Genomic DNA, 144,179 nt, shown 5'->3' on the forward strand with positions numbered 1-144,179 from the left:
ATTCAGCCCATTCTTCCTGCCCCGGTGCTAGCTCTTCCACTGGAGGTATCTACTGGAAATCCTATTTCCAGCCCTGTTCCATTTTCCCTCCCCATCAGAATCTGAGGGCTGGGAAATCTCTCCACAGTTGACAATCTTAACCCTGTTTTCTCTCTCAGGCCTTTTCCCCTGACAATGATCCTGAAAGAACAGACACAGAGCTTTAGGGGCTGGGATCTCCATGTGCTGGAGTGTGAGACCTCACAGAATGGACGACAGTAATTGAGAGGTCGGTTACTCACCCTTCCTGGAATAAAACAATCGCATCCTCCCACATCCCAGACACTCGCAGCACTTTCCAAACTCATCCTTTGAAGCCTCTTCCTTCACTCTATCTTTGATCACCCTCCATTTCTCTTTCATTCACACCTTCTTACTCTCTCTGAGAAACTCTACCAGCTGCTTGTCCTCGCTGAATAAGGAGACACTTGTGAATGAAATGGATCATTAACCATTTTCTCTGAGGGACACTTGACATTTCTGAGACTCGTTCAGTTAATAGATCTCGACTTCAATTTCTGCACATGTCCCTCCCTCCGAGAGTCACAATTCAACCATAGTTTATGTTTCTTAATCATAATCTGATTAGGCAGAGACAGCATGGTTTTATGAAATGAAAATTATATTTGTCAAATCTATTTGAGATTTTTGAGGTTGTAACAAGCGAGATGGAGAAAGGGGAACCGGTGGATTTGGTGGATTTGGATTCTCAAAAAGCCTTCGATAAGGTCACAGACGGAAGGTTGTTGTTCGAGATAAGGGCTCAGGGAGTTGGGAGTAATCTATTAGCCCGGTTACAGGATCATTTTATAATAATTATAATTATATTATTGATACAGTAATTATAATGATAATGAAAACGGTTCATGGTTTTGAACACCTCTATTAACTCTCTGTTTAAACTTCTCTGCCCTCAGGAGAACAATCCCGGCTTCTCCAGTCTCTCCACAAAACTAAATCAGGAAGAGTTTGGATAGAGTAAATAAGGAGAAACTGTTTCCAGTGGCAGGAGAGTCGGTAACCAGAGGGACACAGATTGAAGAGAATCAGTAAGAGAACCAGAGGGGGAGAGGAGGAGAATTTTTTTTTACACAGTGAGTGGTTGCGATCTGCCTGAAACAGCAGTGGAAGCAGATTCAATAATAACTTTTGTTGTAATGTGCCTGTAAGGACGATCAGTATGACATTACTAGAAGGGAGAAGTGTCACATGATCTACTCTTAGTTTCACTTTTGCTTTGAGCAGAGCACACACGCACAGCTCTGATGTCTTGAAGCTGTATATCTATATATAACTGTTCTCATGTGTCTAGTCTTAATAATGAAGCCCCCAACATGTTTACCAATCCCTTATGAGTGATTGGCACCTTGTGTCTTGTGCAATTAATAAGGCCAAGGTACTGGACCATTATAACCACAAAACATGGTGATCAGCGGTGATCAGGCAGGCGGCAGCAAGATTAAATACAGGTGCAACTTGGTGACCAGCCTTAGAACATGCTTCATGGCATGAGACAACCCTCAACATTTTGGTCAGATCGCAATTAATTTGTAGCATCGGAGAGTCTTGAAAACACAGTGTGTGACTGCAAAGAAAAGCTTTGAGGATATAGCGCCAAACTAAAGCTCAGGAGCTGGTGAGTAGACAGTTCCCTCGTGGTGAGATTGCAGTGCGTAGCCTGTCAGTTCAATGAGTGGGACAACCCATCGAGAGGACCAGCACCGGGTTAGCTCAGTCAGGAAGGGAGAGCGATCAGGGTGCGGGTTGGATCGATAGCGAGCAAGGGGGAGTCAAACAAAAAATACCCAAGGAAAGGTTTTAAAAATCGGCCCAGAGAATGTTGTGACTATAACGAGCGGCTGCGGGAGCTGCTGAACAAAAAATTAAAAGCAAGGACACCATTACTCTGCGATCGTGCCACATCTCGCCTTCTTGGGCAGAGCTTCGGAAAAGCGTGTGAAAGCAGCCACAGGGACAATGATCCCAGGTAATAAAGGAAAAGGAGGGTCAAAGGGATATTGTCAGAAGGTCCACAAGATTCCCCAGTTTGAATTGGGATGCAGCTGACCTATGAACCAAATTCAAACTGTTTAAACAGCGTACAGAGCTAAAGGTTTCTTGATTCTGGTGTGTCTGAAGCAGCATGGATTCATTAAGGGAAAATCATGTTTAACTAACTTGCTGGAGTTTTTTGACAAGGTAACAGAGAAGGTTAATAAAGGAAACACTGTTGATGTGGTGTATATGGATTTTCAAAAGGTTTCTGATACTGTGCCACACAACAGACTTTTGAGCAATATTCTAGCTCATGGCATATAAGGGAAAGTAGGCAAGCTGCCTTCTTGAACCGCTGTAGTCCATGTGGTGTAGGTACACCCACAGTGCTGTTAGGGAGGGAGTTCCAGGATTTTGACCCAGTGACAGTGAAGGACGGTGAGAGATTTGGAGAGGAACTTCCAGGTGGTGATGTTCCCATCTATCTGCTGCCCTTGTCCTTCTAGATGGAAGTTGTCATGAGTTTGGGAGGTGCTGTCGAAGGAGCCTTGGTGTGTTTCTGCAGTGCATCTTGTAGATGGTAAACACACTGCTGCTACTGTGCGTCGGGGGTGGAGGGAGTGAATGTTTGTGGATGTGGTGCCAATCAAACGGGCTGCTTTGTCCTGGATGGTGTCAAGCTTCTTGAGTGTTGTGGGAGCTGCATTCATCCAGGCAAGTGGGGAGTATTTCATCCCATTCCTGACTTGTACCTTGTAGATGGTGGACAGGCTTTGGGGAGTCAGGAGGTGAGTTACTCGCCACAGGATTCCCAGCCTCTGACCTGCTCTTGTAGCCTCAGTATTTATATGGCTAGTCCAGTTCAGTTTCTGGTCAATGGTAACTCCCAGGATGTTGATACTGGGGGACTCAGCGATGGTAATGCCATTGAATGTCAAGGGGCGATGTTTAGATTCTCCCTTAATGTAGATGGTAATTGCCTGACACTTGTGTGGTGCGAATGTTACTTGCCACATGTCAGCCCAAGCCTGGATATTGCCCAGATCTTGCTGCATTTGGACATGGGCTGCTTCAGTATCTGAGGAGTCATGAATGGTGCTGAACATTGTGCAATCACTGAGAGAACATCCCCATTTCTGATCTTATGATGGAAGGAAGATCATTGATGAAGCAGCTGAAGATGGTTGGGCCAAGGACACTACCCTAAGGAACTCCTATAGTGATGTCCTGGAGCTGAGATGACTGACCTCCAACAACCACAACCATCTTCTTTTGTGCTAGGTATGACTCCAACCAGTGGAGAGTTTTTCCCCCGATTCCATTGACCCCAGTTTTGCTAGGGCTCCTTGATGCCACACTCAGTCAAATGCAGCCTTGATGTCAAGGGCAGTCACTCTCACCTCACCTCGGGAGTTCAACTCTTTTGTCCATACTTGAAGCAAGTCTGTAATGAGGTCAGGAGCTGAGTGGCCCTGGCAGAACTCAAACTGAGCATCAGTGAGCAGGTTATTGCTAAGCAAGTGCTGCTTGATAGCACTGTTGATGACCCCTTCCATTTCTTTACTGATGATGGAGAGTAGACTGATGAGGCAGTAATTGGCCGGGTTGGATTTGCCCTACTTTTTGTGTACGGGATATTCCCGGGCAATTTCCCACATAGCCGGGTTGATGCCAGTGTTGTAGCTGTACTGGAACAGCTTGGCTAGGGGTGCGGCAAGTTCTGGAGCATAAGTCTTCAAAGCTATTGCCAGAATATTGTCAGGGCTCATCCAGTTACTTCAGCCAGTTCTTGATATCACGTGGAGTGAATTGAATTGGCTGAAGACTGGCATCTGTGATGCTGGGGATCTCCGGAGGAGGCCGAGATGGATCATCCACTGGGCATTTCTGGCTGAAGATTGTAGCAAATGCTTCAGCCTTATCTTTTGTACTGATGTGCTGGGCTCCCCCATCATTGAGGATGGGGATATTTGTGGAGCCTCCTCCCCCAGTGAGTTGTTTAATTGTCCAGCAACATTTATGATTGGATGTGGAAGGACTGTAGGGCTTTTATTTGATCCGTTTGTTGTGGGAACGCTTAGCTCTGTCTATCACTTGCTGCTTATGCTGTTTGGCACACAAGTAGTCCTGTGTTATAGCTTCACCAGGTTGAAATCTCATTTTTAGGCATGCCTGGTGCTGCTCCTGGCATGACTTCCTGCATTCTAACCAGGGTTGATCCCCTGGTTTGATGGTAATGGTAGAGTGGGAGCTTTGTGAGGCCATGAGGTTACAGATTGTGTTCGAGTACAATTCTGCTGCTGATGGCCCACAGCATTTCATGGATTCCCAGCCTTGAGTTGCTAGATCTGTTTGAAATCTATCCCATTTAGCACAGTGGTAGTGCCACACAACACGATGCAGGGCATCCTCAATGTGAAGATGGTACTTTGTCTCCACAACTGTGCAGTGGTCACTCCTACTGACACTGTCATGGGGGCGGGCGGGGGTGGGGGGAGGGCAGGGGTTGGGGGCGGGTGGGGGTGGGAGTGGGGGTGGGGTGGGGGGGGTCCGGGTGGGGGCGGGGGTGGGGGGTGGGTAGGGGTTGGGGGCGGGTGGGGGTGGGGGTGGGGGTGGGTGGCGGGTAGGGGTGGGGGTGGGGGGGTGGGGGCGGGGGTGGGGGTGGGGGCGGGGGTGGGCGGGGGTGGGAGGTGGGATGGAGGTCTGGGGGGTGGGGTGGGGGTGGGAGGCGGGTGGGGGTGGGCACAGAGCCGATTGCCGCCCGCGGTCAGCTGTGCACCACTTTTTTATGCAGGCAGGCCAATAAAGGCCCAGCAGTGTAATGCGTGGCCGGTAACGCTCAGCGCTACCTGTGCGGGCGGAGGGAGGAGGGATAGTCCGGGCCTGTGCTCTTTCGCGCATGTGCACTAAAGAGTGTAGCAATCTCCGTCAGGCACGGAGCTGCCTCAGGGAGACTGAATAGACAATAAAAAACTTTAGTAAATAATGTTAGAATTTATTTAAACATGTCCTCTCATGTGACAGTGTCACACGAGTTGGACATGTTTGTAAAGGTGGGGAAATTATTTTATTGGTTTTATAAAAGCTTCAGGAAACCTCATCCCGGCCGTGGATGAGGTTTTCTGAAAAACGCAAAGGCCGTTTGGGTTTTTCGGTTGGATGGGCAGCGTTCTTAACTCGTTTAATTACATTCTTAATGGCCCTAAGAGAGCCGCTGACATTTCGGCAGGTGTGCAGCAGGACTCCGGCATGTGCCCGCTGAGCGAAATATCGTGATGACTCGCGATGACGTCGGGACGCATGCCCAACATCATCACGCATCACTGCATGCCTCAGCGTGTCGGGCCTGCCCCCACATGCCAACCGGAAGGTTCAGCCCATAGTGAAACAATGGGAATTTGCATTCAAAGGGGAAAATATGTATAAAGGAGAGAAGGCTGTGTGTAAGGGCAGGAATTCTAAGATCTTACAAGTGCGGAAAGCCTTCAGCATTTACACCTCAAGCTGCTGTTTTCAAAGAACTGAAGTTAAGAAAACTCACTTTCGGCTGGTTTAGGGCACCATGTTTCTTTGCCTGGGTCTTTTAAAATCGCTGTGTCTTAACAAAAGTGTAACTAGGAGTCAGATTAACTAGGGGATTTAGAAGTTATGATAGTAGTCATTTGTAGGCACACGTATGTGCTTGTAAATCATTTTTCTTGTTAATGAATGTTTAATTTAGTTTTGTAAAAACCGATAGGATTTGGTGGTCTTATTACAACTGAATTCAAGACAGCATCTCAAAATTTATACAAATTGCAAAACAAGCTGTGTTAGTTGTTTCCCTGGAATTTGAACAACTCAGTATTTACCATAGGCTGTGCTATAACAAGCAGGTCATCCTGAGATTGATAGGTAATTCACATATTTGGCTGTATAGCTAGCTGGGCAATCATTTAAATACATGTTGTGACCAATGGAGTAGTGGAATTAGAGACAGACAGTGCACTTCTCCTCTCCCAGTCATCACAAAGGAAATGCTCAGCTTTTCATCAATTCTGCACAGCATCTGGCAGAAAGGGCCATTGGCAGTGTCAGTGCACGAGAGCTAAGGCTGATGCAGCTATAAAGAGCTGTGCACTGATCCAAACAGGCCGTACACAGCCATTCAATCAATAAGAATGTAAACCGTCAGAAACATATACATGAGGTGATTGACAAACCAGAACGTGATGATAATGTGCACAATGAGATGAAGAACAGTGAACATATGTTTCATGCTGTTAATCTCATGGAAAACAGACACCGTCTCACCGTCTGAAGTGCTTTCCAAGATTCAAATGATCTACCCAAGGTGGGTTGGTAACTAATCGTTATTGGCCAAGATTGACACAGGGGCAAGTGCCAACCTACTATCACTGTGAATTCTAAAAGACACGTGCCCACAGACATGGATGGCCATTGCAAACCCTACTCCTGTGAAACGTTCAGCATACAACAGTTCACTAATTCAAAACAAAAACAAAAACGGAATTACCTGGAAAAACTCAGCAGGTCTGGCAGCATTGGCGGAGAAGAAAAGAGTTGACGTTTCGAGTCCTCATGACCCTTCAACAGAACTGAGTAATATTAGGAGAGGGGTGAAATATAAGCTGGTTTAAGGTGGGGGCTGGGGTGGGGGGAGAGAAGTTGGGTGGGGTGGTGTGGTTGTTGGGACAAGCAAGCAGTGATAGGAGCAGATAATCAAAAGATGTCACAGACAAAAGGAACAAAGAGTGTAAAAGGTGGTGATATTATCTAAACGAATGTGCTAATTAAGAATGGATGGCAGGACACTCAAGGTACAGCTTTAGTGGGGGTGGGGTGGAAAGACTAACAGGGCATTAAAGGTATAGTTTTAAAATAATGGAATTAGGTGGGAAAAGAAAAATCTATATAAATTATTGGAAAAAACAAAAGGAAGAGGGAAGAGATGGAAAGAGGGTGGGGATGGGGGAGGGAGTTCAAGATCTAAAGTTGTTGAATTCAATGTTCAGTCCGGAAGGCTGTAAAGTGCCTAGTCGGAAGATGAGGTGCTGTTCCTCCAGTTTGCGTTGGGCTTCACTGGAACAATGCAACAAGCCAAGGACAGACATGTGGGCAAGAGAGCAGGGTGGAGTGTTAAAATGGCAAGCGACAGGGAGGTTTGGGTCTTTCTTGCGGACAGACCACAGGTGTTCCGCAAAGCGGTCACCCTGTCTGCGTTTGGTCTCTTCAATGTAGAAGAGACCACATTGGGAGCAGTGAATGCAGTAGACTAAATTGAGGGAAGTGCAATTGAAATGCTGCTTCACTTGAAAGGAGTGTTTGGTCCCTTGGACGGTGAGGAGAGAGGAAGTGAAGGGGCAGGTGTTGCATCTTTTGCGGGGGCATGGGGAGGTGCCATAGGTGGGGGTTGAGGAGTAGGCGGTGATGGAGGAGTGGACCAGGGTGTCCCGGAGGGAACGATCCCTACGGAATGCCGCCAGGGGGGGTGAAGGGAAGATGTGTTTGGTGGTGGCATCATGCTGGAGTTGGTGGAAATGGCGGAGGATGATCCTTTGAACGCGGAGGCTGGCGGGGTGATAAGTGAGGACAAGGGGGACCCTATCATGTTTCTGGGAAGGAGGAGAACGCGTGAGGGCGGATGCGCAGGAGATGGGCCGGACACGGTTGGGGGCCCTGTCAACGACCGTGGGTGGAAAACCTTGGTTAAGGAAGAAGGAGGACATGTCAGAGGAACTGTTTTTGAAGGTAGCATCATCAGAACAGATGCGGCGGAGGTGAAGGAACTGTGAGAATGGGATGGAGTCCTTACAGGAGGCGGGGTGTGAGGAGCTGTAGTCGAGGTAGCTGGGGAGTCGGTAGGCTTGTAATGGATATTGGTGGACAGTCTATCACCAGAAATTGAGACAGAGACGTCAAGGAAGGAAAGGGAAATGTCATAGATGGACCATGTGAAAATGATGGAGGGGTGGAGATTGGAAGCAAAATTAATAAATTTTTCCAGGTCCCGACGAGAGCATGAAGCAGCACGGAAGTAATCATCGATGTACCAGGGAAAGAGTTGTGGGAGGGGGCCTGAGTAGGACTGGAAAAAGGAATGTTCCACATACCCCATAAAGAGACAGGCATAGCAAGGGCCCATGCGGGTACCCATAGCCAAACCTTTTATTTGGAGGAAGCGAGAGGAGTTAAAGGAGAAATTGTTCAGTGTGAGAACAAGTTCAGCCAGACGGAGGAGAGTAGTGGTGGATGGGGATTGTTCGGGCCTCTGTTCGAGGAAGAAGCTAAGGGCCCTCAGACCATCCTGGTGGGGGATGGAGGTGTAGAGGGATTGGACGTCCATGGTGAAGAGGAAGCGGTTGGGGCCAGGGAACTGGAAATTGTTGATGTGACGTAAGGTGTCAGAGGAATCACGGATGTAGGTGGGAAGGGACTGGACAAGGGGAGAGAGAAGGGAGTCAAGATAACGAGAAATGAGTTCCATGGGGTAGGAACAGGCTGACCATGTTCAGGATCCATAATCCTGGAGTGCAAATACAATCGATCCTCCTGGGTGCCACAGATGTTCTACATCATGGAGACTAAAGGCCCAGCATGTCGTGATCTCACACTAGTGACAATCCATGGAATCAGTCAGACATCACAAGGCAAACCAACCTCAGAAACTACCCCTGTCACCTCAGTTCATGATCTAACATCAAAATATCCAGGACGTTTTGACAAAATGTTCAATTTCAAGGGAGCTGCAGCATTACACTTGCAGGAGAATGCAAGTCCATCTATTGATCCACCATGTAAGTGCAGCCGCCATATACAAGACAAATTGAAGGTCGAACTAGACAAAATGGAGAAAGACAGATTCATTAGAAGAGTACCAGAGCACCCAGATTGTTGCAGCTCAATCACAAGTGTCATAAAGAAAGACAGATCATTGAGAGTATTCCTCAATCCATAACATTTAAATGCAGCTTTGAAAGGTTGTCCCTACAAAATACCCGCATTCGAAGAGTTAAATCTGAGATTTGCAGGTGCAAAATTCTTCTTGAAGCTTGATGCCAAACATGGTTACCGGTCAGTACGCCTCACAGAGAAGTCCCGGGAACTCACTACGTTTTGTACCCCATTTGGATGATCCTGTTTTCAGTGACATCTATTCATTAGCCAGGATCTATTTCAAGCTCACATGGACCACGTTATATGAATTGTACCAAGATGCATCTGTGTCGCAGATAATGTACCTCTTGTGGGAGATGGTGACGTAGTAGCAACGTCACTGGACTATTAATTCAGAGGCCCAGGTGAATTCCCTGTGAACATGAGTTCAAATCCCACCATGGTGGCTGGAGGAATTTAAATTCAATAAATAAAATCTGGAATGAAATGCTAATCTCAGTGATGGTGACCATGAAACTATAACTGATTGTCATAAAAACCCATCTGGTTCATTAATGCCCTTTAGGGAAGGAAATCTGCTGTCCTTACCTGGTCTGGCCTATATGGGACTCCACACCCACAACAATGTTGTTTGCTTTTAACTGCCCTCTGATATGGCTGAGCAAACCACTCAGTTCAAGGGTAATTAAGGATGGGCAACGAATGCTGACCTTGCCAGTGATGCCCACAGCCCATGAAAGAATAGAAAAAAGAACATGACCATAATCTGCACTTATTGATGCAAGTGGCTCATAATTCGAGATTGGTGTCCATCTGTCTGAAATATGACATCACTATGCAACACACCAGTTTCTTTGGTTCTATTTATTGCAGCGCTGGTAGATGTCCCGATATAAGTCAAATAGAGGATATTAAGGGCTTCCAACAGCTCAAAGTAAGAATGATCTTTAAAGATGTTCAGATCTCATTAATTTCTTGTCTCCATACATTCCCAATTGTGCTCAAAAATCTTCATCGCTAAGGGGATTGTTGAGGAAGGATGTGCCATTCCTGAGGCACCAAGACCAATACCTCTCGAAGCTCTGAAACAGTCATTGCCAGAAACATCGACATTACAATTTTACAGTCCTCGTGGGGATAGATGTTTCACAGATAGGTCTGGGAACATGCAGACTACAAAAAGGCAAACCGATTGCATTTGCTTCAAAATCTCTGTTTGCAACACAATCCAACTACTCCAACATTGAGCAGGGAACATTAGCTTTAGTGTTTGGAATCATGTGTTTTCATGCTGATCTATTTGGCAAAAGATTTATGGTAGAGACTGACCACAAGCCAACCTGAAGAAGACACTTGAAATGTTAACTCTGTTTCTCTCTCCACAGGCGCTGCAGGCCTGTTGAGGTTTTCCAGCATTTTCTTTTTTTGTAGAAAGCCACTGGAGATGATTTGGTGAAAGAGATTGACCACCTCACTGCCAAGATTGCAACGTCTCTTGATAAGCATTCAAGGTTATGGCTGTGAGATTAGGTACAAGCCAGGTAGAGGAGAGTGTGAGAGAAGGTTCCTGGGACAGGCAGTCAGCATAACTTAGAGGACCTAGTCTATCTAAAGGATCTAGCATCGACTCTATACTCAAGTAGGAGTAAGGGTAAAATAAAAGAAGGGTCCATGTCCTATTTAGTTAAGATATGTCTGGGGAGCTCAGTCCTGTGATTTGCACATCCTGCGCTATGTGGGAAATCCTAGATGCTCCTGGTGGTCTGGGTGACCATGTGCGCAGGAGGTGCCTCCGACTGCAGCAACTCGAGCTCTGGGTTTTGGAGCTTGAGCGACAGTTGGGGGCACCACGGTGCATTCACGAGGCTGAGAGGTTTGTGGATAGCATGTTTCAGGACATGGTCACCCCGCAGCTTAAGGAAGTGAAAGCAGAGAGGGAATGGGTGACCGCCAGACAGGAGAAGGGGACCAGGCAGGTAGTGAGGGAATCCCCCGAGTGCATGTCGCTCACAAACCGTTTATCGACCTTGGAAAACAGCGAGAGTGATGGTTCCTCTGTGGAGGCCAACCAGAGCCAAGGCCCTGGCACTGTGGGTGGTCCAGCTGCTCAGGGGAGAGGAAGAAGTGTGGAAGGGAAATAGTGGTAGGGGATTCATTAGTGAGGGATGCAGACAGGCGCTTCTGCAGCCGTAGACCTGACTCCAGGATGGTATGTTGCCTCCCGGCTACCAGAGTCAAGAATGTCACAGAGCGGCTGCAGGTCATTCTGAATGGGGAGGGTGAACAGTCAGAGGTCATGGTCCATGTTGGAACCAATGACATTGGAAGAAAGAGAAACGAGGTCCTGCAAGCAGACTCTAGGGAGTTCAGTCGGAAATTGAAAATCAGGACTTCAAAGGTAGTAATCTTCGGATTACTCCTGGTGCCAGGCGGTGGTGAGTATAGGAACAGAAGGATAGAGTAGATCAATGTGTTGCTGGAGAGCTGGTGCAGGAGGGAGGGCTTTAGATTCCTGGGGCATTGGGAGTGTTTCTGGGGGAGGTGGGACCTGTACAAGTTTGACGGGTTACACCTGAACAGGAATGGGACCAATATCCTCGCGGGGTGGTTTGCTAATGCTGCTGGGGTGGATTTAAACTAAATTGTCAGGGGGATGGGAACCTGAAAAGTAGCTCAGAGGGGAGAGAAGCTGAGATGGAATTAGAAGTTAAAACACTAGTGAGTGAGTCTGGAAGGCAGAGAAACATAGGCTGGAGAAGAAAGAAGTGAGTTTAGCAAAGCTAAATGGAATATATTTTAATGTAAGGAGCCTGAGGAATAAGACAGACGAGCTAAGGGCACAGATAGGCATCTGGGAGGATGATATCATAGCTATGGCCAAGACTTGGCTAAAAGAGCAGGATTGGCAGCTCAACATTCCTGGTTATAGGATATTCAGACGAGATAGAGATGGGGATAGAAGAGGAAGAGGGATCACAATGTTGATCAAGGGATCAATTATAGCAGTGAGGAGGGATGATATTCTGGAAGGATCATCAAATGAGGCCACATGGGTAGAATTAAAAACACAAATGGGGCAAACACACTGTTGGGTGTGTACTATAGGCCCCCAAACAGTCAGGGAGAGATAGAGGATCAAATATATAATCAAATTTCAGATAAATGTAAGAATAAAAAGGCAGTAATAGTCGGGGATTTTAATTACCCAAATGTTGACTGAGATAGTTTTAGTGTGCAAGGTAGGGAAGGAGTAAAATTCTTAAGTTGCATCCAGGAGAACCTTTTTAGTCAGTACGTAGAAAGCCCAACAAGTGAGGGGGCAGTTCTGGGCCTAATATTTGGAATTGAGCCCAGGCAGGTGGAAGGCCAGTAGGGGAGCATTTTGGAGATAGTGACCATAACTCAGTTAAATTTAGGATAGTTATGGAAAAGGATAAGGTTGGGCCGGGAATACAAGTTCTCAACTGGGGAAAGACTAATTTTACTGAGATGAGATACGATTTGGCCCAAGTGGACTGGGAGCAGCTACTTGCAGATAAAACTGTGTCAGAGCAGTGGGGGGTCTTCAAAGAGGAAACAGTGAGAGTACAGGGCAAAAATGTTCCCGTAAAGACAAAGGGGGGGACCAAGTCCAGAGAATCCTGGATTTCAAGGGACATAAAGGTTCAGATTAAGAAAAAAAGAGAAGCTTATGGCAGATACCAAGGGCTCAATATGGCAGAGTCTCCAGAGGAGTATAAAAAGTGCAGAGAGGAACTTAAAAAATAATTAGGAAAGCTAAGAGAGTGCATGAGAAAGCATTGGTGGGTAGAATAAAGGAAAACCTAAAGGGGTTTTTTTAAATATATAAAGAGCCAGAGAATAACTCGGGAAAGAGTGGGGCCAATTAGGGACCATAGATGTAATCTGTGTGGATCCGGAAGATGTGGGTACAGTCCTCAATGAATACTTTGCGTTGGTCTTCACAATGGAAAAGGACAACACAGATATAGACATTAGGATGGAGGACTGTGAAATATTAGAGGAAATTAACAATGGGAGAGAGGAGGTACTAGCGGGTTTAGCGGACTTAAAAGTGGATAAATCCACAGGCCTGGATGAGATGTATCCCAGGCTATTGAGGGAGGCAAGGGAAGAGATATCAGGGGCCCTGGCAGTAATTTTCAAATCCCCTCTGGCCACAGGTGAGGTGCCAGAGGACCGGAGGACAGCTAACGTTGTCCCATTATTCAAAAAGGGAGGAAGGGATAGACCAGGAAATTACAGGCCAGTCAGTCTAATCTCGGTTGTGCGGAAGTTACTAGAAAGAATTCTGAGGGACAGAATATATCTGCACTTGGAGAGACACAGATTAATCAGGGATAGTCAGCATGGATTTGTTAAGGGAAGATTGTGTTTGACAAATTTGATTGAATTTTTTGAGGAGGTAACCAGGAGTGTTGATGAGGGTAATGCATTTGATGTGGTCTACATGGACTTTAGCAAGGCTTTCGATAAGGTCCCTCATGGCAGACTGGTCAAGAAAGTAAGAGCCCATGGGATCCAAGGCAAAGTGGTATGTTGGATCCAAAATTGGCTGAGAGACAGGAAGCAGAGGGTGATGGTAGAGGGATGTTTCTGTGACTGGAAGTCTGTTTCCAGTGGGGTTCCACAGGGCTCGGTGCTGGAACCCTTGCTGTTTGTGGTGTACATAAATGATTTGGATTTAAATCTAGGGGGTATGATCAAGAGGTTTGCAGATGATATGAAAATTGGTAGAGTGGTAAATAGTGAGGAGGATAGCCGTAAACTGCAGGAGGATATCAATGGACTGGTCAGGTGGGCAAAGCAGTGGCAAATGGAATTCAACCCGGAAAAGTGTGAGGTAATGCCCTTGGGGAGGGCTAACAAGGCAAGAGATTACACTATGAATGGCAGGGCCCTGGAAAGTACTGAAGATCAGAAGGACCTTAATGTCATTACCCACAGATCCCTGAAGGTAGCAGGGCAGGTAGATAAGGTGGCTAAGAAGGCATATGAGATACTTGCCTTTATTAGCTGAGGAATAGAATACAAGAGCAGGGAGGTTATGCTGGAACTGTATAAAATACTGGCTAGGCCACAACTGGAGTACTGTGTGCAGTTCTGGTCGCCACACTATAGGAAGGATATGATTGCACTGGAGAGGGTGCAGAGGAGATTCACCAGGATGTTGCCTGGGCTGGAGGTTCTGAGCTATGAGGAAAGATTGGATAGGCTGGGGTTGTTTTCCTTGGAGCAGCGAAGGTTGAGAGGGGACCTGATACAGGTGTATAAGATTATGAGGGGCATAGAAAGGGTGGATGGGAAGGCAGTTTTTCCATTAGTAGAGGGGTCAATAACCAGGGGGCATAGATTTAAGTTAAGAGGTAGAAGGCTAAGAGGGGAGTTGAGGAGAATTTGTTTTCACACAGATGGTGGTGGGAGTCTGGAACTCACTGCCTAAAAGGGTGGTTGAGTCATAAACTCTCATAACATTTAAGAAGTATTTAGATATTCACTTGCATTGCCATAACCTCCAGGGTTATGAGCCAAGCATTGGAATATGGGAATATAGTCAGATCTTTGTTGACCCGCACAGACATGATGGACTGAATGGTCTCCTCCTCTGCTGTAAACATCTATGAGTCTATGAGTCTATGAGGTAACGTGATGGTCACATTGGATACACTTAATAAATTGCCTAAACCAGTGAAAACAGAAGATATATCCTTAGATCTACAAGTTGACTTCATTGACGCCGAACTTGAAAATGTTCACCAAATTGATGTGATACATTTTGTGTAAAATTAACATCAACAGCGACCAGAAGATTCTGCACGACAGAAACTGTGGGAAACCATCACTGAAGAATCGCCTGATTCAATTCAGTTGATCCACAAACCGGTGAGGCCATTTCGGCCTTATCGAGATGAGAGAGTCATCTCTCCGGGAGTCATTTTTAAAGGCAGGCAGGTCATCATACCGGAATCTTTGTGACCTGATATTCTTCAACAACTTCATCACTTACACATGGGTATGGGTCGGATGAGGAAACTCGCAAGAGAGTCTGTTGGTTGGGTATGGACAATGACATTGACGCCATTGTCAAGAAGTGCGAGGCATGTCACGAGTATACACCAAACCAGCACAAAGAACCACTGATTCCACTTGAAGTTCCAACCCATCCTTGGCCCAAAATCACATCCGACCTCTTTCATGTCCATGGCACTGACTTCATCGGCAACCACTTTACCAAGTACCCCATTATTCAACAATTGCTCACTATGTCAAGAACAATCATCACACACACTCTAAGTGCTATTTTCAATTTATTTGGAGTGCCAAGAGAAATCGGTATGGATAACAGTCTGCAATTTATTGGTGAGCCATTTTAGCATGTGTGAGAAATGGAATATCAATCACACTACTCGTCACCTAGATCTAACAGCCTAGCTGAACAAATGAATCACATGGTGAAATCCTTAATTCTCAAATGTAGGCAGAGGAAGCAAAGTTACATTTGAGGGTGACACCATTAAGTGCAACTATTCCATCAACAGAACTCATGTTTAGCAGACGAGTGAGTAACAATTTACCTACTCATACCCATCCTACTCTCTCAGACACTATCAGGCAGCTTTTAAAACTACAAGAGAAGATGACCAATGTGCACAGGAAAAATGCAGGTACAGAATTGCCAAGTTTAAAGTTGGGAAAACACATTTGCACCCAGGACCCCATCGCAGGTACAAGACAACCAGCCAAGGTGACAAGGATATTTGTTCAGAACCAAGGTCCTGTGAAGTCATTGCACACAAATGTTCAACAGTGAGGCATAACCGGGGACAAATCAGATCTATTCCAGCTCCTTAACAGCCCTGCAGCCCATTGCATTGAGGACAAGATCCCAAATGCAACCAGGAACAACATCCAAGATTGACAATCCCACAGAACACTGGGGGCAATTAAAGACACCTCCAGACAAGATTCTCATTACAAGATCTGGGTGTACCAGCAGGTTACATCTACTCTTTAGAGACTCATAGATTCACTTGTCCTGTACACTTTTGTAATGGTAACTAAGTTCAAACAAGTATTGTAAATAGTTATACCTCTTTGAAAGCAGGGAGGTGGGGGTGGGGGGGTGGGGGGGGAGTAACGTTAAAAAGAAAGGGGATGTTGTAATATGTCTTTAAAGGATATCATCAATAGAAGGGAAGTGTGTCATGTGATCCAGTTTTAGTTTCACTTTTGCTTTGAACTGAACGCATGGACACAGCACAGATACCTTCAAGCTTTACAGCTATGTATAACTGTTCTCATGTGTCTAGTCTTATTAAATGAACCGACCGTGTGTTTACCCAGTCCCTTATGAGCGACTGGCACCTCAAGTCTTATACAGAAACCATTATAATAGCAGGACAACTTTCAAAATGGAATTGAATAAATATTTTAAGGGCAGAAATATTCAGGGCTATGGGGAAGGAACTGGGTTCTGGGTCTAATTGGATGGCTCTTTCAAAGAGCCAGCAACAGGTACGATGGGCTGAATGGTCTCGTTTTGTGCTGTAAGATTCGATATTTCTATGCCTTGTACAGAGCCATCTCATCTTCCTTAATGCTCTTCCTGTTCTGATTGATTCAGGGGCACATTACATCTTTACTGTATCTGTGTTGTTACCAGGGCGATCTTCCAGATTGTAATAAACCAATAGACAGCAGCTTGAGCCATTTATTCCTCTGGCCCCAGACATCACAACACTTCAATATTATATTAAACTCCCAGATTCCTGTAGCCAGCTGCTCTCCATGTAGCTCGAGGGTGCCAGATCGTTACAGATAAGCTGTTGTAATGAAGATAACAGCTTCAGTCAAATGTGATTGAAGCATTCCTTATGTCTGTAACCTCCTTCAGTCCCTATACTGCTCCCTAAATCTGTAACCTCCTGCAGTCCCTACACCCTCCCTACCTCATTAACCTCCTCCAGCACCTACACTCCTCCCTACCTCTGTCACCTCCCTCAGTCCCTACACCACTCCCTAAATCTGTAGCCTCCTGCAGTCCCTACACCCCACCCTATCTCTGTAACCTCTTCCAGTCCCTACACATCTCCCTATCGCTGTAACCCCCTCCAGCCCCTACACAACTCCCTATCTCTGTAACCTCCTCCAGCCCCTACACCCCTCCCTATCTCTGTAACCTCCTCCAGCCCCTACAACACTCCCTATCCTTGTTACCTCCTCCAGTACTGTTATAACCAATGCAGTTGGTAAAGCGGAGTTATTTAAAAATCCCAGAGGGAAACTTTAAACAACTGTCATAACCTATAATTGTAAGTGTTATGTTTGAGATGCAACTCTAAATTCAGGAATCAGACCACCAGTTATCGAGGTTTCACATTTAACTAAATGAAACATTTTATTTAATTCACACAGGTTAAAATATATACACATGGCTACAAATTACTACTATCATAACTTTTAACAAATTCCCAAACTAATCTCCATTAAGACAACAGCAACCCATAGACTTAACCAAACACCAGGCAAAGCATTTTCACCTTATGAATTCAAAATGAGGTTCTTTTCACTTTGGTCACTGTGGAATCAGTTGGAGGGTTACAGCTGCTTTTTGATCTTACATTGCCTCTGCCCTGCACATCCGAAAACTGCTAAAGTTATACCTACCACACTGATTGAATTCAAATTCTCAATGTCTCACCAGCCTCTTTGAACTTCACCTTTTAACAATGAAACCCCTTTCATAGTATCAATTTTATTAGTAATATAAACATATTGCTCGGTAGCTGCTAAAAATGCATCAAGTTTTCACCCCATTTCTTGACGGCTGTGCTGGGATAAATTATATTTCTAATTCCTCGATTGGTTAGGAATTGGTTACGAGTATGAGAGGCACTTTGAATCCAGGAGTTGGTGAGGTATTTTAGAAATGGTGAGACTGCAAGAGGCTTTGGCAATTTCTAAGACTTGTCTGGGAGTAGAAGAGATAACTCTGATTCGGTTGGAGGGAATAACCAAAAGTAAGTTAACAGAATTGGCAGATAAGTTAAAATTGGGGTTACCTGAGGGTGCCAGGAAATCAGATATAGTTAAAAGTGTAGCACAGCCTCTACAGTTGGAAGTGAAACCTGACACTAGTGAGTTACAGCTGGAGGTTGTGAGACTTCAGTTACAAATGAAAAAGCTTTAATTAGAAGTAAAGGACCGAGAAATGGCTTTTAAAAGGGAATTAGAAATTGTGAAGATAGAGAAGGAGGAAAGAGAAAAAGAGAGAGAGAGAATTCCAACTGAAAATGTTGGCAGTTAGAAAAGAGATGCCAGTAGGTGAGAAAGGATTTATCTCCAGAGTAGAACCCACAGGGTAGATGTTTAAATTTGTACAAACTCATCCACAGTTTGAGGAAAAAGGTATTGAAGCATTCTTTATTTCATTTGAGAAGCTAGATAAACAGATGAAATGGCCACAGGAAAATTGGACGTTAATATTATAGCCTTTGTTGTTAGGTAGGGCACATAAGGTATATACTTTGCTTTCAGAAGAAATGTCAGTGAATTATGATGGGGTGAAGAAAGTTATTTTGAGTGCATATGAGTTGGTTCCTGAGGCATACAGGCAGAAATTTAGGAATATGAGAAAGTAGCCTGGGCAAACTTATACTGAGCTTGAAAGAGTAAAACAAAGTGATTTTGACTGGTGGATACAGGCATTTAAAATAGAAACAACCTATGCAGCTCTTAGGGAAGTCATTATTTTGGAAGAATTTAAAGGTTCAATCCCTTCAGTAGTGAGAACTCATGTGGGGGAACAGAGGGTTGATTCTGTAAGACAAGCAGCAGAGGTAGCTGATGATTATGAGTTAGTTCTTAGAGCTAAACCTTTTTTCCGTCACCCTTTCAAATTGGAAAAGGATAAAAAGTGGGAAGGTGAAAGGAAGGCAGGTAGTCAGGGAAGAGAAGGAGTAGCTGGAAGTTCCCAGGAAGTTTTTTCTCAGAACAAAAAGGAAGGTGCTGAAGGTTGAAGTGACATTGGAAAATTGAGGTGTTTTCATTGTAATAAAGTGGGGCACATGAAGTCAGTGTGTTGGAGATTGCAGGAAAAATCTGTTGGAATTGTTGGGATACAGAAAAGCTCTGGAAGTATAAGTGCTGTGGGTTCTGAGGTTCAGGCACAGGAGAAACCAGTGGTTTGTGTACAGGTGAAACAGGGAGAATCAGTGAAAGGTGAAGAAGTGGGAATGTGTTCACAGTTTACTCAAGAGAATTCTGAGGAGCAGGTTGCAGAAATGTTTAAAGACTTTGTATGTGAAGGGAAAGTCTTTCCCTGTGTACAGGGTGGAGTAGGTAAAGATGTTAAAATTTTAAGAGACACAGGGGTCAGTCAATCCTTAATGTTGTGGGGTAGTGATATGTGTTGTCCAGAGGGAGTGTTACAGGAGAAGGTAATAATAAGTGGGGTTCATGGAGATGCTAAATCTATTCCGTTGTGGAAGGTAAATTTAAAGAGTAGATGGGAGACAGGTGAGGTTATAGCTGGAGTGGTGGAAAAATTGTTCATTGCAGGGGTTCGATTTATTCTGGGTAATGATATTGCTGGATCGCAAATATGGGTGATGCCTGTGGTAGTTGAGCATCCTGTAGAAGTGTTTTCAACAGAAGTGCTACAGAAGGAACATCCTGGATTGTTTCCTGATTGTGTTATAACGAGATCAAAGGCCCAAAGGGCCAAAATAAACAAGATGAGCAGGCAGTTCAAAGGCAAGAAGAAGGTGTCGAAATCCAATTAGCTGGCACTGTGTTTGATAACATTGTTCAGGGGGAAGGAATACAGGAAAATTCAGCTGAAGTGTTTAACTCAAAGAGATTAGTGGAGTTACAGAAAAATGATTTGCAATGAAAACAGTTATATCAGAAAGCTTATGCAGAAACAGATGCAAAATGTATTCCAGTATGTTATTATCTTTGGGAAGGTATTTTGATGAGAAAGTGGTGGTCAGATCATGTCTCAGCAAATGAAAGCTGAAGGGAGGTGCAACAGATTGTTATCCCATTGGGGTGTAGAAATTAGACTCTGAGGATTGCTCATGAAATTCCAATGAGGGGATGTTTAGGAATTAGGAAAACACAGGAAAAGATATAGAGGTTTTTTTTTGGCCAGGATTGCATAGGGATGTAGTCAAATTCTGTAGAACCTGTTATACATGTCAAATAACAGGGAAACCACAAGCAGTGATTAAGCCAGTGCCTTTAATCCCAATATCAGCATTTGAAGAACCTTTTACCAGGGTCATGATTGATTGTGTAGGACCCCTCCCTAAGACTAAAAGTGGAAATCAGTATTTACTGACAATAATGGATGTGTCTACCAAGTTTCCTGAAGCGATACCTTGACGAAATATTACAACAAAGAAGATTGTGGAAGAGTTAACTTAAATTTTTACAAGATATGGTTTACCTAAAGAAATGCAATCAGGTCAGGGGTCAAATTTCATGTCATAGCTCTTTAAGGAAGTAATGGACAGTTTGGGGATAAAACTGTTTAAGTCAACAGCTTCTCATCCAGAGTCACAAGGAGCTTTGGAAAGGTGGCATCAGACCTTAAAAACTATGGTCAGAGCATACTGTCAGGATTATGCACAGGATTGGGGTACAGGAGTTTCATTTTTGTTATGTACCATTAGAGACGCTCCTAATATATCGACTGGTTTTAGCCCTTTTGAACTAATTTATGGTCATGAGGTAAGGGGACCACTGAAATTGATTCATGAGAAATTAATGGGTCAAAATTCAGAAACTGATGTTCTGGATTACGTATCAAATTTCAGGGAAAGATTTAACAGAGCATGTGAGTTGGCTAGGGAACACTTAAAGACATCACAGCAAGTGATGAAAGTGAAAGCCGATAAGAAGGCTAAAATTTACAGTTTTGGCTCTGGAGAGAAAGCATTAGTTTTGTTACCAGTATTAGGGGACACATTAAATGCAAGATTTAGTGGGCCTTACAGGATTGAAATTAAATTGAGTGAAGTAAATTATTTAATGAATACTCCATGTAGAAGAAAGAAGCAGAGTATGTGTCATGTAAATATGCTTAAAAAGTACTTTGACAGGGAAGAGGAACAAAAAGAGGTGTTAGTGTTGGTGGATGATGAGAAAGGGGTAGAAGTGCAGGACTCTGAAATTGATTTTCCTCTAATCAAACTGGATAATGAGAGGGTGCTTGAAAATTTAAATGCAATATTGAGTTATCTTCCAAGCAAGTGTCAAAGTGATTTGGAAAAGCTATTGTGGTCACACAAAACTATTTGTGCAAATAAATTGTGAAAGACACATTTAGCTTTACATGATGTATGTATGGAAATATCATCTTCAATAAGGCTACAACCACATAGATTAAATCCGGGAAAGTTATCACAAGTACAAAAAGAAATTGACTTCTTGCTTCAAAATGACATCTTTGAGTCTAGTTGCAGTAATTGGAGTTTGCCTGCTGTACTGGTACTGAAACTGGGTGGAACACAAAGACTGTGTGTGGGTTATCAAAAGGTGAATGTAGTGACAAAAGCAGATTCATATCCTATATCATGGTTGGAAGATTGTATTGAGAAAGTGGGACAATCGAAATTTATCACAAAGATTGACTTGCTAAAAGGATATTGGCAGGTACCGTTGTCGGAGAGAGCAAAGGAGATATCAGCTTTTGTAATGCCAAGTGGGCTATATCAGTTTAAAGTCATGCCATTTGGTATGAAGAATGCACCTGCAACATTTCAAAGAATGACAAACAAAGTAATTACGGGTCTAAGCAATTGTGCTGTTTATATTGATGATCAAATCGTTTTCAGTCAGATGTGGGAGGAGCATTTACAGCATCTGGAAGAATTATTTACTCAGCTACAAGAAGCTAATTTGGTGATGAACTTGTCTAAAAGCGAATTTGCAAAAGCGCAAGTTACATATCTAGGCCATACCATTGGACATGGTAAGGTGGCTGCGAGAGATGCAAAAGTCAGGGCTATCGTGGATTTCACAGTGTCTACAACAAAACGAGGAGTTTTGAGATTTCAGAGCATGAGTGGGTTTTCCCAGAAATTTGAACCAAATTTTAGCCAAGTGGCTGCTCCACTGACTGAACTATTAAAAAAGGACAAGAAGTTTCAATGCACACTAGAGTGTCAGAAATCATTCGATAGTTTGAAAACTGTATTAACTACGGAACCAGTTTTGGCAGTACCCAATTATGCCAAGCAATTCAAGTTGGCCATTGATGCAATCGATATAGGCATTGGGGCTGCACTGTTACAAGAAGATATCACTGGAATTGAAAAACCGATAGGGTATTTTTCACAGAAGCTGAATGTACAACAGAGAAGATATTCAATGAATATGTGTGAGATGGGTTATTAAATTGAAGCTGCCTTTTAGAAGTATGACAGTTCTTTTTTTTGATAAGGAGAGGGATGTCATGAAGCTATGAATGTATATAATATTTTGGAAAATATTTTTCTTTTGAAATAGAGGTTTAGTCTGTAGGTGTGCCTTAATTGGATTGAAGCATGCTAGTCTAGGTGCTTTGATGTGTACTAGTTTTACTATTTAAGAGGGATAGCGTGCATTTGCATTTTTTGAATAGATCATTCCTATCTCTGTAACCCCATCCAGCCCTGACACCCCATCCCTCTGTAACCTCTTCTAGCCTCTATAACTCTCCCTACATCTATAGCCTCCTCCAGACTAGATGCATTGGTTTTAATTTTCCAAAATTCCCTAGGTTCTGGAAAGGTCCCATCAGATTGGAAAATAGTGAACGTGACTCCTCTATTCAAGAAAGGAAAGAGACAGAAAGCAGGAAACTACAGGCCAATTAGCTTAACATCTGTCATTGTTGGAATCTATTACTAAGGAGGTTATAGCGGGGGCACTTAGAAAATCTCAATAAAATCAAGCAGTGTCAACATGTTTCTGTGCAAGGGAAATCATTTTAACTAATTTGTTGTAATTCTTTGAGGAAGCAAGCTGGATGAAGGGGAACTTGTGGATGTACTGTACTTAGATTTACAGAAGGCATTTGACAAGGTGCCAGATCAAAGCTTATTGTGCAAAATAAGAGCTTGTGGCATAGGGGGTAATATATTAGCATGGATAAAGGATTAGTTAGCTAACGGGCAGCAGAGAGTAGGAAAAAATGGATGTTTCTTGAGTTGGCAAGATGTGACGAGTGGAGTGTCATAGAGATCAGTGCTGGAGTCTCAACTATTTACAATTTATATCAATGACCTGGATGAAGGGGCCGAACATATGGTGGCTAATTTTGCTGATGACACTAAGATAGGTAGGAAAGTAAGTTGTGAAGAGGACAAAAGGAGTCTGTGAAAGAATTTAGATAGATTGTGAGTGGACAAAAATTTGGCAGATGGAATATAATGTGACCATGTCCACTTTGGCAGGAAGAATAGAAAAGCAGCAAATTATTTAAATGCAGAGAGATTGCAGAATTCTGAGGTACAGAGGGATCTGGGTGTCCTGGTACATGAATCACAAAAAGTCAGTATGCAGATACAGCAAGTGATTTGGGATGCAAATGGAATGTTGTCGTTTATTGCGAGGGGAATGGAATATAAAAGTAGGGATGTTTTGCTACAGTTGTACAGGGTCTTAGTGAGATCACATCTGGAATACTGTGTACAGTTTTGGCCTCGGTATTTAAGAAAGGACATAATTGCATTGGAAGCAGTTCAGAGGTGGTTCACTTGACTGATACCGGGGATGAGGGGGGTTTATCTTACGGGGATAGTTTGAAAAGGCTGGGCCTGTACCTATTGGAGTTTAGAAGAATGAGAGATGATCCTATTGAAACATATAAGATCCTGAGGGGACTTGACAGGGTGGATGCTGAGAGGATGTTTCTCCCTTGTGGGAGAGACTAGAACTGGGGGACACAGTTTAAAAATAAGGGGTCTCCCATTTAAGACAGAGATGAGAAGAAATCTTTGCTCTCAGAGGGTTGTTAGTCCCCAGAGAGCTGTGGAGGCAGCGTCAGTGAATAGTTTTAAGGCAGAGGTAGATAGATTCTTGACAAACAAGGAAGTCAAAAGCTTATCGGAGGGAGGCGGAATGTGGAGTTGAAGCTACAATCAGATCAGCCATGATCATAATGAATGGCGGAGCAGGCTTGAGGGACCAAATGGCATAATCCTGCTTCTAAAGTGTATGTTAATATATATGTCTAGTCCATACACCCCTCCCTATCTCTGTAACCTCCTCCAGCCCCTACACCCCACCCTATCTCTGTAACCTCCTCCATCCCTGACACCCCTCCCTATCTCTGTAACCTCCTCCATCCCTGACACCCCTCCCTATCTCTGTAACCTCCTCCAGTCCTTACACCCCTCCCTATCTCTGTAACCTCCTCCAGCCCCTACATCCTCCCTATCTCTGTAACCACCTCCAGCCCCTACACCCCTCCCTATCTCTGTAACCTCCACCAGCCCCTACACCCCTCCCTATCTCTATAACCTCCTCCAGCCCCTGCATCCTCCCTATCTCTGTAACCTCCTCCAGCCCCTACACCCCTCCCTATCTCTGTAACCTCCTCCATCCCTGACACCCCTCCCTATCTCTGTAACCTCCTCCAGCCCCTCCACCCTTCCCTATCTCTGTAACCTCCACCAGCCCCTCCACCCTCCCTATCTCTGTAACCTCCTCCAGTCCCTACACCCCTCCCTATCTCTGTAACCTCTTCCATCCCTGACACCCCTCCCTATCTCTGTAACCTCCTCCAGCCCCTACACCCCTCCCTATCTCTGTAACCTCCTCCAGCCCCTACACCCCTCCCTATCTCTGTAACCTCCTCCAGCCCCTACACCCCTCCCTATCTCTGTAACCTCCTCTAATTCTAGTCCATTGACCATCCCAGGTTTTGTTCACTCAAGCGATCACGGCCTAGTCTCTAGCAGTAGAATTACTCCCCAAAACCCCCTGCCTCTCTATCTCTCTCTCCTCCTTTAAGTTGCCCCTTAAACCCTCCCTGTTGGACTGAACTTTCGGTCACCTGTCCGAATGTCTGTTTATTTGTCTCACCGCACTCCTGTCAATCACCTTGGGATATAAAAGGGGCTATATAAATGCAGGTTGCTGTTCTTGGACACATGTTTGAGAGAATTGGTCGAATTCTCCCTCTAATGTGAGTAGTTTTAATTTCTGTTACTCATTGAATTGATACAGGACTGTAATGAGCTGACTGGATATTCACAGAGTCAGCAAGGTTATATTGGCAAATTGCAGGGCCAGGCAGCTAATGGAGCAATAACTCTGTGATGTGGGGCAGGGAGATCATCCTTAGCTGTAAATAGAACAGTAACAAGCCCCCAAGGGATGATAAAATCTGCCCACAGGATCTTCCAACCAGCAACCAGGCACTGGGTGTAATTCAGGGCACTGACTCCATATCACTGTCTAACCTCACTCACAGAGAAACTCCCACCTTCCTCTGCTCTCTAATCAATACTCTTTGCCTGCGAGATGTCATCCTGTTTTTATACTGTCAATATCAGGAGAATTGTGTCTGCCTTTTAATGAGGGCTTCAACCTCACTGTTCTCTCTTAGTTCCAGAAAGTTCCCTGTGCATTGAGTGTGACCCCATTCCCCCTTTGCCATCTCTCCCTCCGAACAGGAGTGAAATAACAATCTGGTTAAACTCTGAGTTTCCCATCTCTCAGAGACAGACTGAGCAGTTGAGATAATGGCCCCGATACAGTCAGTGTGTGTTCCAGACTGCTTTCCCTTTGTTGGTCAGTGAGAACTCATTCTCCAGCAGATAGTGTTCGATATCAATTAGTGAAGCTGATTGACAGATTACTGGCCCGAATTGTGTCATTAATGTTCCAGCCCGATCTGGGTTTAATCACATTGATTGATCTCCAATAATATCAGGCAGGGGGAGAAGGTCAGGAGGAGGCTGTAATAAAGGGTTAAATTTCAGTGCAGTTTAATGTTCTCTCAGATGTTTCTATTCACACACTGAGCTGTGTTTGAGGATCTGGCAAGTTATCAGTGAGTGTTGCACTAAATCTGGTGGTTTATGGGACCCGGGTTAACACAATTAGAAATTAATTATCCAAGGAACAGATCGGTCTTCGTCAGATGTAGTCTCGAAGCAGAACTGAGCATCAAAGGGAGAGTGTGGAGCCCACAAATTATGAGCTATTTGGGAGTTCAGGTTTTAATTAGCTGCCAGAGGCAGAAATCTTTGTGAAAGAAAATGTTAACATGTTCTGTGTTGTTCCATTTAACCACAAGCTTTAAACAGATTATTGAGGGTCAGCTGGTCTCAGATTAAAACAATATAATAACATTGAACTGTCTCTGGGCTGACATATATCAGCTGGTGAACATCAGCCATTGAATAGAAATGGAGGGATGGATACAACAGGAACAGGATATCAGACTGAGACCAGAAAGAGGTGTGAATGGGTTTAATTCCTGATCTCTCTGTAGATGGCTCCACATTGCTGCTGTTCTGTAGGTTAGTCGCTCTCCATCAACTCACCAAGGCTCCTTCGACAGCACCTACCAAACCCACAACCTCTACCATTGAGAAGGACAAGGGCAGCAGACACATGGGAACACCACCACCTGGAGGTTCCCCTCCAAGTCACTCACCACCCTGACTTGGAAATTGAATGCTTATTCTGAGATTCATAGGTGAAGCACATATTTGGCCGTATAGCTAGCTGGAGAAATTGTTTGAATATATGTTATGGCTCTGGATTAGTGGAACTAGAGACTGTGCACTCCTCCCATCCCGGTCATAACACCATCCTCGCTTGGAAATATATCACCGTTCCTTCACTGTCGCTGGGTCAAAATCCTGGAACTCCCTCCCTAACAGCACTGTGGGTGTACCTACACCACATGGGCTGCAGCGGTTCAAGAAGGCAGCTCACCACCACCTTCTCAAGGGCAATTAGGGATGGGTAACTGAGAACAGATGGGACCTGGTCCCCAGTAAACCCCTACGCTTTGAATGGGGACAAGGCTCCAATATTTCCACTCTGTGTCTGCACTGGGAGCCTGTGGCTGTGCCTCCTGTTTAGATCTGCATTTACTAACAGATTTACCTCCTGAATCTCAGGAACAGTCTCATTAAACCTAAACTGTTTCTCCGAGGAACCTCTGCACTTTATCACTTCATCTTCAAACTCTACACCCTGAGACACTTTAAAAACCAACATTGAGCCCTCGATTGGCTCCCCCGTCCCAAAGGTTTAAAGCTTCACCTGGTGAACCCCAGAGCCGAGACTCACAGGCTCAAAGTCTGATGGTGCCAGATTCGGTTAAACTTTCCTGGGCTAATCCATCCCCATTCCCTATGGACTCTAAATCAACTCCTTCCAAATATAATCTCCCCACCAGAATCCCAAAGGAATTCTCTGGGCCCACTCCCTCTCCCTGTGTTACCATCGAAGAAAGCTTTCACAGAATCACAGAATCACACAGTGCAGAAGAGGCCCTTCGGCCCATCGAGTCTGCACCGACACGTGAGAAACACCTGACCTACCTACACAATCCCATTTACCAGCACTTGGCCCATAGCCTTGAATGTTATGATGTGCCAAGTGCTCATCCAGGTACTTTTTAAAGGATGTGAGGCAACCCACCTCCACCACCCTCCCAGGCAGCGCATTCCAGACCATCACCACCCTCTGGGTAAAAATGTTTTTCCTCACATCCCCCCTAAACCTCCTGCCCCTCACCTTGAACTTATGTCCCCTTGTGACTGACCCTACAACTAAGGGGAATAGCTGCTCCCTATCCATGCCCCTTATAAAATTGTACACCTCGATCAGGTCGCCCATCAGTCTTCTCTGATCCAACGAAAACAACCCAAGTCTATCCAACCTCTCTTCATAACTTAAATGTTTCATCCCAGGCAACATCCTGGTGAATCTCCTCTGCACCCCCTCCAGTGCAATCACATCCTTTCTATAATGTGGCGACCAGAACTGCACACAGTACTCCAGCTGTGGCCTCACCAAGGTTCTATACAACTCCAACATGACCTCCCTACTTTTGTAATCTATGCCTCGATTGATAAAGGCAAGTGTCCCATATGCCTTTCTCATCACCCCACTAACATGCCCCTCCACCTTCAGAGATCTATGGACACACACGCCAAGGTCGCTTTGTTCCTCAGAACTTCCTAGTGTCATGCCGTTCATTGAATACTTCCTTGTCAAATTACTCCTCCCAAAGTGTATCACCTCACAATTTTCAGGGTTAAATTCCATCTGCCACTTATCTGCCCATTTGACCATCCCATCTATATCTTCCTGTAGCCCAAGACACTCAACCTCACTGTTAACCTCCCGGCCAATCTTTGTATCATCCGCAAACTTACTAATCATACCCCCCACATTGTCATCTATGTCGTTTATATAAATGACAAATAATAGGGGACCGAGCACAGATCCCTGTGGTACACCACTGGACACTGGCTTCCAGTCACTAAAGCACCCTTTTGTCATCACCCTCTGTCTCCTACAACTAAGCCAATTTTGAATCCACCTTATCAGATTACCCTTTATCCCATGTGCCTTTGCCTTCTTTATAAGTCTCCCATGTGGGACCTTGTCAAAGGCTTTGCTGAAATCCATATAAACGACATCAACTACACTACCCTCATCTACACACCTGGTCACCTCCTCAAAAAATTCAATCAAATTTGTTAGGCATGACCTCCCTCTGACAAAGCCATGCTGACTATCCCTGATCAAACCTTGCCTCTCCAAGTGGAGTTAGATTCTCTCCTTCAGAAATTTCTCCAATAGTTTGCCTACCACTGATGTGAGACTCACTGGCCTGTAGTTCCCTGACTTATCTCTACAACCCTTCTTAAATAGCGGAACCACATTAGCTGTTCTCCAGTCCTCTGGCACCTCCCTCGTGGCCAGAGAGGAATTAAAAATTTGGGTCAGAGCCCCTTCGATCTCCTCCCTTGCCTCCCTCAGCAGCCTGGAACACACATAATCCAGACCTGGAGATTTGTCCACTTTTAAGCCTGCCAACACCTCCAATACCTTGTCACTCCATATATCAATTTGCTCAAGAACCTCGCAGTCTCTCTCCCTGAGTTCAATACCTTCATCCTCATTCTCTTGGGTGAAGACGGACGTGAAGTATTCATTCAACACTCTAGCGATGTCCTCTGGCTCCACCTATAGATTGCCCCCTTGGTCCCTTATGGGCCCTACTCTTTCCCTGGTTATCCTCTTCCCATTGATATACTTATAGAATATCTTGGGATTTTCCCTACTTTTACCAGCCAGAGCTTTCTCATATCCCCTCTTTGCTCTCCTAATTGCTTTCTTAAGCGCCACCCTGCACTGTCTGTACTCCACTAATGCCTCTGCTGATTTGCTTCCCTTGTACCTGCTAAAAGCTTCTCTTTTCCTTCTCATTGTATCCTGAATATCTCTGGTCATCCATGGTTCTCTGGGCTTGTTACTCCTTCCTATCACCCTAGAGGGAACATGTTGAGTCTGTACCCTCCCCATTTCCTTTTTGAACACCCCCCACTGTTCTTCTGTAGATTTCCCCACAAGTAACTGTTCCCAGTCTACCTTGGCCAGATCCTGCCTTATTTTACTAAAATCCACTCTCCCCCAATTCAAAATCATTTTTTGCAACTTGTCGATTTATTTGTCCATAACAAACTTAAACTGTACCATGTTGTGGTCGCTATCACTAAAATGCTCGCCCACCACCACCTCAGCCACCTGTCCGACTTCATTCCCCAGAATTAGGTCCAGCAATGCACCGTCCCTTGTTGGACCCTCTACATATTGACCTAAAAAGTTCTCCTGTACACATTTCATGAAATCCACTCCATCCAATCCCTTAACATGATGTCTATCTCAATTAATGTTGGGAAAGTTGAAATCACCTAATATAATTACCCTATTGTTATTGTTTTTACACACCTCCACAAATTGTGCACATATTTGCTCCTCAATTTCCCACTGACTATCTGGGGGTCTATAATAAACACCTAATAACGTGGCTGCCCCTTTTTTATTCCTAAGCTCTACCCACAAAGCTTCATTCGATGCCCTCTTTAAGATATCATCTCTCCTTACTGCAGTAACTGACTCTTTAACTGCCTCCTCCTATTTTACCCCCTCCCTGTCTCGCCTGAAGATTCTATATTCCGGAATGTTGAGCTGCCAATCCTGCCCTTCCCTCAACCACGTCTCAGTGATGGCTACTATATCACAATTCCACATGTCAATCCTCACCCTTAACTCATCCGTTTTACCTGTAATACTCCTGGTATTAAAGTAGAGGCCATCCAGCCTTGCCTTACTCCCTTGAAACTTAATGCAGCTGTACTCCCTCTGACTTGATTGTTTTACTGTATTATGATGTGTCCATATTCTGCTAACATTCTGTGTCCCCTCCCCCTGCCGAATTACTTTAAACTCCTCCCAACAGCACTAGCAAACCCGCCCGCAAGGATGTTAGTCCCGCTCTGGTTCAGATGTAGACTGTTCCGCTTGTACAGGTCCCACCTTCCCCAGAAACCATCCCAGTGATCCAGGAATCTAAAACCCTCCCTCCTGCACCAACTCTTAAGCCACATATTCATCTGCGCTATTCTCCTATTTCTGAGCTCGCTAGCACGTGGCACTGGGAGTAATCCAGAGATTACAACCCGAGAGGTCCTGCTTTTTAGTCTACTGCCTAACTCCCTGAAATCTTGATGCAGGACCTCATCCCTCTTTCTACCTATGTCATTGGTACCAACATGTACCATGACCTCTGCCTTATCACCCTCCCCCTTCAGGATGCCCTGCAGCCGTTCAGTGACATCCCAAACCCTGGCACCAGGGAGGCAACACACCATCCTGGAGTCACGTTGACAGCCACAGTAACGCCTATCTGTTCCCCTGACTATAGAATCCCCTATTACTATTGCTCTTCCTCCCTTCCTCCCCTCCTGTACGGACAGGCTGCTTGTGGTGCCAGAAGCTTGGCTCTGTCCGCACTCCCTGGAGGAACCAGCGCCCTCATCAGCCTCCAAAATGGAATACTGATTTGTGAGCGGGACCCCAGGGGACTCCTGAACTACCTGCCTGTTTCTCTTGGGCTGCCTGGTGGTCACCCATTCCCTTCCTTCCTCAAGTCCCTTCAGCTGCGGTGTAACCACCTCCCTAAACGTGCTATCCGCAATGCTCTCAGACTCACGGATGCTCCACAGTGTCCCCAGCCGCCATTCCAGCTCTGAAACCTGAGCTACCAGGAGCTGCAGCTGGACACACTTCCTGCACACACGCTGGTCCCGGGCACTGGAAATGTTCCCGGCTTCCCACATGGTGCATGAGGAGCACACCACGGCTTTGATCTCCCCTGCCATGACTTATCCCTTTAAATTAAACCTTTGAAATCAATTACTCTCGGGCTCTTCTTTCCTGATCCTCATTTCAACAGAATATACAAACTATAAACCACAAAAAGACCTGATTCCTGTGTTTCTTTCTGCTCCTCACATTTGTTCATTTCAGAGACAGGGTTGGGATTTATACAATTCCTTTTGATTATTCACAATGTGATAATTTGTGAGAATAGACTCAGAGCCCGGGGTCTGTCTGTCTCGGGAATTTCACTGTGAACAGTAAACGGGGGGAAATCTCACTCTGAAATTGGCCAATTGCCAGGAATTATTCATAAAGCTTCTGAAGGTTAATTTCTGTTGAATGTCCATTGGGATTCTCCGCATTGATATTCCGTGTGAATGGTGAGTATCCCAGCACCAGCGCCTTTGTTATTGAACAGAATCTACACTGAAACTAACATTTCAATATTGGGAAGACAGAGACCATTGTCTGTGGTCCCATCACAAACTCTGTACCCGACTCCCTCACTCCATCCCTCTCCCAACTCCCTCACTCCATCCCTCTCCCAACTCCCTCACTCCATCCCTCTCCCAACTCCCTCACTCCATCCCTCGCCCAGCTCCCTCACTCCATCCCTCGCCTGGCTCCCTCACTCCATCCCTCGACTGGCTCCCTCACTCCATCCCTCTCCCAACTCCCTCACTCCATCCCTTGCCCGTCTCCCTCACTCCATCCCTCGCCTGGCTCCCTCACTCCATCCCTCGCCTGGCTCCCTCACTCCATCCCTTGCCGCGCTTCTGTGTTCACTATAGAGGATACAAAAAATATTCCAGTAATAGCTGCAAATCAGGAGGTGAATGGAAGAGGGGAACTTGGTGAAATTGAAATCACTAGGGAAATGGTACTGAGCAAATTGATGGAGCTGTGGGCTGGCAAGTCTCCGGGTCCTGATGGACCACATCCTAGGGTCTTAAAAGAGGTGGTTAATGAGGTAGTCAATGCGCTGGTGTTAATTTTCCAAAATTCACTTGATTCTTTAAAGGTTCCATCAGACTGGAAAGTAGCACATAAATCCTTCTATTCAGGAAGGGAGGGAGACAGAAAACAGGAAACTATAGACCAGTTAGCTTGACGTCTATTGTGGGGAAGTTATTAGAATCAACCATTAAAGAGGTTCTAGTTGAGCACTTTGAAGAACTCGAGGCAATAGTGAAGAGTCAGCATGGTTTTGTGAAAGGAAAATCATGTTTAATCAATTTACTGGAGTTTTTTGAATGAGTAACATGTGCGATGGATAAAGGGGAGCCTGTAGATGTGCTGTACTTGGATTTCCAGAAGGCATTTGATAAAGTGCCACATCAAAGATTGTTATAGAAAATAAAAGCACATGATGTAGGGGGTAAGATATTAGCCTGGATAGAAGATTGGCTGGCTGGCAGAAAGCAGAGAGAATGCAAAAATGGGTCTTTTTCTGATTAGCAGGATGCGACGAGTGGAGTCCCACAGGGGTCTGTACTGGGGCCTCAGCTTTTTACGATTTACATCAATGACTTAGATGAGGGGAGTGAAGGCATGGTAGCTAAATTTGCAGATGACATAAAGATAGGTAGGAAAGTATGTTGTGAAGAGGACATGAGGAGGTTGCAGATGGATTTCGGTAAGCTGAGTGAGTGGGCAAAGGTCTGGCAAATGGAGTTTAACGTGGGAAAATGTGAAGTTGTTCACTTTGGCAGGAAGAACAAGAAAGCAGAGTATTACTTAAATGGAGAACGGCTGCATAATTCCGAGGTGCAGAGGGATCTAGGTGTTCTAGTACATGAGTCACAAAAAGTTAGTATGCAAGTACAGCAAGTAATTAAGAAGGCTAATGGAATGTTATCCTTTATTATAAGAGGGATTGAACATAAAAGTAAGGATGTTATGCTTCAGTTATGCAGGGCATTGGTGAGACTGTACCTCGAATACTGTGTGCAGTTTTGGTCTCCTTATTTAAGGAAGGATGTAAATGCATTGGAGGCGGTTCAGAGGAGGTTTACTAGATTGATACCTGGAATGAGTGGGTTGTTTTATGAGGAAAGGTTGGACAGACTGGGCTTGTTTCCACTGGAGCTTAGAAGAGTGAGGGGTGATTTGATTGAAGTTTACAAGATCCTGAACAGTATTGACAAGGTGGATGTGGAAAGGATGTTTCCTCTTGTGGGTGAATCCAGAACTAGGGGGCACTGATTTAAAATTAGGGGTCGCCCTTTTAGGACAGAGATGAGGAGAATTGTTTTCTCTCAGAGGGTTGTGTGACTTTGGAATTCTCTGCCTCAGAAGGTGGTGGAGGTGGGGTCAATGAACATTTTAAAGGCAGAGGTAGATAGATTCTTGTTAGGCAAGGGAATCAAAGGCTATCGGGGGTAGATGGGAGTGTGGAATTCGAAACACAAGAGGATTAGCCATGACCTTGTTGAATGGCAGAGCGGCTAGAGGGGCCGAATGGCCTACTCCTGTTCCTATTTCTTATGTTCTTATGTTCTCACTCTCTCCATCCCCCTCTCCCTGCTCACTCTGTCCATCCCCCTCTCCCTGCTCACTCTCTCCATCCCTCTCCCTGCTCACTCTCTCCATCCCCCTCTCCCCGCTCACTCTCTCCATCCCCCTCTCCCTGCTCACTCTCTCCATCCCCCTCTCCCTGCTCACTCTCTCCATCCCCCTCTCCCTTCTCACTCTCTCCATCCCCCTCTCCCTGCTCACTCTCTCCATCCCCCTCTCCCTGCTCACTCTCTCCATCCCCCTCTCCCTGCTCACTCTCTCCATCCCCCTCTCCCTGCTCACTCTCTCCATCCCCCTCTCCCGGCTCACTCTCTCCATCCCTCCCTCCCTTCTCACTCTCTCCATCCCCCTCTCCCTTCTCCCTCTCTCCATCCCCCTCTCCCTTCTCACTCTCTCCATCCCCCTCTCCCGGCTCACTCTCTCCATCCCCCTCTCTCCGCTCACTCTCTCCATCCCCCTCTCCCTGCTCACTCTCTCCATCCCTCTCTCCCTTCTCACTCTCTCCATCCCCCTCTCCCTTCTCACTGTCTCCATCCCCCTCTCCGTGCTCACTCTCTCCATCCCCCTCTCCCTTCTCACTGTCTCCATCCCCCTCTCCGTGCTCACTCTCTCCATCCCCCTCTCCCTTCTCACTGTCTCCATCCCCCTCTCCGTGCTCACTCTCTCCATCCCTCTCCCTGCTCACTCTCTCCATCCCCCTCTCCCTTCTCACTGTCTCCATCCCCCTCTCTCTGCTCACTCTCTCCACCCCCCTCTCCCTTCTCACTGTCTGAGGCTGATCCAAACTCTTTAGAACCTAAGATCGTCTTTGACCCTGAGCTGAGCTTCCAATCACATTCCCCCTCCATCAGCCAGATTGTTCACTCCAAGCTCTGTGACATTGCCTGATTTCACCCCTACCTCAGCCTATCTGCTGCTCAAATCCTCATCCATATCTTTTCTCCAGCTCGGTGATATTGGGTGGAATTTTCCTGTCCTGAATCTCTATGTGGGGGTGGGTGGTTAAGGCAGTGCCCAGTCCACTGTTCACAATGGCAGCAACTCGCTCCTGATTCTGCGCTTGGAGCCTCATTAATTATGCAGAGACGCGTCTCGGTCCGAATGACCTGGTGGGTCCAGGAGCTGATCTGTCCGCCCACCATCAGCTGGTGGGTTCGAAGGCCCTGGCGCCATATTTAAAGGGCCAGTCAAACACACAATCTCACTCTCCAGCCCACCAGGGATGTCTGGTAGCCAGGAGAGGACGGCCGAGAACCTGAACAGAAAGACAGCAGCCGCCTCACCCACCAGGCCCCCCAGGCCTTCATCAGAGGGGATCACAGGGAGGTGCCCTATCCCAGGGACGGCTGCAAATAGCGCAGCAGCTTCTCCAGCCAGGGAGAGCCCCGCGGAGCAGGTCAACACAGCTGGTACCCACGGCCAAAATGCCATCCAGAGCAGGAAGAGGATTCATTTCATCCGCTGTGCCAGGGCAAGTCATCCTTCAACTCCCTCCAATATCAAACCCTCAGCATCGCATCAGGCACTCAAACGGCTCCTCCCTTCAGGGGTCTCACACAACCATTAGCGGGGGACACATATCAACACTCATTCTCTCACCGAGACTTTCACATCACCACCATCCTATCGATCATGTTGCTCACACTCCATCCTCTGGCCTGTCTGGGGAGGGCTCACCACACACACAGGGGACATGCATCTCACCCAACCTCTGCTCCATCCCTGTCCATCACCTGCTTCTCTTTCTTCTTCATACAGACCCAGCTGGCACAGAACAGGCGTGAGAGAGCGCAGACCGGGAGAGGGACGGCCGACATTGCCCTCACTGAGTTCGAGGAGGCTGCAGCTGAGCTGGCTGGGGGGGAGGGACAGGGATCACTCCTGTGGGGGAGGGGAGATCAGCCTCTCCCAGCCTCTCCTGGTACAGATCACAGCTCCATCACCTCATCAGATCCCAACACTCAGTGAGTCACGTGCAGTCTTATCGAGTTCATGCTCCTAAGCTGAAACTCTCTGTTCTATGTTGTAGGCACCAGCAGATCAAGGCCCCCAGGCCAGTCCAGCACCATCGGTCCGAGCCCCCAGAGTTCACCTGGATGAACCGTCCTGGTGCTCACACACACCCTCCGCCAGACCAGAGACACACACGGCGGTGGGGGGCACAGCTGTAGATCAGGCTCGGGCTCACTTTCTGGGGAATCCCTCACTGACCCGTCCCCGCAGTAGTCGGAGGCAGGGACAGCCCAGGTCTCCGGCACTGGGGGGGCTGCTGGACGCCAGCCACCCACTCAGCCTGAGGCAGGGACAGCCCAGGTCTCCGGCACTAGGGGGGCTGCTGGACACCAGCCACCCGCTCAGCCTGAGGCAGCCGATCAACCTCTGGAAGCAGCCGCCAACTCAACGCCGGAGATGAAACAACAGGCGAAGAAACATCAGGCAGAGATTCGACAGTCACTTAGCAGACCAGAGCAAACGATAGAGGAGTCTATTCACCTTCTGTCTGACGTTGTGGCTCTGACATGCGAGCGCCTCGAGGTCACCATGGGAACACTGGCAACCATGGGGCCCTGTGAGTGAGCTCACTCTGGGAACTGAGAGTCCATTTAGGAACAGGAGCGATGTGGGAGAAGACTTGAAGCCTTTGCCACCATCTAACGATGCAAACATTGCTGCGACTGAGATGTGGACATACCCAGGGATCTCCTCCTCGCGTGTGTGTCTTTTCTTCTGCCACTAACACTGAGGAGACACACATGTCATTAGAATATCAAAGCTGATGAGCTGCCCTCACTCAGTGATGTCTCTTGAGGAAGCAGGATGAGAAGTGTTTATATCACACATTTCAAACAAAGATTTAAACACAGGACTATTCTGTTGAAGGGTCATTTGGACTTGAAACGTTAACTGTGTTCCTCTCCGCAGATGCTGCCAGACCTGCTGAGTTTTTCCAGGTATTTTTGTTTATGTGGGAAACCCTGTTGGGAGTGTATTGGAGGGAGCCACCTAAGTGGTCCAAGCATCTGAAACACATCTTCAGAAGCCCTATAGTCTGTTCCATAAGGGAGTGTGTGGAGCTGTGAGCAGCATTGTACCTCTCCTTGGATGAACTCTGAGGGTGACGCACTGGTGTCACCAGTCAGCATTTCAGTGGGCACCCATTATCCCCAGGCAGCCATCCCTGCAGACGTAATGTCCTCTCGAAAATCTCAGGCACCTGGGAGTGACTCAGGATGCAGGAATCATGGTCACTCCCAGGGTACCAGACATAATTGCGCAGTATGTGTTTCCAGTGATCACACACCAGTTGTACAATGATAGCCCTTGCGGTTTATAAACACTAGGGGCTGCTGCCATGGAGCCCGTATAGCCACACGGGTGCTGTCTATTGCACCCTGCACTCTCAGGAAGCCTGAGATGGCGGCGAAGCCGGTGAATCTCGCAGCCTGGCTATCTTCACCCGGAGCAAACCTGACCTAACGATGGGCCTTCCTGTAAAGGGCGTCTGTGACCTCCTTTATGCATCGATGTGTTGTGGACTGAGAGATGCTGCACAGATCTCCTGTTGATCCTTGAAAAGAACCAGAGGCCAAGAAATTGAGCACTGCGGTCACCTTCAAAGCCACTGGCAGGGGACACCCTCCAACTCTACGTGGTGTCAGGTCCTCACGAAGAATGTGGCACATGTGATATACCAAATCATGGGACAAATGCAAACGTGCACAGCATCGCCTCACACTCATTTGTAAATAGGATACTCTTGGATGATAAACCCTAGGCCTGGCAAGTCACCCCCATTACCTTGGTCTCTCCTCCTGACCCTCGTGTTCATGCTCTGGTTCCACTTGACCATATCACTCCAGCTGGAACTGCACGTGGAGTCACCTCTCCCTCCTTTGCCTCCTCCATTGCATTAGGACCCTGAGGAAGGCAGCATTGAGCCCTGGATCCATATCTGCTTTTACCTTCTCTCTGAAAGGACACATTGAAGACATTAATGATTCAAGGGGAAGAAAGCAAAGCTCAGAGGATGACCCGTTTGGAGACTGTCAGGGTCCATAGTTTTTCCTGTCCTACTTGCCCGGTGGCTGACGCTTGTCCCTGAGACATTAGCACACACATCGAGGTGAGCAAGATGACATCGCAGATATGTCACATCTTGAGCCCTCCATGTGATGCTAAAGTTTAAGTGAAGTAAACGGCCCAGCCTAGCTCTGTGCTCCAATCTCTGGTGCGGCATATTAATGACCAATCATTCATGGTCATGTTCATGGTCAATGAGTGGATGACCTTTGGCCCATTAGGTGTGTCACATCTGGTGAACACATGACAGGCCTTTATTGGTGGAATGCCATATATGATACAGCTGTCACCCCCTTCACTATTGCCTACGTTCCCAAATTCTACACTCCTATGTGCTCCACCTGAGATGCAGCGACTGGGATGTGAAGCCACTGAGTCCCGAATAGCCCTTTAACAGTGTAAATGAAACCATTGGCTTTCAGTGCCTTTCATCACTTTCTTTCTAAGCAGATGCCTGCTCACTCCTGCGGCAACAAGAGTTTAGAGGGTGACCCCGGGAATGGCCCCCTCATGTTCACCCTTCCCTCTCACTACCATTCCACTGCTTCCCCTCCCTGTGGCCTCCATTGCATTTGTCAGCTTGCCCCTTGCCTCACAGCCCACCTCGCTGAAAGTGGAGGCCTGCGTGAGTACCACAGCACAGAGGTGTTCCTCGGGACAATGAAAGCAAAGAGGGGGAGCAGTCCCACACGGCAGCCCCAGCAGAATGGCGTTCATCGCAACAAGACCGGCGCAGCGCTGTGGCGGGTATGTTCCACTCACCTCAGAGCTACCACCAAACTGAGGCCTGACTTGTGCAGCCACCATTTTTCAAATGGGTTTGAGGCGGATGTAATATCCCACTGGCGCGAGGGAAGATTGGAAGACGTGGCAAGACTCCAGTGAGCAGGTGTTTTAATGGACATTCCTGACATGCTAATGAATGCAAATTGCACTCATGCCACAAGTCGGTGGGATAACCAACCTCCATGAGCCCCACTGTCGGGGCAATCCCCACTTGTTTTTAGGTCAGGGGATTTACGGCTTTTTGTCTGCCAATGGATTCTCCGCTCCCGCTTACCTCAAAACCTGCTGCAGGCAGGATGGGAAAATTCCGGCAATTGCCTGACTTCAGCCTATCTGCTGCTCAAATCCTCATCCATATCTTGGTTAACTCCAGACTCGACTGTTCCATTGCTCTCCTGACTGCTCTCCCACCGTCCAATCTCTGTAAACTTGAGTTTATCCATAACTCTGCTGCCCTGTATCCTAACTCAGACCAAGTCCAGTTCACCCATCACCCCCTGTGCCCTCTGACCTCCAGTGACTCCCCATCCGGCAATGCCTCAATTTTAAAATTCTCATCCTCCTTTTCAAATCCCTCCATGGCCTCACCCTCCCTCCCTCCCTCCACCAGCCCCACAGCCGCCCGAGATCTCTGTTCTTCTCTAATCCTGGTCCCATGTCCATTGTCCCCATTCCTTCCATCCATCATTGTCGGCCGTTCCTTTAGCTGCCTGGACCCTAAACCCTGGAATTCTCTCCTAAAATCCCCATCTCTTTCCCCCTTTCAGACGCTTCTTAAAACCGACCTCTTCAACCAAGCTTCTGGTCACCTGCCTGAAGATCTCCCTGTCTGAAGATCTCATTATGTAACAAGGGCCAGATTTGCACAGAGTCAGGCTGGATTCTGAACCCCGCCTCTATTTCAGGCATCTGCCATTTTTGTGAGTGGAGGAAGAGGGTTGGCTCGTTAATCATGCAGAAAACCCAAAGCCAGCATGGCCGTTTGAAATTAGTGCTGAGTTCAAACAGACTCCATTTTCACTGTTCCAAGTGCCTTAACCCACAGTGTGGGAGTCACAGATTTATGGAGGAGGTGCAAACGCACATGAAGGGTGGATAATGTCTGTTAAATGTCATGATCCAAAGTTATTTAAATCCCCAGCTGTTTACAGACTAAGAAAAACACAGGTTGCATCTATCAATTGGAGTAAAATAGATGATATGCACTGCAGCAGTGCATGATTGACAGGCCATCTGGAGTAGCTTAGAAAAACCAATAACCATCTCTCCCTGCAGCTTCAAGAGGCTTCATTTTTGACATTTCCCAAGGTTTGTTATCACAGCAGAAAAACCCATTATGAATGTTTGGCTGAAAGCTCAAAAGCCACTGATTTAAGAAGCAGCGCGGGGTTAACATTTTGATAATCAGTTTTACGAGGCTATTAAAGGTTTAGCTATCTTTGATGATTAGAAGGTTTTGAAAGCAGATTGACCACTTGAGGGTATTTAACATTTTTGAATGGCTTTTATGAATGAAAGTTTTTTTCAGTAACAAGTGTGTGTGAGTGAGAGATCTGAGATTGTTAGAAGTGTTTTTTTTCATCTCTACATGGCTTCAGAGGTCTACCCATCTGCCCAGAGACACTGGATGGATGGGTATGGAGATGGCATGAGGGGTATGGAGGGCATGAATGTGGCAGGGGGATATTGTGGGCCATGGTGGTTGTTTGGGAATGTGAAGGATGAGGGCTAGAGGACCTAATAGCCTTTTATACAACTGGGGTAAAGTCTCAGATAACCAAGGCAAGCCTTCTAAAGAGCCCACCTCGGCACATGGGCAGGGTCTGTGGCTGCGAAATGGCCCTGGAGGCAACGAGCCTGACTCCATCCCACACTCCCCAGACGGGCGGGCTTCGTTTCCATGGAGACAGGTCTGCCAAGTAGGGGAATGTCCTGACTCAAGCTTCCCACTGAGGTGTTGAAAATCCGGGCCTAGTGATAACCATCCAGTGACTTGTATTGGGGCATTTTACTCTGTTAAAGGCCCCATATAAATGCAAGTTGTTGTCAGTGTAACATACCAACTACACCACTCTGTGATACATCCAATGTTCCTTTACCATAATTAAACGTGAGGAATTACTGTGACAGAGCATCACGGACAGTCGTCTGAACTGACCTCAAACTCTTGCAGTGATTCCCTCCGGGTCCTGTGGACTGAGCTGTTGTGTTGAGGAAGGACGCTTGCTCTCTCTCTCTCTCTATCCCTCTCTCTCTCTCTTTCTATCCCTCTCTCTCTCTCTCTCTATCCCTCTCTCTCTCTCTTTCTATCCCTCTCTCTCTCTCTCTCTCTGTCTCTCTCTCTCTCTCTTTCTATCCCTCTCTCTTTCTCTCTCTCTCTCTCTCTATCCCTCTCTCTATCCTTCTCTCTCTCTCTCTCTCTCTCTATCCCTCTCTCTCTCTCTCTATCCCTCTCTCTCTCTCTCTCTCTCTCTATCCCCCTCTCTCTCTCTCTCTCTATCCCTCTCTCTCTCTCTCTCTCTCTCTATCCCTCTCTCTCTCTGTGAATATATTGATCTGCAGGATCTCCTGATATTACTGCAGTGTTAATAGAATCAATAACCTGAGCCAGAACCCTGACCGATTTTCTTGTTAGGGGGAAGAAAGTAAATGAGAATTTATGGTCAGGGAGAATTCATTATAAGGGAATGAATTACTTAAATTAGAATCTATAGGCAGGCCAGCGCAAATCAGTAAATCAACAATTAAACAGTTAAACCAGATGAACCTTATACACACTCAAACTTTGTACACCCTCAGTTTGCAGTCACCAGCAAGGTCCTGGGAGTTAGACTGGAGTCAGAGGATGGCAATAACATAGATTGAGTGTGCTCTTCAACAGATAGGGGAAGGACAGATAGTCCCAGCTTAGATAGGAAGACAGGTCTCTGCCTGGGTGAAGGTGGGGTCAGATGATGCATGTACCTTTGTACCAGAGACTTGTCTGTTTAATATAAACATATATGTTGACAAGATCAGAATCTGGAGGATGTTCTTGTATGTGACCAATAATGTATAAATATGATGAACACTTGCAGTTTAGTAGAGTACTGTCTCAATCTGCATTTAGATGGTGCCCTCCCTGCAATTGCTCGAATAAACGATCGTAACCTGTACCTGAGACTCCTGTGGTCCGTTCATCAAAGACACCGCAACAGTCTGAACACAATATCAACACAGGGAACATCCAGACATTTAACAGGAGTAAAATTACACCATTAATTTATTCAGCCTCAGAATGTGAATGTCACTGGCAAACCAGCATTTATTGCCCATCCCTAATTGCCCATAAGAAAGTGGTGGTGAACTTTAAGGTTGAGTTTGTTACAATGCTCTCACTGAACAGTCTAATCCCATCACTCACTGTCATGGTCTTGTAGAGATTGAGATATTCCAGCATTAACTTTAAGTGACGGAGTGTGGTGGCCACGATTTATTACAATCATTATCCATCGGATAATCCTCACTGTTTTCCAGATTCCATGATGAATGTTTCATTTATATGATTGTAAGTTCCAGACAATTATTCCCAGTGACAGTAGATTCCAAACACCATGCGACATAATGAGGGAGAGAAACAGAGCAATGCTCACTCAGTCACTGTGCTGTATAATGAGTGACATAAACTGAACAATGTTCATTCAGACACTGGGATGTTGGACTGGGACATTTTCAATGTCTTTATGTGAGGATTTAGATGAACAATAAAAACTGTTATGAGGTTGTAAAGATTTAGCAGATTTAAACAGTGAGTCCGAATGCTGTTAGTCTGAACAGAGAGAGAGATTGAACAGCCATGAAAGAAAGAAAGGACTTGCATTTCTATAGCACCTTTCACATCCTCAGGCTGTCCCAAAATGTTTCACAATCAATAAAGTACTTCTGACCTTAATCACTGTTGTAATGTAGGAAACACAGCAGTTTATGTGTACACAGCAAGATCCCACACACAGCAATGTATAATGACCAGACAATCCATTCTAGTGTTATTGACTGAGGATAAATATTGGCCTCAGGATGAATTTCTCTGCTGATTGCCAAATATTCTCATCAGATCTTTTACAATCAGCAGAGAGAAAAAACAAGGTGTCAGTTCAACTCTATCAAAAAAAGCAGCATCCCTGACAGTGCAGCACTCCCTCAGTACTGACACTCTAACAGTGCAGCACTCCCTCAGTACTGACCCTCTGACAGTGCAGCACTCCCTCAGTACTGACCCTCTGATAGTGCAGCACTCCCTCAGTACTGACTCTCTGACAGTGCAGCGCTCCCTCAGTGCTAACCCTCTGACAGTGCAGCACTCCCTCAGTACTGACCCTCTGACAGTGCAGCACTCCCTCAGTACTGACCCTCTGACAGTGCTACACTCCCTCAGTACTGACTCTCTGACAGTGCAGCGCTCCCTCAGTACTGACCCTCTGACAGTGCAGCACTCCCTCAGTACTGACCCTCTGACAGTGCAGCACTCCCTCAGTACTGACCCTCTGACAGTGCAGCTCTCCCTCAGTACTGACCCTCTGACAGTGCTACACTCCCTCAGTACTGACTCTCTGACAGTGCAGCGCTCCCTCAGTACTGACCCTCTGACAGTGCAGCACTCCCTCAGTACTGACCCTCTGACAGTGCAGCACTCCCTCAGTACTGACCCTCTGACAGTGCTACACTCCCTCAGTACTGACTGTCTGACAGTGCAGCGCTCCCTCAGTACTGACCCTCTGACAGTGCAGCACTCCCTCAGTACTGACCCTCTGACAGTGCAGCACTCCCTCAGTACTGACCCTCTGACAGTGCAGCTCTCCCTCAGTACTGACCCTCTGACAGTGCAGCACTCCCTCAGTACTGACCCTCTGACAGTGCAGCACTCCCTCAGTACTGACCCTCTGACAGTGCAGCTCTCCCTCAGTACTGACCCTCTGACAGTGCAGCACTCCTTCAGTACTGACCCTCTGACAGTGCAACGCTCCCTCAGTACTGAGCCTCTGACAGTGCAGCACTCCCTCAGTACTGACCCTCTGACAGTACAGCACTCCCTCAGTACTGAGCCTCTGACAGTGCAGCACTCCCTCAGTACTGACCCTCTGACAGTGCAGCACTCCCTCAGTACTGAGCCTCTGACAGTGCAGCACTCCCTCACTGTATTTTGACTGCCATTTTGGATTTTTCCTTCAAATCCCTAGATTGGGACTTGAACTCATGACCTCCTGAACTAGAGACACACTATTGATTGTCAGACTCCAGACTGTCACACTACAGACATTTATTCTTGTATTTATTCTTGGGGTGTGAGCGTCACTGGCTGGGCCAGCATTTATTGCCCATCCCTAATTGCCCTTGAGAAGGTGGTGGTGAGCTGCCTTCTTGAACCGCTGCAGTCCATGTCGTGTAGGTACACCCACAGTGCTGTTAGGGAGGGAGTCCCAGGATTTTGGCCCAGTGACAGTGAAGGAACGGCGATACATTTCCAAGTCAGTCTGGTGTTATGACCGGGATGGGAGGAGTGCACTGTCTGCCTCTCGTTCCATTACTCCACGGGTCAAAGCAGAGATTGAGATGATTTCTCCAGCTCGCTATACAGCCAATTATGTGCTTTACCTAATCTCAGAATGACCACTCAATACCCAGGTTTCTTCAATAGAAAACCAGATTTGTCAAGTGGAAGGGCAAAGCTTATTCACATATAGTATGAAATATGAAAGTACAATAATTACTCTTTCTAAATAGCCTAACTCACACACACACACACACACATGCACACACGCACACAATAAGATAAAAGATATAAAGTCAATGGACAGGGGAAAAGGATAAATGTGGAGCCCCTGAAATGGTGTTCAGATTATGCGAGTGGTCTCTCAGCACTGCTCTGTGAAACAATGAATGACTGTTGCACTACTTTCCAGGTAGATTCGAGGCAAACTTGCAGGCACTCAATTGCAGATTGTAAAGCAACTTAGGGGCAGCTTCTGTTCAGTTGTGGTGCTCTTTACACAAACAGTTGATCCTTCTTTTCTCCAAATCAAGACTAAAACCAGGGTCAAGAGCTTCTTTAAAACTGCTTAATTACCTTTTCCTGTAAAATGCTGTCTTTTCCAGGAACAGCAGCAACCAGAGACCTTGTATTAACCCTTTAAAGGACAGTGTCTTTTATAAAACACAAATTCTTCCAGAATGCTCTTAGTCCTTGAAGATGAACCATTTTCTGCGTTCAAAGCATTTATGACAAAGATGTGTGGCCTGGGGGCGAACTTGCAGGTGGTGGTGTTCCCATGCATCTGCTGTCCTTGCCCTTGGTAGGTGAGGTTGTGAATTTGGCACACTGCTGCCACTGTGTCAGTGGTGAAGGGAGTGAATGTTCAAGTTGCTGGATTGGGTGCCAATAAAGCAGGCTGCTTTGTCTTGGATGGTGTCGGGCTTCTTGAGTGTTGTGGGAGCTGCTCTCATCCAGGCAAGTGGGGAGTATCCCATAACACTCCTGACTTGTGTCTTGTAGATGGTGGACAGGCTTTGGGGAGTCAGGAGGTGAGTTACTCATGGCAGGATTCCTAGTCTCTGACATGTTCTTGTAGCCACAGTATTTATATGGCTAGTCCAGTTCAGTTTCTGGTCAATGGTAACCCCCAGGATGTTGATCATGTGGAATTCAGCCATGGTAATGCCATTGGATGTCAATTGGTGATTGTCATTGCCTGGCACTTGTGTGGCACACATGATACTTGTCATTTATCATTTCAAACTTGAATGTAGTCCAGGTCTTGCTGCATTTGTACTTCAGTACCCGAGAGTCGCGAATGGTGCTGAACATCACTGCCATACCAGCTGTTATGACACCACAATTGGTAAAGCTGAATTGTTTAAAAATCCCAGAGGAAGTTTTAAACTGTCATAACCTATATTTTTAAGTGGTATGTTTGAGATTCAACTCTAAATTCAGGAATCAGACCACCGGTTGTTGAGAGGTTTTATATCAAATTACATGAGACATTTATTAATTTACACAAGTTAAATATATACACATGGCTACAAATTGCTACTATAATAACTTATAACAAATTCCCAAACTAATCTCCATTAAGGCAACAGCAACCCATAGACTTAACCAAACACCAGGCAAAGCATTTTCACCTTATGAATTCAAAATGAGGTTCCTTTCACTTTGGTTCCTGTGGAGACAGTTGGAGGTTTACAGCTGCTTTAGATCTTATATTGCCTCTGCCCTGTGCACACAAAACTGCCCTCTGATATACCGAGCACATCTCATTGAATGTAAGTTTTCATTGTATCATGAGCCCCTTTATAGTACCAATTTTATTAGTAATCTAAACATATTGCTTGGTCTCTGCTAGCTAGGTGACAGATTTCACCCCCTTTCTTGAATGCTCTATTCAAAAATATGCAAATGTACTCTATCTCTCTTATATTTCAAAACTAGTACATATCAAAGCACCCAGACTATCTGGCTTTAATCCAATTAAGACACACCCACAGACTAACCCCCTATTTATAACTGAAAGATAATCTCCAATAATACATACATAAATAGCTTCATGAAACTGTCACGCTACAAACTGTCACACTATCACGCTGCAGACATTCACACGACCGTCTGTCACACTAGCAGTCCATGTCCAAATGCAGCAAGGCCTGGACAATATCCAGGCTTGGGCTGACAAGTGTCATGTAACATTCGCGCCACACACGTGCCAGGCAATGACTGTCTCCAACAAGAGAGAATCCAACCATTGCCCCTTGATGTTTAATGGCATTACCATCACTGAATCCTCCACTATCAACATCCTGGGGGTTACCATTGACTAGAAACTGAACTGGACTAGCCATGTAAATACTGTGGCTACAAGAGCAGGTCAGAGATTAGGAATCCTGTGGTGAGTAACTCACCTCCTGACACCCCAAAGCCTGTCCACCATCTCCAAGGCACAAGTCAGGAGTGTGATGGAATACTCCCCACTTGCCTGGATGAGTGCAGCTCCCACAACACTCAAGAAGCTCAACACCATCCAGGACAAAGCAGCCCCGCTTGATTGGCACCACATCCACAAACATTCACTCCCTCCACCACCGACTCGCGGTGGCTGTAGTGTGTACTGTTACAACCAGGATGGGAGGAGTGTGTGAATTATCAAGCCCCACTACTCCACAGGCTATACCATTAGTTTAAATGTTTAAATTTCTCACCAAAGTTGTCAGTTGTCTACCCAGGCTTCTGTCAAAACTCAGAGTGGTTAATTTATGTTAAAACAAAACTTCTTTTAACTGGTTGCAAGTACTGGTTAACACACAACTGTGATCGGGAAGTATAACTATCTATCTCTTCCTAAAGAATTCCCCCAGCACACACACACACACAGAAACAGTTAGAGTGTCTCTGCAGAGATGGGCTTTGGAGAATGGGCATTATAAAATAAAGAATAAAGTCCACAAGGTGTCAACGCTGTCGACCTGAGTTCTCTCGTGTGCAGACAGGCTGCTGGTCCCAGTGGATCCCTGGATGTCCTCACAATTGGTCTCAGCTTTGCAGATCCAAATGCAGACTGGTTACACTCAGATGAGGGTTCTTGGGCTACAGGTTGATAGCCCCACACAATTATTTTAGGCAAGGTAGAGTGAGAGGGAGCCAGTCAAGGTCGCCTTCCTTCTTCAGCTTGTTCTCCAACGAGACTGCCTTCAAAACAAGCAGGTTCACAAACTTAAGTTTGTTCCCTCTCCCATGTGATTACCTTTATGTCTCCCAGCTTATCATTAATTAAAGTCTTTGCAGTTCAACACAAACAAACAACTCCTTCTCAAGTACCATATAGGACAGGTGGTTTCTCGGAAGCGGCCTGCCTGTTTACAGTTCCAAGGTGAATTTATGACCTTTTAAAAAAAATCCCAGGTTAGCATCCAAATGATCATGTCCTTCCATTTTGTAAAAGAAAATTTCAGTCTTGAGAGATATAATTCTAACTTTGCCACCTACAAGATGCACTGCAGGAATTCACCAAGGCTCCTTCGACAGCACCTTCCAAACCCATGACCACTACCATCTAGAAGGACAAGGGCAGCAGAGAGATGGGAACAACACCACCTGGAAGTTCCCCTCCAAGTCACTCACCATCCTGACTTGGAAATATATCGGCCGTTCCTTCACTGTCACTGGGTGAAAATCCTGGAACTCCCTCCCTAACAGCACTGTGGGTGTACCTACACCACATGGACTGCAGCGGTTCAAGAAGGCAGCTCACCACAACCTTCTCAAGGGTAATTAGCGGTGGGCAATAAATGCTGGCTCTACAGACCGTTGCACCACAGGCCATCACACAACAGACCGTCACACAACAGACCGTTGCGCTACAGACCGTCACACCACAGGCCATCACACAACAGACCATCACACAACAGACCATCACACAACAGACCGTCACACCACAGACGGTCACAATACAGACTGTCACACCACAGAACGTCTCACCACAGACCGTCTCACCACAGACCGTCACACCACAGACCATCTCACCACAGACCGTCACACCACAGACCGTCACACCACAGACCGTCTCACCACAGACCATCACACTACAGAACCTCGCACCACAGACCATCGCACCACAGACCGTCTCACCACAGACGGACGCACCACAGGCTGTCGCACTACAGACCATCACACCACAGACCGACGCACCACAGACCAACGCACCACAGACCGTCACACCACAGACCGTCACACCACAGACCGTCACACCACAGACCGTCATATCACAGACCGTCACATCACAGACCGTCACACCGCAGACCGTCACATCGCAGACCGTCGCACCACAGACCGTCGCACCACAGACCGTCACACCACAGACCGTCACACCACAGACCGTCACATCACAGACCGTCACATCACAGACCTTCACATCACAGACCGTCACATCACAGACCGTCACATCACAGACCATCACACCACAGACCGTCTCACCACAGAACCTCGCACTACAGACCGTCGCACCACAGACCGTCACACCGCAGACCGTCACATCGCAGACCGTCACATCACAGACCGTCACACCGCAGACCGTCACATCGCAGACCGTCGCACCACAGACCGTCACACCGCAGACCGTCACATCACAGACCGTCACACCGCAGACCGTCACATCGCAGACCGTCGCACCACAGACCGTCGCACCACAGACCGTCACACCACAGACCGTCACACCACAGACCATCACACCACAGACCGTCACATCACAGACCGTCACATCACAGACCTTCACATCACAGACCGTCACATCACAGACCGTCACATCACAGACCGTCTCACCACAGAACCTCGCACTACAGACCGTCGCACCACAGACCGACACACTACACACTGTCACACTACACTTTTGCTGTGTAAAATCAGTAATTTGTTCCCAGGTGTTTTCCTGTAAGATGCTTAGAATTGTACAGCAAAATTCAGCAGAATCTTATCGCTATCGAATATCACATCAGGTTCCCTTCCACATTCGCTCTTTGTATCCCATCCCCATCTATTCCCTCTTTACTATAAGTCCTTCATTTCATAAATAGAATAATCTGTGCATTTATTATAATCCACACAAACATCAGCAGAGAGGATTGAATCAAAATGCCACCCACTGTCAAACCAAATTATATCATCTGATTATCCTGTGTCTGTGTGTTCTCAGTTTTTATTACTGAGGTTGAGTTTGGGGTTGGAGTTGGGTTGAGTTTGGGATTGAGGCTGGATTTGGGGTTGGGGTTATGTTGGGGTTGAGTTTGGGATTGGGGTTGAGTTTGGGATTGAGGATGGATTTGGGGTTATGTTGGGGTTGAGTTTGGGATTGGGGTTGAGTTTGGGATTGAGGATGGATTTGGGATTCAGGATTGGAGTTGATTTTGAGGTTGGTTTCAGAGATTAAAGCTCCATATTACCCTGTGCCAGTGATGTTCTGATTTATATTCTGCTTGACCCTGGATACTGAGCCCACGATCCAAATCTGATCTCTTTTCACATTTAAATCGAGGCAGAATCCTGAACTCTGATCCCTGCTATTGCTGAAATCAATCGGACCAATTTCTAATGATGGAGCGATTGGTCAGAAGGAGGATTCGAGCTGAAAAACCCAAGGGGTAAAGTGAGAAAGTGTGGGATCCGCTTTGATCCGGGGTTTCTATTGGGAAAATGTTGCTGGTTTGGAATGCTGGATCTGTCTGATCTCAGGCACATCATCAGTTTAGTGAGAGGGAGAAATCTCTCATTCCAAAATATCAGGAGAAGTTCAACAGAAAACACATTTCAGCATCTGAATCCAAACAGGAGACAGAAGGAGCAAAGATTGGGGACTTTGAGACATAATTTATTACTGAGATTTAATATTAGAGGAAAGAGGATCAGCTTTTCATAATCGTGATATCAGAAAGGATTAGATATTGGAGGAGGGCTTAGATCAGGAATTTTGATAAGGAATCAAATTAATTTGCCAGAAATGATGGATATTTATTAAGAGGGAGGATGATTGAATTATTTTGAGAGGATTAATTTCTCAGTCTATGTCTCTTGTGTTGACGATCCACAGACAGTTTTAGATATCATTTCCTGTCCTGTTCATTGCTCTTTTACACTGCGATTGTGCTGTGATCTCGAATAAATTTATGTTATGTCGATGTAATGTAAAACTAGTGTGATTCTAACATTACAATCGAACTGAACAAGATCTTTTTGGAGACATTTGGAGAAAATATTCAGCAAAATGTTCCTATGCTGGAAAGTATTCAGTGATTTAAAAGTCCAATCTTCCACCATCACAATGAAAGATGAGATTAGAGATTCATATTTTGGAAAGCTTGTTTCTAAACTTTACCCCAGGATTAAATATGTCTGCGTGTGTGTGAAAGGAAATGGTTTCACCTCAAGGTGACCTTGTCTCTCTCCAAACTGGAGTCAGGGTTCATCTTTCAAACCTGTTCCCTGATTTTGCACTTGAGTTTTTGGAGTGAGATTTGAAGCCTCAGCCTTCCGGAATCAGCAAGTCAGAGTGATGTCTACCAGGCCATGGCTGGCAATTCACGTCAGTCTCTCTCTGAAGTGCCATCTAATGTTGAGTGTGAATGTGTCACTGGCGATTCTCAGAGAGCTCGGGACTTTCACAGGTCAAAGTTCTCTCATCCTGTCCCGTGAGACTCTGACACGGGGAGTCCAGTATAAAAAGACAATTTGTCTCTCAGGTTCCAAGTCCCAGACTCAAGGCTGTGATTGTCAGCGATGGAAATGTGTGAAGATCTTTCTTTGTTTTTAAAATAAATCCGCGACTCGTTAGATTCAGTCTTTGTACAAAACGAAACTTCATCATTGTTCAGGGTTCTGAGAGCTGCTCTGGGCTAGTGTGTGTGACCTGAGTTCCCTCTTCATTAAACCTCACCCCCAGAGAGTCCCAGGGACAGAGGGACTGAATCATAGAGCTGACCCAGACTGAGACTGAGACATAAAGTGAGGATCCAGGAGCTGATTATATCACTCCATGTGGAATGATATAATGACTGAATTTAAAGTGACACGATGGTCCACATACAATAGAAACCATTCACAAGGCCAGGCTCTGTCTCCTGGGAGGAACTCTGAGCTTCCCCCTCATCATCTCCTCAATTATCATAGGACATAGAATCTTTCAGAACAGAAAGAGGCCTTTTGGCCCATCGTGTCTGTGCTGGTTCTTTGAAGGAGCTCTCCAATTAATCCCACTCTCCCTGCTCTTTCCCCACTGTCCTGCAAATTTCCCCCTTCAAGTATTTCTCCAATTCCCTTTTGAAAGTTATTATTGAATCTGCTTCCACCGCCCTTTCAGGCAGCGCGTTCCAGATCACAACAACTCGCTGTGTAAAAATAAATTCTCCTCATCTCCCCCTCTGGTTATTTCACCGATTCTCTTCAATCTGTGTCCCTCTGGTTACCGACCCTCCTGTCACTGGAAACAGTTTCAAATTAAAAGGCACCTTTTTTCCATTAACTGGATTGTTTCTAGAAATTGGATTTTTATCCTCCAGGGACTCCTGGATTTTAATTTGTTTGTGTCACATCCGGAGATTGACAGAACAGGGAGTGACTGGTTAGTGTTGGGAGCTGTGTAGATTCTGGTCTGACACTGTCTGTGAGAACAGGAATCCCAGGAATTACTATCCATAAAAACACCCTCCTCACTGCTGTAACCTCTCAATCCCATCTTTACAGAAAACATCCTCCTCCTCTTCACATCCACCTCCCGTCAGTTACCGGAATGTCAGCTCCAGGATTCCTGTCAATCCCTGGAATAAAGGATATCGGAGCTGGAATTGTTTCCTCACAATTATTGAATTAAAAGACAGAATGAATACTCAGAGTAACAGTGAGAGTGGGAGTGGCAGGGCAGGAGTGATTATAGTCAGGTTAGGAGAGGCAGTAGTCAGGGTGTGAATGGTAATAGTCAGGTTAGGGGAGGCAGTAGTCAGGGTGTGAATGGTAATAGTCAGGTTAGGAGAGGCAGTAGTCAGGGTGTGAATGGTAATAGTCAGGTTAGGAGAGGCAGTAGTCAGGGTGTGAATGGTAATAGTCAGGTTAGGGGAGGCAGTAGTCAGGGTGTGAATGGTAATAGTCAGGTTAGGAGAGGCATAGTCAGGGTACAGATGGTAATAATCTGGGTGTCACCAGTTCTAATGGAACAAATTTGCTAAAATTAAGGAATAACTGTCTGTGGTTTTATTGCCAATTAAGAGATGTGGATCTAATTCTCCAGCATTAATAATTCAGCTGCTAGTTCCAATCGATGCTAATCACATCAGCTCATTACTGGACATTATTTGATGCAATGTTAATTTATTGGAACTGAAGCTCTAATTCTTTCCTCTCCTGTAAATTATGGGCTGGATTTGTTCTCCAAGACCCCGAATTGTGCAGAGTAAAGCTTTGCTGGGATTGACATTGTTAGAATGGGCAGCATTGTCCGTGCCCACTAGCGTCGGGTGTCATGATGGACATCAGTGGACAACACAGCGGGAAGGCCAAGAATCAGTTTAGCGCCGTCGTGAATCCAGTTTACGCTTGTCCGCCCCGCCTGTCAATGGCGGAACACGTTTCCCACCTCAGACATCAGGAACCTCGTTGTAATATCATTATAATCTCAGCTCACCAGAATCACCCCCCCCACACTGGACATCCGAACACATCAGTGTGATTTGCACTGATGTGCTTCACACCAGCAGACAGGAGGTCAGCGCCCAGCGGGCTGCCCTCCGAGGGGAACTCGGAGATGAGTTCTCGCTAATGTTGCGCGGTGCTCGCCAGGATCACCCGTTCAACTTCAAGGCTGAGGTGCTGCGCATTCAGGAGCGAGAACAAGCAAGTCGCTTTCTCTCTGCCAGCGCGGTGCCGGGCAAGGGCTGCCCCGCGGTTGGGGTGATTTTGGTGGGCAGGGGCAGTTCACTGTGGTGCAAGTGGAGGTGGCGGTGCAAGGGCTCAGCTCCATCTGAGATGAGCTGTGGGGACAAGGCAGCCGGTCTGATGGTAGCAACAGCCTGTGGGGGGGTGGGGGAAGGAAGCAGCCACACATTAGTGGAACCTTGTATGAAGTGACCATTCCTCCACAGCTGAGACAGTTCAGGTGCAGCCACATTGAAATGCTTAGCATTGGGCCTCTAGCCTATCCGCCCACTCAAACAACACAGAGGCATCAAAGAGCCACCAAGTGCTCCAGAGCTTTTCACCCCTTGGGCACAGACTGCAAACTGATGAGCGTTTTCTTGGACAGCAGAACAGGTGGATGACTGGGCACATTGTACAATCTCCTTGCTAAAGTGGCCATGGAGTAGTCTCTGCTGGAGGTGTTCACATCCCCTTACAATCTCAGCATCCCGGTCTGGACCAGTGTCCCCCATGGTTCAAGCTAACAGTGCAGCCTTGCAGTGTGGGTTAGGAGAATGCCTGTGTCTGAGCTGAGAGCACAGCCTGCAGTCCAGTGGGCAAAGCTGCTGCCAGTCGGTCAGGTGGAGTGGGGCGGGGGTGGGTGGGGTTTCAGGCAGCCATGCAACGCACTAAACTCTGGCCACCCGAGTGGTGACCAGCACTCTCCGGGATGTGTTAAGGGGCCTTCAGACTTAACCAAGAGAGGTTCTTAGAACACCCAAGCTAACCCAGGGTCACATCAATCATGCCTGTACCTCAATGGGGCTGGTCATTGCTGCCAGAATGTCCTGGGCCGACGGCACAGAGTTCCCTCATTCTCTCTGTGAGATCCCAGCACCTTTTGAGGAGAGGCTGCTCACCCCCATCTCATCAGCATCTGTGCCCGGTGACAGTGTGAACCTGAAGGGTTCAGCTCATGAAGGATGCCAAAGAATCAGGAGAAGTTACAGTTTCCCCGGTGCATCTCCGTCTATGACCCTGTTCACAGAGCACAAGTGAGCTGCCCTCAGCCAGACAGGAGTCAGACATTCCCAGAGGCTGTGTGAAGTCTATGGAGTGTCCTCACTGCCCATCATCATTGTCCTCCTGGAATGTAGGGACTATGGGCATCTGCCACATCTCCATGACAGGAACCTTATCACAGAGGGTACCTTTCACCCTGCAGGAGGAATAGATCAGGATCATGGAGCCTGGTGACCGAGCTGTAAGCCTCGTGGTGTACAGAGAGTGAAGACGATGGAGGAGAGAGTGACTGAGTTGCCTGGCTGGGCAGAGTGAGGAGCAGCACCCTCAGGAAGATGGGGCGGCTGGGGCTCCCGCACACACACTGAAGAGCCACAGTGAACCTCCGCTGGTCAGCACTCATCCAGACCCAGCGTCTATTTACACCGCCTGTCATTCCTGCAGGTGACCAAGAACCAGTGTCGCCGAAGATTGTGCATGTCCAGAGAACTGGTCACACCTGCCACTTACTGCAGGACTTGTCGCCAAGGGGACATGGAGGGCATCCACTGCCAGTGGCTGTGAAAGTGACAGCGACGCTCAATTTCTATACCAGTGGCTCCTTTCAGGGCTCCACAGGCGACCTCTGTGGGATTTCACAATCCACCACCCACAAATACATCCATGAGGTCACGGATGCATCTTCTCTATGGCAACAACTTTGTGCATTTCGCCCGGGACCGGGACAGCCAGGATACAAGAGCCATTGGATTCGCCCGGATCTCGGGATTCCCACAGGTGCAGGGTGCGATTGACTGCACTCATGTGGTGCTCAGGTCTCCATCGCTACACTCAGTGACTTCATCAACCGCAAGGGCTTCCGCTCACTGAACGTGCAGCTGGTGTGTGACCTCCACAAACACATCCTGCAGGTCTGAGCACGGTTTCCAGGGAGTGTGCACGACGCCTACATCCTGAGTCACTCGCAGATCCCTGCAGTCTTCCAGGGTCCACAGAGGCTGCAGGGTTGGCTCCTTGGGGACAAGGGCTACCCGCAGAGGCCGTGGCTGATGATACCCGTGCGGTGGCCTCAGACTGCAGCAGAGCGACGCTATAATGAGGCTCATGCTGCAGCTCACAACTTGGTGGAGCAGAACATCGGGATGCTGAAGATGAGGTTCCGGTGCCTGGACCGGTCTGGTGGAGCCCTGCAATACAGTCCGCAGAGGGTGTCACACATCATCGTCATCTGCTGTACCCTTTACAACCTGGCACTGCAACAGGGAGAGGAGCTGGCTGAGGAGGAGATGGAGGAGCTGCAGGTCTCCTCCGATGAGGAGAACGCTGACGGGGATGAGGGTGAGGGGGTCCTCGGTGGTGGCGATGACGGGGATGAGGGTGAGGGGGTCCTCGGTGGTGATGATGACGGGGATGAGGCTCTCGCACTGGCCAGACGAGGCAGGCACACTCAGGAGGCCCTCATAGCTGCCAGATTTGTGGGGGATGATGACGAGATGCAGTGAGGTGTCCCTGTAGATCCTCACATCACAGTTGTGAACGTTTGACTTGGGTCTGACTGATGGCAGCGCACATACCCTCTGTGATAAGGTTCCTGTCATGGAGATGTGGCAGATGCCCATAGTCCCTACATTCCAGGAGGACAATGACGATGGGCAGTGAGGACACTCCATAGATCTTCACACAGCCTCTGGGAATGTCTGACTCCTGTCTGGCTGAGGGCAGCTCACTTGTGCTCTGTGAACAGGGTCATATATGGAGATGCAGCAGGGAAACTGTAACTTCTCCTGATTCTTTGGCATCCTTCGTGAGCTGAACCCTTCAGGTTCACACTGTCACCGGGCACAGATGCTGATGAGATGGGGGTGAGAGCAGCCTCTCCTCAAAAGGTGCTGGGCGCTCACAGAGAGAATGAGGGAACTCTGTGCCATCGGCCCAGGACATTCTGGCAGCAATGACCAGCCCCATCGAGAAACAGGCATGACGATGTGTCCAGTGACTGTGAATGTGAACCATCAGTGTGCTGGGAAAGTTACACAGACACAGGGAAGAGGCCCTGGGCTGAGACACCTGCCTTTATCTGGTGCAGGGATCAATGATTCACATCTGAATGACAAGAACACTGCTCATCACAACATAGGCGAGGAGACATTCTTGGGAGTTTATTTACAATAGTGAACATTATGTACAAGTGATTAACTGTGCCCAGGCTGCGCACCTACATCTTCTTCACTTTCCTAACCCTCCCCGGACATCCACAGTGGAGGTGGGGGCAGCCTGCTGACTGTGACGCCCTGTCTGTGATGACTCTGGCAGGAGGGTTGAGACTTGGAGAGCCCTGGCCTGCTGTCGGGGTCCTGCTGTGTGGCAGTGACACCCTCCTCGGCCTGTGGAGCTGGAGCTGCTGAGGTCACAGGAAGAGGGGATTCGGATGGGCCGGACACTCCCAGAGTTACCTGGGTGGATGGTCCCGGAGTGAGCACCTGCTGATCCTCCTCCCTATGGGTGCCCGAGGGCCCCTGGCTGACTCCGTGAGGAGCAGGGGTAGCTGGAGATTGAGCTGCCCCACACCCCTCTCACGTACACACTGTTGGAGGCCAACTATGGCACCAGTGATGGAGTTGAGCCTGTGCAGCAGTGCAGGAGCAACGTCCTGGACCAAGGTCTCCATGGCGACCGCCATCCTGCCAGTGTTGATCTCGGTGCGTTGCAATGCCGGCGCTATCACCTCAGCCTGAAGACGGACGGACTCCTCAATCGTGCCTTACAATCTGAGGAGTGCAGCGGACATCCCTTCCTGATGTTCCTTTGCAGCTCCAGCAATTGATTGAGAACCGAGTCCAGAGGCTCCTCATCTGACTCAGACTCAGCAGATTCCTCGCCTACAGCAGCCCTCCGAGTGCCGGGGATGTTCCAACCTCCGCCTGCTGTGGAACAGATTGTGTGCTGCCCTCACCAGATAGTGAGCCCGAGCCTGCTGTACATGTAGGTCCCTCTGAGGTATGTGCCGCTGCGCTGGTGGAGGGTGTATCTGAGCGCCGTGATGGGTCAGCAATGCTGCTGCCCTCAGACCCCTCATCTGAGGTGCTGTCCACACTGGAGTCAGGGCCAAGGTTTCCCGAGGGCGATGTGGAAGACGTGCCTATGAGAGAAGGTGGAGATTATTAATGCACGGCCGCTATGTACACAGAATGGTGCGCTCGCAGTTGAGCTACCAGAGGGGTGATCTGGTGCATGATCCTCACTTGGGTGCTTGGTGCCAACCTCACCATCGTCGCAGGAGGGGTCCACGCCTTCTCCGGCCAGCTCCAACGCAGGCTCTTCGAATGGAGTGAGGACCTTGATGTCCGGCACTCCATCCCCGGTCTGGGACCTCCCCCGTTGATTGTGCACCATCTTGTCCTGCGTAAAGACAGACAGAGAGAGTGTGAGCAAGAAGCATGCCAGGCCAAATGGAAAGGATGCCAGGGGTGCGTGTCTGTGTGCTGGGTGGAGCCATTGGCGGGTTGAGGAGGCAGCCTCCAGAGGAGATGAGGCCGGATGGAGATGTGAGGGTGTGTGTGAGAGAGTGAGTGGTGATGTTCCTTGAGCTGGCAATGAGTGAGATGCCAGTGAATGTGTGATGGGTGTGTGGGTGTGTGAGTTTAGAGGGATGAGATGGTTGCCTTACCCTGGGGCACAGATAGGATCATTCACCCTCTTTCTGCACTGGATGGCCGACCTCTTGTGTGCAGTGTTGGCACTGACCACCGCTGGCACTGCCTCCAAAGCCAGAGTGGTGATGTAGCTGCCCCTCCTCCAGCCAGAGCGGGGGTACAGGACATCGCGATGGGCCTCCACGGCATCCAAAAAGAGTTCCAGGGATGCGTCACTGAATTGGGAGCTGCAGTCTTCCTGTCCTTCGGGGCCATGCCTCCTGAGCGGCGCTCCTGGGCTGGAAGCACTGAGAGGTGTGCCCGCAAGCTGCCCGGTGTGAGGAAGCAGTGAGGTGATGGCGTGGCGAGTGAATCAGAGGCTGCCCACTAGCGAAACAGTGCATTTCCATGGAATGCATGATTAAAGGGGCAGGATTGGGACACTAACCCGCCATTGTGGCCAGCAGAGAAAATGTCCCTGTTCCCGCTCACTACCACAGCAGTGGAAATCTGAGGTTATTCCGCCCAAAGAGTCTCTCAATATCCCAACATTAAAAAGGGAATTCATGTCTGAGACAATCCTGGGCTCCAGAATCCAGCCTCACTTTCCAGACTGAGACCTTTTGGGCTGATCGCCTGCAGTGGCAGCGATGGGATTCGAATCCACACCCCCATTGAGACTAGAGCCTTAATCCAGCGCTTTAGACCACTCGGCCACGGTACCGCCTGATCGCCTGCAGTGGGCTTCACTCACAGATGGTGGATACAGTTCCAGAAACAGCGTGAGAGCAGGGTCATTATGGGATGTCAGTAAAATGTACTTCACTGTTTAGTGGGAGGTTGGTTTGGATTAGCATTCAGCCTGTGTTCATCGAGGTGATTTGTATTCACACAAAATAACTCGACTGAATCTGTTCTTAATGTGTCGGCACTGAGACAATTATGAGGCACTAATTGTAGATTATTTAACTCAAATCTGCTTAATCAGGACTGATATATTACTGGACACGGCAGAGATAAGATTCCCCTGGCCTGATATATTACTGAACACTGCAGAGGTAAGATTACCTAGGGCTGATATATCACTGGACATGACAGAGATAAGATTACATAGGACCAATATAAATCAGGATCTCAGAATTTTAATGGCACAGGAGAAGGCCACTCAGCCCATCGTGTCTGTACTGGCTTTCCAAATGAGTATTATGACCTTGTGCCATTGCCCTGCTTTTTCCCTGTAACCCTGCACATTGTTTCTATTCAAATGACCATCTAATGCCCTCTTGAATGCCTCGATTGAACCTGCCTCCACCACACTTCCAGGCCATGCATTCCTGACTTGAACCACTCGCTGTGTGAAAAAAATTTTCTCACGTCACATTTGCTTCTTTTGCAAATCACTTTAAATCTGTGCCCTCTCGTTCTTGATCCTTTCACAAGTGGGAACAGCTTCTCCCTGTCTACTCTGTCCAGCCCCCTCATGATTTTGAACATCTCGATCAAATCTCCTCTTAGCCTTCTTCTTTCCAAGGAGAACAGTCCCAACCTCTCCAATCTATCCTCATAGCTGAAGTTTCTCATCCCTGGAACCATTCTTAAACCTCTTCTGTACTCTCTCCAATGTGTTCACACCCTTCCTATAATTTGATGCCCAGAATTGTACACAATACTCCAGCTGAGGTCCAATGACGGTCTTATATAAATTCAGCATAACCTCCCTGCTCTTGTACTCTATGTCCCTATCAATAAAGCCCAGGATGCTATGTGCTTTATTAACTGCTCTCTCCACCTGTCCTGCCACCTTCAATGATCTATGTACATAAACACCCAGGTCTTTCTGCTCCTGTACCCCCTTCAAAATTTCACCCCTTATTCTATATTGTCTGTCAATGTTCTTCCTACCAAAATGCATCATCTTACATTTCTACACATTGAACTTCATCTGCCACCTGTCTGCCCACTCCACCAACTTGCCAATGTCCTCTTGAAGTTCCACACCGTCCTCCTCACAGTTCACAACACTCCCAAGCTTCATATCATCCACAAACTTTGAAATTGACTCCTGCACACCAAGATCTAGATCATTAATATATATCAGGAACAGCAAGGGCCCCAATACTGACCCCTGGGGAACTCCACTACAAACCTTCCTCTAGCCTGAAAAATATCCATTGACCATTACTCTCTGCTTCCTATTTTTCAGCCAATTTTGTATCCACATTGCTACTGTCCCTTTTATTCCATGGGCCATAACTTTTCTCACAAGTCTGTTGTGTGGCACTGTATCAAATGCCTTTTGAAAGTCCATGTACACCACATCAACAGCATTACCCTCATCGACCTCTTCAAAAAACTCCAACAATTTAGTATTTTTCCATCTGACTACTAATTCTATCCCAAATAATTGTTTCTAGAATCTTGCCCAGTACCGAAGTTAATTGTTTTATCTCCACCTTTTAGCCTATTTCAATCCCCTCCCCCCAACCTCACCCCCACTAGGGCTATCTGTCACTTGCTCATCCTGCTTTCTACCCTTAATGTCACCATTAGCACGTCCTTTAGCTCATATCACCACCACCAACGCCCCTTCGACATTTTGTTAATGAAATCTTTAGCAATCTCTCCTTTGCCTCCATCTATCACTGGCCCTCTATCCAGCTCCACCTGTCCCACCCGCCTTAAACAGTATATATTTCACCACATTTCTATTTCTCTTTAGTTCTGATGAAGAGTCTTACAGACTCGAAACGTTAACTCTGTCTTCCTCTCCACAGATGCTGTCAGACCTGCTGAGTTTCTCCAGCAATTTTTGTTTTTGTTTCAGCTTTCCAGCATCTGCAGTATTTTTCTTTTACTGAAGTTAAACTGACTGGTCTGTAATTGCTGGGCTTATCCTTACAACCTGTTTTGAACAAGGGCATAATGTTTGCAATTCTCCAGTCCTCTGGCACCTCCCCTGAGTCTAGGGAAGACTGAAAGATTATGGCCAGTGCCCCTGCAATTTATAATCTCACTTCCTTCAATATCCTTGGATGCATCTCATCCAGTCCCGGTGCCTTGTCAACTTTAAATACCGACAGTGTATTCAACACTTCCTCCTTGTCAATTTTGAACCCTTCTAGTGACAGAGTTTCCTCGTCTGTCACCATGGCCTGGGTAACATCTGCCTCCTTGGTAAAGATGGATGCAAAGTATTAATTTAACATCTCAGCCATGGCCCCTTCGTCCATGTGTAAATTCACTTTTAGGTCCCTAATCGGCCCTACTCCCACCTTTTACCACCCTTTTACTATTTATATGTCTATAGAAGACTTTGAGATTCCCCTTTATGTTGGCTGCCAGTCTTTTCTCAGAATCCCTCTCCACTTCTCTAATATGCTTCACCACCTCCGCACTGAACCTTCTGTATTCCTCTTGATTCTCAATTGTATTTTCTACCTGACACCTGTAATAAGTGCACTTTTTCTTCTTTATCTTAATTTCTATCTCCTTTTTCATCCAGGGAGCTCTGGATTTGTTTGTCCTACCTTCCCCTTTCCATGGAATATACCTTGACTGTGCCCGAACCAATTCTTTTTTGAAGCTAGCCCATTATTTAGCTCCAGTTTTTCCTGCCAACCTTTCATTCCAGTCTATCTGGCCCAGCTCCGTTCTTGCCCCATTGAAGTCGGTTCTCGTCCAGTTAATTATTCTTACTCTGGATTGCCTATCGTCCTTTTCTAGCATCATCCTAAAGTGTACAATACAATGATTACTGTCTCCTAAATGTTCCCCCACTGACACTTGTTCTACTTGGCCCACCTCATTTCCAAGAACCAGGTCCAACAGTGCGTCTTTTCTTGTTGGATTGGACACATACTGCTGTAGAAAATTCTCCTGAACACAATCTAGGAACTTTTCCCCTCTCCACCCTTTACACTACCACTGTCCCAGTCTACATTCGGGTAATTAAAGTCCCCTATTATAACTACTCTATAATGCCTGCATCTCTCTGTAATTTCCCTGCAGATTTGTTCTTCTACATCCTTCTCACTAGTTGCTGGTCTATAGACTACATCGAGCAATGTAATTACACCCTTTTTGTTCCTTAGCTCTGGCCAAATTGATTCTGTCCTTGAACCCTCTGGGACATCCTCTTTCTCCAGCACTGCAATGCTCTCCATAACCAATACCACCACCCCTCCTACTTTCCTTCCTTTCCTATCTCTTCTGAACACCTTGTACCCGGGAATATTTAACACCCGGTTCTGCCCTTCCTTGAGCCAGGTCTCTGTTATCGCCACAACATCATATTTCCACATGGCAATCTGTGCCTGTAACTCCCCAATCTTATTCACTATACTCCGTCCATTTACATACATGCACAGTAACCCTGATTTAGATTTTGTTAATTTCTTCCTCACCCCGACTTTACCTATTAACTTACTATTCTCTATACTAGCGCTACCTGTCCCTCCCGGTATTTTGTGCACCCTGGTATTCCTCTCTAGTATTTTCTCTTGGTTCCCATACCCCTGCTGAGTTAGTTTAAAGCCCTCCCAACAACACTAGCAAAATGCCCCACAAGGAACTCAGTCCCAGCTCTGTTCAGGGGCAACCCGTCCAGCTTGTACAGGTGCCATCTCACCCAGAACCAGTCCCAGTGTCCCAGGAATCTAAAGCCCTCCCTCCTGCACCATCTTTCCAGTTACACATTGATCTACCTCATCCTCCTATTTCTGTACTCACTGGAACGTGGCACTGGGAATAATCCGGAGATTACTACATTGGAGATCCTGCTTGCTAATTTTCTTCCAAACTACCTGCAGGACCACATCCCCCTTCCTACCTAAGTCATTGGTCCCAATGTGGACCACGACCTCTGGCTGTTCACCCTCCCCCAGAAGAATGTCCTGCAGCCGCTCTGTGACATCTTTGACCCTGGCACCAGGGAGGCAACATACCATCCTGGAGTCACATCTACGGCCACAGAAGCGTCTGTCTGTTCCCCTAACCAATGAATCCCCTATCACTATTGCTCTTCCTTTCTTCCTCCTCCCCTCCTGTACAGCCGAGCTGCTCATGTGCCACAATCTTGGCTCTGATTGCACTCTCTGAAGAACCAGCGCCCTCACCAGCTTCCAAAACTGAAAACTGATTTGTGAGGAGGACCCCTGGGGACTCCTGCACTACCTGCCTACTTCTCTTGGACTGCCTGGTGGTCACCCATTCCCTCTCTGTCTCCTGGCCATTAAGCTGCGGTGTGACCACCTCTCTGAACGTGCTATCCACGTAGTTCTCAGCCTCCCGGATGTGCCACAGTGACTCCAGCCGCCGCTCGAGCTCTGAACCCCGGAGCTCACATTTCTGCAGCTGCAGCACTTCCTGCACAGGTGGCGTCTCGGACACTGGTACGTCCATGACTTCACACATACTACAGGACACGCATCCCACTCGACTGAGCTGCCCTGTCATGTCTTAACTCTACTTCCCTCATGTTAACTCTATTCTACTTCAGATTATTTATATTACTTTATTATATTGGCCATAAATTTCCCTTATTCCTGGCACTTCTCAGTTAAACCCAAGTATAGCAACTTGTTTAAAAATGTTACATCTTTCTAATTTACTCACCAGTTCCTACTTACCAAGGCTTCCGCTCTTCTTTCTGAAGAAAGGTAGAAAAAACAGGAGCACCTCCTCCCTTCTCCATGAACTCCCTCAGTCACCAAACTCTAAGTGAAGCACTCAACTGCAGCCAAACACAGCACTTCAGTGCCAACAAAGTCAGCACTATAAGATAGCCTCCTCTTATACTATCTGAGCCTAGTCTCTGAAAACCTGTTTAAGCCAGTTAGCTAACTAACTAGTTGCAGCTGCCAACAGACCCTGCATGAGCTCTCTTTTAAGACTGGACTAAGACTCATCTTCTTGCAACCCTAACAGCAACTTTTAGTTAATTGCTAAATTCAAAAAAATACTAGTCTTTAGATCAAATTTGACCCTTAAACTCCCTTAGCCACCAAAATCCAATGGAAGTACCCAACTGCAGGCAAAACCAACACTCCAGTGGCAGACCGGGACTGGAGTTCCCCAGGACTGGCATATCATAGAAACATAGAAACTAGGAGCAGGAGGGGGCCATTCGGCCCTTCGAGCCTGCTCCACATTCAATATGATCATGGCTGATCCTCTATCTCAATGCCATATTCCCGCTTCCTCTCCATATACCTTGATGCCCCTAATATCTAAAAAATTATCAATTTCATTCTTGAATGTACTCAGTGACCCGGCCTCCACAGCCTCTGTGGTAGAGAATTCCACAGGTTGACCACCCTCTGGGTGAAGAAATCTTTCCTCATCTCAGTCCTAAATGGCCTGCCCCATATCCTGAGACTGTGGCCCCTGGTTCTAGACTCCCCAACCAGAGGAAACATCCTCCCTGCATCCAGTCTGTCCAGCCCTGTTAGAATTTTATACATTTCAATCAGATCCCCTCTCATTCTTCTAAACTCTAGTGAGTACAGGCCCAGTCAAACCAATCTCTCCTCATACGACAGTCCTGCCATCCCTGGTATCAGCCTAGTGAACCCTCGCTACACTCCCTCTATGGCAAGTACATCCTTTCTTAGGTAGGGAGACCAAAACTGCGCACAATACTCCAGGTGTGGTCTCACCAAGGCCCTGTATAACTGCAGTAAGACATCCCTACTTCTGAACTCAAATCCTCTTGCAATGAAGGCCAACATACCATTTGCCTTCCTAATCGCTTGCTGCACCTGCCTGTTTACTTTCATTGGCTGGTATACAAGGGACCCACTGGACACGACATCACTGGACACAACAGAGATAAGATTCCCCAAAACTGATATATTACTGGACATAGCAGAGATCCCTCACTCTCCCATTAACATCATTGCCAAGGTACTGACCATGGCTCAGCCTGGAGTGTAGCAGAGTGAAGCTGATCTTGATCTTCAACTTCATTTTCGCTCCCCATATCCCAAAGAGACCAAAAATCTGTCTATCCCAGCATTGAGTTTATTCAGTGATGAAGCATCCACAACCCTCTGGGGCAGAGAATTCCAAAGATTCACAGCCTTTTGAGGGAAGTAATTGTCCCTCGTCTCAGTCCAAAATGATCGGCCCCTTACCCTGAGACTGTGTCCTGACCAGGAGAAACAGTCTCTCAGGGCGGAATCACCCCGGATTTGCACCAAGTGTGGCAAAGTGGGGGGTAAAACGACATTTTCCCCAACGGCCACAATGGCGGCTTCTCACTCTGCATCGTCCCAAACCCGCCGCATTAATTACGCGTTCCCGGGAAACCCGCCATTTCCATGGTGAGTGGGGTCTCAGTCGCCCGCCACACCATCACCCTGCCGCTTCATCACGCCAAGCACCATATTTAAAACATATAAAAGCAAAATGCTGCAGAGGCTGGAAATCTGAAATAAAAACAGGAAATGCTGGAAAAGCTCAGCAGGTCCGGCAGCTTCTGTGGAGAGAGAAACAGAGTTAACGTTTCGAGTCCGTGTGACTCTTCTCCAGAGCAGCCACGAGCTCACCTCTCAGCGCCTCCAGCCCAGGACTGCCACATGGAAAACAGGATGACCCCACTCCGGTCCCCTTCCTTCCTTGGAGCCCTTTCCTCTTTGCAACCCCTCCCCCCCCTCCTGGACTTCCTCCCCTTTGTCCTCCCCCACTCTCAGACTCCCCACCTCTTCTTCCTCCCCCCCAAGGTTCCTCCCCCTGCCTGATTCCTTCCAACGGCCTCATTTCTTCTGCCACCCTTAGTCCTTCCTCCCTCCCAACTCTTTCCTCCAGCCTTACTCCCCCCCTATCTCCGCACTCTTTCATCCCCATGGATGCCCCTGTCCGGGGTATGTCCCGACTTTTGCACGTCACACTTGTCAAGACGTGTTTTGCGCCGGTATACAATCATGCGACATGGATGGAGGATCCAGCGAGGGGGCTGGGGTATGAGTCCAGCAGGCTGGCCTGATAATGATGTGCTGATATGTACAATGAGGTTCCCGATGTCCAATGCTGGGAAACACGGCCCTCCATTGATGGGCTGAGCGGACAATCACAAGCTGGTTTCAAGGCGTCATGAAACCGATTTTTGGCCTTCTCACCATATTGCCCATACATGCTGGTGGACATGCCCAACGCCAGTGGGCACTGATGGTTCCACCCTCAGTCTCTATCCTATCAAACCCCTTCAGAATTTTGTAGCTTTCAATGAGATTGCCTCTCATTCTCCTAATCTCCAAAGAATATAGACCCAATTTGCTCAGCCTCTCATCATAGACAACCCTTTGATTCCAGGGATCAATTTAGTGAACCTTCACTGTACTATCGCCAGTACAATTATATCCTTTCTTAAGACCAAAACTGCACACAATATTCCAGATGTGGTCTCACCAAAGCCCTGTGCAATTTTCGCAAGACTTCTTTGTTCTTGTACTCCAATCCCTTTGCAATAAATGTCAACATGCCATTTGCCTCCCTAGTTGCTTGCTGTGTCTGCATGGCACCTTTCTGAGTTTCTTGTACAAGCACACAAAGACTCTTTGAATATCTGACCATTATACTACACCTCCCCCAAAATATGCTATCCACTTTTTACAACATCATGAAACTATATCTTTAACTACTTACACTACAAAAACTCCATTTTTACAACCACTGATTGCAAACTCCTACTCTTCCCCTCCCCCAAGTCACAGTGCTGGAGGATTCTAACTCCCTGAGTACTCTCAGCCCTGAGGGGAGATGGTTTGGAGACTTTCCAGCCTCCCTCTGCATCTGGTTGAACATCATCATCTGCAGAATCGTACAACATGTGATCAACATCGCTGGGAAACAGAGTACTGGTTTCAGGATGACTGAGCTGCAAGATAACAAAGATTTTTCAATAAAAGATTGATCTGAAAGAAATCTCTGAAGAGAATTAAAACTTGGACCCTTTGGGAATCGAAGAGAAGAACCTTGGACACTCTGTGGACTTGTAGCTCCCTCGAAGGACTCTGGGAAGAAGCTTCAGAATAGGGATGATCTTCAGCTCCAGGGAAGACGGTCACAGCGAGGTGACCCAGCAAAAGCTAGGATTTCCAGCTCCCATCTGTGGCGCTGTCATAATGGGCAGGAGCGGGAAATATCTGGAAATGGCTAAAATCAGTTTCACGTCATCATTAACCAGTTTGCGATCATCCATCCCACCGGTCAATGGCGGACTGCATTTCCCATCGCCGCATGTTGGGGAACTAATTTCAATACTTTAGCATCTCATTATTAGCCCAGTTTGTCAGAAGCATCTCCCCCACGCTGGATCATCCGGGCACAATGATGTGTTTCACAACTGTACAGAAGCGACATGCACCGGGTGAGCTGCACTTCCCTCGAGACTCCGAGGTTTATTTGCCTATCTTGTTTCGGGCAGCACTCTCAGTCTCAGCGCCAGGATTCACAGGCAGCACCACATCACTGTTAGGGGAGGCTCACGGGCAGGTCTCTACCCACCAGACCAGCCGTAAGGCGGGGGTGGCTTTTCAATGGCTGCTGGGTGAGGGCTGTACTGGGGAAGGGGGGTATCCCAGGGTGTGTGTGGGGGGCACATGTTGATCGGTGCAAGTGGCCTCAAGAGGGTGAGGGCTGAGGAGGCAGCCTCCAGAGGAGATGAGGCCAGATGGAGATGTGAGGGTGAGTGTGAGAGAGTGAGTGGTGATGTCCCTTGAGCTGGCAGTGAGTGAGATGCCAGTGAATGTGTGATGGGTGTGTGAGTGTGTGAGTTTAGAAGGATGAGATGGTTGCCTTACCCTGGGGGCGTGGATGGGATCATTCACCCTCTTTCTGCACTGGATGGCCAACCTCTTGCGTGCAGTGTTGGCACTGACCACCCCTGGCACTGCTTCCAAAGCCAGAGTGGTGAGATTATTGGACCTCCTGTGGCCGGAGTGGGGGTGGGGGACATCACAGTGGGGCTCCGAAAGGTATTCCAGCGATGGGTCACTGACCTCTCCCTGGCTTTCAGGGACCATGTCTTCACTGGAGCCGTCCTGGGCTGCAAACATTGAGAACTGTGTGTGCAGCTGCAGCGTTGACATGGCACCCGGAGTGAGGAGGCGGTGAGGTAACGGGATGGTGGGCTATTCAGAGGCTGCCCGCCAGCGAGATGTGCGTTTCCTGTGGCTGCATAATTAATGAGGCGGGAAGCAGATGATTTGGCACAAAAACCCGCCATTGTGGCTGGGGAGTAAAATGTTGTTTATCACAACCGCTACCGCACTTAGTGCAATTGTGGGACGATTCCCCCCAGTGACATTGCTCGTGGGTAAATATTGGGGAGGAAACAGGAAGCAACTCGACTTATCTTCCACAAAATATGGTCCACAGATTATTCATATCCACCTGAGAGGGCACACAGAACCTCGGGTGAACACAATATTCAAAAGAACCACACATCTGGCAGTGCGGCACACCCTCAGCACTGACCCTCTGACAGTGCGGCACACCCTCAGTACTGACCCCCTGACAGTGCAGCACTCCCTCAGTACTGAACCTCTGACAGTGCAGCACTCCCTCAGTACTGACCCTCTGACAGTGCAGCACTCCCTCAGTACTGACCCTCTGACAGTGCAGCACTCCCTCAGTACTGACCCTCCGACAGTGCAGCACTCCCTCAGTACTGACCCTCTGACAGTGCAGCACTCCCTCAGTACTGAACCTCTGACAGTGCAGCACTCCCTCAGTACTGACCCTCTGACAGTGCAACACTCCCTCAGTACTGACCCTCTGACAGTGCAGCACTCCCTCAGTACTGACCCTCCGACAGTGCAGCACTCCCTCAGTACTGACCCTCCGACAGTGCAGCACTCCCTCAGTACTGACCCTCCGACAGTGCAGCACTCCCTCAGTACTGACCCTCTGACAGTGCAGCACTCCCTCAGTACTGAACCTCTGACAGTGCAGCACTCCCTCAGTACTGACCCTCTGACAGTGCAACACTCCCTCAGTACTGACCCTCTGACAGTGCAGCACTCCCTCAGTACTGACCCTCTGACAGTGCAGCACTCCCTCAGTACTGACCCTCTGACAGTGCAGCACTCCCTCAGTACTGACCCTCTGACAGTGCAGCACTCCCTCAGTACTGACCCTCTGACAGTGCAGCACTCCCTCAGTACTGACCCTCTGACAGTGCAGCATTCCCTCAGTACTGACCTTCCGACAGTGCAGCACTCCCTCAGTACTGACCCTCTGATAGTGCAGCACTCCCTCAGTACTGACCCTCTGACAGTGCAGCACTCCCTCAGTACTGACCTTCCGACAGTGCAGCACTCCCTCAGTACTGACCTTCCGACAGTGCAGCATTCCCTCAGTACTGACCTTCCGACAGTGCAGCACTCCCTCAGTACTGACCCTCTGACAGTGCAGCACTCCCTCAGTACTGACCCTCTGACAGTGCAGCACTCCCTCAGTACTGACCCTCTGACAGTTCAGCACTCCCTCAGTACTGACCCTCTGACAGTGCAGCACTCCCTCAGTACTGACCCTCTGACAGTGCAGCACTCCCTCAGTACTGACCCTCTGACAGTGCAGCACTCCCTCAGTACTGACCCTCTGACAGTGCAGCACTCCCTCAGTACTGACCCTCTGACAGTGCAGCACTCCCTCAGGTGGGGGGGAGGTGATGATGTTTCTGTGGGTGGGGGTGAGTGCTGAAGGGGGTGGGGGGAGGTGATGATGTTTCTGTGGGTGGGGGTGAGTGCTGAAGGGGGTGGGGGGGGTGATGATGTTTCTGTGGGTGGGGTTGAGCGCTGAAGGGGGTGGGGGGGGTGATGATGTTTCTGTGGGTGGGGTTGAGTGCTGAAGGGGGTGGGGGAGGTGATGATGTTTCTGTGGGTGGGGGTGAGTGCTGAAGGGGGTGGGTGGGGGTGATGATGTTTCTGTGGGTGGGGGTGAGCGCTGAAGGGGGTGGGGGGGGTGATGATGTTTCTGTGGGTGGGGTTGAGTGCTGAAGGGGGTGGGGGAGGTGATGATGTTTCTGTGGGTGGGGGTGAGTGCTGAAGGGGGTGGGTGGGGGTGATGATGTTTCTGTGGGTGGGGGTGAGTGCTGAAGGGGGTGGGGGGAGGTGATGATGTTTCTGTGGGTGGGGGTGAGTGCTGAAGGGGTGGGGGGGAGGTGATGATGTTTCTGTGGGTGGGGGTGAGCGCTGAAGGGGGTGGGTGGGGGTGATGATGTTTCTGTGGGTGGGGGTGAGCGCTGAAGGGGGTGGGTGGGGGTGATGATGTTTCTGTGGGTGGGGGTGAGTGCTGAAGGGGGTGGGTGGGGGTGATGATGTTTCTGTGGGTGGGGGTGAGCGCTGAAGGGGGTGGGGGGGAGGTGATGATGTTTCTGTGGGTGGGGGTGAGTGCTGAAGGGGGTGGGTGGGGGTGATGATGTTTCTGTGGGTGGGGGTGAATGCTGAAAGGGGTGGGGGGGAGGTGATGATGTTTCTGTGGGTGGGGGTGCATGCTGAAGGGGGTGGGAGGGTGATGTTTCTGTGGGCGTGGGGTGAGTGCGGAAGGGGGTGGGGGGGTGTTGGTGATGTTTCTGTGGGCGTGGGGTGAGTGCGGAAGGGGGTGGGGGGGTGTTGGTGATGTTTCTGTGGGCGTGGGGTGAGTGCGGAAGGGGGTGGGGGGGTGTTGGTGATGTTTCTGTGGGCGTGGGGTGAGTGCGGAAGGGGGTGGGGGGGTGTTGGTGATGTTTCTGTGGGCGTGGGGTGAGTGCGGAAGGGGGTGGGGGGGTGTTGGTGATGTTTCTGTGGGCGTGGGGTGAATGCTGAAAGGGGTGGGGGGGAGGTGATGATGTTTCTGTGGGCGTGGGGTGAGTGCGGAAGGGGGTGGGGGGGATGTTGGTGATGTTTCTGTGGGCGTGGGGAGGGTGCGGAGAGAGAGATCCCTGAAGCTGCCCCAAGGAGCTGGAGACTTGAAATTCATCAAATAAAGGGTTTAAAAAGCTGCATAAAATGCTCACACATCACGATCAGGCAACTAGAAATATCGCTGAGAAAAATGGTGTCCACAGATATTTATTTTTATTTTATTTCATGAAGGAAATTTCACCCCCCCTTCGATGAGGTTTGATTTAAAATGTCGAGTCCAGCCGGCAGATCCACCAACCGGAACTTCAGAGGGCCCACAAAATATTGGAGGCAATTGCGCCGTTAATGGGCTTAATTGTCACTTAATTGTCGGACACCCGCTCTGCAAAATATCGTGCAAGATCGCGATGACGTAGGGATGCTCATCCTATGTCTTATACGATTATGCGTCCAATCGGACTGGGCGTGCGCTCGCCCTCAGGGCTTAAAATTCAGCCGCTGGAACCATTCTTGTAAACCTCTTCTGTACTCTCCCCAATGTGTTCACATCCTCCCTATAGTGTGGTGCCCAGAACTGTACACAATATTGCAGCTGAGGTCTAACCAGTGTCTTATATAAATTCAGCATAACCTCCTTGCTCCTGTACTCTATGTCCCTATTGATAAAGCCCAGGATACTATATGCTTTATTAACTGCTCTCTCCACCTGTCCTGCCACCTTCAATGATCTATGCACATATACACCCAGTTCTTTCTGCTCCTGCACATGATTAAGAATTGCACCCTTTATTTTATATTGCCTCTCCATGTTCTTCCTACACTTCTCCGCATTGAACTTCATCTGCCACCTATCTGCCCACTCCACTAACTTGTCTATATCCTTCTGAAATTCTGTACTGTCCTCCTCACAGTTTACAATGCTTCCAAGTTTTGTATCATCTGCAAACTTTGAAATTGTCCCCTGCACCCCAAGATCTAGGTCATTAATATACGCCAGGAAAAGCAAGGGTCCCAATACCGACCCCTGGGGAACTCCACTACAAACCTTCCTCCCACCTGAGAAATACCCATTAACCATTTCTCTCTGCTTCCTATTACTCAACCAATTTTGTATCCACGTTTCTACTGTCCCTTTTATTCCATGAGCTATAACTTTTCTCACAAGTCTGTTGTGTGGCACTGTATCAAATGCCTTTTGGAATTCCATGTACACCACATCAACAGCATTACCCTCATCAACCCCCCTTGTTCCCTCTTCAAAAAACTCCAGCAAGTCAGTTTTTTTTCATTCATGGGATGTGGGCTTCGCTGGCTGGGCCAGCATTTATTCCCCATCCCTAATTGCCCTTGAGAAGGTGGTGGTGAGTTGCCTTCTTGATTCGCTGCAGTCCATGTGGTGTAGGTACACCCACAGTGCTGTTAGGAACAGAGTTCCAGGATTTTGACCCACTGACAGTGAAGGAACAGCAATTTATTTCATAGAAACATAGAAACTAGGAGCAGGAGTAGGCCATTCGGCCCTTCGAGCCTGCTCCGCCATTCATTATGCTCATGGCTGATCATTCAACTCAATAGCCTGCTCCCGCTTTCTCCCCATACCCTTTGATCCCTTTCGCCCCAAGAGCTATATCTAACTCCTTCTTGAAAACATACAATGTTTTGGCCTCAACTACTTTCTGTGGTAGCGAATTCCACAGGTTCACCGCTCTCTGGGTGAAGAAATTTCTCCTCATCTCAATCCTAAATGTTCTACCCCATATCCTCAGACCGTGACCCCTGGTTCTGGACTCCCCCACCATCAGGAACATCCTTCCTGCATCTACCCTGTCTAGTCCTGTTAGAATTTTAAAGGCTTCTATGAGATCCCTCCTCATTCTTCTGAACTCCAGCGAATATAATCCTAACCGACTCAATCTCTGCTCATATGTCAGTCCCACCATCCCAGGAATCAGTCTGGTAAACCTTCGCTGCTCTCCCTCTATAGCAAGAGCATCCTTCCTCAGATAAGGAGACCAAAACTGCACACAATATTCCAGGTGTGGTCTCACCTGCATCAAGACATCCCTGCCCCTGTACTCGAATCCTCTGGCTATGAAGGCCAACATATCATTTGCCTCCTTTACCGCCTGCTGTACCTGCATGCTTACCTTCAGCGACTGGTGCACGAGGACACCCAGGTCTCGTTGCGCATTCCCCTCTCTCATTTTATAGCCATTCAGATAATAATCTGCCTTCCTGTTTTTGCTATCAAAGTGGATAACATCACGTTTATCCACATTATACTGCATCTGCCATGCATTTGCCCACTCAATCAGCTTGTCCAAATCACACTGAAGCATCTCTGCATCCTCCTCACAGCTCACCCTCCCACCCAGCTTTGTGTCATCTGCAAATTTATAGATATTACATTTAGTTCCCTCATCTAAATCATTAATATATATTGTGATATATATATTATATATACAACACCGTATATATATATTATATATACAGCACCGTATATATATTATATATATAGCACCGGTCCCTGTGGTACCCCACTAGTCACTGCCTGCCATTTGGAAAAATATCTGTTTATCCCTACTCTTTGTTTCCTGTCTGCCAAACAGTTTTCTATCCATCTCAATACACTACCCCCCAATCCCAAGGGCTTTAATTTTACACACTAATCTCTTACGTGGGACATTGTCGAAAGCCTTCTGAAAGTCCAAGTCAGGATGGTGAGTGACTTGGAAAGGAACCTCCAGGCGGTGGTGTTCCCATGTCTGCTGCCCTTGTGGTCCTGGGTTTGGAAGATGCTGTTGAAGGAACCTCGGTGAATTCTTGCAGTTCATCTTGTAGATGGTACACATGCTGCTGCTACTGTGCGTCCGTGGTGGAGAGTGTGAATGTTTGTGGGTGTGGTGCCAACCAGGATTTTCCCTTTAGAAATCCATGCTGTCTGTTCCCAACTATTTGGTCTGTCTTGGTTGACTGCTGATTGATTGGACCTGACCGGACTTGGTCTGATCCGTTTAAAGCGGGAATTCTCTACTCGATGACCTCGCTCCAATGGCGCTCTGCCAGTTGGGGCTCTTAGCCTCCTTTTATCCTTTGGCTACCCAGCAACTTCCCTCATGTTGACCATTCTGTGCCCCTTGATTGGTTTCTGGGGCACGTGATCAGTCTCTGATTGGTCCACATCGAACTGAACTTAGTTCAGAACATCTCACATTGTCTGATTTTCACATTTTCCTCCCGTACTTAGTCATTTAAGCACAGGACATCTGGTGCACATGCCTTTTGCCTCCTTCAAGTTCCACCATCTCACAGGTGGTTGTGCAGCCACCCCCAAGTTATGAGTCATTGTTTTAGCGAAGGTGGTTTTAGATAATAAGACCTCACAGTTCTGTAGAAAAGATAGCTTCACAAATCACAACATGTACTGAAGAATTGTAACATGTTCATCTTACTCCCACTGTAATGAAAGTAAACATATACATACAGTGTTAACTCAGATATTGTGATCCAGTCTGTGGGGTGGGACTCAAACCCATGATTTTCCGATTCAGAAGTGAGTGTGTTACCCACTGAGCCACAGCTGACACTGAGGGATAGAGCCTTTCTCAGATAAAATATTATTATTTCAAACATCCATGTGTCAGTTTGAACGAGCTGGAGTGAATCTAATTGTGTGGATCATGGACAGAAACATTCCGGTTTATCTGTAATTGGGAATGAATTTAATTGAAGCAGATTCCTCCCTGTCATCTCCCAAAGCTTGTTGTAGTTACAGAACAGAACACTTTTATTAATCAGACTATTTCGTCCTGCCTCCACCAACCAATCAATCCGATTAATCTCCCCTCTGCTCACGACAAAAACAGTCATTAACATTTGTACATTATTCAAACTTTAGCAGACAGCATTGTTTTCAAAGAACTGGCAGATCTCCCATGGCATCACTCAGAGCAAGTCCCGAGACATTGTTTATTAAACTTAGGAGAGCGGAAGAGAAGGTTACAAATCTCACAGCTACTTCAACATTCCCTGATTTACTCAAATAGAACCAGGAATGTGGAATATCAGTTCCATGGAGAGACTGGAGAAGCTGGGATTGTTCTCCTTAGAGCAGAGAAGGCTAAGGGGAGATTTAATAGAGGTGTTCACAATCAGGAAGAGTTTGGATAGAGTAAATAAGGAGAAACTGTTTCCAGTGGCAGGAGGGTCGGTAACCAGAGGGACACAGATTGAAGAGAATCGGTGAAAGAACCAGAGGGGGAGATGAGGAGAATTTATTTTTACACAGCGAGTTGTTGTGATCTGGAAGGCGCTGCCTGAAAGGACGGTGGAAGCAGATTCAATAATAACTTTCAAAAGGGAATTGGATAAATTTTTAAGGGGAAATGACAGTGCTATGGGGAAAGGGCTGAGGGAGTGGGAATAATTGGATAACTCTTTCAGAGATCCAGCACAGACTCGAATGACAGAATGGCCTCCTTTTCTGCTGTATAATTCTGTTATCCCAAGAAACATAGAAATTAGGAGCAGGATTAGGCCATTCAGCCCTTCGAGCCTGGTCCGCCATTCAATATGATCATGGCTGATCCTCTATCTCCAGGCCATATTCCCACTTTCTCTCCATACCCCTTGATGCCCCTAATAGCCAAAAAATGATCAATTTCTTTCTTGAATATACTCAGTGACCCGGCCTCCACAGCCTCTGTGGGAGAGAATTCCACAAGTTGACCACACTCTGAGTGAAGAAATTTTTCCTCATCTCAGTCCTAAATGGCCTGCCCCATATCCTGAGACTGTGGCCCCTGGTTCTAGACTCCCCAACCAGGGGAAACATCCTCCCTGCATCCAGTCTGTCCAGCCCTGTTAGAATTTTATACATTTCAATCAGATCCCCTCTCATTCTTCTAAACTCTAGTGAATACCGGCCCAGTCAAACCAATCTCTCCTCATACGACAGCCCTGACATCTCCGGTATCAGCCTAGTGAACATTCGCTGCTCCCTCTATGGCAAGTACATCCTTTCTTAGGTAGGGAGACCAAAACTGCGCACAATACTCCAGGTGTGGTCTCACCAAGGCCCTATGTAGCTGCAGTAAGACATCCCTACTTCTGAACTCAAATCCTCTCGCAATGAAGGCCAACGTACCATTTGCCTTCCTAATTGCTTGCTGCACCTGCCTATTTACTTTCAGTGATTGGTGTACAAGGACATCCAGACCCCTTTGTACATCCACATTTCCCAATCTATAACCTTTTACCATGATCAGGAAATCGTTGACAATTTGTTTAGTGAAGTCATTTCTAAATGAAGAGGTTTCTGAATAACTTCAGGCAACAAGGTCAAGTCTCTATTAATGAATCATAGAATTAAAGATGGTTCCGGCAAACTCAGAGCCCATTCGGCCCATCAGCACCTGCTGATTCTTTGTAAACTGTTTAGATAGACAGACTACCTCGGCCACACCATTTAAAACTAATGAAGACAGAGAGGACCCCTGAGCTCTGAGGTCCTCTGTCCCACCTGGGCCCAACTTCACCCCCTGCACAGCAAGATCCCACAAGAGAATATGACCATTTTACTATGACATTCAATGGCATTACCCAATGCTGAGCCCACCACTATCAACATCCTGGGGGTTACCATTGACCAGAAACTGAACTGGACTAACCATATAAATACTGTGGCTACAAGAGCAGGTCAGAGTCTAGGAATCCTGCGATGAGTAACTCACCTCCTGATTCCCCAAAGCCTGTCCACCATCTACAAGGCACAAGTCAGGAGTGTGATGGAATGATCTCCACGCCTGGATAAGTGCAGCTCCAACAACACTCAAGAAGCTCAACACCATCCAGAACAAAGCAGCCCACTTGATTGGCACCACATCCACAAACATTCACTCCCTCCACCACCGACGCACAGTAGCAGCAGTGTGTACCATCTACAAGATGCACTGCAGAAATTCACCAAGGCTCCTTCAATAGCACCTTCGAGACTCATGACCACTACCATCTAGAAGGACAAGGGCAGCAGACACATGGGAACACCATCACCTGGAAGTTCCCCTCCAAGTCACTCACCACACTGACTTGGAAATATATCGCCGTTCCTTCACTGTCGCTGGGTCAAAACCCTGGAACACCCTCCCTAACAGCTCTGTGGGTGTACCTACACCACATGGACAGCAGCGGTTCAAGAAGGCAGCTCAACACCACCTTCTCAAGGGCAACTAGGGATGGGCAATAAATGCTGGCCCAGCCAGCGAAGCCCACATCCCGTGAACAAAACAAAAGCTCCACATTTTCTGTAAGTCACTCCTGAGAAAGCGAAATACCAGAAACTCAGAGATCAATCTCACTCAAACAGACCCTGGGAGAGGGGGAGGAAAATCCCTCCAAATTTAATTGCTGAGGTTATTCCAACAAACCCCTCGTTTGTTTATTAATGTTTGGGTTAATGATCCTCCCTCCCCACCCCGGGGAGAAGCTCTTCAATCACAGCCCATCCCCCGGTGTTTGAAACTGATTGTTCCATTTTCACAATGAGAGCGAGACTGGTTTTCTATATTCGAAGACTTTCTATCACCTGACGGCCATATTTATAAATGTAAACTCATTCTCTAAAGGAGGTTCTTGTTGGAATCTCAGCTCCTTCCCCAGATGTTGCTGCAGCTGTGCTAGAGCCCTGGGAGGGAGTCACAAACCCATCCCCAAACCCAGTGAATGTCGGACAGTGAGAGAGGGGGAAGGGGAAAATGAAATGATTGTCACAGTGAAGGAGGAGGAAGAGAGAAATTCACAAAGAAACCTCGACAGTGATAAAAAGTGAACTCGAGAGTTAACCCACACAATCCCACACACTCTCCCCGTGTGCCCAGGACTGAGATTTATATTTGAACCGACTTCAGTCAGAAATAAAAAACACATCTTTGAATTATTGATCTTTCTGACCTGTTTATTTCAAGATGTTTTAACTCTCCCTCGACAGCCTGTCAACAGACGTTGTGAATATTTCAGACTCAGCTGACATCATCGTTTCTCGGGTTTCTGTCTCAGGGTCGATGACACAAGATGCGCTGCAGGAATTCACCAAGGCTCCTTAGGCAGCACCTTCCAAACACACGACCACTACCATCTAGAAGGACAAGGGCAGCAGATACATGGGAACACCACCATCTGGAAGTTTCCCCCCAAGTCACTCACCATCCTGACTTGGAAATATATCGCCGTTCCTTCACTGTCGCTGGGTCAAGATCCTGGAACTCCCTCCCTAACAGCACTGTGGGTGTACCTACACCACATGGACTGAGCGGCTCAAGAAGGCAGCTCACCACCGCCTTCTCAAGGGGCAATTAGGGATGGGCAATAAATGCTGGCCCAGCCAGCAATGCCCACATCCCATGAATGATTCAAGTTAACAGACGCTGACAGGTTATTTTCCAATTCATCCCGTGGAAGAGGCCTTTAAAGAAAAGCTGGAATTGAGGTGTAACTCAGTGAGTAACCGTCTCACCTCTGACTCACACTGTTAAGTGTTCCAGCCCCACTTCAAGCTGACACCACAATGCAACACCGAGGGAGTGCTGCACTGTCAGAGGGTCAGTACTGAGGGAGTGCTGCACTGTCAGAGGGTCAGTACTGAGGGACTGCGGCACTGTCAGAGGGTCAGTACTGAGGGAGTGCTGCACTGTCAGAGGAACAGTACTGAGGGAGTGCTGCACTGTCAGAGGGTCAGTAGTGAGGGGGTGCTGCACTGTCGGAGGGACAGTACTGAGGGAGTGCTGCACTGTCAGAGGGACAGTACTGAAGGAGTGCTGCACTGTCAGAGGGTCAGTACTGAGGGACTGCGGCACTGTCAGAGGGTCAGTACTGAGGGGGTGCTGCACTGTCAGAGGGACAGTACTGAGGGAGTGCTGCACTGTCAGAGGGTCAGTACTGAGGGAGTGCTGCACTGTCAGAGGGTCAGTACTGAGGGAGGGCTGCACTGTCAGAGGGTCAGTACTGAGGGAGTGCTGCACTGTCAGAGGGTCAGTACTGGTGGAGCGCTGCACTGTCAGAGGGTCAGTACTGCAGGAGTGCTGCACTGTCAGAGGGTCAGTACTGCAGGAGTGCTGCACTGTCAGAGGGTCAGTACTGAGGGAGTGCTGCACTGTCAGGGGGTCAGTACTGAGGGAGTGCTGCACTGTCAGAGAGTCAGTACTGAGGGAGTGTTGCACTGTCAGAGGGTCAGTACTGAGGGAGTGCAGCACTGTCAGTGGGTCAGTACTGAGGGAGTGCTGCAATGTCAGAGGGTCAGTGCTGAGGGAGTGCAGCACTGTCAAAGGGTCAGAACTGAGGGAGTGCTGCACTGTCAGAGGGCCAGTACTGAATGAGTGCTGCCCTGTCAGAGGTTCAGTACTGAGGGAGTGCTGCACTGTCAGAGGGTCAGTACTGAGGGAGTGCTGCACTGTCAGAGGATCAGTAGTGAGGGAGCGTTGCACTGTCAGTGGGTCAGTACTGAGGGAGTGCTGCACTGTCAGTGGGTCAGTACTGCAGGAGTGCTGCACTGTCAGAGGGTCAGTACTGAGGGAGTGCTGCACTGTCAGAGAGTCAGTACTGGTGGAGTGCTGCACTGTCAGAGAGTCAGTACTGAGGGAGTACTGCACTGTCAGAGAGTCAGTACTGAGGAAGTGCTGCACTGTCAGAGAGTCAGTACTGAGGGAGTGCTGCACTGTCAGAGGGTCAGTACTGAGGGAGTGCTGCACTGTCAGAGGGTCAGTACTGAGGGAGTGCTGCACTGTCAGAGGATCAGTAGTGAGGGAGCGTTGCACTGTCAGTGGGTCAGTACTGAGGGAGTGCTGCACTGTCAGTGGGTCAGTACTGCAGGAGTGCTGCACTGTCAGAGGGTCAGTACTGAGGGAGTGCTGCACTGTCAGAGAGTCAGTACTGGTGGAGTGCTGCACTGTCAGAGAGTCAGTACTGAGGGAGTACTGCACTGTCAGAGAGTCAGTACTGAGGGAGTGCTGCACTGTCAGAGAGTCAGTACTGAGGGAGTGCTGCACTGTCAGAGGGTCAGTACTGAGGGAGTGCTGCACTGTCAGAGAGTCAGTACTGCAGGAGTGCTGCACTGTCAGAGAGTCAGTACTGAGGGAGTGCTGCACTGTCAGAGGGTCAGTACTGAGGGAGTGCTGCACTGTCAGAGGGTCAGTACTGAGGGAGTGCTGCACTGTCAGAGGGTCAGTGCAAACATATGAAACAAGAGTAGGCCATTCAGCCTCTCGTGCCTTCTCCACAATTCAATAAGTTCATGGCTGATCTGTTTGTGCATTGAATTCCACATTCACTCCCCTCTAACCCCGATAACCTTTGATTCCCTTGCCTAACAAGAATCTATCTACCTCCGCTTTAAAAATATTCAATGGCCCCACCTCCACCACCTTCTGAGGCAGAGAGTTCCAAAGTCACACAACCCTCTGAGGGAAAAAAATTCTCCTCATCTCTGTCCTAAAAGGGCGACCCCTAATTTTAAATCAGTGCCCCCTAGTTCTGGACTCACCCACAAGAGGAAACATCCTTTCCATGTCCACCTTGTCCAGGCCGTTCAGGATCTTGTAAACTTCAATCAAATCACCCCTCACTCTTCTAAACTCCAGTGGAAACAAGCCCAGTCTGTCCAACCTTTCCTCATAAGACAACGCACTCATTCCAGGTATCAATCCAGTAAACTTCCTCTGAACCGCCCGAATGCGTTTACATCCTTCCTTAGAACCATAGGGCAGAACTTTCCTTCTGGCGGGTTGGGGTGGAGGCGGGAGTGGGTGGAGGTGGGAGTGGGTGGAGGCGGGCACGGACCTGATTACCGCCCACGATCGGGTCCATGCTGCCATTTTACACGGGTGGGCCAGTTATGGCCCAGTGCATCTCCCAACTCCCAAGAACAGCGGGAGTGTGTGGGCTGCGGTGGGCGTGCACAGACCGTGGGGTCCAACAGCGACCCGGCCGTCTGTTTAACTCAAAGCCTGGCAGCCTCCTGTAGGCTGCTCACAATGGCCAGTTTCAGGCCTCAGCAGACGGGTTCAGGTGAGCAGGCCAGGCCGGAGGGTGGGGCAGGGGGACAGGCCGGAGGGTGGGGCAGGGGGACAGGCCAGGCCGGAGGGTGGGGCAGTGGGACAGGCCGGAGGGTGGGGCCGGGGGGGGGGGGTCAGTGTGCCCCTCCTTTTTCCAATGGCTGCCTTGCTGCCCTCCTGGAGGAGGTGACAGGACAGTGGGAGGTGTTGATTCCCCAGGATGGGAGGAGGAGGCCCCCCCCACATGACGAAACGTGCCTGGGAGGAGGTGGCGGGGGTGGTGAGCTCCCGCGATTGGTGCGATGCACCTGGATCCAGTGTCGCAAGCGCTTCAATGACCTGCTGCTCCCTGAGGGTGAGGACCATGTTGGCATTGGGCATTTAACCCAGCCGGTCGGGTTACCCCCTGCAGCCCCCCCGCCAAGTCTGAGTGTAGTGACTGCATTGAATCATTGACGGCCTGTGTCCTTCGCTGGGTGGGTCAGCAGATATTGCCCATGCCGAGGTCACCCTGAGAGGGTGGTGAAGAGATGGGTTCTGCCCCCGCAGCATGTGGTACACTGAGACCCACGTTACAGTTTTGGGGCAACCTGGAGGAGCTGCACCTGGGCGCAGGGCTGAAACTCCAGGACATGTCACAGTCAGGGTGATGAGATGCTGGGAGGGGAGCTTTCAGGTGGTGTTGGCACTGATCGATCTGCTGCCCTCTGCACTCCACGTGCTTGTGCCTCCTTGTTATGGAAGGTTAGACCGTGTGGTGCCTATTGTGATGTAGGCAGCATTTGGCCAAGGGGGTGGGGAACAGGCCCAGCATCTTTGTGTGAGTGTTGGGCAGCAGCGGGGTGAAGAGACACTGGAGCCCTGATATGTCCCACTCTGGCTGAGGTGGGCCGTGTGTGAAGAGAATCCCTGTACAATTAGCACTAATCAATGCTCCTCTCTCCTTTTCGGGAGAAGAATGTTCAGAAAGCGGCCGAGCGGGTGAGGACTGGTGACGGCCAGGCGCAGATCGCCATTCTCAGCCGCTTCGAGCAGGAGGCCCTGGATCTGGAGAGGCGCCATGTGCCCAGGTCCACCGGTGTTGGTGAGGCTGGGGTGCCACGGGCAGGTATGTTTGCCCAGCAGTGAGGCCACCATTGTTCTCCCAACAGCCATGGCAGTGCTGAATGTTCAGTGATTGAAGTTTACAACATGGCTTGACCATTGCTTATGGAAGGCTGAGCGGATAATGATCTGGGGGACAGGGATGCAGATTGACATTGTCTCCACGTTAACTGATCCAATGTCCTTGTTCTTCCTTTCAGCATCAGCGGAGCAGGGCCGGGAGGAGGAGCCGCAGAGACCCCCTCTCACACCTGAGGGCCCTGAAGTCTCACCAGCGTCACACCATCTCTGCCAGGCAGGCACCAGCGCAGATACTAGCACTTCGGTGGGAATTCGAACATCGGCTAGTGTCCCAGGGCACAGCGGTGAGGGCACTTCACAGTCGCTGGAGGAGCTGGCAGAGACAGAGAGTGCCCAGGGCGCCAGCAGTCGGAGGACTGCAGGGGACCAGGCACATGCTCAGTCGGTGCCTGGTGATGGGCCTCTGGAGTCGTCCGCGATGCAGCAGCTGCAGGAAATGCGGCCGGGTGTGCGGGAGCATCTGGGGGAGATACATGAGGCTGTGCTTGGCTTGGTGTCCATGGAGGAGGCGTCTACACGGACGATCGCCGATGCAATGAGCAACATGTCCGAGCGCCATGAGTCCTCCATGGAGAGAGTGATGACTTTCGTGGAGAGGCTCCTCCAGGAGACCCACCAGGGCTTCCTAGGGATGTGCTCGGACCAGCAAGTACCTCACATTGGCATTGACCTCAGCTGGTCAGTGCCAGTGTGGGAGATGGTCTGAGCATCAAGCTTCCCAGCTCGGTGCCCATCCAGAGCGTTCTACTCTAAGAAACTACCCCAAAAGCATTCTGTGAACTCCTCATCCAGGCTACTACTGCCAATCTGATTTTTCCAATTCATATGTAGATTAAAACCACACATGATTATTGCTGTCTCTTTATCACATTGTGGTTACTATTAGGTGGCCTGTAGACCACTCCCAGCGGGGACTTCTTTCCCCTCCTATTCCTCATCTTCATCCCAACTGATTATACATCCTGACCTCCTGAACCAAGGTCATCTCTAATTATTGCACCCCAATGCCATCCCTGATTAACAGTGCTACCCCTCTACCTTTACCCACCTCCCTATTCTTCTTGAATGTCACATACCCCTCAATATTCAGGACTTAGTCCTTGTCATCCTGCAGCCATGTCTCTGTAATGGCTATCACATCATATTTATCAACTTCAATATTTAAAGCAAATTCATTTACTTTATTATGAATGCTGCTCACATTCAGATACAGAGCCTTTAGTTTTGACTTTTCATTATCTTTGTAACATTTAGTCTTGACTATTGGTGTACTCTTCGATTTTTTTCTCTCTGTCCGTTCCTGCCATTCTCTGACCCTCATTTCCCACATCACTATTTTTCTCTCCTGCCTTGACCCTACCCCTTGATTTGCTGCCTCTACACAAGCTTGATCACAGAATCACAGAATCACAGTGCAGAAGAGGCCCTTCGGCCCATCGAGTCCGCTCCGACACATGAGAAACACAAACATTAGCCTGGGCCTCTGGATTACTAGCCTAATAACATTACCACTATGCCACCACCTTCCCCCCACTTGTTTAGTGTAAAGCCCTCTCTACTTCCCATAGTTATGTGGCTCACTAGACCACTGCTCCCAACACAGTTTAGATTTAGACCATCCCAAGTGTACAGGTCCCACTTTCCCCAGTACTGATGCCAGTGCCCCATGAAGCGGAACCCACTTCTCCTGCTCAAGGCTTTGAGCCACACATTCATCTCTCTAATCTTATTTCCCTATGCCAATTTGCATGTGGCTCAGTTAATAATCCAGAGATTATTACCTTTGAGGTTCTGCTTCTTAATTTGGTCCTTGCTCCTTATACTGACTATGCAGAACCTCCTTCCTTGTCCTGCCTATGTTGTTGGTACCTACATGGACCATGACAACTGGATCCTCCCCTTCCCACTACATGTTCCTTTCCAGCCCTGAGCAGATGTCCAGAACCCTGGCACCAGGCAGGCAATACAGCTGCCTGGACTCTCGCTCTTTGCTGCAGAGAACAGTGTTAATCCCCCTCAGTATACTGTCCCCTACTACCACTACATTCCTATTTGCTCCCCCTGCTTGAACAGCTTCCTGTACCACAGTGCCATGTCCAGCCTGCTCATCCACCTTGCAAACTTCGCTTTCATCCACACAGGTTGCGAGTATCTCAAACCTGTCTGACAATTGCAAAGCCTGAGGCTCCTCCCCTGCTGTCTGCTCAGTCCCATTACCTGCCTCACTCATGGTCATATCCTCCTGACCCTCACTGCTGACCAAAACAGACGACCCTATTCTAAGAGGTGTGACCATCTTTTGGAACAAAGTGTGCAGGTATTTACATATGAACATACAAATTAGGAGCAGGAGTAGACCACTTGGCCCCTCGAGCCTGCTCCACCATTCAATAAGATCATGGCTTATCTGATTTTAACCTTAACCCTACATTCCAGCCTGCTCCCAATAACCTTTCACCCCATTGTTAATCAACAATCTATCTAACTCTGCCTTAAAAATATTCAAAGACTTAAAGATTCAGGGACAGTGTCCCCTAGTTCTAGATTCTCCCACAAGAGGAAATATCCTCTCCACATCCACCCTGTCAAGACCCCTCAGGATATTAACAATTTCAATTAAGTCACCTCTTACTCTTCTAAACTCCAGCAAATACAAGCCTAACCTGTCCAACCTTTCCTCATAGGACAACCCACCCATTCCTGGTATTAGTCCAGTAAACCTTCTCTGAACTGCTTTTAACGCATTTACATCTCTCCTTAAATAAGGAGACCAGTACTGTACACAATACTCCAGATGTGGCCTCACCAATGCCCTGTACAACTGAAGCATAACCTCCCTACTTTTGTATTCAATTCCCCTCATAATAAATGATAATATTCTATTAACTTTCCTAATTACCTGCTGTACCTGCAAATTAACCTTTTGTGATTCATGCACTAGGACACCCAGATCCCTCTGAATCTTAGAGCTCTGCAATCTCTCACCATTTAGATAATAAGCCTCTTTTTTATTCTTCCTGCTAAAATGAACAATTCCACATTTTCAACATTATACTCCATTTTCCAGATCTTTGCCCACTTACTTAACCTGTCCCTGTCCCTTTGTGGCCTCCTTATGTCCTCTTCACAATTTACTTTCCTACCTATCTTTGTGTTGTCAGCAAATTTAGCCACAATCCCTTTGGTCCCTTCATTCAAGTCATTTATATAAATTGTAAAAGTTGAGGCCCCAGCACTGATCCCTGTGACACACCACCCGTCACATCCTGCTGACCGGAAAAAGACCCATTTGTGCCAACTCTCTGATTCCTGTTAGCTAGCCAAGCTTCTATCCATGCCAATAAGTTACCCCTACACCATGAGCTTTTATTTTCTGCAATAACCTTTGATGTGGCACCTTATCAAATGCCTTCTGGAAATCTAAGTACAGTACATCCACCAGTTCCCCTTTATCCACAGCACATGTGACTCCTTCAAAGAACTCCAATAAATTTGTTAAACATGATTTCCTTTTCACACAACCATGTTAAATCTGCCTGATTGCCTTGAATTGTTCCATGTGCCCTGCCATAACATCTTTAATAATACCTTCTAACATTTTCCCTATGACAGATGTTAGGCTGACTGGCCTTTGGTTTCCTGCTTTTTGTCTCCCTCACTTTTTGAATAAATAAACATTTGATATTTTCCAATCTAATGGAACCTCACCAAATCTAGGGAATTTCGCAAAATTAAAACCAATACATCAACTATCTCACTAGCCACTTCCTCAGAGTGAAGTCCATCCAGACACGGGGATTGGTCAGCCCACAGCCCCAACTATTTGCTCGGTACCACTTCCCTGATGTCTGTAATTTCCCTGAGTTCCTCCTTCCCTTCCATTTCCGGATTTACAGCTATTTCTGGGATGTTACTTGTGTCCCTCTATACTGAAGATTGAAGCAAAATTCCTTCTTAATTCATCCACCATCACTTAGTTTCCATTATCAATTCCCCAGACACACTCTCTATAGGACCAGCGCTCACTTTGTTAACTCTTTTCTTATTTAAATATCTTTAAAAACTCTTACAATCCATCTTTATATTACTAACTAGCTTTCTCTCATACTCTATTCTCCCCTCCTTATTAATCTTTTTCTCATTCTTTGCTGTTCTTTATACTCTTTTCAATCTTCTGACCTGTCTTTGTGTAATTATATACTTTTTCCTTAAGTTTGATATTGTCGTTAACTTTTTTAGTTAACCACAGATAGTGGGCCCTCCCCTTGGAATTTTTCTTTCTCATTGGAATGGATCTATTCTGTATATTCTGAAATATCCCTTTAAATATCTGCCACTGAACTTCTATTGTCATATCCCTTAACTTCATTTGCCAGTTCACTTTAGCCAGCTCTGTTTTCATGCCCTCATAATTGCCCTTATTGAAGTTTAATCTTTATTTAGTCTTAAACGTTTCTCCCTCAAAATGAATGTAAAAGTCAATCACATTATGATTGTTGCTACCTAGGGAGGGCCTTCACTATGAGGCTATTTATTAATCCTATCTCATTGCACAATACCAGGTCTAATATAGCCTGTTCTCTGGTTGGCTCCAGAATGTTCTGTTCTAAGAAACTATCCTGAAAACATTCTATGAACTCTTCAACTCTGCTACCTTTTCCCATCTGATTTTTCCAGTCTATATGTAGATTAAAATCCCCCATGATTATTGCTGTACCTTTCTGGTAAACTCCCATTATCTCTTCTTTTATACTCTGTCCTACTGTGTAGTTACAATTAGGGAGTCTGTACACCACTTCCAGAAGTGATTCTCGCCTTTATCATTTCTCATCCCAACACAAATCGCTTCTACATCCTGGTTTCCTGAATTGATTTCATCTCTCTCTGATGTGCTAATACCATCGTTAATTAACAGAGTCACCCCTCCACCTTTTCCTAACTTCCTGTCCTTCCTAAATGACACATACCCTTCGATATTCTGGTCTCAATCTATGTCATCCTGTAGCCATGTCTCTGTAATGACTATCAGATCGTATTTATTTATTTCTATTTGTGCTGTCAGTTCATCTCCTTTGTTTCGAAAGCATTTAGATAAAGATCCTGTAGTTTTATCCTTTTATTATTTTTGTAGTGTCTAGCCTTACCTGCTGATTAACTCTTAGATGTATACTCACTGTCCCTTCCTGTCACGGTCTGCTTATCATTTCCTACATTAATACCTGCCTCTCTTGCCTTGTCTCTACTCTTTGGTTTATCACATCTTCCCAAATTTGATCCCTTGCCCCCACTATTCAGTTTAAAGCCCTCTCTACTTCCCTAGTTAGGCAGCTCACAAGGACACCAGCCCTAGCACGGTTCAGGTGTAGACTGTACCAATGGTACAGGTCCCACTTTCCCCAATGCAGGAGCCCGATGAGGAGAACACAGAGGACATGGGGGCAGATCTCTGTAACCTTCAGGAGGCAGGGGTATCAGGGATGCCTTGATCCAACGCTCCTTCAGCTCGGCTGCCAAAGATCTGCTACCACCTCATGCCAGGGCTGCCGCCTCCATCCCGATGTTTAAAATGACCCTTTCATTTGAACCCAAAGTCCACTCAGTGCCTGTGCAATAAATGTTAGAGCCTCTCACGTCCAGCATGAGGTACTGGCGTGTCCTGCATCTACAAGACAAGTGAAGCATCCTCAGGCCATAAAGACAAAAGCAAAATTTATATCATGTTGACACTCACACCAAATGAACATAACAATTCCACAGCTGCAACATAACATCTGTCCTGCCATTGTTACTTGAGTTATGTAGTTAATTTAATTTAATTACTTTCTTAATTAACTTGGAATAATTTCTACGCATACTACAATTTACTGTGCTTATTAAAAACTTGCACTACTGACAACTAAAATTTATACATTTCTTAATTACACAAGTATGTGTTTTAGGGAATTATTTTAAAATGTTCATTATTTTTATTTATTTATTTTAATTAATAAACCTCCCTATTACCTATAAGCTTTACCACTGCTCTTACACAATCTTTACCATGAAGTAAACCTTTCAGTGACTGATAAATTGTACCAGAATTTAAAAGAGAAACGAGCAAAACAAGGGAAATACTCAGGAGCCAATCCCGTACTTAGCCCCCTGTGAAATCACACTTTAATCCTTATAGCACCTTATAATCCTTCTATCCATTGATATTGAGAAAGCACGTGTTGAGTATAGAAGAGCTCATGTTTAATTGGATACAGGATTTCATAATCGATCATATCATACAGGTGAGGGTGGGCATGGAGCTGTCAGATACAGAGGTGGTCGAGAATCATACCCCACAGGGAAGTGTGATTAGTCCAGTTCATTTCCATTTCACAATTAATGATATCTATGACAATGTGGTAAGGATACGGGACTGTCATTGTGAGCAGATGAAGGTGCACTTTGGAAAAGAGGCAGGAATGTTAAGTGCGTACTGAATAAAGCTCAAGAAGCCTTTAAGGGCATTGGAGCACTGGTCTAGGCATCGGGAGATTAACATTTCTAATTCAAAAATCAGGCCGTTTTCTTTAGGAGAAAGAAAATCCTGGACAGCAATGTTATGTATCCATGTTGCAAACCAGTCGAGATGGTGAAGGTGTTTAAGTTTTTTGGGATTTGGGTTGGTTGCACTCAGACATGGAAAATAAATATCGAAACAATGGTTATTAAGTGTAAAGAAGTGATTAATTTAATGAGATGTATTGCTGGATATGATTGGGGGGTAGATAAGGGAACTTTATTAAGAATACATCAAGCAATAATACCATCGAACCATAGAAAAGTTACGGTGCAGAAAGAGGCCATTCAGCCCATCGTGTCTGCACTGGCCAAAAGGAAAAAAAGAAACTAGCCGCACATTTTAATCCCACTCTCCAGCCCCTGGTCCATAGCCTTGCAGGTTCCAGTGTTTCAGATGTAGATCCAGGTGCCTTTTAAACGAGTTGAGCGTTTCAGCCTCAACCACCGACTGACGCAGTGAATTCCAGACACCCACCACCCTCTGGGTGAAAAAGGTTTTCCCCATGTCCCCTCTAATCCTTCTACCAATCACCTTAAATCTATGTCCCCTGGTAATTGACCCCTCAGCTAGGGGGAAACAGGCCTTTCCTGTCTACACTATCTAGGACCCTCATAATTTTCTACACCTCAATTATGTCATCTCTCAGCCTCCGCTGTTCTAGGACAACAACCCGAGACTATCCAATCTCTCCTCATAGCTGCAATTTTCAAGCCCCGGAAACATTGTTGTAAATCAGTGATTGACTATGGATGCCAGGCGTATGCATCAGCGGCAAAAACCTCATTGTATAAATTGGATATAATTCAGTCTCGAGCGTTGAGAATTTGTCCTAGTGCTTTAATTTCTTCTCCAATAATAACTCCACAGGTGGAGAATGGAGAAAATCCCCTTGAATTGAGGAGAAGGTGAGTGGATTTGAATTATTGGGTGAACTTGGTAGGGCAGAAAGACAACCATTGAACCAAATATGTCCTTCAAGGTAGTTAGGAGCCCAGATCACAAATAAAGGGGAATTCTTTTGGAAAAAGAGTAGACGATTTGGAAAAGTTGGGCCTGTGAGTTTTTAATATAAGCATACATACATGCTGGTTAGTAATTCCACCCTGGTACTTTCAACATCCAGAGGTATATTTTACAATACTGGACAAACGTAAAGGGGACATTGTATAGGTTTTCATTTGCCTAGTTTTCTAAAAGGATATATAGATAAGAATTGGTTTGCTTACATTCAACTTTAAACCGATGGTTCTAAGGATCCTGGGATGTGAAGGACAGGCAGTTCTTATTCCTGAATTTAACGTTAAGATTGCGAAAAGGTTACTTGGCAATTTATCGGTATTTTCAGTTGAGCTGATGACAATTATGTTGGTTTTGGAGTAGGTGGTGGCGGTAAAGCCGTTGAGAGTCGTCATTTGTTCAGGTTCGTCATCTGCATTGGTCTCCACCCAATCCCGTTTTTCTGAATCCAGACAGGGTTTTATTTTTGACATTTTTCGTTTATTGTCTAACATACAACAGGTGGATATTGTGGTGGGTTTTTTAGGGATGCCAGTGGATAAGTGTGAGGTAGGGGATCGGGCAGCAGATTCATTGGCTAAAAGTTCCATAAATCACTTGATTCCAGATATTGAGATTTCATTAGTGAAGACAGAAATTAAATCTATTATTAAGGATAAACCTCATGCATTATGGCAACAAAAATGGGATATTGGTGAGAAAGGGAGGCCCAAAACAACGTGAAGTTATCTAGTAAATCACAGAATCACAGAATCACAGTACAGAAGAGGCCCTTCGGCCCATCAAGTCTACACCGACACATGAGAAACACCTGACCTACCTACCTAATCCCATTTACCAGCACTTGGCCCATAGCCTTGAATGTTATGACGTGCCAAGTGCTCATCCAGGTACTTTTTAAAGGATGTGAGGCAACCCACCTCCCCCACCCTCCCAGGCAGCGTATTCCAGACCGTCACCACCCTCTGGGTAAAAAAGCTTTTCCTCACATCCCCCCTAAACCTCCTGCCCCTCACCTTGAACTTATGCCTCCTCGTGACTGATCCTTCAACTAAGAGGAACAGCTGCTCCCTATCCACCCTGTCCATGCCCGTCATAACCTTGTACACCTCGATCAGGTCACCCCTCAGTCTTCTCTGCTCCAACGAAAACAACCCAAGTCTATCCAACCTCTCTTCAAAACTTAAATGTTTCATCCCAAGCAACATCCTGGTGAATCTCCTCCAAATGAACTGGGAAGTGTAGGAAGGGTGAGGTGATTATGAGCAGGATTAGGATTGGGCACTGTGGGTTAAATAAATCTCTGTATTGAGTGGGGAAACATGTTGATGGTTAGTGTCAGGAGTGTGGGGAAGGATTCCTGCAAAGAGTGCAGTGTATTTTATGACACTGTACCAAGTGTGCAGCTGAAAGGGGAACTATGCAGTCTACTCTACAACAGAAGGGTATATAGTGTGACACAGTAGCTGGTATTTTAGCAGTTACATTTGGGTATTGGGATATTTATAAAGCCATGTTGCCTTTTTCATATTTCACAGGATTATTGCATAGAATTCAGTTTTTTAAATTAGTGTTGCACTTCTTCCTCCGATGCAGTACGTGGCAGTAATACACCAAAAAGGTGTCAATTTGCCATGAACCAGAGAAAGAAGGAAGGAAAGACATCACAATTAATTTTATCCAAACCTCGTCAGTCCATTGAGACCCAGCACCACCACCTCCAGCAGCAGCAGCTGGAGTACTGAGGGAGTGCTGCACTGTCAGTACTGAGGGAGTGCTGCACTGTCAGTACTGAGGGAGTGCTGCACTGTCAGAGGGTCAGTACTGAGGGAGTGCTGCACTGTCAGAGGGTCAGTACTGAGGGAGTGCTGCACTGTCAGAGGGTCAGTACTAAGGGAGTGCTGCACTGTCAGAGGGTCAGTACTGAGGGAGTGCTGCACTGTCAGAGAGTCAGTACTGAGGGGGTGCTGCACTGTCAGAGAGTCAGTACTGAGGGAGTGCTGCACTGTCAGAGGGTCAGTACTGAGGGAGTGCTGCACTGCCAGAGGGTCAGTACTGAGGGAGTGCTGCACTGTCAGAGGGTCAGTACTGAGGGAGTGCTGCACTGTCAGAGGGTCAGTACTGAGGGAGTGCTGCACTGTCAGAGGGTCAGTACTGAGGGAGTGCTGCACTGTCAGAGGGTCAGTACTGAGTGAGTGCTGCACTGTCAGAGGGTCAGTACTGAGGGAATGCTGCACTGTCAGAGGGTCAGTACTGAGGGAATGCTGTACTGTCAGAGTGTCAGTACTGAGGGAGTGCTGCACTGTCAGAGGGTCAGTACTGAGGGAGTGCTGCACTGTCAGAGGGTCAGTACTGAAGGAGTGCTGCACTGTCAGAGGGTCAGTACTGAGCAAGTGCTGCACTGTCAGAAGGTCAGTACTGAGCAAGTGCTGCACTGTCAGAGGGTCAGTACTGAGGAAGTGCTGCACTGTCAGAGGGTCAGTACTGAGGGGGAGCTGCACTCTCAGAGGATCAGTACTGAGGGGGAGCTGCACTGTCAGAGGGTCAGTACTGAGGGGGAGCTGCACTGTCAGAGGGGCAATCTTTCAGTTAAGATGTTAAACTGAGGCGCTGTTTGCCCTCTCAGGTGGATGTAAAAGATCACAGGGTCACTGTTTAAATGTAGAGGAGGCTTCTTCTCCCTGATGTTATGGATCAATATTTATCTCACAACCAACATCCTGATAACTGATTATCTGGTCATTGCTGACTGTGGGATCTTGCTGTGTACATATTGGCTGACAAGGTTCCTTCATTACAGCAGTGATTCCACTTCAAGGCCACTTCATTGTCTGTGAAGTGTTTTGTGACCTGAGGCATTATAGAAATGTAAAGTTTTTCTTTCTATCACAGCAGTGCCCATGAGAAGAGCTGAATATTTAAATGTCACAGGTACGTGTTGGGCTGTTTATTTTTCACATCACTGTCCTGGTTTCTGCTCGTCAGAATGGATTGTTTCCATCCTTCAGAGGCTCCTTCACTAAGGCCACACATCATTGTTTGACAGATAAAATTGACACACCGTCAGGAATTTAAAGGTTGATATCTGTCACCTACCGACTGTCTCGATCTGTCCAGTCAGAGGAGAACAATCCCCATCAATCTCCCCACATAACTGGAATCCCTCGTCCCTGCCCCCATTCTGGTAAATCTCCTCTGCACCCTCTCCAAGGCCTTGACACCATTCGCAAAGCTCGGAGCCTAGAATTAGACCCAATCCACCAGCTGGGGCCCTGAGCAGTGATTTGTAAAGATTCAGCAGAGTCCAGGATCCCGTCAGTTATTTAACAGCCTTATCGACTCCTCCTGTCTCCTTCAAAGACTCGCCGCTCGTGCAGGTTAACCAGGCGCTTACAAGCTGGCTGGGATTTTCCGGCCCTGTGGTGACAGGGCCGCTGTTTGAGATCCGGCAGCGCAGCCAGAAGCCCATAGACTGTCGGTGGGACCACTCGATCCGGGCGGTGGGCAGGATGGGAAAATCCCACCGGATAACTATCAGAGAGAGGAAAACTAACTGGAGCTGTGAGGAGATTGGCGATGAGGACAGAAGAACACAAGGAAAGGAGCAAGAGGAGGCCATTCGGCCCATCGAACCTCCTCAACCATTCAATAAGATCATGACCTGATGTTACAGCCACATGAGGAGGAGTTAAAAAAATATGACTCCCCCAGTTGAGCAGCCCGAGTATGACCGCAACAGGGATTTTTGATGAACTTAGAGAGGATGAAGATATTTACTCAATGCCTGTGGTTAACCGTCTACATTCTGGTTGTAAAGGAATGAGTCTGACAGTCTTACTTGTGTTTAAAATAACAAGTGGTTAGTTTTTATTGAGTTAAAAACCCATCCGGCAAAGTTATTAAAAATATTTAATAAGGTAAACCCAGGTCACGACCGTCGCAACCCACATTCACATCCACACTAGCCTGCAGACATTTACACGTTATACTGTCGCTGTTCACTTTCTTAGCCAAGTTAAAGATCAATGCTGAAAAGTTAAAAAATGGAGAGCTGACTGTTTATGAATCCTTGGCTAAGGCCGAGTTTTCTTCACGGTGACCTTCAGATTTCAAGAGTTGAAGCCCATGTAAACTACAATTGACAGAGACAAATTATTTTTGAAAAACATAGAAACATAGAAACTAGGAGCAGGAGTAGGCCATTCGGCCCTTCGAGCCTGCTTCATCATTCATTATGATCATGGCTGATCATCCAACTCAATAACCTGCTCCCACTTTCTTCCCATACACTTTGATCCCTTTCACCCCAAGAGCTATATCTAACTGCTTCTTGAAAACATACAATGTTTTGGACTCAACTACTTTCTGTGGTAACGAATTCCACAGGCTCACCACTCTCTGGGTGAAGAAATTTCTCCTCATCTCAGTCCTAAATGGTCCACCCCGTATCCGCAGACTGTGACCCCTGGTTCTGGACTCCCCCACCATCGGGAACATCCTTCCTGCATCTACTCTGTCTAGTCGTGTTAGAATTTTATAGGTTTCTATGAGATCCCCCCTCATTCTTCTGAACTCCAGCGAATATAATCCTAACCGACTCAATCTCTCCTCATATGTCAGTCCCACCATCCCAGGAATCAGTCAGGTAAACCTTCGCTGTACTCCCTCTATAGCAAGAACATCCTTCCTCAGATAAGGAGACCAAAACTGCACACAATATTCCAGGTGTGGTCTCACCAAGGCCCTGTACAATTGCAGCAAGACATCCCTGCTCCTGTACTTGAATCCCCTGGCTATGAAGGCCAACATACCATTTGCCTTCTTTACCACCTGCTGCACCTGCATGCTTACCTTCAGTGACTGGTGTACAAGGACACCCAGGTCTCGTTGCACATCCCCCTCTCTCAATTCATAGCCATTCAAATAATAATCTGCCTTCCTGTTTTTGCTACCAAAATGGATAACCTCACATTTATCCACATTATACTGCATCTGCCACGCATTTACCCACTCACTCAGCTTGTCCAAATCACACTGAAGCATCTCTGCATCCTCCTCACAGCTCACCCTCCCACCCAGCTTTGTGTCATCTGCAAATTTTGAGATATTACATTTAGTTCTTTCATCTAAATCATTAATATATATTGTGAATAGCTGGGATCCCAGCACCGATCCCTGTGGTACCCCACTAGTCCCTGCCCGCCATCCGGAAAAAGACTCGTTTATTCCTACTCTTTGTTTCCTGTCTGCCAACCAGTTTTCTATCCATCTCAATACACTACCCCCAATCCCATGCTCTTTAATTTTTACATGCCAATCTCTTATGTGGGACTTTGTCGAAAGCCTTTTGAAAGTCCAAATAAACCACATCCACTGGCTCACCCTCATCAACTCTACTAGTTACATCCTCAAAAAATTCCAGTAGATTTGTCAAGCATGATTTCCCTTTCGTAAATCCATGCTGACTCTGTCCGTCTTTCCCAGAAGTCGATGGTTTTTCTGACTGAGGTTCCTTTTGATGAAAATTCACTATCTCTTTGCTGGATTTTTAAACTAACAGAGATAGGATTTTGACTTGAGTGGGAAAAGAAGGGGGAGAATATCACTGTCCCACTGGCAGGTTTTGCAGACTACTCCTCAGCAACTTACATACTGGATTAAACTAATTTCAAAAATAGTTACTTCAGTCACATGTCCTCTCTTCCCATAATGATTTCAGGAGATATTTGTTTAGTAGATGTCTGAACCGACTGTGGATTTTGTTTCATGGCCTATAATTCCCCAGCCATTAGTTTCTGAATGATTCATTAACTATCTTGATGAGGTAGGAAGAACACTTTTCCATGTAGTTATTGTCCTGGTAGGCTTTCTGTCTCTGCTTATACCCTTATAGAAATGCAAATGTGAGGTCCAGTACAGGTTTCAGTAAATCCTTTTGAAGTAATTCTTGGCATTAGCAGGTGTGGAATTCCATGAGGATATCATGGCATGTCTGAAATGTAATTCACATTGAAACTTTCCAGGAAATTGGCCAACGTGCGACACCAGACGTCAGGTGGCTTGTGGCAGCCATCCTAAGTCAGTGCCTTTTCTTGCTTTTGTCACAACCAGGATGGGAGGAATGCACCGTCTGTCTCTAGTCCCACTACTCCACAAGTCACAACATATATTTAAATGATTTCTCCAGATAGCTATATGCCCAAATATGTACTCTTCCTATTAAACTCCGAATGACCACTCAATGCCCAGGTTTCTTCAATAAACAATAAAATTATTTGTTTATAGTAAAATCAGACTTGTCAAATAGAAAGGCAAAGCTTGTTAACATACAGTATGAAATATGAAGGTCTCTTGAAGTAGCCTAAGTCACATACACACACATACACACACACACAACAACAATAAAATAAATGAGATATAGGAATTCTGCCAAAGGTTAAAAGCCAGTTGTTCAAAGGGGAAAGGATAGATGGCGGAGTCATTGAAATGGCATCTGGGTTATATGGTTGGTCTCAGTGCTGACCCCCGAAATAGTTGATGACTCTTGCACGGCCTTTCAGGGGGACTCGAGGAACACTTGAGGGTACTCAATCGTGGCATGTAGAGCACCTCAGGAGCAGTTTGTATTCACTTCCAGCTGGGGACTGGCTCTGGACTGCAAAATGGCTTCCGTCTTCCTCCACAAGCAGTTGGTCCTTTTCTCGTTAAAGCAAAACTAACTTTTAAACACAGTTTTTCCAGGCATGAGTTTTTCCAGAGCCATAAAATACCATTTGCACACAGTCCACTGGGGCCAAGAGGTTCCCAGCTTCTTTACAGCTGCTTAATTACCTTTTCTTGTACAAGGATGTGCCTGCCAAAAAAAAACAATCAGAGTTCTTGCATTAACCCTTAACAATGTATTTTAAAACATAAATTCTTCCAGAATGTTCTTAGTTCTTGAACCATTTTCTCTGATTGAAGTGTTCATGACACTTTTAAAAAGTCCTTTTTAAACAGTTTAATTGATGTTGAAGTTTTTCGTCTTGCACTCATCAGGACACTATAAGGATTCCAATAGAAGATGGAAAACAACAATTTATACTGAATGTTAAGACAGTGCTAATTGATTGGCAGAGGCATTGTAATGGAGAATGCACCAGTGGTGGTGACTGACAGTTAACTGCCAAACATTGTTTGAAATTTACACCAAGCAGCTTGACCCTGATTGGTCAATGCATTTCTCTGAGGAATGAGCCAGCGAATGACTGTCACTTATTTTGTTTAGCTGAAACAGGCGCAATGTGTGTACATGTTCTTTCTGTCTGCAAGAACAGGGCCCCGTGTATTAATATATGTAGCTTCCGGTACACGCAAATGTGCCAAACTGTGAGCCAGACTGACAATCTTAAATTGGTTGCCATTGTAACTCTTAGCACATTGAGGATTATTTAGCAAATGTTGTCCAATCACAGAATCACATCTAACATTAGACATTGGGCAGAATTTTGCCCTTGGTGGGCGTGCGGGCCCCACCGGCTCAGCGGCGGGTAGACAGCCGACCCCCGCCACCGAAACGGGGCCGGCCGCCATTTTGAGTGGGCGGGCCAATTAAGGCCCACCCAGCAGCATCCCCACAGGAAGTGCTTCCTGTTGGGCAAGCCACTGGGGGGGGCCTTAATTTAAAGGGACCGGGATGACGTCGGGGATTCCTCCCGATGTCATCCCGCATCATTTTCCCATCGGCGAGCGGTTCCCGCCCCCAAATCACCGAGGGGAAAATCCTGGCCAATGTGTTTGGAGTTTTGCGAAGCCCGGGCTGGTTGGGTACAGTCTGTACTCTGCCCAATGTGAACAGTGGCTGTTTGATCCGATCCGCCAGTCATTGGGATGTACGGCCTACATACCCAGCATCACATTGGCATTGAAATTCATATACCACATCACTCATTTGTGCGATAATTTCCCTTGAGAAGGTGGCGGTGAGCTGCCTTCTTGAACCGCTGCAGTCCATGTGGTGTAGGTACACCCACAGTGCTGTTAGGGAGGGAGTTCCAGGATTTTGACCCAGCGACAGTGAAGGAACAGCGATGTATTTCCAAGTCAGGATGGTGAGTGATTGGAGGGGAATTTCCAGTTGGTGGTGTTCCCATGTGTCTGCCACCTTTGTCCTTCTAGATGGTAGTCGTCATGGGTTTAGAAGGTGCTGTCTAAGGAGCCTTGGTGAATTCCTGCAGTGCACCGTGTAGATGGTACACACACTGCTGCTACTGTGTGTCAGTGGTGGAGGGAGTGAATATTTGTGGATGGGATGCTAATCAAACGGGCTGCTTTATCCTGGATGGTGTCGAGCTTCTTCAGTGTTGTTGGAGCTACACTCATCCAGGCAAGTGAAGAATATTCCATCGAACTCCTGACTTGTGCCTTGTAGATGGTGGACAGGCTTTGGGGAGTCAGGAGGTGAGTTACTTGTCACAAGATTCCTAGCCTCTGACCTGCTCTTGTAGCCACAGTATTTTTTTGGCTAGTCTAGTTCAGTTTCTGGTCAATGGTAACCCCCAGGATGTTGATAGTGGGGGATTCAGTGATGGTAATGCCATTGAACATCAAGGGGTGATGGTTGGATTCTCTCTTGTTGGAGATGGTCATTGCCTGACACTTGTGTTTCAATAAGATCACCCCTCATTATTCTAAACTCCAATGGGTATAGGCACAACCCGTTCAACCTTTCCTCATAAGACAACTCCTTTCATCCCAGGAATCAGCCAAGTGAATCTTCTCTGAACTGCTTCCAATGCAAGTAAATCGCTACCTTAATAATGTGGCAAAAACGGTACACAATACACAAGGTATTATTTCATGAATGGCCAGTAGGAAGACTTCCCTATTTTTATACTGCACCCTCCTTCTTGCAATAAGATCAATATTCCATTTGCCTTCCTAATTACTAACTGTAACTGCAAGCTAACTGTTAACTGCTAACTGGGATCACTGGGGACAGGTTGGGAGACAGAGCCTCGGTTTAATTAGGATCACTGGGGACAAGTGTTCAATTCTTCCTCAATTAATCATTAATATTTGTCCTGGAAAAGATTTCCCTTCACTCATCACTGAACCAGTCACCAGAACAGCTCCTGGAGTTAGAATAAACCGATCTAAATATTACAACTGAGGTAAGATTCATCAAACTATTCACTATGACACATCCAGCAGCAGATGCTCAGTCCCCCTCTGCCTTTATCCAGTTAATTTAACCTATTTTCATTCTCTGTCACTTATACATTCATCAGCGGAGGAAATTTCAACTGCATGGGAGTTCCTGTGACAAGAACCTTCCTTGTGTTGACAGCACAGAGCACTCCGAGTCCCTCACATCACATCCTCAATACAAGAAACACTGCATTAGCAATCTGACCACAGCAGAAATTAAACTCATGGGACAATATTGAACAGATCTGTTGGCAGCAAATCTTCAGATCAAATCCTCATAATTTTCCGGGTTTTCCCCAAAGGTTGGGAGAGTTGAAGTTTCCATTGGAAATTGAGAGTTGCCAACAGAAAGGACTGAAAGTGCAAAATGACCCTCCCAGGTCAATGAGTGGAGACACTGATTTACACGTGCTTGGCAGTGTTAATACACAAGATATAACAGTTGAATCCAGGCAAGTCGACAGTTTGCAACAGGCCATTTGAAATCTGTAGAGGAGTGGAATGATATAGTTTGTGAATTATGTAAAAAAGCTGGAGGGTTAGAACAAACCATTAAATTCCAGAGGGAGGAAGTGATTGTTGTGAACTTCACTGTTGTGGAGCTTCCTTTGTTTCAAGGAAGAAGGTATCAGGAACTATAGATGATTTGTATTTGTATTTAATTTGATTTGTATTTGTGGGTTTTAGCGACAAGTTTAAGTTTAATTTATATTTCTGTATTTGTATGTTAAGGGAACCTGAGTTTTAGTTTCACTTTAAACTGATGCCAGCAACTCTGCAGGGTTTGTTTGTATACCTGCATTCTAATAATGTTTTAGGACTCTTGAAGTAGGGAAAACTATGCTGTTGCCTAACGACAGGGGGGCCCACAGAGACAGAACAGCAGTTTTAGTTCAGTTGGGAGCAGGTGCCAAGGGAAACTGGACGCGAGAGAGGGAACTGCAGGCAGCAGGTTCCAAAGAACGAAAAGAAAAGTCCCAAAACCAGGGAGTGGAACAGCATAAAGATCCCAGGAAGACAGTGAAGTCAAGGGAGAAGAACCGGAACCTGAGCAAGGTCCTGTTAGGTGAAGTTAAAGTGAGGAGAAGAGGAGAAGGCTCCAAATTAAAGAGCGAAAGCTGCAGGGAGCAGGGTTAAAACAAAATAGGCTTGTGAGAAGCCAGAAGATCCAAGGAGACAGCTGAAGATCTGTGACTCTTAACTATGGGCATGTGAAGCTGTGTGTTCCAGCACTGGGCACGGCTGAGTATCTGAGAGAGAGTGTGTGGAAGGCAATGCTTGAATACATGTGGTCTTCCAGGGGAGAGGAACATTGGAAAGAGAGAATGAAACCCTGCAGGTGGACACTTGGGGAAGGCGACTGAGAGAAAGCGTCGTTTGGGAGAAGATTCCAAGGCGGGTTCTTTGAGAATGGGGATTGGAAACCCTCGTGTGAAAGACAGAGTTCAGTGAGACCAGTTGGCTCGTGGTGTGATGACCATCTGGGGGGCATTGATGCGGGGTGCATAGCATCTGTTTGGGGTGGCATCTATTACTTGGTTTCAGAGTGTGGTATGTCTGACCAGAGGTTACCTATTGACTTACATGGACTGTGCACTTGCTGTGAGCATTAGAGAATAAGATAGCTTTTGTATCTTGTGCTATCCTTACAAATCTGCATATATCTGCAAAGGTATAGTTGTGGGTGAAGGAGTATTGTAATATTGTTCATCTTTTCTTGTTTAATGAATGTTTTATTCTTGTGTTAAACATCACCAGCTGACTCCTGTGACTCTGTTCAGTAGCCACCCTCCACATTTCTAAACAAAAAATAAAAATTACGACCTATCAAATCAGGATTCACCCTGGGATCTGATTTGCCCAGTAGTACCATCAGCTGGGTTCATTACAATAGCATCTTCCACATCCCAATCCGCTTCACAGGAGCGTTATCAGAAACAAAATTGGCACTGAGCAGATATTAAGACAGGTGACCATGGGCTTGGTCAAAGAGGGAGGTTTTAAGGAATGCCTTGATGGAGGAGAGAGAGGTTGAAAGATGGAGATGTTTATGGAGGGAATTCCAGGGCTTAGGGCCCAGCAGAAGGCACAGCCGCCAATAGTGGAGCGATTAAAATCAGGAATGGACAAGAGGCCAGAATTGGCGGAGCGCAGAGATCTTGGGGGGTTGTGGGGCTGAAGGAGGTTACAGAGATAGGGAGGGGTGAGGCCATGGTGAATTTGTACAGAGGAATGAGAATTTTACTCTGTAGCTCCTAATTGCTGTGCCTGAATCAACTCTCCGTACACTGGTAAATAAACCTTTAAATATGTTGAGAAAACTTCTCATTTCCCTGAAGCACAGTGACTGTAGATGTTGGGTCATAACATCACAGTTGGATTTCCACTCTGCTCCTGGTTACTTACCCTGAAATGCAGCCGCACATTTCTCATCTGGCCTGACCTACTGACCCGAGCCAGGTGAGAAAGCCTCTGTGCCCCCGAGGCTGGGGAGGCAGGGTGGGGGAGTCGAGTGGTCAGTGGTGGGGAGAGTGATCAGTCGGAGGGATGTTGGGTGGTCAGTGGGAGGTTGGCAAGTGTTCAGTGGGGATTGGTCAGTGGGGCGGTGGTCAGTGAGGGTGATTGGGTAGTCGAGGGGGTGAGGGTTTGTTGGGCAGGGAGTCAGGGGCTGGGTAGGTAGTCAGGAGTGTGGGAGGCAGTTGTGGGGGGTGGGGTGGTAGTGGGGAGGGTCGGAGATAGTCAGGGGGATTGGGGGGGGTAGCCGGGGGTGGGGGGTTGGGGGGTTAGAAGGCTAGTCAGGGTGATACAGTGGGGTCAGCACAATAGTTACCCAGGAATTAGAAGTAGTTTTAATTCTTCTAACCTTCCCCCGGTAACTATTCCTGTAAGATGGTTGGAACCTTCCGAGGACTGTGATTTAAATTGGAATATCGGATGGTTCCCTGTGCAGGATAATTGCCCATCGGAAGTGTGACCTTCCCGGACTGCCAGACAATCTTAGATAAAAGCAAAATACTGCAGATGCTGGAAATCGGAAACAAAAACAGAAAATGCTGGAAAAAGTCAGCAGGTCTGACAGCGTCTGTGGAGAGAGAAACATAGTTAACGTTTCGAGTCCGTATGGGTCATACAGATGCTGTCAGACCTGCTGACTTTTTCCAGCATTTTCTGTTTTTATGCCATGTATAAATCTTACTGAGGGTTTCGGGGGGTGGAGAGGGGAGACAGGGGAACTCCCAGGGCATCTTCTTAGGGTATAACACCCCGGAATTTGGAAGTCACAGGTTATTGTGCATGGAACTTTGAGACATTTCTGAGAGATGTGACCAACCTGTGTTTAAACACGTGTCACATTAAAACCTGGAGATCCACTGAAACACAGGATAGGAATAAATGTTTGAAAGACAAAGACCCAGATTTACCTTCATGATGCATCACTGATATTGGAAAATATAACTCGATTTCCAAACTGCTGAACTTTGATTGATCTGTTCTAAAATGAACAGTTGCCGTCTCCAAATGATAAGATGTTTTTTTAATTCGTTACCAGCTATTTAACATTGATTTTAAAGATTAGAACAATTTTATCTAAGCAAGCTAATGTGTCTTTGAAGGTCAATTGAATTGGAACGTCTGTATAATAATTCAGTTCATCTCCAAACTCCAGGTTCTGAACCAGGTACAGCGATGTGATATTCCCACATCTCACTAACCCCTTCAGTGAAACTGCACAAACATTTCACTAAATACACAAATCTCTTCAATTTAATGCGAAGTACATTGGAGACCTAGAAAGAAATGTTATCCAGAAATCTCGCCATGGTATTTAACTGAAATGATCATTGAGAGATAAGCAAGGGGGTGAAGTCTTATCAGGGATAGGCGGGAATGTGAAGCTGATGTTACAGCCATAGAGTCAGAGAGTTTTACAACACAGAAACAGGCCCTTCGGCCCATCATGTCTGCGCCAGTCATCAAACTCCTATCTTCTCTAATCCCATTTTCCAGCACTTGGCCCGTAGCCCTGTACGCTGCGTCGTTTCAAGTGTTTATCTAAATATTTCTTAAATATTATGAGGGTTCCTGCCTCTACCATCCCCTCAGGCAGTGAGTTCCAGGTTCCAACCACCCTCTGGGTGAAATAATTTTTCATTAAATCCCCTCTAAACCTCCTCCCCCTTATCTTAAATCTATGCCCCCTGGTTATTGACACCTCCGCTAAGGGGAAAAGTTTCTTCCTATCTACCCTATCTATGCCCGTCATAATTTTGTATACCTCCATCAACCCTCCCTCAGCCTTCTCTGCTGTAAGGAAAACAAACCTAGTCTATCCAGTCTCTCTTCAAAGCTGAAACGCTCCAGCCCGGGCAACATCCTGGTGAATCTCCTCTGCACCCCCTCCAGTGCAATCACATCCTTCCTATAATGTGGTGGCCAGAACTGCACACAGTACTCCAGCTGTGGCCTAACTAGCGTTTTATACAGCTCCATCATAACCTCCCTGCTCTGTGTATTCAATGACTCAACTAATAAAGGCAAGCATCCCACAGGCCTTCTTAACCACCTTATCTACCTGTCCTGCTGCCTTCAAGGATCTATGTACATGCACAGCAAGTTCCCTCTGATCCTCTGTACTTCTGAGGGTCCGAGCATTCAGGGAGCCATTCAAGTGCGGAGAGGAAATGGGAGCGTAGTAGTGGTAGGGGACAGTGTAATTAGGGGGATAGATACTGTTCTCTGCAGCCATGAGTGTGAGTCCTGAAGGCTGTGTTGCCTGCCCGGTGCCTGGGTTAAGGACATCTCCTCAGGGCTGGAGAGGAGCTTGGGGTTGGAGCGGAGGGATCCAGTTGCTGTCATCCACGTTGGTACCAACGACATTGATAGGACTGGAAAGGAGGTTCTGCTGAAAGAATTTGAACAGTTAGGAGCTAAATTAAAAAGCAGAACCTCCAAGGTAATAATCTCGGGATTGCTGCCTGAGCCACAGGCAAACTGGCATAGGGTGAATAAAGTGAAAGAGTTAAATGCGTAACTCAGAGATTGGTGAGGGAGGAATAGGTTTCAGTTCATGGGGCACTGGCACCAGTACTGGGGTAGAAGGGAGCTGTTCCACTGCGACGGGCTTCACTTGAACCGTGCTGGGACCAGTGTCCTGGCGAATCGAATAACTAGAGCTGTAGAGAGGACTTTAAACTAAAGAGAGGGGAGGGATAGTTCTGGAGGCGGGATGCGTAGGCTTACAAAGCAAAAGGATATGGCAGCATTGCAGGGCAGCTATTTAGGTAATGATACCCAGAGTGTGTCAGGGTTGTATTATAGACCGCCCAATAGTCAGAGAGAATTGGAGGAGCAAATCTGTAGGGAGATAGCAGACCGATGTAAGAAACAGAGAGTTGTGATAGTAGGAGATTTTAACTTTCCACATATTGACTGGGACTCCCATACTGTAAAAGGGCTGGATGGCTTGGAGTTTGTCAAATGTGTTCAGGAAAGTTTTCTAAATCAATATATAGAGGTACCAACGAGAGAGGATGCAATACTTGATCCCCTATTAGGTGAACCAGACAGGTCAGGTGACAGAAGTATGTGTAGGCGAACATTTTGGGTCCAGTGACCACAATATCATTAGTTTTAAGCTAATTATGGATAAGGATAGGTCTGGTCCTCGAGTTGAGATTCTAAATTGGAGAAAGGCCAATTTTGTAGAAATGAGAAAGGATCTAGGAAGAGTGGATTGGCATAAGTTGTTTTCTGGCAAGGATGTGTTCAGTAAGTGGAAGGCATTCAAAGGCGAAATTTTGAGAGTGCAGAGTTTGCATGTTCCTGTCAGGATTAAAGGCAAAGTTAACAGGCATAGGGAACCTTGGTTTTCAAGGGATATAGACAAAGTAAATGCGAGTAGGCTCTTTCCACTTAGATTAGGAGGAATAAACACGAGAGGACATGGCTTTAGGGTGAAAGGGGAAAGGTTTAGGGGGAACATTAGGGGGAACTTCTTCACTCAGAGAGTGGTGAGAGTGTGGAACGAGCTACCATCTGACGTGGTAAATGCGGGCTCACTCTTAAATTTTAAGGATAAATTAGATAGATACATGGATGGGAGAGGTCTGGAGGGTTATGGACTAGGTGCAGGTCAATGGGACTAGCGGAATAATATTTCGGCACAAACTAGAAGGGCCGAATGGCCTGTTTTCTGTGTTGTAGTGTTCTATGGTTCTAGGAAGGGACAGGGTGTACAAACATAAAAAAAAACAGCAAATAGGGCCAAAGGGGGGAAAATAGTAAAAATGCAAAATTAATGGCTTTTTACTTAAATGTACGTAGTATTTGGAACAAAATAAATGAATAAACGGCACAAATAAAGGTTAATGGGCATGATCTTATAGCCATTACAGAGAAATGGTTACAAGGAGATCAAAGCTGGGAACTAAATATTCAGGGGTATGTGACTTTTCGAAAGGACGGGCAGGAAGGAAAGGGTGGTGGGGTAGCTTTGTTAGTACGAGATGGAATAAGTACGATAGTAGGAATGGTCTTGGATCAGAAGATGTAGAATCCATATGGGTGGAGGTAAGAAATAACAAGGGGAAGAAGACACTGGTGGAGAGTAGACTATAGGCACCCTGACAGTGGCTATACTGTAGGACAGAGAATAAATCAGGAGATAATGAGGACATATAAAAAAGGCAGTACATTAATCATGGGTGACTTTAATCTTCATGTAGATTGGGAAAATCAAATTGGCAGAGGTAGCCACGAGCAGGTATTCATAGAGTGTATTCGGGACAGTTTCCTAGAACAATATGTTGTGGATCCAACCAGGGATCAGGTTATTTTGGATATGGTAATGTCTAATGAGGCAGGTTTAATAAATGATTTCAGAGTAAAACATCCCCTAGGAAACAATAACCATAACATGGTAGAATTTAGCATTCAGTTTGAGAGTGAGAAACTTGGGTCGGAAGCAACTGTGCTAAACTTAAATAAGGGTAATTACAAAGGAATGAGGGCAGAGTTGGCTGGGGTGGACTGGGAAAGGAGTTTAGCAGAAAAGACAGTTGATGAACAATGGCAGATATTTAAGAAAATAGTTCATGAATCACAACAAAGATATATCCCAGTGAGGAAGAAGGATTCTAGGAAGGGGATAAATCAACCATAGTTAACCAAGGAAGTTAAGGATAGTTTCAAATTAAAAGGGAAAACATACAATGTGGCAAAGATTAGTGGTAATCCAGAGGATTGGGAAAGTTTAAAAAACCAACAAAAGATGAGCAAAAAAAGTAAAGAGGAAGAAAATAAACTTTGAGAGTAAACTAGCAAGTAATATAAAAATGAACAGTAAGAGCTTCTTTAAATATATAGAAAGGAAGAGAGAGACAAAAGTGAACATAGGCCCCTCAGAAAATGAGGCTGGGGAAATAATAATGGGGAACCAGGAAATGGCAGAGGAGTTGAATAAATACTTTGCATCAGTCTTCACGGGGAAAACACTAATAGCATTCCAAAAATACTAAATAATCAAGGGGAAAAAGTGGGGTGTGGGAGGTGGGGTGGGGGTGGGAAATAAATACAATAACTATCACTAGAGAAAAAGTACTAGGGAAACTAATGGGGCTAAAGGCCGATAAGTCCCCTGGACCTGATGGGTTGCATCCTAGGATATTAAAGGAAGTAGCTACAGAGATAGTGGATGCACTGGTAGTAATCTTCCAAGAATCCTTAGATTCTGGAAAAGTCCCAGAGGATTGGAAAACTGCCAATGTAACACCCTTATTCAAAAAGGGAGGGAGACAAAAAACAGGGAACCATAGGCCAGTTAGCTTAACATCTGTCATTGGGGAAATGTTAGAGTCTATTATAAAGGGTGTAATAGCAGCGCATTTAGAAATACATAATCTAATCAAGCAGAGCCAGCATGGCTTCATGAAGGGGGAATCTTTGAGGAGGTAACTGACAGGATAAATAAAGGGGAACCAGTAGATGTAATGCATTTGGATTTCCAAAAGGTGTTCGATAAGGTACTGCACATAAGGCTACTTAATAAATAAGAGCCCATGGTGTTAGGGATAGCAAGAGGATTGTCTAACTAATAGAAGCCAGGGATACGGGGGGCATTTTCAGGATGGCAATCTGTAACTAGTGGAGTGCCACAGTAATCAATGCTGGGGACTCAATTATTTAAAATATATGTTAATGACTTGGATGAGGGAAGTGAATGTACTATCGCCAAGTTTGCAGATGATACAAAAATAGGTGGGAAGGCAAGTGGTGAGGATGACACAAAGTGTCTACAGAGGGATATAGACAGGCTGAATGATTGGGAAACAAGTGGCAAATGGAATATAATGTGGGAAAATGTGAGGTTATGCACTTAGGCAGGAAGAATAGAGGAGCTGAATATTATTTAAATGGAGAAAGACTGCAGAAAGCTGCAGCACAGAGGGATTTGAGGGTCCTCGTGCATGAATCCCAAAAAGCTAACATACAAGTTCAACAGGTAAAAGGGAAGGCAAATGGAATGTTGGCCTTTATTTCAAAGGGAATGGGGTATAAAAATAGGGAAGTCTTGTTAAAACTATACAAGGTATTAGTTAGACCACACCTAGAATACCGTGAACAGTTTTGGTCCCCTTATCTCAGGGAAGATGTACTGACATTGGAGGCAGTCCAGAGAAAGTTCACTAGGTTGATTCTGGGTATGGAGGGATTTTCTTATGAGGAGAGGTTGAATAGATTTGGCCTGTACTCATTGGAGTTTAGAAGAATGAGAGGCGACCTTATTGAAACATATAAGATTCTTAGGGGGATTCACAGGGCAGATGCTGAGAGGTTGTTTCCCCTTGTAGGAGAGTCTAGGGCCAGAGGGCATAATCTCAGAGTGAGGGGTCCTCCATTTAAGACAGAGAAGAGAAGGAATTTCTTCTGTCAGAGGATAGTCAATCTGTGGAATTCTTTACCGCAGAGGGCTGTAGAGGCTGGATCGTTAAGGACATTCAAAGTGGAGATAGACAGATTTTTAATCAGTAAGGGAATCAAGGGTTATGGGGAAAAGGCAGGAAAGTGGAGATGAGGATTATCAGATCAACCGTAGTCTCATTGAATGGCGGAGCAGACTCAATGGGCTGAATGGCCTACTTCTGCTCCTACATCTTATGGTCTTATGACCAGTAGTGTGTACCATCTACAAGATAGTACTCACCAAGGCTCTTTCAACAGCACCTTCCAATCCCATGACCACTACCATCTCAAAGGATGAGGGCAGCAGATACATCGGAACACCATCACCCTGGTAGTTCCCCTCCAAGCCACTCACCACCCTGACTTGGAAATATATTGCCGTTCCTTCACTGTCACTGGATCAAAATCCTGGAACTCCCTCCCTAACAGCACTGTGGGTGTACCTACACCACATGGACTGCAGCGGTTCAAGAAGGCAGCTCACCACCACCACCAAGGGCAACTAGGGATGGGCAATAAATGCTGGCCCAGCCAGTGAAGCCCACATCCCGTGAATAATCAAAAAATAATTAGGGTGCTTCAGTTGGAGTTTGGTGAGAGGGGGACTTTTAAGGTTTAATATCTCTCTAAAGTCTAATCTATCTTTAAGTTAGCAACAAGCTAAAATTGTTCTTTGGGTTGGGAGAAGGTGAGTTTTAGTCCAGCTTTAAAACAGGGGTGCTACAGGCTCTGTTTGCAGCTGCAGATAGTTAATTACTTAACTGGCTTTCAGAAGCCAGGTTTTCAGAAATTAGATTCAGGCAACATAAAAGCAGGGTATCTACAGTGCTGCTTTTGTCTGCCCTGCAGCACTGTTTTGGGCTGCAGTAGAGTGCTGAAGTTAGAGTATGGTGGGAGAGGGAGTTTGGTGAAGAGGGAAGGAGGGATCCTTTCATTTTCTGCCTTCCCTCAATAAGCAGAGCCGTGGCTTTGGTAAGTAGGACCTGGTAAGATTCTTCTGTCCTCAATATTCTCTAAACTAGAGAAAGCAAAAGTAAAGGGAGGCATTGCAGGGTAAGTCACGGCAGGGCATCTCTGCTAAGTGGAATGCTCCTCCTGTGCAATGTGGGAAGTCAGGGACACCTATGGTGTCCAGGATGACCATGTGTGCTACTGTGTCTCCAGCTTCAGCTACTCGAAATCCAAGTTTTGGAGCTGGAGCTGTGACTGGAGTCATGTGAAGCATTCACAAGCAGGAGATCTTTGTGGATAGCATGTCCAGTGAGGTGGTCACACTGCAGGTAAAGAGTGCACAGGTAGAAAAGGAATGGGTGACTGCCAGAATAAAAGCACTAGGCAGTGTAGAGATATACTACTGCGAGGCTTCTTTAGCTCAACAAGGAACGTTATTCACAGAGCTGCTGGATAAGCTTCAGGCCTCTAGCAAGGCTACAATACACACTCCATCCACTCTAAGCTTCCCCGTGCTCGGTGTTGGTTGGCTATTCTGACCACGTGACCCTTACTCAGCAAGGCTGGCCTTAAAGTCACAATCACCACATGCAGGAGTCCCCTGTGCGCACCTCCCTCTCCAACATTTTTCCGTTTTGGATGCCGTTGGGGAGATGGTTTCTCAGGGGAATGCAGCAAGAGCCAAGTCCTTGGCACCACGAGTGGCTCAGCTGCACGGGGTTTGGGGAGAAAGAGTGGGAGAGCAATAGTGTTTGGGGATTCTATCATGAGGGGAACAGGCAGGTGTTCCTATCGTCACAGGAGTGACATGAGGATGGTAAGTTGCCTCCCTGGTGTCAGGGTCAAGGATGTCAGTGAGCGGTTGCCAGACATTCTGAACGGGGAGGGTGAACAGCTTGAGGTCGTAGTCCATATCAGTACCAACAACACAGGTAAAATGAGAGATGAGGTCCTGCAAGCAGAATATAGGGAGCTAGGAAACAAATTAAAAGCAGGACCTCAAAGGTAACAATCTCAGGATTACTCCCAGGGCCAGTTGCTAGCGAGATCAGGAATAGGAGCATAGACCAGATGAATGTGTGGCTGGAGAGGTGGTGTAGGAGGGAGGGATTTTGATTCCTGAGGCATTGGGACCGACTCTGGGGAAGATGGGACCTGTACAAGTTGGATGGGTTGCACCCAGCAGGACCGGGACCAATACCCTCACAGGGGTATTCACTAGTACTGTGGGGGAGGGTTTAAACTAGATTGGCAGGGGGAGGGGAACCTGAGCGGGGAGATACAGGAGAGGGAAACAAAGATAGGAATGAAAGGCAGAAAAGTGAAAGGCAAAATGGAAGGCAGAGGAAACAAGGGCCAGCAGCAAATAGGGCCTTAGTACAAGAAAAGTGTAAAAATGTTAAAAAGACAAGTCTAAAGGCACTGTATCTGAATGCATGGAGCATTCACAATAAGGTAGATGAATTAACAGTTCAAATAGACGTAAACAGGTCCGATATGATTGCGATTACAGAGACGTGGCTGCAAGGTGACCAAGTTTGGGACCAGAATATCCAAGGGCACTCGATATTTAGGATGGACAGGCAAAAAGGAAAAGGAGGTGGGGTGGTGTTGTTAATTAAGGATGAAATCATTGCGATAATGAGAGAGAATATTAGCTCAGAAAATCTAGATGTAAAATCAGTCTGGATGGAGCTAAGAAGCAACAACAGGCAGAAACAATTAGTGGGAGCTGTCTACAGGTCTCCAAACAGTAGTGGTAAGGTAGGGGGCAGCTTTAAACAGGAAATTAGAGATGCAGTGACAGGGTGCTACAGTAATCATGGGTGACTATAATCTACATATAAACTGGGCAAACCAAATTAATAATAATACTGTGGCAGATGAATCCCTGGAGTGTGTACAACGTGGTTTTTAGACCAGTATGTCAAGTAAAGGACTAGGGAACAGGCTATCCTGGGTTTGATATTGTACAATGAGAAGTGATTAATTAATCATCTTGTTGTGTGGGGTCTTTTAGGGAACGGTGACCATAACATGTTAGATAGAATTATTCATTAGGACTGAAAGTGAAATAGTCCAATGTGAAACTAGCGTCCAAAATCTAAATAAAGGAAACTATGAAGGTTTGAGTCATGAGTTGGCTAAGATGGATTGGGGAACTTCATTAAAAGGCATGACGGTGGATAGACAATGGCTAATAGTTAAGGAACGAATGTGTGCATTGCCACAGTTATACATTCCTTTCTGGCGCATAAAAACACAACAGGAAAAGCGGCCCCACCATGGCTAACAAAAGAAATCAAGGATAGTATTAGATCCAAAGAAGAAGAATCATATAAAGTTGCTAGAAAAAGTAGCAAGCCTGAGGATTGGGAGCAGTTTAGAATTCAGCAGAGGAGGACCAAGAGATTGATTAAGAGGGGAAAAACAGAGTATAAGAGCAAACTATTAAGGAACATAAAGGTGGACTGTAAAAGCTTCTATAAGTGTGTAAAAAGGAAAAGATTAGTGAAGATAAATGTAGGTCCCGTACAGTCCAAAATGGGGGAATTTATAATAGAGAACAAGGAAATGGCAGAGCAATTAAACAACTACTATAGTTTTGTCTTCACAGAGGAAACACAAATAACTTCCCAGAAATACTCAGGAACCAAGGGTCTAGTGAAAAGAAGGAATTGAAGGAAATGAGTATTACTAAAACAATAGTGCTGGAGAAATTAATGGGACTGAAAGCTGATAAATCCCCAGGGCCTGATAATCTACATCCCAGGGCACTAAAGGTGGTGGCCATGGAAATAGTGGATGTGTTGGTTGTCATCTTCCAAAATTCTGTAGATTCTGGGTCAGTCCCGGCAGATTGGAGGGTGGCAAATGTAACCCCACTATTTAAAAAAGGAGGGAGGGAGCAAACAGTGAATTACATTCTGATTAGCCTAACATCAATAATAGGGAAAATGCTAGAGTCTACTATAAAGGGTGTGATAACAGGACACTTAGAAAATATCAACGGGATTAGACAAAGTCACCATGGGTTTATGAAAGGGAAATGATGTTTGACAAACCTACTGGAGTTTTTTGAGGATGTAACTACCTCAATAGATAAGGGAGAACCAGTGGATGTGGTGTATTTGGATTTTCAGAAAGCTTTTGATAAAGTCCCACATAAGAGGTTAGTGTGTAAAATTAAAGCACATGGGATTGGGGGTAATATATTGGCATGGATTGAGAATTGGTTAGCAGACAGGAAACAGAGTAGGAATAAATGGGTCTTTTTCAGAGTGGCAGTCAGTGACTAGTGGGGTACCGCAGGGATCAGTGCTTGGGCCCCAGCTATTCACAATATATATCAATGATTTGGATGAGGGAATCAAATGTAATATTTCCAAGTTTGCTGACAACACAAAACTTGGTGGGAAAGTGAGCGATGAGGAGGCTGTTAAGAGGCTTCAAGGTGATTTAGACAGGCTGAGTGAGTGGGCAAATACATGGCAGATACAGTATAATGTGGATAAATGTGAAGTTATCCACTTTGGTATGAAAAACAGAATGGCAGAGTATTATTTAAATGGAGATAGATTGGGAAATGTTGATGTACAAAGGGACCTGGGTGTCCTTGTACACCAATCACTGAAAGCAAGCATGCAGGTGCAGTTAAGAAGGCAAATGGTATGTTGGCCTTCATTGCGAAAGGACTTGAGTACAGGAGCAGGGATGTCTTACTGCAGCTGTACTGGGCCTTGGTGAGACCACACCTGGAGTATCGTGTGCAGTTTTGGTCTCCTTACCTAAGAAAGGATATACTTGCCTTAGAGGGAGTGTAGTGAAGGTTCACCAGACTGATTCCTGGGATGGCGGGATTGTCGTATGAGGAGAGATTGGGCTGACTAGGCCTGTGTTCCCTGGAGTTTAGAAGAATGAGAGGGTATCTCATTGAAACATATAAAATTCTGACAGGGATGGACAGACTGGATGCAGGGATGATGTTTCCTCTGGCTGGGAGGGTCTAGGACAAGGGGTCACAGTCTTAAGATACGGGGTAGACCATTTAGGACTGAGATGAGGAGAAACTTCTTCACTCAGAGGGTGGTGAACCTGTGGAATTCTCTACTACAGAGGCTGTGGAGGCCAAGTCACTGAATACATTTAAGAAGGAAACAGATAGATTTCTGGACACTAAAGGCGTCAAGGGGTATGGGGAGAGAGTGGGAGTACGGCGTTGAGATAGAGGATCAGCCATGTTCATATTGAATGATGGAGCAGGCTCGAAGGGCCGAATGGCCCTCTCACGGAAAATGGTTAATCTTCAAGGACTAAGAACATTCTGGAAGAATTTGTGTATTTTAGGAGACACTGTCCCTGAAAGGGTGAATACAGCACTCTAGTTGCTGCTGTTCCTGGAAAAGACAGCATTTTACAAGAAAAGGTAATTAAGCAGTTTTAAAGAAGCTGGAAACCTCTTGACCCTGGTGGACAGTTTACAAAAGGGTCACATGATGGTTTATGGCTTTGGGCAAAAAGCCGTGCCTGGAAAACTGTGTTTAAAATCTGGTCGGCTGGTTTTGCTTTGGGGAGAAAACGAGAAGGACCAGCTGCTTGGGTGAAGAAGACAACAGCTCCTGAAGCTCCAGACCTAGTCCGAAGCAGAGAGTGAACGGAAGTTGCTCCGAAGTCACTCTACGTTCTGGAATTGACTGACACAAGTTTTCTATGAAGTCCACCTGAAAAGTAGTGCAAGGGTCATCGATTGTTTCCCAGACCCGCGCTGAGAAACCAACCCTATAACCCAGACTCCATTTGAAGAAACTCCACCATGTATCATTTCCCCTTAAACCATTGACTTTTAACCTTTTGGCAGATTTCCTCTGTTTCAACTGTGTGAGTGTGTTTGTGTGTTTGTGTATGTGTCTGTGTATTTGTGTGTGTGTTTGTGTGTTTATGTGTGTTTGTGTGTGTGAATTAAGGTATTTAGAAAGAGTAATTATTATACTTCCATATTTCATACTGTATATGAATAAGCTTTTCTTTTCTATTTAACAAGCCTGGTTCTATAATAAACTAATAATTTTGTTGTTTATTGAAGAAACCTGGGTATTGAGGGGTCATTCTGAGATTCAGAGGTAAATCACAGCTTTGACCATATAGGTACATGGAAACATCATCTAAATCTACGTAGTGACCCGTGGAGCAGTGGGACCAGAGACAGACAGGGCATTCCTCCCATCCCACTCATGCCGGACTCAGAGTGGAAAGTCACAGCCGAAAGCTTCATGATGTAATATTCTCATCTTTACAAAGCAGCTTCTCCAGTAACTGACCATTAACCACCTCACGGGAGGTTCACAAACCATTGGTTCTGAAACCAGGATTTTGCAGCACTAACATTCTCTGTAGCTGATTCCACAGCCCATCCTCTGAACTCTGTGGAAACAGCAATCATTGATATCATCCCATCTTCTGTTTAATCTACTTCACTGACTCATTTCTGAAAATAATGTTCTGTTCCGCTTCCTCTGAATGCAGCTGACAGGTCTGTTACCCTGGGTAACAGTGGTTGTTGTCACTGTAACAAACTGCATCACATTCACCAGACCCGCCTCGGCATTGTTAGAATTGAAAATTAATAAGTTCCTGGAAGAAGGAAACTGAAGGAAATGGCTTCAGACCAGTTTTGATTTCATTTATTTATTTCCCGTCTCTAGTTACGCTGAGATGGTGCTGATGAGCCGTCTGCCTGAACTACTGGAAACTGGTCCAACAAACTGAGACCCTTCCGAGGGCAGTTAACGGTCAACCACCGTTAGTGTGGGACTGGAGTCACGTATCGACCCAGACTGGGCAAGAATGGCAGATTCCCCTCCCTGAACGGTGTGAATGAATCAGTTGGAATTTTACAACAATCCAACTTCATGGTCACTTTTACTGAGGCCAAAGCTTTAATTACAGATTTTAAAACTTAATTCAATTCTCAAACTGCCACAATGGGATTTGAACACACACACTCACGCACTCTAAATGATTAGCCCAATAGCAACCTTGATACTGTTGTATGTCTTGTGATTACTTGTCCAATAACATACACTGCTGTATCCTTCTAGATTACTAATCCAGTAATATAACCAGTACTCTACTAGAAACATAGAAACATGGAAAGTAGGAGCATGAGAAGGTCATTTGACTCTTCGAGCCTGCTCCGCTATTCAGTATGATCATGGCTGATCCTCTATCTCAGCGCTATACTCCTGCTCTCTCCCCATACACCCTGTGGCCTTTAGAGTCCAGAAATCCATCTGTTTCCTTCTTAAATATACTCAGTGACCCGGCCTCCACAGCCTCTGTGGTAGGGAATTCCACAGGTTCACCACCCTCTGAGTGAAGTTTCTCCTCATCTCAGTCCTAGATGGTCTACCCCGTATCCTGAGACTGTGACCCCTTGTTCTAGACCCCCCCAGCCAGAGGAAACATCCTCCCTGCATCCAGTCTGTCCATCCCTGTCAGAATTTTATACGTTTCAATGAGATCCTCTCTCATTCTTCCAAACCCCAGTGAATACAGACCCGAGTTAACCCAATTTCTCCTCATATGACAATCCTGCCATCAGTCACAAAACTACCGTATTTTTCATAATATTATTGTGGGGTCCTGTAGGCTTATGTTTGTGTGTGTGTGGATGGTTCTGTCTGTGTGGCTGATGTAATTGAATTAGTTGGATAGGCTGCAAGGTTAAAATTATCAAAAGAGTTGGGTGTAAAAGGGGCATCTGAGATGCTGTTGAGTGAGTTCGGGTAAGAGTCTCAGCAGACAGAGTGTGAATAAAATTCGCATGTTAAGATAAGCGGGGAGGTGTTTGGTTTACAAAGAGACATGATAGGATGTTTACAACTAACAAGATAAATAATGCAGATAATTACATTTATTTTTCCCAAAAGGAAACGGCCATATTGACATCTGAAAGATTTTTATAGTGTGAGAAAAGTAAAATCGAACGACATATGGGAACAGCGGGATTTACAGATTAAAGAGGAAGAAATATATTTAAAGGACAATGGAAGGTTGTATCAGGTGTGGTCGTGTAAGATCTGAAAGGAAACCGTGTGAAGCAGAACTGGGGAAAAGCCTCTAGCCAGTTAGCAGAAATCTGCTGTTCCAGTAACCAACGTTGTGTTAAACTGCAATTCCACTGTCGAGCGGATGCTTGAGGTAACCTTGCTGGATGCCTCTCTAAATTTTAAATCTGTTTTGGACTGTTGCTTTAAAGGGGGTGTCATTGGAAGCCAGGTTAATTAGGAATTTTGGGATTTATTCTAATATTAAGTCACGGTGTAACTGTAATCTTGGGCCGAATTTTGCCCTTGGTGGGTGTGCGGGCCCCACCGGCTCGGCGGTGGGCGGACAGCTGACCCCCGCCGCTGAAACGGGGCCTGCCGCCTTTTTGAGTGGGCGGGCCAATTAAGCCCCGCCCAGTGGCCTGCCCGACGGGAAGCGCTTCTTGTGCACGGTGTGGGGGGGAGGGAATCCCCATCTGTCAAAGTGCTCACTGCTCCCTGAGGCTAAGTGCTGTCTCAGGGAGACTAGTGACAGCTAAGAAAAGTCTAAAAATAGATAAATATTGAAATTATTAACATGTCTCCCTCATGTGACAATGTCACACGAGATGGGACATGTTAATAATAAACACATTGGCCAGAATTTTCCGGCAGGTGGCATAGCCACATGTCAGCGTGTAAAATGTCACGCGAGCGTGCCGACGTCAGCGCAGCATCGCGATATTTCGGTGAGCGGGTGCACTCAGTTCACCCGCCATTAATTGAAGGACTCGTTAAGCCTCTTAACTTGCCAATTGTCCATGATTTTGAGGAGCCTGTGCGAACATCGGGTCAGCACACGGGCCCAACAGGTAGGAGATTATTTAAGAAAACTTTTGCAATGTCAGGATATGTGGGCTCAGAGGGGTTGTTCATGTTTTACACAAAGTTATAATTGATGAAAGTGTTTAAAAGTTGCCTGTGTGATTGTTAGCAGTTTCACATCAATTTCCAAGAGCTTCTTGTGTACTTTGAAACCAGTCTGCAGACAGGAATCTTTCTCGGGCCTGCAGCTTTCCGGAGGCCTCCCTTTAGCCTGGGGGTATGGGTTCTGACATCTCCACTGGAGGCAGCTCCTCTGAGGAGGAAGGGCGGGATAGAATAAGGAGGCCAGGAGTGGACAATCAGCCTCCAGGGGAGCCACCTTTGGGAGGCCAGGCACAGGCACAAGGGGCGCAGGGCCAAGAGGTTGTCCAAGGCGGAAGGAGACGCAGAAGATGCCACTATCCTGCTGCCAGGGTTTACAGGCGGAGAAGCAGCTACCTCAATATGACTGAGGGTGCAGAAGGAGGCTCCAACTCTCAAGGCAGACAGTCAACTATATCTGTCAGATGGTTGGGCCTGAGATCTCCCCTAACTGTGTGGTGCGCTCTCGCTCACCCCCACTGAGCCCACCCAACGAGGGCAATGTTCTGGCCATTATTTTCAAATTCTGTCCCCTAGTTCTGGACTACCCCACAAGAGAAAACTTCCTCCCGGTATCTACCCTGCCAAGTCCGCTCAGGATCTGATATGTTTCAACAAGATCACCTTTCATTCCTTTAAACTCCAGCCAGTATAGGCCCAACCGGATCAACCTTTCTTCAGAAGGTCAGCCCCTCATCCCAGCAATGAGTCGGGTGAACCTTCTCTGTTGGCTTCTAAAGCATTTATATATTTTTTAAGTAAGGAGACCAAAACTGCTCACATATTCCAGATGTGGTCTCACTCGGGCCCTGTACAGCTGCAGTAAAATGTCCCCAAATTTATGTTCCATTCTCTCTGCAATAAACACCAACATTCCATTCGCGTTCCTAATTATTAACTTTGTGTGATCCATGTACCACAACACCCAGATCCCTGTGTACCGCCGACCTCAGCAAATTTTCTCCATTTGAATAGAGCGCTGCTTTTCTACTCTTCCGGCCAAAATGGACGGCTTCACATTTACCTGCACCACACTCCATCTGTCAAATTTTTGTCCACTCACTTACCCTCCCCATGTCCCTTCGCAGACTCCGTACGTCCTCTTGACAACTTACTTCCCTATCTATCTTGGAATCGTCACAGGTTTGCAGTAGTGGGCAGGAGGAAGGACATTTTACCCGCCCAGCGCAATGGCGAACTTTCACCCCATATCGTCCCAATCCTGCCTCATTAGTTATTCATGCTCGGGAAACATGCCGTTTCGGTGGAGGGCAGACTCTCATGCACTCGCCATGCCATCACCTCGCTGCTTCACCATACTGGGCGCCATATTTAAAGTCCAGCTGGGTGCAGACCTCTTGGTGATTGCAGACCAGGACCTGCTGCATGGGAGACCTGAAAGGCAAAAAGACTGCAGCAGCCCCCCACCCCCCCAGTTTAATGATTTGTCCCTCGAAAGCCTTTTGGGCTCAGTGGAGGTTCACCATGATGTCCTCTACCCTCATACTGGGCAAAATCAAACAAGCAAGGTCACCAATCCAGCTTGGGAGGTGGTGCCAGCTGTGGTCAGCCCCAATACCCTGCAGAGGAGGGCAGCCACCCAGTGCTGCTACAGGATGAATGGTCTCATCCGTTCCCCAGGGTAAGTCACTCTTCTCATCGCTCTCAACTCACACACTCACAAACCCATCACACACCCACAGGGATCTCACACCTCAAGGGAAAACACCACTAACTCTCACACACACCCTCACATCTCCATCAGCCTCATACCCTCTGGAGCTCACGTTCTCATCCTGTCCATGGCTCCGCTCACCACACAAACATTCCACTCAACGCCATGTGTCCTGCTCACACTCTCTCCATCTGTTTTCATGCAGGAGAAGCTGGCTCAGAGCAGCAGGGAGAGGTCCCAGACCGGGGGTGGAGTGACCCACAATAGGCCCCTCACTCACTTTGAGGAGTGGCCATCGCGCTGACTGGTGAGGATGTGGACCCTGCCTGCAGTGATAGTGATGTCGGCGGTGAACACCCACGTGAGGATCCAGCACCACATCATCCCTCTCTCAACGTAATTCCAAATGCTCTCGCTCCTACTTTTGACTCTGCTGCCATGCACACATTATCTCTACTTCAGTTCACAGGGAGCAACCGACACCCTCAGCCAGCCAGTCCCTCAGCTCCATCCACATCCTCACTCCAGCCAAGAGGACACCTCCTCCATTGAAGAGCTGGAAATAAGCAGCCTGGAAGACCCATCACAGCGCTTACCCACACCCTCCACCAGCGCAGAGACATACGCCTCGGTGGGACCTAGATCTAGAGCAGGCTCGGGTTCACAATCTGGTGGTCACTGCATGGACACGTGTCCACAGCAGGAGGAGGCAGGTTCAGCCGAGCTCCCCCGGCATTCGGGGAAGAGGCATCAGTGAGGTCCAAGTCAGATGATGAGGCTCTGGATTCGACCTTCCAACTCATTGTGGAGAGTTAGCAGAAGGCAGGGGAGCATCGCACAGAGCTGTTGGAAGCCCTCAACAGAGTCGCTCGTGAGCCAGAGGATTGGGCCCACCTGGAAATATGATGTTGTGGCGATAACAGAGACCTGGCTCAAGGAAGGACAGAACTGGGTGTTAAATATTCCTGGGTACAAGGTGTTCAGAAGAGATAGGAAAGGAAGGAAAGTAGGAGGGGTGGTGGTATTGGTTATGGAGAGCATTGCAGTGCTGGAGAAAGAGGATGTCCCAGAGGGTTCAAGGACAGAATCAATTTGGCCAGAGCTAAGGAACAAAAAGGGTGTAATTACATTGCTCGGTGTAGTCTATAGACCAGCAACTAGTGAGAAGGACGTAGAACAAATCTGCAGGGAAATTACAGAGAGATGCAGCATTATAGAGTAGTTATAATGGGGGATTTTAATTACCCGAATGTAGACTGGGACAGTGGGACTGTAAAGTGTGGATGGCGCTAAAGTTCTGAGATTGTGTTCAGGAGAATTTTCTACAGCAGTATGTGTCCAATCCAACAAGAAAAGACGCACTGTTGGACCTGGTTCTTGGTGGGCCAAGTAGATCAAGTGTTAGTGGGGGAACATCTAGGAGACAGTGATCATCGTATTGTGCGTTTTGGGATGATGATAGAAAAAGACAATAGGCAATCCAAATTCAGAACCGATCCTTTTCAAAATTAACTTGTCGTGACCAGAGGGTTGAATAAAGCAAGGGAGCCAGTTCATCTCTCCTCACCCGACAGCATAACAATTTGGGGCACCTCGTCCAGGACCATAACCAATTGGGGGATCTCACCTGGGGACTGGTCAATACATAACGGATTCTAGCACTTCCCCTGTGACAGATGTTAAGTAGCTGGCCTGTCGTTTCCTGCTCCTTTCTGCCTCGCTCCTTTCTGGAATAAAGGTGTTACGTTTGTTAATTTCCAAAATGCTGGAAGCTTTCCAGAATCGGAGAAATTTTGGAAGATTATGACCATTGCATCTTTTTGTTTTGCTATTTTTGGCTTCTTCTGCTGGTGTACCTTTATGATTGTGTGCTCTATCCCTTCCTGTCATGCTCTGGAACTCATTCCCCAAATTGCTGCCCTGCTCCATTACTTTGGGCAGAATTTCCTGCTCGCTGGGTGGGCGCGTGTCTAACCTGAACGAGCATAAAAAGATGCACAATGACATCGGGCGAGCGTCCCAACGTCATCGCGCACTCGGGTGATATTTCGATCAGCGGGCACACACGCCAACAATTAACAGGCCGACTGAGGCCATTAAAGATCTAATTGAATTTACAGTTATCGGGCAAGCAAAAAGGCCAAACGGTTTTAGGATTTTTTGCGAAACCTCGACAGGTCGGAGGAGGTTTCGATCTATCATTTTTTTAAAAAGTCAAATTAATTTCTAACGTCTCCCTGCTCGTGTTACAGAGTCACGTGAGGGAACGTGTTGTTAACATTTTTAAAGCTGTCTTTTTTATTTTTCAAAATCTTCTTCTCCGTAAGGCAGCTCTGTGCCTCAGGGGGACTTCCCTGTGCACACCCGCTGGCCTTCCTGCCCCCCATCCCCACACTGAGCGCTGCTGTGCACCTTCCACACTTCACGCCAACGTGAAATCGCAGTCAGGCTTCCCAACCTCTCCCACTCTCCCCCACCAAACCCGCCTGACGCGGGCAAAACCCTGGCCTTTGATATTTCCCTTTATTATATCTCCTCTCACATGACACCTTCCCCCCATTATTTAATTTAAAGGTCTCTCTACTGCCCTAGATTCACCCAAACACTGGGTCCAGCACGGTTCAGATATAGAGCATCCCAACAGCACAGCTCCCACTTTCCCCAGTACTGATACCAGTGCCCCATGAACCAAAACCCATTTCTCCCACACCAATCTTTCAGCCACACATCCATCTCCCTAACCTTAGCTACCCGAGGCCAGTTTTGCTCCAGAGATTATTACCTTTGAGGTCCTGTATTTTAATGTAGCCCCTAGCTGTTCATGCTCACTTTACAGAACCTCTTCCCTAGCCCTACCTATGTCATTGACACCTGCATAGACCACAGCAACTGGACCCTCCCCCTCTCACTGCAAGTTCCTCTCCAGCCCTGAGCCAATGTCTCTGAACCCTGACACTGGTACTATATGCTGGCTTCCCTTTACCTGCCTGACTCGCAGTCACACCCTCCTGTCCCTGACCACTGACCAACTCTAAAGCTCTACCTAACTTAAGGGGAGTGACTGCCTCCTGGAACAAAGTGTCCGGGTAACTCTCCCTGTCCCTGATGCCCTGCAACACCCACAACTCAGACTCCAGCTCAGCCCTCAGTGAGGAAGTTGCCTAAGCTGCAGAGACTTTCTGCAGAAATGGTTGTTGGGACTGCAGTGCATTCCACAGATTCCCACATGCTGTAGTCATGGCACACCACCAGCCCTGCCCTTCCTGTCCAACCTCATTTGCTTAATTAGTCAATTAGTTAATAACTTACACAGCTAAAGTAATAGTTGTACTCACCTGGCTTGGAGACAAGGAATGAAACTTACCAACCACCGGGGGCTGAAAAATGGGAGAAGGAGCACCTATTTACCCCACTCTGTGCACTGAATTCCCAATTGGAACAAATTCCCAACTCCTCAATCAATCTATGGGCACAATTGTCCCAGATTTGCATCGAGTGTGGTAGTAGCAAGAGGGAAAATGGACAACTTTGGCCACGATGGTGGGTTTTTGCACCATAACATCCCAATCCTGCCTCATTACCGATGCAGCCACAGGAAACATCACTGGCAGGCAGCCTTCGACTTCTCCACCACGCCATTACCTCATCATATCCTCACGCAGGCCGCCATATTTAAACTGTGAGCACACTTCTTGATGCTTGCAGCCCAGGAGGCACCGGTGAAGACACGATCCCAAAAGCCATGAAGAGTGCAGCCCCCTGATTCAGTGACGCATCCTGGGATACCTTATGGACACCATGGAGGTCCGCTGCAATGTCCTCTACCCATGCTCTGGCCGCAGGAGGCCCATCAGTCTCACCACTCCAGTGCCAACGCTGCACACAAGAGGTCGGCCATCCAGTGCAGAAAGAGGGTGAATGATCTCATTGGTGCCCCCAGGGTAAGGCAACCATCTCATCTCTCTAAACTCACACACTCACACACCCATCACACATTCACTGGCATCTCACTCACTGCCAGCTCCCCACACACACCCTGGGATACCCCCCTTCCCCAGTACAGCCCTCACCCAGCAGCCATTGAAAAGCCACCCCCGCCTTACGGCTGGTCTGGTGGGTAGAGACGTGCCCGTGAGCCTCCCCTAACAGTGATGTGGTGCTGCCTGTGAATCCTGGTGCTGAGACTGTGAGTGCTGCCCGAAGCCAGATAGGCAAATAAACCTCAAAACCCCGAGGGAAGTGCAGCTCACCCGGTGCACGTCGCTTCTGTCCAGTTGTGAAACACGCCGGGGTGTAACTGCACACTGAAGTGCCCGGATGATCGAACGTGGGGGGATGATTCTGGTGAGCAGAGCTTATAATGAGACACCAATGTATTAAAATGAAGTTCCTGATGTTGGACAGCGGGAAACACGGCCTGACACTGACAGATGGAGCGGACAATTGCAAACTAGTTTCATGGCAGCGCAAAACTGTCTGTTAGCCTACTTGCCAGGCGCTGCCCTCTGCCCACAATAACGTCTGATGCCAATGGGGACTGAAAATTCCAGCCTACATCTCAATCAGGCAATAGCCTGGTGTCCGCAGGCACCTAGCTCCATTTCTCTTCTTTCCCCATTCTCCTGTGCTCCACTGGGACATCCCCGTTTTCTCTCTGTGACCTCTGGGATTCCGAGCTGCTCACAGACTAGGTGATGAATCGTTCATTTTCTTACTGGGCTGGAGGAATTCACAAAGGGAGGGTCAGAACTCAGCTCTGAGTGATCCCAGGAACATTCCAGATCAGTGATCGCCAGCGGCTTTCACAAGCTCAATGAATGGGTGGCATTTGGAGATGATGTTTCCCCTCAGCCTGTGGACTGAGGTGAACACGGCCCCGTGTGTGTTCAAGCTGAATGGCCGCCTGTAGGGAGCTGATTCACCTCAACCGATGCAGAGTGAGTGCACTTTGCAGACACAGCTCCAACTGTGAGTGAGAAAGAGACTGAAGGTCATTTTCAGTCCAGCTCTGTCACAAAGTTTTGTGTTTTTATCAGAACCTCAAAAGCATCCTCTCCTCAGCTCCCTGTAAAGATAGCAAGGCTATCTGTGAGTCATTCAGACATAGAGAGTGGTGTAGAGGCTGGAAGAGGTTACAGCGATTGGGAGGGTTGTAGGGGCTGGAGGAGATAAGGAAGGTTACATACAGACATGGGAATTAGGAGCAGGAGTAAGCCACTTGGCCCCTCGAGCCATTCAATAAGACCATTGCTGATGTGAGAATGGATGTTATTTTGTTAAATATTTTTGGGGAATATTGTGTTATTCTGTAAAGATGGCTGAGCGTGTGTGCATGTGTGTGTGTGCGTGTATATATGTGTGTGTGTGTATGTGTGTGTGCATGTGTGTGTGTGTGTACATGTGTCTGTATGCGTGTGTGTGTGTGTACAATTCAATTAAGCTAAGCAAGAGATGGATAGGAGTCAGGTTGTCTGGAGGGTTTGAAACATGAAAAGGACAGAGGTGTTAAGTTTGAGGTACAAGTCAATAAGTTAGATTGATTATTTGCATTTTTAGATAAGTTGAGAGTTTGTTTGAATATCAAAGGGGAGTCAGAGGTTTCAAGAAACATGTTTGCATCTTGCAGGAGTCCCGTAGGTAAACAGTAGTGGGGTATTATATTTTATTGACCCGAAAGCAAAGATAAGATAGAGACATAAAAGATTTTATATTTAGAAAGATTCGAATTTCAGAGAGGTGTGAGGACAATGGAACTAAGATGACAGGGGAAAAAAGGTAGTTTGGAGTAACTGTGGAGCTGTGAGGGATAGCTGGAACTGTATGAGCTGTTAAACCACAGCTGGAACCCTGGGCTGGGAGTGGATGCAGTTTGAACCAGCCAGTCAGTCAAGCCAGAAGAGCCTTGGGCTGCAGCAAGCAGTTTTATTCTGAAGTGGATTCTGCCACAAAGTGGAAGAGGGTAAAGGTCATGCAGTATGCCCTTATTGAAGCTACAGCAATTTGCCTTGTGTAATATTACTGGGTTTCACAGTTAACATCTATAAGGGAGTCTAGCCTAGAAAGCAATTATTTTTGAGTTTGACCAAGTACAGAGTTTTTGGGGGAATGCTTTGTAAGACTAACCTTAATAGTGTAACTGCAATCTTGTTGATTAAGTTTTCTTTTATTTTTGTTAATAAAACTTTTACTTTTAATCTTTAAAAACCCTAAAACTGTTACTGAGCCTCTTACTGCTGAGATCAGTGTGTCTCCTTCTCTATTACCAGTGTACACGAGAAAGGTTATGGCCCATAAGCCAAGTTTCCCTCTGGGATTTGGTTTGCACAGAAATTTGCATCAGCTGTGATCATAACATTGATCTGATTATAACCCGTACTCCGCACTCCCACCGACCCCTGATAACCTTTCACCCCCTTGCTTATCAAGAATCTATCTAGCTCTGCCTTAAAGATATTCAAGGGCTCTGCCTCCACTGCCTCATGACCCTCAAAGAAAGAAATCCTCCTCAACTCTGCCTTAAATGGGTGATCCCTTATTTTTAAACTCCTAGTTCTAGATCCTCCCACAAGAAGAAACATCCTTTTCACATCCACCCTGTCAAGACCCCTCAGGATCTTATTTGCTTCAATCAAGTTGCCTCTTACGCTTCTAAACTCCAGTGGATACAAGCCTAGTTTATCCAACCTTTCCTCGTAAAACAACCCACCCACATTAGTCTGGTAAACCTTCTCTGAACTGCTTCTAATGCAGTTATATCTTTCCTTAAATAAGGAGACCAAAACTGTACACAATTTTCTAGATGTGGTCTCACCAGTGCCCTGTACAACTGAAGCACAACCTCCCTACTTTTGTAATAATTCCCCTCACAATAAGCGATAACATTCTATTCGCTTTCCTAATTACTTGCTGAACCCGCAAACTAACCTTTTGCAATTCATGCACCATGACACCCAGATCCCTTTGCATCTCAGAGCTCTGCAATCTCTCACCATTTAGATAATGTGCCTCTCTTTTATTCTTCCTGCCAAAATGGACAATTTCACATTTTTCCACATTATGCTCCATTTGCCAGATCTTTGCCCATTCATTTAACCTGCCAATGTCATTCTGTAGACCCCTTGAGTAGAATTCTCAGGTCAATGGTTGGGCATGGTCAGCGGGCCCGGGAGTGGACAGGGAATGGGCTGCCGAACGCAATCAGCGTTTTCACACTGGCCTATTAATGGCCAGCCAGCATGAAAGGTGCATTGAAAATCTCAGCGCTATCGGGATGGAGGCGGGAGGAGGGGGAGCACGGGCATGTGGGAGTGCAGAAGGAAAGCTCCCTGAAGCCAGAGAGCTGCCTCAGGGAACTGAAGAATTTAAAATCAATCAAAACAGGATTTAAAATCTTGAAAAATTGTCCATTCAGAGTGAGTCACCTCAACATACAGACGCTGAAAAATCTGTCCAGGCATTTTAATTATTTTTTAAATGAATCTCGGAAACCTCATCCTGCCCTTGGATGAGGTTTCCTCAAAGCGGCAAAGGGCACCTGGCCAATTCACCCGCCTGCCAACTGTAACGTTGGGCAGACAGCGAAAAATCGCTGTTAATTGCTACTTAATGGCCTTAACAGGCATTTTAATTGTCGGTGAGCACGCTGCCAACTCTCGTACACCTGCCAACCGAAATATCGCACGGGTATGTAGGGATGCTCACCCAATGTCATCAAGTGTTATTTCACACTCAAGCGTGTCAGGTGCCCGTCCGCACACCAAGCAGAAAATTCTGCCCCTTATGTCCTCCTCACAACTTACTCCCCTACTGATCTTTGTGCCATCAGCAAATTTAGCAACCATACCTTCATCCAAGTCAGTTATATCAATTGTGTTATGACCAGGATGGGAGGAGTGCACTGTCTGTATCGCATTCCACTTCTCCATGGGTCACTACATGTATTTAAATGATGTTTCTGGCTTCCAATATGGCCAAAAATGGGCTTTACCTATCAATCTCAGAATGTCCACTCAATGCCCCGGTTTCTTCAATAAACAGTAGAATTATTAGTTTATTATAGAACCTGGCCTGTTAAATAGAGAAGAAAAGCTTATTCACATACAGTATGAAATATGGAAGTATGATAATTACCCTTTCTAAATATCTTAACACACACACAAACACACACAAAAATAATAAGATAAAACAGAGGAAATCTGCCAAAAGGTTAAAAGTCAATGGTTTAAGGGGAAATGATACATGGTGGAGTTTCTTCAGATGGATTCTGGGTTATAGGGTTGGTCTCTCAGCGCGGGTCTGGGAAAAAATCGATGACTCTTGCATTACTTTCCAGGTGGACTTCACAGAAAACTTGTTTCAGTCAATTTCAGAACGCAGAGTGACTTCGGAGCAACTTCCGTTCACTCTCTGCTTTGGACTGGGTCTGGAGCTTCAGGAGCTGTTGTCTTCTTCACCCAAGCAGCTGGTCCTTCTCGTTTTCTCCCCAAAGCAAAACCAGCCGACCAGATTTTAAACAGGTTTCAAGGCCTGTGTTTTTTTCAAAGCCATAAACCATCATGTGACCCTTTTGTAAACAGTCCACCAGGGTCAAGAGGTTTCCAGCTTCTTTAAAACTGTTTAATTACCTTTTCTTGTAAAATGCTGTCTTTTCCAGGAACAGCAGCAACCAGAGACCTTGGAGCAACCCGTTCAGGGACAGTGTCTGCTAAAAAACACAAATTCTTCCAGAATGTTCTTAGTCCTTGAAGATGAAACATTTTCTGTGGTAATTGTATAATGTTGAGGCCCCAGCACTGATCCCTGTGGCACACCACTTGTTACATTTTGCCAAACAGAAAATGATCTATTTATGCCTTCTCTCTGTTTCCTGTTAGCTTTTAAATCTTTTATCCACACTAATATGTTACCCCCTATACCATGAGCTTTTATTTTCCACAATAGATTTTTATGTGACACCTTATCACATGCCTTCTAGAAATCTAAGTACAGTGCATCCACCAGTTCTCTTTTATCCACAGCACACGTCTCTTCTTCAAAGAGCTCCAATAAATTGAGTATTGCTGAAAAAATGTTTTGTTGAAGCTTTTCATCTTGCACTCATCAGGACAATGGCAAAACGTCAGGGTAAACAACAACAAAATCTTCGAAAAATGCCTTTTTTCAGCAATATTTATTAAATTGGTTTAACATGATTCCCCTTTCACAAAACCATGTTGACTCTGCCTGATTGCCTTGAATTTTTCCAAGTGACCTGCTATAGCTTCTTTAATAATAGCTTCAAACATTTTCCCTATGAAAGATGTTAGGCTAACTGGCCTGCAGTTTCCTGCTTTCTGCCTACCTCCCTTTTTGAATACAGGAGTGACATTTGCTATTTTCCAATCTAATGGAACTTTGCCTGAAGCTAGCGAATTTTGGAAAATTAAAACCAACACATCAACTATCTCATTAGCCACTTGACGGGAAGATATAATAATTTTCATAATCTTATTGGGATTCATTGTAAAATAGAATAATAGTGGGGTCTGTGTCTATGGGTCGGTATGTATGTGTGTGTGTGTGCGTGTGTGTGTTGGGGGGACTTAATTGAATTAAAGGCAGCTGGTCTGGAGGCTTTGATGTATCAGAAGATAAACTAGGTTTGAAATGTTAAGTAGGTAAACATGAGGGAAGTTTTTAGAATGTGAGGTGTAAATGGACCATTTGCATATTTAAATAAACCAGATTAGCTTAAAGTCAAAAGAGGGGGAGATGAAATGTTCACCTAGGCAGGAGAAGTTAAGAAACATTGTGTTTAATTTTCTGAAAGATTATTGGTAAAATTGGTACTTTGATGGATTTTATTATTAGAGATGTAAAAGTCCAAAGACATAACAATAGGAATTTGCATTCAAAGTGGAAAATGTGTATAAAGGAGAGAAGGCAAGGACAGGAATTCTAAGGTCTAACAAGTGTGACAAGCCTCCATCATCTAAGCCTCAAGCTGCTGTCTGCAAGGAACTGAAGCTGAGAAAAACTCACTTTGAATTTGGCTGTTCAGGGTGTCGCATGTTACTTTTTCTGTTAAAAACCTATGTGTCTCACTGTTGCCTTAACAGGGGTGTAACTGGGGTTTAGATTAATTAGGGAATTTAGAAGTTATCATTGTATTAATTTGTAGATGTATGTATGTGCTTCAAATCATTTCTTCTATTAATAAAGGTTTAATTTAGTTTTGTAAGAACCCTATAAGACTTGGTGGCCTTACATTTACTGAATTCAAAACCCGCATCTCAAAATAAGTACAAATTGTAAAATAGTTGTGGCGGCTGCTTCAAGTTTCCCTCTGGGATTTGAGCAGCTTGGCATTTACCATCCACCTGCCATAACAGCCCCTTTCAAGACCCTAGGGTGAAGTCCATCAGGACCCAGGGACTTTTCAGCCCGCAACTCCAACAATTTGCTCAGTACCACTTCCCTGGTGATTGTCATTTTCTTGGGTTTCTCCCTCCCTTCCGCTTCCTGATTTACAGCTATCCCTGGAATGTTCCTTGCATCCTCCCTAATGAAGGCCGATGCAAAATACCTGTTCAATTCATCTGCCATCTCCTTATTTTCCATTGTTAATTCCCCAGACTCATTTTCTATAGGACCAACACTCACTTTGTTAACTCTTTTCTTTTTAAAATATCTATGGAATCTCTTACTGTCTGCTTTGATATTACTAGCTAGCTTTCTCTGGTATTCTAATGCTTCCCTCCCTATTAATATTTTTGTCATTCTTTGCTGTTTTTTATATTCTGTCTAATCTTCTGACCTGCCACCCGTCTTTGCGTAATTATATGCTTTTTTATTCAAGCTTGATTACACCTTTAACTTTTTTAATCACGGGTGCCTCACCCTCCCCTTGGAATTTTTCTTTCTCATTGGAATGTATATATTCTGAAATATCCCTTTAAACTTCTGCCACTGCATCTCTATTGACCTATCCCTTAGCCTCATTTGCTAGTTCACTTTAGTCAGCTCTGCTTTCATGCCCTCATAACTGCCCTTGTTTAAGTTTAAAATACTAGGTCCGGACCCACTCTCCTCACTCTCAAACGGAATGTGAAATTCAATCATATTATGATCAATGTGTTGCCTTAGGTGCCTTCACTATGAGGTCATTAACTAATCCTATCTCATTACACAATACCAAGTCTGGTGTGGCCTGCTCTCTGGTTGGCTGAAGAATGTGCTGATCTAAGAAGCTACCCTGAAAACATTCTATGAACTCGTCATCTAGGCGACCCTTGCCATCTGATTTTTCCAGTGTTTATGTAGATTAAAACCCCCCCATGGTTATTGCCTTACCTTTCTGGCAAGCTCCCATTATTTCTTCCTCTATACCCCGCCCTATCTTGTGGTTACTGTTCGGGGGCCTGTACACAACTTCCACAAGTGACTTCTCACCTTTATCATTTCTCATCTCAACCCAAACCCTTTCCACATCCTGGTTTCCTGAACTTAGGCCATCTCTCTCTGATGTGCTAATACTATCATTAACTAACAGAGCCACCCCCTCCACCTTTTCCTAACTTCCTATCCTTCCTAAAAGTCACATACCCTTCAATATCCAGCTCCCAGTCTATCCCACCCTGTAGCCATGTCTCTGTAATAGCGATCGGACTGTACATTTTTATTTCTATTTGCATTGTCAGTTCATCTGTTTTGTTTCAAATGCTGGGTGCATTCAGATACAGAGCCTTTAGTTTTGTCCTTTTTTATTTTATTTATTATTTTAATTATTTTTGTAATGTTTAGCCTTATCTGTTGGTTTACTCTTAGAATTATCCTCTCTGTCCCTTCCTGTCACAGCCTGTTTATCATTTCCCATATTAATACCTTTCTCTCTTCTCTTGTCTCTACTCTTTGATTTACCACATCTTCCCATATTTGACTCCTTGCTCCCACTATTTAGTTTAAAATCCTCTCTACTTCCCTAGTTACGTGGTTCGCAAGAACACTGGTCCCAGCACAGTTCAGGTGTAGACCATCCCAGTGGTACAGCCCCACTTTCCCCAGTATCGGTGCCAGTGCCCCATGAACCAGAACCCACTTCTCCCACGCCAGTCTTTGAGCCACGCATTCATCTCTATAATCTTATTTACCCTGGGCAAATTTGCACAAGCATGTGGAGTGCAGAGGGCAGCAGATCGATCGGTGCCAGCGCCACCTTGAAGCTCCCCTCCCAGCATCTCATCACCCTGACTGTGACATGTCCTGGAGTTCCAGCCCTGCGCCCAGGGGCAGCTCCTCCAGGTTACCCCAAAACAGTAACGTGGGTCTCAGTGTAACACATGCTGCGGGGGCATGTGTTAGGGTGACCTCGGCATGGGCACTATCTGCGGCCCACCCAGCGAAGGACACAGGCCGTCAATGATTCAATTCAGTCACTACACTCAGACTTGGCGGGGGTGCTGCAGGGGGTAACCCGACCTGCTGGGTTAAATGCCCAATGCCAACATGGTCCTCACCCTCAGGGAGCAGCAGGTCATTGAGGCGCTTGCGACACTGGATCCAGTTGCATCGCACCAATCGCGGGAGCTCAACACCCCCGCCACCTCCTCCCAGGCACATTTCGTCATGTTGGGGGGGGCCTCCTCCTCCCATCCTGGGGGACCAACACCTCCCCCCATCCTGTCACCTCCTCCAGGAGGGCAGCAAGGCAGCCATTGGATAAAGGAGGGGCACACTGACCCCCCCCCGGCCCCACCCTCCGGCCTTTCCTGGCCTGCCCCGATGGCCTACCCTCCGGACTTGCGTCACCTCATTGCCCCTCTGCAGAGCCCTTCACCCAGCAATTGCGAGCAGCCTTTCCAAGGCTGCCAGTCCTTCCTTTATACAGGCCGCAGGGTCGCCATTGGAGCGATGCACGGGAGTCGTGAAATGCGCTGGGTGGACCTTAATTGGTCCGCCTGCAAAAAATGGCAGCACAGACCCGATCACGGGTGGTGATGAGGGCCCGGTCCCGCTCCCACTCCCGCTCCCGCTCCCGCTCCCGCTCCCACTCCCGCTCCTTCTCCCGCTCCCACTCCCGCTCCCGCTCCCGCTCCGGCTCCCACTCCCGCTCCCACTCCCGCTCCCTCTCCCACTCCCTCTCCCACTCCCAGTCCCACTCCCTCTCCCGCTCCCTCTCCCACTCCCACTCTCGCTCCCTCTCCCACTCCCACTCTCGCTCCCGCTCCCACTCCCTCTCCCGCTCCCTCTCCCACTCCCACTCTCGCTCCAACTCCCACTCCCACTCACGCTCCCACTCCCACTCCCACTCCCACTCCCACTCCCACTCCCACTCACACTCCCACTCCCGCTCCCTCTTCCACTCCCACTCACACTCCCACTCCCTCTCCCACTCCCTCTCCCACTCCCACTCCCACTCCCACTCCCACTTTCTCTCCCACTCCCACTCCCACTCCCACTTTCTCTCCCACTCCCACTCCCACTCTCGCTCCCACTCCCTCTCCCACTCCCTCTCCCGCTCCCACTCCCGCTCCGTCTCCCACTCCCACTCCCACTCCCACTCCCACTCCCACTCCCTCTCCCACTCCCGCTCCTGCTCCCTCTCCCACTCCCACTCACACTCCCGCTCCCTCTCCCACTCCCACTCCCACTCCCACTCCCGCTCCCTCTCCCACTCCCGCTCCCGCTCACTCTCCCACTCCCACTCTCACTCCCGCTCCCTCTCCCGCTCCCTCTCCCACTCCCACTCCCTCTCCCACTCTCGCTCCCACTCCCACTCCCTCTCCCACTCCCGCTCCCTCTCCCACTCTCACTCTCACTCTCACTCCCGCTCCCTCTCCCTCTCTCACTCCCACTCCCACTCCCTCTCCCGCTCCCACTCCCGCTCCCTCTCCCCCTCCCGCTCCCGCTCCCGCTCTGACCCCCCAACAGCCAGAAAATTCAGCCTCAAGCAATGTTTATATTACTAATCAAATTGGTACGATGAAATGGTTTTTATTGTTAGAAGAGGTGGCGTTCAAAGAGGCTGGTGTTACAATGAGAATTTACATTCAATGAGATGTGCTGGATAAAACCGATAGCAGTTTTTGTGCGTGCAGGGCAGAGGCAATGTAAGATCAAAGCAGCTGTAAGCCTTCAGCTGTCTCCACAGGAACCTCATTCAGAATTTGTCAGGTGAAAATGCTTTGCCTGGTGTCTGGTTAAGTCTATGGGTTGCTGTTGTCTGAGTGAAGGTTAGTTTGTGAATTTGTTAAAAGTTATGATCATAGTAATTTGTAGCCATGTGAATGTGTTTAACTTGTGTAAATTAATAAATGTCTCATGTAATTTGATATAAAACCTCTTGAGAACTGGTGGTCTGATTCCTGAATTTAGAGCTGCATCTCAAACATAGCACTTAAAATTATAGGTTATGACAGTTAGTTAAAGTTTCCCTCTGGGATTTTTTAAAAACTCAGCTTTACCAACAGCTGGGTAATAGCAGAGGAGGTAAAACTGACTGGGAGAGTGTAGAGACTGAGGGAGCTCACAGAGATAGGGAGGGGTGTAGGGGCTGGAGGAGGTTACAGAGATAGGGAGGGGTGTAGGGGCTGGAGGGGGTTGCAGAAATAGGGAGGTTGTAGGGGCTGGAGGAGGTTATGGAGATAGGGAGGGGTGTAGGGGTTGAAGGAGGTTACAGAGATAGGGAGGGGTGTAGGGGCTGGAGGAGGTTACGGAGATAGGGAGGGGTGTAGGGGCTGGAGGAACTTATGGAGATAGGGAGGGGTGTAGGGGCTGGAGGAGGTTACAGAGATAGGGAGGAGTGTAGGGGCTGGAGGAGGTTACAGAGATAGGGAGGGGTGTAAGGAGTGGGGAATGTAACAGAGATAGTGGGCAGAATTTTCTCAGAATTTTCTCAATGTGGTAGCGGGCGAGTAAAATGGAATAATATCCGCTAACAGAAATAGCAGGTTTTCACACCGCATTGTCCTAATTCTGCCTCATTATTTATTGGCTCCCATGACAAACACTGAGCTGAATTTTCTGTTCAGCATGCGGGGGTGGGGTCCACTCTCCGATGCGTAAAGTGACGCGCGGTGATGTCAGACGTGTGTCCCAACGTCACCGCCCGTCATCCTGATCTTCAGTTTGGGGTCCGCACACTGGAGTGGGCTGTACACCCGCCGCACTGTCCGAGGCCTGTTCAGGCCGTTCAAAAACCAGTTAAAATAATTAATGGAGCTGCCCATCCAACCTTCAGGTTAGCGGCAGACGAAGAGCCCGGGCGGCCTTCGCATTTCTCATCGAGCCTCATCCCCGGGTGGGACCGGGTTTCAGCAAGTGTTTATAAATGGAATGGAAATATTTATTAAAATCTATTAACATGTCCCAGCTGATGTGACCCTGTCACAGGAGGGGACTTGCTGAATAATTGTTTTCCTTTATTGCAATTTTTCATAAGCAAAGGACCCCCCCCACCACCACCCCGAGGCAGCTCAGTTGATCCGGGAGAATCTGAAGCTCTATCGCGCGCAGGCCCCGACTCTCCCTCCCCCGCCCCCACCTGCACAGGTAGGGCTGAGCGATTCCGGGTGTGCGCCACGCTGGGTGGGCCTTCACTGGCCCGTACGCATAAAATGGCGGCGTGCAGCCGATCGCGGGCGGCGTTTGGTTGTGCGCCCGCCCAGCCCACCCGACAGGGAGAAAATTCTTCCCATCGTTTCCACAGCGAGCGGGCTCCCATTTGCAAGCTCACCATCGCCCCACTGTTGCATCACGCCAGCCGCCATCTTTAAAAAGCAGCCGCCAGTAAAGCGCTCATCACCACCAGCTCATCACCGCTGCCCCGGGAGACATGGCCAGCAAAGGGGAAAAGACTGCAGCCCCCCTCCCGGCTTCAACAACGGGTCCCTCGAGCGACTGCTGGAAGCTGTGGAGGCCCCCCCGAGATTTGATCTACCCCCACTCTGGCCGCAGGATGGGCGGCAATGTCACCAACCCGGCTTGGGGGGCAGTGCCAGCGGTGGTCAGTGTGAACACCCTGCAGAGCAGGACAGTCACCCAGTGCCACAAGAGGATGAATGATCTCCTCCATTCCCCAGGGTAAGTCACTCTTTTCATCACTCTCAACTCACACACTCACAAACCCATCACACACCCACAGGGCCCTCACTCACTACCAGTGTGAGGGACATCACCATTCACTCTCTCACACTCACCGTCATTGTCCTCATCCCGTCCATGGGACCACTCACCACCCACACAGGCCGGGCATACTTATCATCTGGCCCGGCAGGAGTCCTGATACACTCTCCCCATCTCCATCCATTCAGGACAAACTGGCTCACAACAGGAGGGAAAGGTTGCAGACAGGTGGAGAGATGCCGGAGATCAAAGTTCTGACAGAATTCAAAAACAGAGCCATCCAGCTGGCCGGCGATGACCGGGACCGGTCCTGTGCTGACGGTGAGGTCGGTGCTGCTCTACCAAGTGAGGATCCAGCAGTGCAACATCCATCAGATAACCAGGCTGTGAGTGACGTGTCCTGTTTCACAGGCCACTGCCACGTGCTAATTATCTCCCCTTGCTTTCACAGGCACATCTGGGAAACAGCCAACAGAGTCCATGACCCAGGGCCTCCAATCAAACCCCGAAGAAACCTCTGAAGAGGAATCTGAAGGCACCCTCCTTGATGTCCTGTCACAGCCTCACCCACACCCTCCACCAGCGCAGAGACACACACCTCGGTGGGACAGAGCTTTAGAGTAGCCTCAGGATCACAATCTGGTGAGCACATCGCACAGTCTGATCCACAGCAGGCGGAGGCCGGGACTTCCCAGGTCCCCGGCACTCAGAGGGCAGCTGGAGGCCAGAACGTTGCTGAGTCCGAGTCAGATGAGGAGCCTCTGGACTCGGTCATGTCACAGTTGCTGGAGCTGCAAAGACAAGCTCGGGAACATCAGGAAGGGATGTCCGTTGCACTCCTCAGATTGTAAGGCACGATGGAGGAGTCTGTCCGTCTTCAGGCTGAGGTGATAGCGCCAGCATTGCCAACGCACCGAGATCAACACTGGCAGGATGGCGGCCGCCATGGAGACCTTGGTCCAGGACATCGTTCCTGCACTGGTGCACGGGCTCAACTCCATCGCTGATGCTATAGTTTGCCTCCAACAGTGTGTACGCGAGAGGGGTGAGGGGCAGCTCAGTCTCACTCCAGCCACCCCTTCCCCTCACAGAGTCAGCCTGGGGCCCTCGGGCACCCATAGGGAGGGGGATCAGTAGGTGCTCACTCCGGGACCATCCACCCAGGTGACTCTGGGAGTGTCCGGCCCATCCAAATCCCCTCTTCCTGTGACCTCCGCACCTCCAGCTCCACAGGCCAAGGAGGGTGTCACTGCCACACAGCAGGACCCCGAAAGCAGGCCGGGGCCCTCCAGGTCTCAGCCCTCCAGAGGACGCCTGCCAAAGTCATCACAGACAGGGTGTGACAGTCAGCAGGCTGCCTCCACCTCCACTGTGAATGTCTGGGGAGCACCAAGACGTAGCTGCAGGGTTAGGAAAGTTAAGGAGAATTAGTTGCACAGCCTGGGCACGGGTGTTGATCACTTGTACACACTGTTCACTATTGTCAATAAACTCCCAAGAATGTCTCACTGCCTGAGGCTCCTTGTTCTGATGAGCAGTGTTCTTGTCACTCAGATGTGAAACCTTTCTGCACAAGATAAAGGCAGGTGTCTCAGTCCAGGGCCTCTTCCCTGTGTCTGTGCAGCCTTCAGACCACAGTGATGGTCCAGTCTCACACTCCCTGGAAATATTACTGATGCCTACACCTCGGCGGTGCTGATCATTGCTGCCAGAATGTAGTGGGCAGGCGCCACAGAGTTCTCTCATTCTCTCTGTGTGCTCTCAGCACCTTTAAGGTGGGGCTGGCCCCCATCACACCAGCATCTGTGACCAGTGATGCTGTGCACCAGCTCCTGAAGGGCTGAGGTGCTGAAGGTGGGCACAGCATCAGATGCGTCTAAAGTTTCATGGCTGCGTCTCTGAGATGGCCCTGATCATGGAGCACAAGCGAGCTGCCCTCGGCCAGACAGGAGTCAGACATTCTCAGAGGCTGTGTGAAGATCTATGGAGTGTCCTCACTGCATGTTGTCAACATCCTCCTGAGATTGAGCGACTACTAGGGCCTCCACTGCACCTCCATGAGGAGGTTACAGAGATAGGGAGGGTCGTAGGGACTGGAGGAGGTTACAGGGATAGGGAGGGGTGTAGGGGCTGGAGGAGGTTACAGGGATAGGGAGAGTTGTAGAGTCTGGAGGAGGTGAGAGAGATAAGGAGGGTCGTATGGACTCAGAGAGATGACAGAGCTGGAGATTCCATGTAGAATCTGTCAGCTTCTGTCAGCTGAGGTATTTTCCCTGACTTGGAGACAGATTCTGTCAGTCAGACAAGGATTGGGGGAAAGTTTTGTAACTGTAAATGTTTCTTTTCTCTGGGATGGAGTGAGTTCTGGGCCGTGACTGTGAGGAGCTGTGGGGAAGGTTTGATATGAAGAGGCTGAGGGAGACAGTGTGTCTGCTGCCTGTCTTCTCCCCCATTCTGCTCTAAAAACTCCCAATCATCGCTCCCTGAACTGCCCTCATTGTTTCTCCATGTGGAACCTTCCCTGGTTAATGGAAGGGTGAGTACTTTACTGAGAAAGTGTTTCCACTCTGCAGACAGAGTTACAAGGTGTGTAATATGAGATCAGATTTACTGGTCTTCCTTTAGCAGTCGCCTTCCTTTTGTCCAAGAACTTGAATAAAAGATATTTTAATGCACTTTATATTTCAGCCGGAAAGTAATTTAAACAGCAAAGTTTTGATTCCGATTTTTGTATTATTGGATTCCTAGGATATGTGATGTTAATTAAAGCTCGGGTGAGTTACAGTCTGTTCCAGGGTGACCCTATCGGTTTTGTAATGTCCTTTGTCTGATCTCGGTCTGTTGGAGATTTCCGACACTGAGCGATGGGAGGAGGGGTGTCCTCTGTGTCTCACATGGATGACTGGGACTGACAGTTTATTGGAGGCTTGGACGAGGTCCCCACTGCTCCCTTTGAGGGTGATTGTTTGGCCTCACTACACCCAGTGACACAGGACCCATTGGAAAATGGACATTGTCCAACACACAGAGGAATCTCACTCCGACCGTTTCTGCTTTCCACAAAAAATCCTTTGCTCATTTTACTTGTAACCAGGGAAAATCTGGAATAACAACAGAAAGTGCTGGAAAAACTCAGCAGGTCTGGCAGCATCTGTAGAGAGACAAAGTGAGTTAACATTAGGGTTAGTCCAATATGATTCTTCTTAGGAACTTGCACTAATTAATTTTATTCACAACTCTTTTTGATTTGAGCGCTGCTTGTGTGATGACCCGTGTAGTAACAAAAGCCTGTATTTCATTTGTGTGATGTCCCTTAAAGACCAAAGTGGACTGGAGGGAATTCTGAAAAAGGATTAATTGTTTTCATGATTATTACATCACTGGGTTCCAAGAATTGTCCAGGTTACTTGATATTTCTATTAGAATGAACAGGTAAGAAGCAAAGGGTTAATAGAAAGCTAATTCCAGTGGGTTTTGTCACCTTGTGTTTTCTGTTTGATGATTCAGAACACACTGAGAATTTGTATTAAGAGGAAACGAACAAGGTTCTCTTGAATGTAACAGTTTTCTGTTTGGCGGTCTTTGAACTGATCCTGGTACTGAAGCAGGTCTCTGAGAATAGAGCAGAGAATGTGTTACTCTGCGTTATACAGTTTGAAAGCACAAAGAGCTGAAAATAGGAAAGCAAGGGATTGTGAATTGGTACAAGACACATTGCTGCTGTTTGAACGTTGTCAGAGCCCATCGGCATATCTAAAGGGGTCTGAGGAGGGAACCTCTGGGAATTCTGTGCCATCAGGACAGTTGGAACCAAGTAAGAAGGGGTTCCTAGACGTACACTTGGCTGATGGGAAACATATCTTGGGACGTTGGATGGAATATGGTTACTGGTGAATGCAAATCAAGGGTCGAAAGGATTGAGTGGAGAGTGAGAGATTTTATAGAATGGAGGGCAAGTTGGAAAGACTGTAAGATTGCAGGTGGTCCCACATTCATGTGGGAAATAATGCGAGTGCTTGTAACTATGTGAGGTGCATCCTGTTTTGTATCAAAGCCGAAATTTACCTCTTTGGTTGAAATATCCTTCACCTGCTAATTAATGTTTGAATTCTGTTGGTTTTAGTTGGTTTGTTACAGTCAAAGTTTAAAAAAGTTAAACCTTGTCCATCGGTTTTCCTTCCATTTGCTTCTTTTCATGGGGATTCCTTTCTTTTAAAGGTTATCGTTCTTGAAAAGAATCGCAACACTGGCTAGGCCAGGATTTATTGCCTATCCCTAGTTTCCCTTGAGAAGGTGGTGGTGAGCAGTCTTCTTAAACCGCTGTAGTCCATGTGGTGTAGGTACACCCACAGTGCTGTTAGGGAGGGAGTTCCAGGATTTTGATCCAGCGACAGTGAAGGGACAGCGATATATTTCCAAGTCAGGATGGTGAGTGGCTTGGAGGGGATCTTCCAACTGGTGATGTTCCCATCTATCTGCTGCCCTTGTCCTTCTAGGTGGTAGAGGTCGTGGGTTTGGAAGGAGCCTTGGTGAATTCCTGCGGTGCATCTTGTAGATGGTACACACTGCCACTCTTTGTCGGTGGTGGAGGGAGTGAATGTTTGTGGATGGGGTGCCAATCATGTGGGCTGCTTTGTCCTGGGTGGTGTGGAGATTCTTAAGTTTTGTGGGAGCTGCACTCATCCAGGCAAGTGGGGAGTTTCCATCACACTCCTGACTTGTGCCTTGTAGACGGTGGACAGGCTTTGGGGAGATAGGAGGTGAGTTACTTGCTGCAGGATTCCTAGCCTCTGACCTACTCTTGTACCCACAGTATTTATAAGGCTAGTCCAGTACAGTTTCTGGTAAAAGGTTAAGCCCCAGGATGTTGATAGTGGAGGATTCAGTGATGGTAATGCCATTGAACATCAAGGGGCGATGGTTAGATTCTCTCTTGTTGGAGATAGTCATTGCCTGACACTTGTTTGGTGAAAATGTTACATGCCACTTGTCAGCCCAAGCCTGGGTATTTCCCAAGTCTTGCTGCATCTGAACACTGTGCAATCATCAGCGAACATCCCCACTTCTGACCTTATGATGGAAGGAAGGTCATTTATGAAGCAGCTGAAGATGGTTGGGCCGAGGACACTACCCTGGGGAACTCCTGCAGTGATGTCCCAGGACTGGGATGAATGACCTCCAACAACCACAACCATCTTCCTTTGTGCTAGTTATGGCTCTAACCAGTGGAGAGTTTCACACCTGATTCCTATTGATTCCAGTTTTGTAGGGCTCCTTGATGCCACACTCAGTCAAATGCGACCTTGATGTTGATTTCAGTCACTCTCACCTCACCTCTGGAGTTCAGCTCTTTTGTCCATGTTTGAACCAAAGCTGTAATGAGGCCAGGAGCTGAGTGGCCCTGGTGGAACCCAAACTAGGCATCAGTGAGCAGGTTATTGCTAAGCAGTGCAGCTCGATAACACTGTCGACAACAGCTTCCATCACTTTGCTGATGATGGAGAGTAGACTGCTGGGATGGTAATTGGCCGGGTTGGATTTGTCCTGCTTTTGTGACCAGGTCATACTTGGACAATTTTCCACATAGCCGGGTAGATGCCAGTGTTGTAGCTGCACTGGAACAGCTTGGCTAGGGGTGTGGCTAGTTCTGGAGCACAGGTCTTCAGTACTATTGCCGGTGGTGTTCCCATGTAACTGTTGCCCTTATCCTGCGAGGTGGGAGAGGCCGTGTGTTTGGAAGATGTTGTCGAAGGGACCTCGGTGAGTTCCTTGGTGAGGTTCGAGAGATGGTGCTGAATGTGAGAGAGAACCAACTCCTCAACACATGTCACATTCTTCACACATATTTCACACCACTTTACACTTTAACATCAGCTGATATATGAAGGTGATATTTGAGTCAATAATCATGAACAAGTGGAAACATTTACACAAGGAAAGGATGGAGTGAATATTCTGGATATTAACTAGAGAATTAAGAGCTTGGTTTTGGTATCAATCCTGTGTCAGGACATCAAACATCAATCTTCTCTGCTGACCTTTAACAGATTTGAGATTGACAACTTTAACTCAAAGCCAAATCTCCCTTCATTGGTTTCAAGGCCTCTTGTGAAGTCAGCTTTTCAGATGTAAAACTGAAGCCTTTCCCTATCTCTGAGCTGGGAGCTCATTGTCAATATCTTCCTGTCATTTCACTCAGTGAGAAATTTCCACTGAAATAGCAGCTCACTGGAGAGAGCGTCAACAATTGCAGAAAAGATGACATGACCTTTCACTTGACTAGAAATACTCAAGATGCTGCAAAGCTGAATTAAGATCAGGAAATGCTGGAAATACTGAGCAGGTCAGGAGTCATCTGTAGAGAGAGAAACAGGGAGCTCAGGTGAAAGGTCATGGTGCTGAAATCAACTGGCCTCCAACCTGCAGTGCGCCCTCAATACTGACCCACTGGCAGTGCAGCACTCCCTCAGTACTAGCCCTCCGACAGTGCAGCACTAACTCAGTACTGACCCTCTGACAGTGCAGCACTCCCTCAGTACTGACCCTCTGACAGTGCAGCACTCCCTCAGTACTGACCCTCTGACAGTGCAGCACTCCCTCAGTACTGAACTTCTGACAGTGCAGCACTCCCTCAGTACTGACCCTCTGACAGTGCAGCACTCCCTCAGTACTGACCCTCTGACAGTGCAGCACTCCCTCAGTACTGAACTTCTGACAGTGCAGCACTCCCTCAGTACTGACCCTCTGATAGTGCAGCACTCCCTCAGTACTGACCCTTTGACAGTGCAGCACCCCCTCAGTACTGACCCTCTGACAGTGCAGCACTCCCTCAGTACTGACCCTCCGACAGTGCAGCATTCCCTCAGTACTGACCCTCTGACAGTGCAGCACTCCCTCAGTACTGACACTCTGACAGTGCAGCACCCCCTCAGTACTGACCCTCTGACAGACCCTTAAGAATCTTATATGTTTCAATAAGGTCACCTCTCATTCTTCTAAACTCCAATGAGTACAGGCCCAACCTACTCAACCTCTCCTCATAAGAAAATCCCTCCATACCTGGGATCAACCAAGTGGACTGTCTCTGGACTGCCTCCAATGCAGTATATCTTTCCTTAGATAAAGGGACAAAAGCTGTGCACAGTATTCTAGCTGTGGTCTAACTAGTGCTTTCTGCAGTCGTTCTCCATTAAGTAATATTCAGCTCCTCTATTCTCCCTGCCAAAGTGCATAACCTCATATTTTCCCATGTTATATTCCATCTGCCAGGTTTCTGCCCACTCACTTAACCTGTCTATCTCCCTCTGTAGGCTCCATGTGTCATCCTCACCACTTGCCATCCCATCTATTTTTGTGTCATCTGCAAACTAAGTGATAATACATTCACTTCCCTCATCGAAGTCATTAACATACATTGTAAATAATTGTGGCCCCAGCACTGATCCCTGTGACACTCCACTAGTTACAGGTTGCCATCCCGAAAATGCCCCCCTTATCACAACTGTCTGTCTTCTATTAGTTAGCCAATCCTCTATCCATGCTAATATACTACCCCCAACACCATGGGCTCTTATCTTATTAAGTAGCCTTATGTGCAGCACCTTATCGAACGCCTTTTGGAAATCCAAATATATTACATCTACTGATTCCCCTTTATCTATCCTGCTTGTTACCTCCTCAAAGAATTCTAATAAATTTGTCAGGCATGATTTCCCCTTCATGAAGCCATGCTGACTCTGCTTGATTATATTATGTATTTCTAAATGCTCTGCTATCAAAACAATTCAGTACTCCCTCAGTACTGACCCTCCAACAGTGCACTATTCCCTCCTCTGACAGTGCCACACACCCTCAGTACAGACCCTCTGACAGTGCAGCACACCCTCAGTACAGACCCTCTGACAGTGCAGCACACCCTCAGTACAGACCCTCTGACAGTGCAACACACCCTCAGTACAGACCCTCTGACAGTGCAGCACTCCCTCAGTACAGACCCTCTGACAGTGCAGCACTCCCTCAGTACTGACCCTCTGACAGTGCAGCACTCCCTCAGTACTGACCCTCTGACAGTGCAGCACTCCCTCAGTATGGACCCTCTGCCAGTGCACCACTATCTCAGTACTAACCCTCTGACAGTGCAACACTCCCTCAGTCCTGCCCCTCTGACACTCATTACTTCAGTAACACTGTCAGCCTGGATTTTCTAAGCCAGTCTCTGGAATAACATAGAAACTTCTAAAGTAGGAGCAGAAGTAGGTCATTCAGCCCATCAAGCCTTCTCCGCCATTCAATATGATCATGGCTGATCCTCTATCTCAATGTTGTACTCCCATTCTCTCCCCATACCCCTTGCTACCTTTAGAGTCCAGAAATCTCTCTGTTTCCTTCTTAAATATATTCAGTAACACGGCCTCCACAGCCTCTGTGGTAGAGAATTCCACAGGTCCACCACCCTCTGAGTGAAGAAGTTTCTCCTCATCTCAGCCCTAAATGGCCTCATCCATATCCTGAGACTGTGACCCCTTGTCCTAGACCCCCCCAGCCAGAGGAAACATCATCCCTGCATCCAATCTGTCCATCCCTGCGTCCAGTCTGTCCATCCCTCTCAGAATTTTATATGTTTTAATGAGATCCCCTCTCATTCTTCTAAACTCCAGTGAATACAGACCTAGTCGGCCCAATGTCTCCTCATAAAACAATCCTGTCATCCCAGGAATCAGTCTGGTGAACCTTCCCTGCACTCCCTCTATGGCAAGTATATCCTTTCTTAGGCAAGGAGACCAAAACTGCACACAATACTCCAGATGTGGTCTCACCAAGGCCCTGTACAGCTGCAGTAAGACATCCTTGCTCCTGTACTTACGTCCTCTCGCAATGAAGGCCAACATACCATTTGCCTTCCTAACTGCTTGCTGCACCTGCATGCTTGCTTTCAGTGACTGGTGTACAAGGACACCCAGGTCCCTTTGCACATCCACATTTCCCAATCTATCACCATTTAAATAATACTCTGCCATTCTGTTTTTCCTACCGATGTGGATAAGTTCAGACTTATCCATGTTATACTGTATCTGCCATGTATTTGCCCACTCACTCAACCTGTCTAAATCACCTTGAAGCCTCTTAACATCCTCCTCACCACTCACATTCCCACCAAGTTTCGTGTCATCAGCAAACTTGGAAATATTACATTTGATTCCCTCATCCAAATCATTGATATACATTGTGAATAGCTGGGGACCCAGCACTGATCCCTGCGGTACCCCAATAGTCACCGCCTGCAACTCCGAAAAAGACCTAGTTATTCCTACTCTGTTTCCTGTCTGCTAACCAATTCTCAATCCATGCCAATATATTACCCCCAATCCCATGTGCTTTAATTTTACACACTAACCTCTTGTGTGGGACTTTATCAAAAGTTTTCTGAAAATCCAAATACACCACATCCACTGGTTCTCCCTTATCTATTCTGCTAGTTACATCCTCAAAAACCTCCAGTAGGTTTGTCAAACATGATTTCCCTTCATAAATCCATATTACATTCGCCTTAAGACAATTGATATTTTCTAAGTGTCCTGTTATCACATCCTTTATAATAGACTCTAGCATTTTCCCTACCACTGACGTTAGGCTAACTGGTCTGTAATTCACTGTTTGCTCCCTCCCTCCTTTTTTAAGTAGTGCGGTTACATTTGCCACCCTCCAATCTGCCGGGACTGTTCCAAAATCTACAGAATTTTGGAAGGTGACAACCAACACATCCATTATTTCCAAGGCCACCTCCTTTAGTGCCCTGGGATGTAGATTATCAGCCCTGGGGATTTATCAGCTTTCAGTCCCATTAATTTCTCCAGCACTATT

The sequence above is a fragment of the Cetorhinus maximus genome, chromosome 17 (assembly GCF_964194155.1).
Source record: "Cetorhinus maximus chromosome 17, sCetMax3.hap1.1, whole genome shotgun sequence".
Taxonomy (NCBI): domain Eukaryota; kingdom Metazoa; phylum Chordata; class Chondrichthyes; order Lamniformes; family Cetorhinidae; genus Cetorhinus; species Cetorhinus maximus.